Below are 125,389 nucleotides of genomic sequence, written 5' to 3'. Positions count from 1 at the left end.
ACTGAAAATTTTGACAGATTTAACCCTGAAAAATTAAAAAACTTTGACAATAAATTAAATTACAAGGGTATATAGGACAATTATAAAATATATTTTATTAAAAAAATTGAAAAGAAATGATCCTACAACATCCACTTTTCTCTCTTACTATTTTCTCTCTGCAATAACTACCCATTGAATCTTTAGAAAATTACATATAAGTGTCATTTTGAGAATTATATTAGTCATAAGGCCACTTAAATTTTATTGTACAAATAAGGCCACCAGCATTCAAAAATTATTTCATTCTTGACAATTTTACCCTTCTACCTAATAAACCCAAAGTCCATCAGCCATACATCGATCTCTGTGATCGCTCTCCCTCTCCTCGATCACAGTTTCTCTCTCCCTCTCTCTCTCTCTCTCTCTCTCTCTCTCTCTCTCTCTCTCCGATCACAGATCTTCACGTCTTGGTCTCCGCCTTCGATTCCGGCGACCACCAGCCTCGCCGCCGTCTCTTAGATCTAACCCAGCCTTCACGGACCCGAACTCTTGGACAGCGGCGTTGACGTGATCGGAGAGATCGATTGGGATTTTGTATTCGACGACACGAATGGGTTAGATTTGTTGTAGGAGATGGAGAACCCGGCCGTAACGGTGGCAACTGGGAAGGCCTTCTTCATCGTCGTTATTGACGATGGAGGATGCTCCGTGCAACCCGCAAACCGCCGCCTTCACTCTCTCGCCGTCTCTTCCTCTCCTCAAGTCTCACCGCCTCTCCGTCTCTACACAACAAAGTCGTCATGGTCTCCGGCTCTTCGATGAGGCCCTCCACCGCCGCCATCGCCTCTTCCTCCACCTCACCTGCATCAGAACCCTAAACGAGCACTGATTCTCCGGCAACGACGACAAGGCCAGCGGCCTCTTCATCTCCAATCGAAAATTCCCAACCGGAAAGTCTCTCTGGCTCTTCGTCATGGCCTACAGGTCGGACGATATGACTGATGTCGATTGGGAGCTCATAGCTGAGGAGCATGAATGATGTGGTAAACTTCTCTCTTTGGCTTTGGGTTCTGATTTTGCGTTAGTTTTTAGGAATTGTTTAGTGTTTAATTCAATTGTGATTGATGATTGCAAGTTAAGGTTTCGTATAATTGCATTGCAAGTTGATAATCATTGTTTATGATGTTTAATGTTTCCCTTTTGTTATTTTTTCAAACTGAAATTCTAGAAGGGAAATCTCAGGTAGAGATTTGGTAGATGCAGCTGCTTTGCTTGAGCAAGTAAATTGGTCTCATTCATTTAGGAATAATGCCGCAGAGATTTGGGAATGATGTGTTTGGATGATTGGCATTTTATTTGTTTATTCATTTAGGACTAATTGGAGTTGTGTTTGGCTGAAATGCGTTTTGATGTTGATGTACTTATAATTGCTTTTCCTATGGTCAGAATATATCTCCTGGGATGAAGGTTTGGGGAGTTTTTGCTTAAGTCAATGACAAGGGCCTTGTAATTAGTGTTTGGACCCAAAATGAGCATTTTGGCCTGACAAGGCATGTGTTGGAGAAATTGAGCCAATGTCAGTGGCTCAAGCTATATATTGTCGACAAGTTCGAATTACATTATTTAGAGGCTAAATAAAGCATACTATGGAGAATTATGCGAGCTGTAAGAAAAGGAAATGATGGAAGCATGGAAATGAAAAGTCAACTTTAGCACATTTTCTTACTTCGGCTAGGAGAAACCGAGCTAAACAAGGAAAGAGGGGCGGAAGACTAACCAAACAAGATCCAAATAAGTTGAAACTTTCCAGATTAATACTAGACATCCCAAGGATAATTTCTTATGAAGAGTGCAAGATCTAGTTTCAAGTGGAAAGCCTTCAAACAATCAGCCCAATTTTCTACAGAAGCAAAACTGGAAAACTGGACCTGTAAGAGGTCCAGCAGCGTTTATGGCCCAACCACTATACCAAAAGCTCTGAAATTTTACCAGAATGATCTACACTCATAGTGGAACATTTGTTATGAAGAAGTCATGGTCAAAATATGAATTCTTAATGGAGATATAATTGAAGGAATAAAGGAGCCGAAAGTGCTTCCTTATCTCCAAAATTCATCATTCCTTATCTCCAATTATGCTTCTTTATCTCTTTATCTCCAAAATTCATCATTTCTTATCTCCAATTAATGCTCCACTATCATTTGTTTAATGCCAACTGCTTTGGCATGGTAGCCTATAAATAGAGGTTACAAATTCATCACAAAGACACATTCACAACATCAAAACATCTCTAAGATGATCTAAGTTCTCTCTAGAGCAACCTCTCTAAGAGCAACTCCTCTCCTTCTCTTTCTCTTACCGGTGATCACACTCCTAGTCCTAGTCTTCTCAGAAGCCGACTTTCAGTGCCACCAAACCCTCTGCCAACGTACTTCGGTCCTAGTCTCCTCGGGAGCCGACGGTAGTGCCGCAACCACAACGGTTACAGAACCAGCCAAGCAAGGGTAACGCCCTAGCAAACCAGCCAAGCTAAAGTCACGCTTTAGCAAGTTCTCCTCACTTTCCAGTGGTTCTCGCTCTGCTCGATCTACAACATCGAGTATCGATTGTGATTTTCAAGAAGCTCAGCAAAAGTCCTCGCCACGAGGCACAAAGAATCCCGCGACGAGGTTGGTGCTCTCCTCGTCTACAATTGCTCGACAGAAGTCAGGTCAAGGGACACCCCCGACGACTGCACCCGAACGGTGCTGGCACGCCCGCGCAAGAAAAGAGACTGTTGACCAGCTGCAACAAAACTGGAGCCAAACAATTAGTCTTCCAGGGGGATTGAGTGGACTAGTTTGAGCTTATGATGCTTTTGATCTTATTTTGGATGATGAAACTGAGGTGATAATCAACCCATTAGCTTTTGAGATCTTGGCAATTCTTTTTTATTGTCTAAAGCTTCTCTCATTGTTCTTTCTTGCAGTTTTGAAATACTCCAAAGTCTCATATGTGATGCGGGAAGTAAAAGTGAGAAGAAGAGAGCAAATTGAGACAAAAGAAAATGCTAGATAAGGAATGCAGTATGAAGTAGTTTTTAGTATTGGTGAGAATAGCATTTAATGTTGGTGATAGTAGCTTTTACTATTGGTGATAGGTTGAAAATAGTTTTCAATTGTTGGATTTTGTTTATATTTGCAATGCATGGTTTATGTAATTTGAATCCAATTGCTGAACTTTCTGTTAAGAAGGATTACTTTATCAAGTCCTTGTTGTGTTTGGTTGAAATCGAAGTGTTTTGATTGGAGTATTTGATATTGTAAATTTATAGTTGTTTTGATGTTTTGATTGGAGTGTTTGGAGTGTTTTTATCAAGTTCGTTTCATTTTGATAGATTTCATGTTAGTAGCTCTTTATAACTGTTATAGTGGTTTTTCAACAAAGTGATAGTAGCTTTCTATGTCTCTGTTAGTATCTTTTCAAGCTGATGTTAGTAGTTTTTGTTATAATGGCTTTTTAGCACATTGACAGTAGCTTTCGACATTTATTGTAATAGATTTTCACAACTATGGTAGTAGATTTTTAAAACTATGGAAGTAGCTTTTATTTTCATAGCTTTGTTAGACTTTGAGAATAGCTTTCTCAGTCTATGAGAGTAGCTTTTTTTCTACTTGGTAGTAGCTTTTGGTTTTTGTGAGAGTAGGTCTTGGTGTTGGTTAGTGTAGTTTTTGTTTTGCTCGATAGTAGCTTTTGTTAATGGTGATGGTGATAGTAGCCATTTGTTTCTGGTGAGAGTATCTTTTTGTGTTGGTGACAGTAGCTTTTGTTAATGGTAATAGTAACTTTTGTGGCTTTGCTGAAAATCTTACCAGCATAGCTTTTGTTGCTAGTGACAGTAGCTTTTATTGCTAGTGATAGTAGCTTTTGTGACCTCGCCGGAGGTTGCCGGAAATTTCATCAGAGTAACTTTTGTTGCTAGCCACAGTAGCTTTTGGTGTTAGTGGCAGTAGTTTTTGTGGTCATCGGAGTTTGCCGGAGATCGACCGGAGACCCGCCGAAGGTCGGCCGGAGTTGACCGGAGACCTTACCGGAGAGGAGAGAGAGAATGTTGTTGACTTTTTACTCTAGTGGCATTTATGTAAATATATTAGTTTTTATATCCAAAATATAACACCATTTTTAATTTAATGGCTTTATGAGGGAAAAAAATAGTTGGTGGCTTTATGACTAAAAAAACATTTAAATATGCATTTATATGTAATTAACTCTTGAATCTTTTTCTTTTGCAGATAACCTTTTTTTTTTTTTTTACAATTAAAATTTTTCTCACACATGCAAAGTATGTGATTGCAGACTAGTATTCCATTATATTAAGGGGTTTTGTCCATTTACCCCATTTTTAGGGATTTTTTTCCCACTTACCCCATTAAGTTTTTTTAATTCCCTTTTACCCAATACACTCTAAGGGAGTCTTCCCTAATACCCCATTAAGATTTTTTTTTTTTTTTAATTTTTTTTAATACAATTTTACCCCTCACCCCTTTGTTACTTAGAGAGAGAGAGAGAGAGAGAGAGAGAGAGAGAGAGAATGAAAGAAAGAGAAACTATAGGAGACTTCGCCGGAGCCCGTCACCGGCCGCCAGAATCCAGTCACCGGTCGCCGGATTCCGGCCAACTTTCGCCGGAATCCGGTCACCGGTCGTCGGAATCTGGTCAGCTGCTGCCGCCCACCGGAATTTGCTGAAAATCTCACCGGAAAGTTTTTTTGCCCCCAATAGACATCTATTGCCCCTCTATTAGACGTATATTGCCCCCCAATAGACGTCTATTGCCCCAATAGTCTATTGCCCCCTAATAGACGTTTATTGACCCCCAATAGACGACTATCAGCCATGTATTGCCCCGCAATAGACGACTATCAGTCATGTATTGCCCCCCAATAGACGTTTATTGCCCCCTAATAGACGTTTCGATTACCGAAATGAGAACTAATCTCCCTAAATTTAGACAAATAAATTTTGATTAAAGAAAAAAAATGAGAAGATTACGTCAATTTAAAACGTCTATTGCCCCCCAATAGACGTTTCGGTTACCGAAATGAGAACTAATCTTCCTAAAATTAGACAGATAAAACTTTGATTAAAGAAAAAAAGAAGGGATTGCATCAATTTAAAAACGTCTATTGCCCTCCAATAGACATCTATTGCCCTCCAATAGACATCTATTATAGGAAAATCCCATCTTAATGCAGTAGCCATGAACACTCTCTCCTCCAAGGTAACTTCCCAACTCACCAATGGCTGATAAAAGATACAGAACAGTGATTACACTAGCTTCAAAACCACCAATGCACATGTCCTTAAACAAGTCCACAATCACACGAGGCTGCGAAACATGAAGGTAATCACCCATCAAAGTATTCCATGAAATCAAATCATTTCTCTGAGGAAATTCATCGAACAAGTGGTGGGCATCCTCAATTTTCCCACAAACACAGTAACAATGCAGAAGGGTATTCTTTACAGTGATAAATCCGCCATGCCCAGACCTCATAACAACCCCATGAATCCCCTGGCCTTCCTCCTCGACCTCGGCGGAACTCCGGTCGTCGCAATCGTTGCAGACCCGGACTCGGCACCGGAGTCGACTTCAAGCCGCCACACCGGAGCTGCACGACTCTGAGTTGGATGAAGTCGCCGCTGGCTGCACGATCCGTGGCGCCGCCTCATGATGATCGCCTGCTTCTGGGCTGCAAAAGATCCCCGGCAGCACCTTCACGGAGATAGAGAGAGAGGATCGCCGGCTTCTGGGCTGCAAACGAATTACCATCGACTGCCGGCGCCGACGACGTGCAGGCCATGGCGGTTGGAGGCGTGGTCCTGGACAAGCTGGCATGGAGAGAGAGAAAGAAGAGAGAGAATTCACATCAGAGGAGAGAGAGAGGGAGGGAGGAGAGAGAGTGCGTGTTGCAGATCGGGGAGAGAGAAGAGTGGCATACAATGTAAATTATTAATTAGTCTTAGGGCAAAATCGACATTTTATTTTAAATTGGGTTAGTGGGAATTAAAATCTGTTGCTGGGGTAAGTAGGATAACTTTTGCTCATTTTGGGGCTTTGGGTCAAGGACCTATATTAACACAGTTGAATACAATTGACGATTTTGATTTTCTCTTCTGATAGTATTCTTCTTCCACTTGAACACAAATGTCCAGAAAAGAAAAGGGTCATGCAATAGGGATTGACTTGGGGACAACTTACTCGTGCGTGGCGGTTTGGCAGCACGAACATGTAGAAATCATAGTGAACGATCAGGGAAACAAGACTACTCCATCTTATGTTGCCTTCACTGATACTGAGAAACTGATTGGCGATTCAGCGTTTAACCAGATCATCAAGAATCCCACCAACTCCATATTTGGTACGTTCAAAAAACTCTTAGAATTTTTCCCTATTTGTTTTTTGTTTCATGAGAAACCCTCTTTTCAGAGTTTGCTTGGGAGAAAAGTGCTTATGCTTTGGAAAGAATATAGCAGCGCAGTAGTCTGTCCAAATAGCTATGAATGAGTACATGTGCATATAAGATAAATTGCAATATGTGATTCCTAAACACATGAAGTGCATCTGATCTTAAAATTTTTAAGAGAGAAATTCCATAAAGGACTCGTTTGGATGGAATGATTCTATATGAATATACTAGGCTAGCTAGAACAACTCAATAATCCATGTATGTCAAGATCTGAATTAAAAGAACTAAAGAAGAATTAGAAAAAACAAATGGATTGGAATTGAAAAACTGCATATATCATTCAAATAGAACCCCAGTACTTATATCTTGGCAGAGTAGAAACTAAACCTAATACTAGTAAATTTCGTAACAGAATGAATTGAATATTGTTCATATTATGTTATTTCAATATCATAAACAATTACCTGCTGTTTTTCCTCGTCAGAATGCGTTTCTTAATTTGGTATCAATTTGCAGATGCAAAGCGCTTGATTGGTAGGAGATTCAGTGATGCCTCTGTTCAAAATGATAGGAAGCTCTGGCCATTCAAGGTCATTGAAGGTGACAATGACAAGCCAATGATCATGGTTACACACCAGGGCAAAGAGAAACAATTTGCTGCTGAAGAAATCTCATCTATGGTTCTCACAAAGATGCGGGAGATAGCTAGCTGAAAAGTACCTGGACTCAACTGTGGAAAATGCAGACTCATAACTGTCCCCGCTTACTTCAATAACTCACAGCGTGAGGCTACAAAAAATGCTGGAGTCAATGCAGGTCTAAAGGTGATGCGCATTATCAATGAACCGACAGCTGCGGCAATTGCTTATGGCCTTGAGAAACAGGCTGGTTGGTATGGGAAGAGAAATGTGATGATATTCGATTTGGGTGGTGGCACATTAGATGTATCACTACTTACCATAGGGGATGGTGTCTTCGAAGTGAAGGCCACTGCTGGAGACACGCATCTTGGAGGTGAAGACATCGATAACAGTATGGTAAACTATTGTGTCGATCAATTCAAGTCAAAGCATAATTTGGATGTCAGTGAAAATCCCAAGGCTCTTAGGAGGTTAAGAAATGCTTGTGAGAAGGCAAAAAGGAGACTTTCATTTACGTCCACGATTGACCTTGAAGTTGACTGCTTGGATCGAGGTACTGATTTCTTTATAACAATTACTCGTGCTAAATTTGAACAAATGAACATGGATTTCTTCAACAAATGCATGGAGCCGGTGGACAAGTGTTTGAGGGATGCTGATATAGAGATAACTAATTTTCATGACGTAGTTCTTGCTGGTGGCTCTTCTAGAATTCCCAAGGTGCAGGAACTATTACGGAATGTCTTCAAGGGGATGAAGCTGTGCCAGAGTATTAATCCGGATGAAGCGGTTGCTCATGGAGCTGCTGTTCGTGCTGCACTCTTGAGTGGGAGAGGAGATGGTAAACTGCAAGACTTCACTCTAGTAGATGCTACCCCTGTCTCACCTGGAGTGGAGGTTTTCCACAATCGCATGAAAATTGTGATTCCAAGAAACACCAAAGTTCCTGTAGTTAAGAACTGCAGATTGACTACTCGGCATGACAACCAAGATAATGTCAGCTTCGCCATTTATGAGGGTGAGACCGTGAGAGTGAAAGCACTTTAGATAATAACTTTCTGGGTGCCGCGATATTCCTCCAGCTCCCAAGGGTGTTCCTAAGTTCGATGTCCGCTTCAATATCGATGCCAACGGTATCTTGAGTGTTTCCGCTGTGGACAAGTCCACTGGTCAGAAGAATGGTGTCACAATCAACAGTAACAGAACAACTTTTGAGGGAATTGAGAAGATGAGCTAAGAGATAATCATTTTGGTTTATGATTTGATCTTCAACAGCTGTAGCATTTTCATTAAGTTTCGTACTTGAATTTTTAAGCCTCTATTTTAAGACAGTTCTGCTGTTTAATGATATAAAATCTGGGGAAGTGTAGTAGCTGAGGGACAGGGCTTTGCTTGTTTGATAATATCATCACATACATGCCATTCATCTTTGTTTGAAGTTCGAACATTGAACTTAAATTAGTACTTACGAGCTTCCTCATCTAGCTCCACAGAGTGTTCCTAAATTGGTGATCTGCCTTGAAATTGATGCAGACGGCATCTTGAGTTTTTCCGCTGAGGAAAGGTCCTCTGGTAAGAAGAATGGGATCTCAATTACGAATGCGATCACAAATCAACAGTAACAGGACAACTTCTGAGCTGAGAAATGATCATTTTGGTGTTATAATCATAATATAAATTAGATGTTCTAGAGCTAGCTGTCGCTTTATGATTTTATGTTAATTTCCACAGGTTGTGTTGTTTGATGATAGATTCAAATTCTGGGAAGTGAAGTAGCTGAGGAGGAGCTAGCCCTTTATTGCTTGGTTAGTACATTGTTGGTGCCTGAATCCTGATCATACATGCCATTTAGTTTTCCCTTTTGCAAACTGATATATCTGGACCAACCTTAAACTTCAAATCAATAATCAAAAGCTTCTTCATCATCTCTGCCACTAGAAGAGAATTATGTTTTTATCTTCATTATGAAATATGAATAACCATAAGAGTCAGACCCAATAGAATACACCAAAACAATAATCTCATTCGGAAAAAAAGTTGTCTAGGTCTAAATTAGCCTGTGGCTGAGGCTCCAAAAAAGACGGAGCGATTCCGAAACCTAAACCTAGGTTTCGTGAGCAGTGCAGCGGCGTCCCGTGGCTCCGATCTGCAGCAAGGCGCTTCGACTTCGTTTTCCAGACCAAGGGGGACGAGACTTCGATCTCGGGTTGCGTTGTGGTCGAGCCCGGTTTTGGTTCTTTCGGGCTACGTTGTGGTCGACGGCCGTGGTCGGCATCAGGCTTTTGGGGGAGGCTCTTCCTGCATCTTCGGTTTCCAGTCGGAGTGAATCGGCGTCGGGACTAGAAGAGGAGATCGGTCGTGGTTTCGGGACTAGAGGAGGAGCGAGATCGGAGCTTTCCTGCTAGAGATCGGCGTTCGGATCGGCGGCTAGCACAGGCTTTGGTGGGCGGCGAGATGGCTGCCACGGTCTCCTGCCTGGGGAGGCCGCCAGACTGATTTGGCGGTGGCGGGCGGCTTCTCAGAAGGGCCAGATTTGGCGGCTGGGTGTGAGGCACGTAGGTTGTGGGTAGTGGGCCTTGGGCCTCTGCCTTTCTGGGCTGCAGTCTAGAGACTTGGGTCTATAGCCCAATTCCCCCTATTTTCTCACACTTGGGTCGGGTTTGGGCTTTTTGGGATGGTCTGTCCTGCTCTTTGTCCTGCATCTGTTCCTAGAATGTTGCTGTGGGTGTGTTGAATGTCGCGACGTACACCAAAAGGGTCTTAGGTGTCAAGATGTTTAGGACATTGGTTTCATTTTTGGGCAGTGTAGGATTAGTGAGTTTTTTCAATTCTGCATTTTCTTTTTCAGCAGTTCCTTTAGGATTTTAGTTTTCAAGTATGGATTTCTTTTGGATTTAGTACTCTTCGTGAGCTTGCATTGTAATATGAGGGGTGCTTGTACTCTTCATGCTTGACCGAGTGAGGTTGTCATGATTTCGATCAATGGATTAGTCTTCCGTTGCCCTAAAAAAATAACCATAAGAGTCAGTAGAAAAATAAAGGGTTTTTGTCCATTTACCTCCTTTTTAGAGATTTTTTTCCCACTTACCCCATTAAGTTTTTTTAATTCTCTCTTATCCAAAACACTCTAAGGAGGTCTTTCCTAATACCCCATTAAGATTTTTTTTTTGTTTTTTTAATACTATTTTACCCTCACCCCTTTGTTACTTGGAGAGAGAAAGAGAGAGAGAGAAAATGGAAGAGAGAGAAACCATAGGAGACTTCGCTGGAGCCCTGTCACCGACCGCCGGTTGCCGGTTTCCAATCAACTTTTGCCGGATTCCAGTCACCTGCTGCAGCCCACCGGACTTTTCTGAAAACCTCACCGGAAAGGTTTATTGCCCCCAATAGACATCTATCAGCCATGTATTGCTCCCCAATAGACTTCTATTGCCCCCCAATAGGACTTTCAGTCACCAGAATGGAAACTAATCTCCCTAAATTTAGACAAATAAAACTTTGATTACATAAAAAAAAAAAAAAAGATTACATCAATTCAAAACGTCTATTGCCCCCAATATATCTTTAACAAGCCTCTATGCCCCAATAGAACCCTTTTTTTTTAATTTTTCTTTCATTTTGAGCTTCTGAACCAATTTACCGCAAAAAAAACAGAAAAAAAAAAAAAGAAAAAAAGAAGAAGAAGCAGAAATTTGATTTGGGCACCCCTCAATCTTCCCCAATCTTCTTCTCTCGATCTAAAGGGCCAAACAAAGCCTTAATACTTGTACATAACCGCTCAATTGGATATTACCAAGACTATGATGAGCCTGAGGGCGTTCTCCATCGACATGTCGAAGGGAACCCAGTCGTCGGCTCTGGAGCTGGCTTGGATCACCTGAGCTAATGGACGTCGGGTTTGCAGATGAGAAAATTTGAAAGAGCCGGCAAAGACGATCGATCTCGAGGGAGGAAGAGCAAGAGTCACTGTAGCGCTTGTCCCGTACACCGCCTTTCTCCTCAACCTCGGCGGAACTCCAATCGTTGCAATCCTAACCCGCCTCTGCTGGTCTGAGAGTTGCCACCATTTGTGTGGTCGGCGGAGATCGGAGGATTGCGAAATCAGGATTTGATTTTGGGGAGAGAGAGAGAGAGAGAGAGAGAGAGAGAGAGAGAGAGAGAGAGAGAGAGAGAGAGAGAGAGAGAGAGAGAGAGAGAGAGAGAGAGAGAGAGAGAGAGAGAGAGAGAGAGAGAGAGGTGAGCCAAATCGGCTCCGGCGCAGCTCTGGCTTCTCATCCTTTGCAGAAACAGTATACAGAGAGAGAGAGAGAGGGAAGAGAGAAGGGAAAAGAGAGTGCATAAAGTAGTTGTTTAATTAGGTGGAGAGCAGAATTGTCATTTTATTTTAAATTGAGTTAGTGGGAATAAAAATCTGTTAGTGGGATAACTTTTGTTCATTTTGGTGCTTTGGGTAAAATAAAATTTAGGAGTTTGATCGCTTCTGGATGTTTTAAAATTTCCAAATTTCCAATTAATAATAGGAATCCTATTTGTAATAATACCGACTTCCGAGAGATATAACTCTAATGGCACATTTACTTACTTGGAATGAAAACTAATCATAAATCGGAGACAACTGGAATGGGAGAAGAAAGCAATCAGTATTGATTCCGGAGGAGTTGATTCCTAAACCCATCTCCGCCCTTCGTAATCAAATTTCTGAGTATTCAGGAATCCATTCCTTATAAAGAAGTGGGACCTACATCCATTCTGATTGCTTCATGTGTTAGTAAACGCAGGAATACTTTTATCCGGAATCATTCTGATTCCTTTATGTGTTAGTAAATGCAGGAATACTTTTACCCCGTAATCATTCGTTCCCATTCCAAGAAGGTGATTAGAGTGCGTTGGGAAAAGTTTGGGGGTGAAGTCAAAATATGAAATGGAAAGGAAGAGATATTTGTGAGTGATGAATTTTCTCATATTGATTCAATGGTGTAAATGGGGTTATATATACAAGCCCTACACTACTACATTACACATCTTGATCTCCAAGTAAACTTGTTCTCCAAGTGTACTTGTCCTCCAAGTTTCCTTCTTCTACAAGATTATATGCAAGCAAACTTGTTCTACACAACATGACTCACAAGTCAACACTCCCCCTCAAGTTGGGGCATAAATGTCACGAAGACCCAACTTGCCTAGTGAGTCATGAAAAACTTGCTAGATACAGCTTTGGTAAGTATATCCGCTAATTGCTCATCGGTTGGAACAAAAGGAAATGAGATTAACTTTGCATCCATCTTTTCCTTAATGAAGTGTCGATCAACTTCCACATGTTTTGTTTGGTCATGTTGTACAGGATTATGTGATATGTCAATAGCTGCTTTGTTATCACAGTACAATTGCATTGCTGACTTAGGCTTAAAACCCAAATCTCGAAGTAAATTTCGTAGCCACAGAAGTTCACACACTCCATGTGCCATACCTCTATATTCAGCTTCAGCACTTGACCTTGCAACAACCTTTTGCTTCTTACTTCTCCAGGTAACAAGGTTTCCACCCACAAAGGTGAAGTACCCAGATGTAGACTTCCTGTCTGTGATAGAACCGGCCCAATCTGCATCTGTATATCCACTAACATCGAGGTGCTGACATTTAGAAAACATTAAAACTTTTCCTGGTGCTGACTTTAAGTACCTCAAGATTCTTACCATTGCCTCCATATGCCGTTCACTTGGATTATGCATAAACTAACTCACAACACTAACTGCATAAGCAACATTAGGTCTAGTGTGTGACAAATATATCAGGCGTCCCACTAACCTCTAGTATCTTGGTTTATCAGTTAGAACCTGATCAGGATATTCTGCTAGTTTGTGATTTTGCTTGATTGGAGTGTCAATTGGAGAACAATCCAACATACCTGTCTCTGCCAAGAGATCCAACACATACTTTCGCTGACATAAGAAGATGCCATATCTCCCCCTGGCTACCTCAATCCCCAAGAAGTACTTCAAATCTCCCAAATTCTTCATCTCAAACTCAGAAGCCAACTTCTTCTGAAGACTTTCAATTTCTACCAAGTCATCCCCTGTTATTATCATATCATCCACATATATAATAAGCACAATTACTTTCCGCTTTTGGTACTTTAAGAATAAGGTGTGGTCTGAATTGCTCTGCTTGTATCCAAAGCATCTCATGGACTGAGTGAATCTGCCAAACCATGCCCGGGGTGACTGTTTAAGTCCATAAATGGATTTCTTCAATCTGCAAACAACATCATCATTTGTATCTGATGCATATCCAGGAGGAAGACCCATGTATACTTCTTCAGTTAACTCCCCATGAAGGAAAGCATTTTTTACATCAAATTGATGAAGTGGCCAATTCAGATTAGCTGCAAGTGACAACAATACCCGAATAATATTCATCTTGGCTACCGGAGCAAAAGTCTCATCATAGTCAATCCCATATGTTTGAGTGAACCCCTTAGCCACCAACCTCGCCTTATACCTACTTACTGTGCCATATGTATTATGTTTGACAGTGAAAATCCATCTACACCCAACAATCTTTTTACCACGAGGAAGTGGTACAAGTTCTCAGGTGTGATTCTTTTCTAATGCCTCCATTGCCTTGGCTCACTTTGGGTCTCCCAAAGCCTCCTGCACTTTGTTAGGAACAGATACAGAGGATATTTGATTCACAAATGATGCATAATGTTTAGATAACCTATGGTGTGACACAAAGTTAGCTACTAGATATTTGGCTTTAGCAGTTATGGAAGGTTCATACTTTTTTGTTGGTTGACCACGGGTAGTCCTCCTAGGTAACACATATGTAGAAGATACAGACTCTAAAGGGTTATCAGGTGAAGATACTGGACATTCCTGAGATGGAGCTTCTTGACCAGAAAGTTCAACATTAGGGGGTGAAGTATTAGATGAGGGGGAAGCTGGAATAGAGTCCTCTTCAGAAATCGACTGGTCGAGAATTTCCTTCGATTGGTCTAGTACACTTCTGCCCATTTTGCCGGTTTCCTCGTTCAACTGGTCGACTCCCCCTATTGACTGGTCGATTTGGGAAATTTGACTAGTCAACTTCGGGATGTCAGTACTCTCTTCTTCTACATCTTTATTCATCTTCAACTTTCCACCAACAAACATCTCTTCAAAAAAACTCATTCTCCCCCTCAATAGTGGTGTTGTTGGGGGAGAAATAACACATATCTTCATAAAATGACACGTCCATGGTGACATAGAACTTTAGTGTAGGTGGGTGATAGCATTTATAGCCTTTCTGATGAGAACCATAACCTACAAAGACGCATTTGAGAGCTCGGGCATCCAACTTTGACCTCTGATTTTTTGGTATATGGACAAAGGCAACACAACCAAAGACACGAGCAGGAAGATTATGGAAGGAAGGAATAGAGACATGGGTTGACAGGACTTCAAAGGGAATGCGCCCCTGAAGAACACTGGAAGGAAGACGATTAATAAGATGTGAGGCAGTCTGAACCGCCTCACCCCAAAGATACTTGGGCATGTGAGCACCAAATAGCAATGCTCGTGCTATGTCTAGAAGATGATGATTTTTACTCTCATACACACCATTTTGTTCAGATGGTTCAGGTGTTTGAGGACAAGTGGTTTGATGCATTATACATTTTTCTTGGAAATATTCTTGAAAATCACGATTAACAAACTCCCCCCCCCCCCCCCCCCCCCCCCCCATTATCAGAACGAAGAACTTTGATATGACCATTGAACTGTGTTTGAATCAATTTTTGAAAGGCTTGAAAAGCATAAAACACAGCATCCTTAGATTTAAGCAATACTACCCATGATAATCGAGAGCAATCATCAATAAACAAGACAAAATAACGCATTCCAGAAACAGTGGGTTCTCTGGAAGGTCCCCACACATCAGAGTGAATAATCTTAAAAGGCATAGAACTTTTATTAGAAAGACTCAATGGGTAGTTGACTCTATGGCTTTTCGCCAAAACACAAGTTTCACAATGTAAGGACGACTCATCAATGCCAACAAATAAAGAGGGCATAGCTTTACGCATTACACTGAATGAAGGATGTCCTAAGCGTCTATGCCATAACCAGACTTCATTAAGCTCTCTAGAAGTCAAAGTCAAAGCAACTGGGACATTCTTCCTTGGTCTTTACCCGGCATAAGCTTGATCTAGATGAAACAGTCTCCCCCTCATATACCCCTTGCCAATGACTTCCCTAGTCAGAAGATCCTGAAACACCACATACATGGGAAAAAATGTAACAGAGCACAAGGATTGAGTATTCAATTGGGGAACTAAGATTAAGTGGTGAGACAAGTCTGGAACATACAATACATCATGCAATACTAAGGTAGGTGCGACTCTTATGGACCCAATACCTAAGACAGGAAATGATTCACCATTGGCATTTGTAACATATGACACATTAGGTGTGGACAAGGTAATGAAATACTTCTTATCATAGGTCATATGATCTGAAGCACCAGAATCAATAATCAAAGGATCTGAACCTACAAAGTTAGAAATTTTTAAAGGCATACCAATCTTACCAGTACCTCTAGCAACCGTTGAGACTGAGGGAGGGCCATCACTGCCTGTGGTTTGATCTTGCCTAGTGACTCCAAAGTACTCTGAACTCTGAACAAGATGAACAAATGTCTTTCCTCTACCTCGAGGTTCAGTTGGTTTGGGTTTGCTGAAGTATCCAGCAGGGTACCCAATCAACTTATAACAAGTCTCCTTGGTGTGTCCAGTCAGTTTGCAATGTTGACATACAGACCTGCCTGGAGAAGAACCCTGAGTCATGGGATGTAATCCTGATTGTGGTGTACTGAAGCCAGGAGGTGGACCTTGAGCCCGAGAGGGCTTAGCTTGAATTGTTAGGCTGGAGATTTCAGAATGAGTTGCCTTTGTGCTACCTTGCTGAGACTCATCCTTGCGGATGTAGGTAAAAGCCTCAGTGAGGGAAGGAGGCTCTTGCCGACGCAACAACTCTCCCTTGGCACTGTCATGTCTAGCATCTAATCCACTCAAAAACTGGTGCACACGCTCCAACTCCTTCTCCTTCTGGTACCAAGTAATATCCTCAGCATTCTTCAATTTGTTTGGTCGCCGTTGATCAATCTCGGCCCAAATGTTTTTCAGCTGGGTGTAGAACACTGAAACTGCTTTCCCATCCTGCTTCATCCTTGTTGCCTTGCACAACAATTCATAAATCTGGGAAAAATCAGATTCATTTAGATAAAGATCATTGAGCGTCTTCCAAACTTCTGCAGCAGTATCACACCCAATGATCAATTGGATCACCTCATCAGTTATGGCCTTGTACAGAATTGACAGTACAAGTCCATCAGCATCTTCCTACTTGACATACTCTTCACTTTCCTCATTCGTCGGTGCCTTAATGGTACTGGTGACATGACCCATCTTATGGATTCCACGAAGGTGAGCGGAAATCATCTTCTTCCATGTCCTATAATTCCCAGGACCATTCAGTTTTGCTCCTCGGAATGAACCTGATGAAGAATCTGGGTTTTGAACTGAGACTTCAACTTTTTGAATACCGAAATTGCTGGTATTCCCTCCTTCTAGAAGTGGAGCATCAGGGCCAGCCATTGGAATACCGACGAAAAAATAATATGCAGCGGAATTGAGATAGAAGGTATGTTTGACAAGTCGAGAGGGATTAATCGACTAGTCAAGAAGTAGTAGTACTTCCTAAGTAAAGAGAAAAGAAATCTTATCCTTGGGTGTTGCCTATCGCGCAACCTTTCGGTAACTCCTTTTAATGTGACCAGATAAGGAGGGTTAAGATTTTAGTGGAGCAATGATCACTTTTCAACCTTTCGGTTATCTTTCTCTTATTCGATCCTTGGCCTAGACATCGCATTAATTGGATGGACCTAGTGGTGTTGGGCGAGTAAACTCAATGTTACAAGGATAAAATTCACCTCTTAAAAGATAGAGAACAATCTTAACCTCCGAATTAGAGGAAAGAACAATCTTACCCCAGAGTGTGAGGAAAGAAGAATGAAGAAAAAACAAAGAAACAAAGTCCTCTCGGATCTTAGCTTTGATACCAAGTCAAAATATGAAATGGAAAGGAAGAGATATTTGTGAGTGATGAATTTTCTCATATTGATTCAATGGTGTAAATGAGGTTATATATACAAGCCCTACTAGGCCTCATCATATGGCCCTTGGGCCCAAAGCCCGCCCTAAGCCCGCCCGGCCCGGCCCGACCCTTTCTAAAATAGGATAGGGTATGGGTCATACAAATGAAACCCGGCCCTACCTTACGGCCCGGCCCGACCCTAAAAGTCCGGCCCTAAAAATTAATATTATATTTTTATTATTTTCAATTACAATATTGAATATTACATGTGTATAAAAATTATAGAACTATAGAAGTTTTGATGAAGTATCAAATATAATTGAATCTGTCAAAGAGATACAATCTGTATAAAATGGGTCTCTTTAGTCTAAGGCCCAACCCAAATCGACCTGTCAAAGTCCAACTCACCTCACTAGCAAAATCCTAACCTAACCTATCCCACTATCGAAGTATCGAGTCATCACTCATCAGTCATCGACATCGAGAGCCTCTCTCACAGACTCTCTCTCAAACTCTCCGTCTCAAACCTATACTTATCCGCCGCCAGCCACCACATCCGGCCGTTTTGGACTAGCAGAGACTTGCGACTACTCTTCTTCAGCGTCCAGACCAGTTGATCTATCTTCTCCGCCGTAAATTGAGATTTGTTCCACCTCAGATCGAGACTTGTTCCACCGCAGATCGAGACTTGTTCCGCCGCAGATCGAGACTTGTTGCTCCTCAGATTGAGACTTGTTGCTCCTCAGATCGAGACTTGTTCCTCCTCAGATCGAGAGTTGTTCCGCCTCAGATCAAGACTTGTTCCTCCTCAGATCGACGTCGACGCAGAAGGTGTGGTCGTGTGGACTTCGTTCCCAGTCTTCTTCATGCATCCACTACCGACGCAGAAGGTGAGGACCTCGTTGTCGATTTTGTTTGTTCTGGCCTTCTAGGTTTGAATCTGTCTGAATCTCTCTCTCTCTCTCTCAATATCACAATTCTTGCTTGATCAAGCACTAAACTGGTGATCTCCTCAGAGGCTCAGAGCTAAAAAAAATGGTGACGTCGAGCTTATCCACTCGGTGAGGTAATCTTTCATTCCCTTGGTGTCTTGGTGATGTTATGTATTTGGTATTTGAGTAATTGACAGTTTAGAGTTTATATAAACTTATAAAGCAACGGGCAAATTTTTCACAGATTCCCAAATTTTTGTTACCGTTACAATAAAAATAGATCCTTTGGGAATAGATCCGTTTAGAATAGTTGATGTGTCTGGCCTTTAAATAAACCTAAACATCCCTTTATTTTCATGTTGATATTGAAATCTGTTCTGAACTAAGTGGTGGTAAGAGTATGAATATTAAACTCTATTTATATCTGTACATTACAAATTTACAATTCAGCATCCTTACCCTTTGCTTTTCTGTGTGTTACAAGTTTATGACAGTGGAAGAGATGGAAGCAGTAACAGGCTTGGAAGGAGGAGGAATTGTATTTTCTGTTCAGTGACTAGTGGCTGTTGCATTTTGTTACATCGGACTTCAAGTAAACTCTAAACTTTCTCCAAATAGTGTAGTGTATGTACTTGTTCTTGTTGTATTGTTGGTGCACTTAGCGTTTTGTTAGCTTAATTCTCCCGAGTGTGATGGAGGAAATGTCTGAGTCAATAACCAGTCCCATGTTTATTGCTTCCATAGACCCAAACCCAACACCGTTGACTGAAACAGCCCCTCAAACAGCCCCACTAATATCCCCACAAACAGCTTCTAAACCTCCTTTATCTAAAAAACAATCAGATAAAAAAGATTCTGTTTGGAGCTTTTATGAAAAGGTTGAAACTGTTGAGGGGAATGTTGTTGTGCAATATGCTAAATGTAGTGTTTGTGCTCAGTTGTTGGTACGTGGAGGCAAGAATGGAACTAGTCATTTACGTAGGCATTGGGAGAGTCATATAAGTAGTCAATCACTTGATATTAGGACTCAAATGCAATTATGTTCAGATTCTAGTGGAAATGTATTAAACTGGTCTTATAATAAAGATTGTGCTAGAAAGGAAGTAGTCGACTATGTCATTAGGGCTGAACAACCGTTTACATTTGTAGACAAACACGATTTTAAGGGAATGATTCAAAGAGGTTTTGCACCTCAGTTTGTGGGATTATCAGCTTCTACCTGCAAAAGAGATGTGATGAAACTCTTTACTGCAGGAAGAACTGAGTTGCTCAAAACTTTTGAAAGTTTTGAAGGTAAAATTTGTTTGACTTCTGATTGCTGGTCATCCCGTCAAAAGATGGGATATATGTCTTTAACTGCTCATTTTATCGATAAAAAATGGAATTTGAATAAAAGGATCATTACATTTAAAATGATAGAGTTCCCACACACCGGTGAGTCACTTGCTAATCACATAAATGAGGAGCTGATTTCTTGGCGCATTCATAGGAAAATATTTTTAATATCTTTAGATAATGCGACAAATAATGATGTTGTTGTTGAAATATTCTCTCGTTTTCTCATGCTCAATTATGTCCTTAAAAAGTTGTTTCATGTGCGTTGTAGTGCACACATTTTGAATTTGATTGTCCAAGATGGTCTGCATTTATTATCTCCATCAATTGAAAAAATCACAAATATAGTTCGTAGCATGAATTCATCAATTAAGAGGCATGAGTTGTGGGTTAATTGTTGTCAAGATTTGAATATGCCAAAGAGGAATATCGATAATGATGTTCCTCATAGGTGGAATTCCACCTATGATTTGCTGCAATTAGCTGAAAAGTATAAATTTGTTTTGAATCAATATGTTCAAAAATTAAATCAATCTAATCGCCATTCCACTTTAGCACTTCCCACCGATGAAGATTGGTTAGTTGCTTCAATTGTGTGTCGCTTTTTAAAATTTTTTGATTCTTCAACAAAAATCTTGTGTGGTGTGTATTATCCAACCTCATGTCGTGTTATTCCTTGCTTAGTAAGTATCAATGCAGCTTTTAATAAATATGCTAAATATTCTGTAATTGCTGCTGCTGCTTTGGTGGCCATGAAGTTAAAATTTTCTAAGTATTGGAAAGCTTTTCCTCATGTATTTTGTCTTGCTGCTGCTATGGATCCTAGATATAAGTTTTTTGCAATTAGCCAATGGATGAAAAGTATGGGTGTTGATGATTGGGAAATTGAAACTGCTATCTCTAGTTTAAAACATCAATTGTTTGAATTGCACGAAGTGTACAAGGATAATGTAGTGAATATGGTTCCAACCTCTAGTATTAGCTCTAATTTACCTGCATCTTCTTTTGATTCTATTGTGTTACCTAATGATGAAGATGAGGACTTTGCTGAGGAGGTCTTAAAAAAGGCTAAAACAGCAACTTCTACTTCTACCTCTTCAAGTTCTGATTTACAATATTATATTGATATGCCTACACTTGAAGTTGCTGATGGATTTGAATTTAACCTTTTAGGTTGGTGGAGATCTCATGAAGAAGTCTATCCGGTGCGTTCTTTGATAGCTCGTGACCTGCTAGCTATTCCAGCTTCGACAGTAGCATCGGAAGCAGCTTTTAGTGCCGGTGGAAGAGTTGTATCCGAAAAGAGGGCAAGTCTAAGCCCGGACACAATTCAAGCACTGATTTGCTTGAAAGACTGGAAGCTGGTAGAAGCAAGGTAGCAAGACAAAGAGCAAGATGAGCTCTGAGCTGAAGAGGAACAGAATGCAAAACTAGCAAGACCGGAATGGATGATTGCACTTGAGCGTGCTAATTCAAACATGGAAGGGGTTGAGTTAATTAGAGATTAAGGAAAGGTGTGTGACTGTGTTTTTCGGATCTGGTATGTTCTGTTTGTCTTCACATTCTGTTTTTTGGAAATGTGTGACTGTTGTGCTTTAGATTAAGGAATGGTGTGTTTTTCGGATCTGGTATAAATTTGTTTGTGTTTTGTGGATCTGGTATAAATTTGTTTGTGTTTTTCAGTCTATGTTAAATCACCGAATATGTATTCTGTCCAGTTAGTATGTTTTGTTTGTGTGAACTAAAATATATGTCCAGTTTCTAAATTATTTGTATGTTTTTGTGCAGGTTCTTTGTTTGGTGAAGACTTGATTGTGTAAACAGCAAACCTTTGCAACTTTTTGGGAATTGATACAATTTTTGTATCAAACATTACAACGTTTTTGGGAATTGATGAGGACTTGATCAGTTCTTGTATCAAATCAGTTTTTGTAGCTTTAGTGGCTTAGTACCTCAATGCAATTAATCAGTGAGACTCTGAGGAACTGGGAATGTGAGTTTGAGACTTGAGTTTATGTGAGATTTGTAATTATTTGTATCAACTCAGGTTCTGAAATATCAAAGTACTCAGTGATGTATATATATATATATATATATATATATATATTTTTTTTTTTTTTTTTATAGTTAGCAAAATTTGATTTTATATGAGTTAGACAAAAGCCCGGCCCGACCCTATTTGGAAAGGCTAGCCCGGCCCGGCCCTTTTGGCCCTTGCAGAATGGGCCTGAAGGGCGGGTAAGGGTTTGCATTTTGAGGCCCCGGCCCTGCCCTAAGTTCTGTTGACTTAGTCAAAGCCCGGCCCGGCCCTACCCTAAGCCCTAAATTTTAGGGTAGGGCTGGCCCTAGCCCGGCCCATGATGAGGCCTAAGCCCTACACTACTACATTACACATCTTGATCTCCGAGTAAACTTGTTCTCCAAGTGTACTTGTCCTCCAAGTTCCCTTCTTCTACAAGATTATATGCAAGCAAACTTGTTCTACACAACATGACTCACAAGTCAACAGGTGAAAATTATACAACAAAAACGTTGAGAGAGTTATTGTCCAAGTTTGGTGGAGTTAAAGACCTCATCCTTGGTTCAGGTTGTTTGGCTTTGGTTCTGATGGAGACTAGAGATGCAGCAGTTGCCGCAACAGGAGCGGTAATTGGTGATCTTTCAAATCCGTTGAGGGTTTCACTTTTTCAACTAGTTGCACCGAAGAGGACGGTAGCTCCGACAGCTGAGAAGACCTGATTGAGTTAATTATTTGGTTGGGGTTGGCTTTCGAACATTTGAAGATGTTGTTTTAAAGAAGGTTGCACAGGCTGGGCTGAAGCAAAAACTTGATAGACAAGGTGCATAAGAAGATGCTTTCTGCTTCATCCTTTTGAACTGTTGCATGTTGTTTTGTTAATATTTAGGTGCGTAAAACATTTACTCTGCCATTGTGTTAATGAAACTATAGTAGGAAAAGCTTATTGGTAGTGATGGCAATAACCTTAAGCAAGTTCATCAATACTTCTCCCTAGTGGCTCTTTATTCTTATTTAGCTTGTTCATTTTAGTTACACGTCTTTCTTGGAGATTTTGGATTTATCCCTCAAGACCTTATGAAAAAAAAATGGAGGCAAAGACTAGCCTCTATTCCATTAAATGGGAAAAAAATTGTAACGTATTGACTTAAGTGAATAATAGAAAACTTTAAGACCAAAATATCAAACATGTAAAAGTTTAGTAACCATTTAAAATAGGGTCCTTGACCCAAAGCCCCAAAATGAGCCAAAGTTATCTCACTTACCCCAGCAACATATTTTTATTCCCCACTACCCAATTTAAATTAAAAAGACAATTTTACCCTCAGTCAAATTAATAAATTACACTATATGCCATCGAGCTCTCTCTCCTCTCTCCCCTCCGATCTGACTCTCTCTCTCTCTCTCTCTCTCTCTCTCTCTCTCTCTCTCTCTCTCTCTCTCTCATCCGGCGATAGTCGTGCGGCCCAGAAGCCGGCGCTCGTGCAGTCGACGACGAGTTTGTGCAGCTCAGAAGATGGCGGTGAGTTCGTACAGCCGGCGCCATGGATCGTACAGCCGGCGGCGAGTTCGTGCAGCGAGCTCGGAGTTTGCGCCATCCATTGCCGGCGGCGAGTTTGTGCTGAAGACTGAAGTCACCGGTTGCTTGGCTTCGCCGATCACTAAATCAAAACCGCAGCTCATCTACGGCGGGAATTGGAGCTCGAACTAGACCTCTGGTGCTCGACCCAGGCTCTCCGGCCTCGACACAGGCCCGTGGCAGAGGAGAACATGGATCTGGTATGCCGGTAGTGGAGGAGAACCACGATTTGGTGCCCAGAGCTTTTCTCTGGGTGCCTAAATCAAATTCTTTTTTTTTTTTGCTATAAATTGGTTCAGAAGCCCAAAATGAAAAGAAAGAAAGAAAGAAAAGGGTTCTATTGGGGAAATAGAGGCCTCTTAAAGATCTATTGGGGGGCAATAGACGTCTATTGGAGGGCAGTAGATGTTTTGAATTGATGTAATCTCCTTTTTTTTTTTCGTTAATCAAAGTTTTATTTATCTAATTTTAAGAAATAGATGGGTATTAGGGGGCAATAGACATCTATTGGAGGGCAATAGACGTCTATTGGAGGGCAATACATAGCTGATAGTTGTCTATTGGGGGGCAATACATGGTTGATAGTCGTCTATTGGGGGGCAATAGACTATCGGGGCAATAGACGTCTATTGGGGGCAATAGACGTCTATTGAGGGGGAATAGATGTCTATTGGGAGCAAAAAAAACATTTTCGATGAGATTTTCAGCAAATTCCGGTGGGCGGCGGCGGGTGACCGGATTCCGACGGCCAGTGACCGGAATCCGACGAAAGTTGGCCGGATTCCGGCGGCCGATGACCGGACTCCGGCGAAGTCTCCTATGGTTTCTCTATCTCTCTCTAAGTTTCAAAGGGGTGAGGGTAAAATGGTATTAAAAAAAATTTAAAAACAAAAAAAAAATCCTAATGGGGTATTAGGAAAGACTTCCTTAGAGTGTTTTGGGTAAGAGGGAATTAAAAAAACTTAATGGGATAAGTGGGAAAAAAATCTCTAAAAATGGGGTAAATGGACAAAACCCCTTTAGAATATTCTTCCTTAAAGGAATGTGTATTCACGAAGAGGAGATTTGTAAAGAAAATTTCTCGACTAGATATTAAAAGGGTAATATAGATAGCTAAGTTTTCCTGAATATATATATATATATATATATATATATATATATGTGTGTGTGTGTGTGTGTGTGTGTGTGTGTGTGTGTGTGTGTGTGTGTGTGTGTGTGTGTTGACAAAGCGGCACAAGCAATAGGCATATGTCCTTTTGGGCTGGTTAAGTTACAATATTCTTTGAGTGCTACTGAGTGAAATCCATTGTTAAATCTTTCCCCTTTTAATTGTTATGACAAGGGTTGTCACTCGGTCGGTTCGAATCGGTTATAGGTATTACCAACTTCAAAACCAAAGTTTTCGGTTTCAAAATTGAGTTACCAATTACCAACCAAAATTTTCGGTTTTTAATCATAACTACCAAATTCAGTATTTCGGTTTTTGGTATTACCAACTTTAGAACAACTAATTCTTTGTAATTAAAATTAGAATGAATAAAACTAGGTTCTTCAATTTTATAGTCGTAAACTTTGTACTCATATTCTAATTATAGCTTTCTTTTGTATATATGACATCAAGTTTGAGTCATTTTCAATAAAACTAAGTTATTTAACCATCTTTGACTAAGTTACTTAAAATACATGTACTATTAATGTAGTATATGTAGTAATGTTCATACTATTATGAAAAATTTTATGTTTATTTCTTAATATACATGTATGTGTATTGAAAACCATAGTATATAAAGCTAATATTTAGATAATCGGTAGATTCGATATTTACCAAAACCAAACCAACTTTTTCGGTAATTTGCGATTTCAGTTTTATCAGTCTCGGTTACCAAAAAATCTGTTTACCAAACTTAAAACATCGGTTGGTATTAGGTCGGTTTGATAATTACCAAACCAAGTGGCAGCCCTAGTTATGACAACTAGAAATTCTGTCCAGCTAGCACTTTGCCTTAAGCCTTGACACCAATACAGGGGTGATTTAGCAGACCCTTTGATTAAGAGGTGTGTATAATTTCTAATGGATCGATGTCTCCTACAGGTTCTCACTTCCAATTGTATCCTCCATGTTTTTTAGTTTCTTTGGAATCCTATGCAAAACTTGAGCACCAATTGTATCCTTCATGTTTTCTCTAAGTATTTGATCCGAAATGTTTCGAGGGTGCTCCATGGGTGGTTGCGCTCAAGGTAGTTCTAGATAGCTTTCGGCTTGTGTTTTTCTGACAATATCTCTGATCAAGATTGGCGGCGTGGTCGTGCTTATCAGGACCTGGAGCATGGGTTCTGAATCGACGGTGCTGCAGATGTGAGGGGTTGGACCGGCGTGATTCAAGATCGACTCTTAATGGTGTGAGCTGTGGCGGCGTGGGGCGCGGCTGTTTCAGTCAAAGCAGCGAGCATTCGCTGTGGAGTAGATTGGGGCGGCACGGGTTGTGGCAGAGTGGGTCAGGCAAAGGCGTTGGGCTTGTGGCATATGACATGGCGTCAGGGGATGATGGGTCGGGACCAAGCCAGCTGGGGCCTATTATTTTGGGCTGGGTTTATTGGCCTGTGTCTTTACTATGTTTTAGCTCTGTCTTTTACAATAATTCCTTTTAAGAAGCTATTGCATTTATCAAAGGAGGATTCCTGCTATGTCTACGTATTTAATTGTCTAATGAGTAGGTCTATAACTATGTACCATTGTGGGCATTACCACTATCTTCTTGTCTACTGCGGAAGGGTATGTAATGGCTTATTTTGGCTTGTGATGCAATATATTGGCACATGATTTGGGATTGATTCAAAAGAAAAAGAAAATTTTTCTTTTTTCTTTTCCTTTTTTGAGAAAAAGGAAGTTCTTTTCTTTTTTTTGAGAAAAAGGAAGTTCTTTTCTTTTTTCTTGAGAAAAGGAAGTTCTTTTCTTTCTTTCTTTTTTTGAGAAAAAGAAAGATCACATTACTTGGATTTGAAGTTTGCCTACTATCCCCAACTATAGATATTGGAAGTCACAAGCGTTTCTGAAGATTTCTCCAATTCATCTTTTTTTTTTTTTTGGAGAATTTCTCCAATTCATCATCTGTGAGCATTTTGGTGGTTTCTTTTATGCAGGTGCGTATCTTGGTTTCATCATTGTTATTATTAATTTTTTTTTTGTTTATATTTAATCACATTCATAGCTGGATGTGACAGATTGAGCTACATAGCCTGGCAAGTTAAATTAAGTCATATTTTAATCTCATTAATTATCAATCATGTCATATTTTCAATTTGATAATTCTTGGCACAACTTCACACCAAAAGGATGCATGTATATATTGGATATATTCATCTATATTAACACAGTTGAATACAATTGACGATTTTAATTTTCTCTTACGATGGTCTTCTTCTTCCAGTTTCCTCTGCTCTGTTGAGAATGTCCGGAAATGAAAAGGGTCATGCAATTGGGATTGACCTGGGGACGACTTACTCGTGCGTGGCGGTTTGGCAGCACGAACATGTAGAAATCATAGTGAATGATCAGGGAAACAGGACTACTCCATCTTATGTTGCCTTCACTGATACTGAGAAATTGATCGGCGATGCAGCGTTTAACCAGATCATCAAAAATCCCACCAATTCCGTATTTGGTATGTTCAGTTCCTCTCAGAATTCTTCCCTATTTGTTTTTCGTTTCATGAGAAAACTCTCTTTTCAGAGTTTACTTGGGTGAAAAGTGGTTATGCTTTGGAAACAATCTAGCAGTAGTCTGTCCAAATAGCTATGAATGAGTACATGTGCGTATAAGATAAATTGCAATATCTAATTCCTAAACACATCAAGTGCTTCTGATCTTAAATTTTTCAAGAGAAAAATTCCGTAAGGACTCATTTATTGAACTCATTTGGATGCATGGAATGATTTTATACTAGGCTAGTAATCCATGCATGTCAACATATAGCTAGAAAGAAGAATTTAAAAACAAATGGACCGATTTGACTAACTGCATGTATATATCATTCGAATAGAATCCTAGTATTTATATCTTGGCAGAGTAGAAGCTAAAACTAATACTTGTAAAATTTGTAACAGAACGAATTGAATATTGTTCATATTATGTTATTTCAATCGATCATAAACAATTCCATGCTGTTTTTCCTCGTCAGAATGGGTTTCTGAATTTGGCATCATTTGCAGATGCAAAGCGCTTGATTGGTAGGAGATTCAGTGATACCTCTGTTCAAAATGATAGGAAGCTCTGGCCATTCAAGGTCATTGAAGGTGCCAATGACAAGCCAATGATCATGCTTACACAACAGGGCGAAGAGAAACAATTTGCTGCTGAAGAAATCTCATCTATGGTTCTCACAAAGATGCGGGAGATAGCTGAAAAGTATCTGGACTCAACTGTGGAAAATGCAGTTATAACTGTTCCCGCTTACTTCAATAACTCACAGCGTGAGGCTACAAAAAATGCTGGGGTCAATGCAGGTCTAAAGGTGATGCGGATTATCAATGAACCGACAGCTGCGGCCATTGCTTATGGCCTTGAGAAACAGGCTGGTTGGTATGGCAAGAGAAATGTGATGATATTCGATTTGGGTGGTGGCACATTAGATGTATCACTACTTACCATAGGGGATGGTGTCTTTGAAGTGAAGGCCACTGCTGGAGACACGCATCTTGGAGGTGAAGACATCGATAACAGTATGGTAAACTATTGTGTTGATCAATTCAAATCAAAGCATAATTTGGATGTCAGTGAAAATCCCAAGGCTCTTAGGAGGTTAAGAAATGCTTGTGAGAAGGCAAAAAGGAGACTTTCATTTACGTCCACGATTGACCTTGAAGTTGACTGCCTAGATCGGGGTACTGATTTCTTTATAACAATTACTCGGGCCAAATTTGAACAAATGAACATGGATTTCTTCAACAAATGTATGGAGCCGGTGGACAAGTGTTTGAGGGATGCTGATATAGAGATAACTAATGTTCATGACGTTGTTCTTGCTGGTGGCTCTTCTAGAATTCCCCAGGTGCAGGAACTATTACGGAATGTCTGTAAGATCAAATATGGACATAACACATATCATCATAAAGTAATTGATGATTAGCTTAATATCAATCCTAGTTTAACATGGATACAAACAGTAAATCAATACTAGTGACTTAATGAATAGTGTATCAATTCATTAAGGATAGTAATCTATTGCTTAGTCTACAAGGAAGGCTACAAGTTGTGATACATTAAGAATCTAACTAGGAAACCTAAACCGATATGGATAGCTTTAATGGGAAGCTTCTTGAGGTTTAAGTCACCTATATATACAGATGAATTGGTCCCTGATTACTACCGACGTTTTGCATATTGTTCTGTCCATTGAGAAGCAAGTTGGTAAGTAACAGAAGGCTATATTCAGTGTTCGTGTTTGCAGTTGCATAAGATGGAATCCATGCCAGTAATTGCTGAAGGTAAGCCTTAATCCCTTTTATGATTGTGTGCATATGTTGTGAGCATGTATATGGTTATTTTACAATTGGTATCAGAGCATAGGCTCACAAGTATCAAAATCGTTTTAGGGTTTTGCAAAACAAACACAAAAAAAAAAAAAAAAAAAAAAGGGGTTTTTGCTTTACGGACCAAGTCACTGATCAGGTAACTGACCATGTAACTGGTCATGTAACTGATCAAGGTAAGTTACTTAAGTCAATTGCTGCATCTGGTTAAATATCAAGTTCACGCTTCCGCTGTGATTTTTAGCAGCAAATTGGGGAAAAAGCAAAAACAGGTTTTTCTGTGAAATTGATTTCGATTCATAGCATGATAATTGAATTTTGATTGTGCTCAAGAACACTAGTTGCATTCCCGGCGTGCGTTAGGTTAGAGTAGATGGTGACCGGATGAAATTTACAATTTCTTGATTGTTCTGTGGTTTCTTGGAATCGAAACAATTTTGATTGTGCTTGAATATGCATGATGAATTGATTGATGATATGGTATTGTATCTGTGATTGTGTAAAAATTGCATGAAGAACAAAAATCTCCCAGATTTTGTTTACACATTATTAAAATTGACAGATACGAGAGCTTAATTTTCTTACAAGGATGAATCTGGGTAGAATATAAAGTTAAAAGCTCATGGGTTTTGTGGTTTTCTGTTGGCATAAGTGATTATGATGCACAAAGCATTCTTCATTGATGTTGGCAGAAAACGATGATCAGGTAACTGACCAACTAGTCAGGTCACTGACCATGTAACTGGTCGGGTCACTGACCAAGTAACTGGCCAGGTCACTGACCATGTAACTGGCCAGGTCACTGACCATGTAACTGGCCAGGTCAGTGACCAAGTAACTGGTCAGGTAACTAATCAAGTAACTGATCGAATAACAAAACTGAAATTGTGTTTTGTGTTTTAAAACTATGCTTCAGTTTTATCTTCCAAAGAAGTGGTCAAGTATGGTTTTAGAATACAAAACAGCAATATGCGTGCTTGATGAAAATAAATACGGATACTTAGAAATTTTTCTTCTGTCTAAAGATGTGGATAAATTTCTTTGGATAACTTGTTTTCATTGAACATGGTATATTGATAAAGAACTCCAGGATGTTATGCTTCTGCTCAAAAGTGTTGCTTAACATTATTTTTGGTTATGGACTGATATGAATGCAAGTATGGATTGTTTAGGTTTTCTGTATGTTCTTGTTTTGGTTGCTTAAAGCTAAATAAAACACAGAAAACTTAAAGTTATTTTCTTTACAAATTGAGAACTCACACGAATTTTTGTTTTGCTCCTTAGGTAACTCTTACATGAACTTGAACAGTGTCTTGATGCTAACTGGAACCAACTATAGAGCTTGGCTAGATTCTGTAGAAAACTATATGGGAATGCATGAGAATATAGACTATTGCTTTACTGAGGATAAGCCTATAGAGTTGAATGAAAAGAGCACCAAGAAAGAAACTGACCTTTACAAGAAGTGGCATAGATCCAATAGAATGGCTAAGAATCTCATTCGTACCTCTATGTCCAAGACTGTCAGGGGAAGTATAGAAGAACCTGAGCTAGCATCAGATTTTCTGGAACTCATAGGTGCTAAGTTTAAAGAAAGTGAAAAGGCAGAAGCAGCTAGACTAACCAAGGAGTTTCATGATTTGAAGTACATGGGTTCAGGGGGAGTTAGAGAACATATTATGAAGATGATCAATATAAATGGCAGACTCAGGGAGCTCTTGATGGGCGTTAGGGATGAGCAGGTAGTGCATTATGCACTTCATTCCTTGCCTAACAGTTTTAGTCATCTTAGGACCAGTTACAACTCTCAAAAGGGAAACTGGACTTTAGATGAACTTATATCCATCTGTGTTGATGAGGAAGCTAGGATCAAGGAAGAAAAAGAACCTGCTACAGCCATAAATCTCATAGAGAAGCCTAAGAAGAAAAAGCCCCAGAATAAGCTCAAGCCTACCAAAGCCATAACTAAGAGTTCAACAGCTGCAGTGGCCAAGGAAAACAGGCCATTTAGGTTCAAGTGCTACTTTTGCAAAAGAGTAGGACACATGAAAAAGGACTGCACTGGCTATAAAAATTGGTTAGCCAAAAAGGGTAAGATTTTTTCTAATACAGTTTTTTCTTTAGAAATTAATCTTATAAATATTGAACCACAGTCTTGGTGGATAGATTCAGGCTCACCTATTCATATTACTAATTCTTTGCAGGGATTCATAAGGAGCAGAATCCCAAAAAGTGATGAAGTGAACCTGTGTGTAGGCAATGGCATGAGAGTGGCAGTCAAGGCTATTGGAACCTTAAAGCTCGATCTAGGATTAGGAAAATTGTTAGTTTTGGATAATGTTTTTTATGTACCTTCCATGAGAAGGAATTTGGTTTCAGTTTCTCTTTTAGTAAAATCTGGTTGTAGACTTGTTATTGATAGTAATGGAATTCTTATTTCTAAAAATTCTGTTCAAATTGGTTCTGGTGTTATCTCGAATGATTATTTACAGTTAAGTTGTTCAATGGCTCAACAAGAAATTTTACTTGTTGAAGATAACACAAACAGTACTAGCACTTTAACAGGTGTTAAAAGAACCAAACTAAATGAAAAGTCTGCATTTTTATGGCATAGAAGACTCGGCCATGTTTCAAAAGAGAGACTGAAAATTTTGGTGAAAAACAACATCCTAAATGAACTTGATTTTTCTGATCTAACAGACTGTGTTGAATGCTTTAAGGGAAAAATAACTAATACTAGAAAGAAGACTGCATATAGAAGCCAAAATTTATTAGAACTCATACACACTGATATATGTGGACCATTTAGGCATCAAACTATCTGTGGGAATGTGTATTTTATCATATTCATTGATGACTTTTCTAGATACAGTTATATTTATCTACTTTCAGAAAAGGCACAAGCATTGAAAGCCTTTCAAATCTTTAAGTCTGAGGTAGAAAATCAACTAGAAAAGAAAATCAAAACAGTAAGGTCAGATAGAGGGGGAGAGTTCTATGGAAAGTACACTGAATCCGGCCAACAAAAGGGTCCATTTGCCTTGTTTTTGCAAGACAATGGAATTAAAGCTCAATACACAACACCCTATAATCCACAACAGAATGGTGTTGCAGAGAGAAAGAATAGGACTCTTTTGAACATGGTTAGATGCATGATGTGTACAACTGGTTTGCCTAAATTTCTGTGGGGTGAGGCTTTAAAAACTGCAAATTATATTTGCAACAGAACACCTAGCAAAGCCATAGAAAATACTGCTTTTGAGCTTTGGTGTGGCAGGAAACCTAGTCTTCATCACTGTCATGTTTGGGGATGTCATGCAGAAGCTAGGATTTATAATCCAAGCTTGAATAAACTTGACCCCAAAACTGTTAGTTGCTATTTTGTAGGTTATCCAGATAAATCTAAAGGCTATAAGTTATATTCTGCTCATCATTCACCTAGAATTTTTGAAACACATCAAGTAAAGTTTCTAAGTGAAAAAGTTCACAATACAAACCTTGAGGATTTAACCTCAGTTTTTGAGGAAATTGTGTCAGATGAGAATTTAAGTGTAGCATTGCCTTTAGAACAAGATGTAACTGATCATGTCACTGGTCACGTAACTGACTATGTCACTGACCAAGTAACTGTCCCTGGTCGAGTAACTGGTCAAGTGACTGACCATGTCACTGACCAAGTAACTGTCCCTGGTCGAGTAACTGACCAAGTCACTGACCATGTAACTGTACCTGATCAAGTCACTGCCCATGTCACTGCCCATGTCACTGACCATGTAACTACCCAAGTAACTGTACCTGGTCAAGTCACTGCCCATGTCACTGACCAAGTAACTGACCACGTAACTGGTCAAGTAACTGAACCTCAAAATCCTCCAGTAGCTCAACCTAGAAGATCACAGAGAGCAAGAAAACCAACTTATGGGGGGAAGAGAGTGACTACATTGTTTATCTGCAAGAAGCAGAAATTGAAATGGACTGTGCAGAGGACAATGATCCAACTACATTTAATCAGGCCATTGAAAGTAGTGAATCTCATCAATGGCAGCAAGCAATGGAAGCAGAAATTAATTCCATGAGTCAAAATGCAGTTTGGGAATTAGTTGAACCTGACCCCAACCAGAAGCCTATAGGTTGTAAATGGGTTTTCAAAACCAAAAGAGATGCAAATGGCAATGTAGAGAGACATAAAGCAAGATTAGTTGCCAAAGGTTTTACACAGAAGGAGGGCATTGATTTTACTGAGACTTTTTCTCCAGTTTCTACAAAAGACTCGTTTAGGATAATCATGGCTTTGGTGGCTCATTTTGATATGGAGCTGCACCAGATGGATGTTAAAACAGCCTTCTTGAATGGTGAACTAGATGAAGTGATTTATATGAGGCAGCCAGAAGGGTTTGTACAAGCTGGAAGTGAAAACTTAGTGTGTAAGTTAAGAAAATCAATTTATGGCCTAAAACAAGCTTCTAGACAGTGGTACAAGAAATTTGATTCTGTGATTTCTACTTTTGGATTTACAGAAAATCTTGTTGATGAGTGTGTTTATTTGAAGACTGTTGGGAACAATTTTATTTTTCTGGTACTCTATGTGGATGATATACTTTTGGCTAGCAGTAACATTAAATTGCTTAAAGATACCAAGAGTTTTCTGTCAAGGAATTTTGACATGAAAGACTTAGGAGAAGCATCCTATGTACTAGGTATTGAGATTAAAAGAGATAGGGCACAGAGACTACTTGGTTTGTCTCAACACAATTATATTACCAAAGTTTTAAAGAGGTTTGGTATGGAGAAGTGTGCAGCTGGAGAAGTTCCCATGTCCAAAGGAGATAAGTTAACCAAGAAGCAAAGTCCCAATAGTAATGTTGAAAAGGAAAATATGGAGTCAAAGCCTTATGCCAGACTTGTAGGAAGTCTCATGTATGCGCAAGTCTGCACTAGGCCAGACTTGTCTTTTGCAGTAGGGATTTTGTCAAGATTCCAATCTAATCCAGGCCATGAACATTGGGTAGCTGGGAAGAAAGTGTTGAGATACCTGCAGAGAACTAAAAGCCATATGCTAGTTTATAGGCAAGTGGAGGATCTGAAACTCATAGGATTCTCAGACTCGGATTTTGCAGGGAATTATCCAGACTCCAAGAAGTCGACTTGTGGATATGTGTTCATGCTTGCAGGAGGTGCTATTGCTTGGAAAACCATGAAACAAACACTTGTTTCAACTTCTACTATGCAAGCTGAATTTATTGCAGTATATGAAACTGTGTGTGAAGGACTTTGGATTAGGAATTTTCTCATGCAGACCAAAGTATTGAGTCACATTGTGGCTAGAACACTTGCGATTTATTGTGACAATGAGGCTGCAGTTTTCTTTAGCAAGAACAGTAAAAGGTCAAATAATTCCAAGCATATTGATCTAAAGTATTACAGTGTTAGAGAAAGAGTAAAGCATGGTGAAATAGCTGTTTTGAGTATTGACACAAATTCACAGCTAGCAGATCCTTTCACCAAGGCATTGTCAGTAGCAGCATTCCAGAAACATACAGCAAGCATTGGAATTTTAGCTAATATAGATGCTTAGGTTCAGTAGAGAGTTAGTCCAGTTGGAGCATTTAAAATTCTAAGGTTTTTTGAGTTCTTGTGTTTTAGTTGTGATCTTTTATTTTGTTTATCACAACTTGTTTGTAATGACAGATTTTATTATTAATAAATTTTGAGGTATTTTCAGATTTTGGTTATTACTGCAGTTTTTGTTGAATGTTTTGAAAATTATCGATTTTGTGTTTAAAGTTATACTTGCTATCAGATGGCTTAAATCATGTGAAGCATGATGTTAAGGTTCAAGCAATATCTTTAAGCCATCAGTGTTCAGTAAATTTGCTTGAGTTTTTGGTTTTAGAAACATAAAGTAGGACCTAATATATGTTTACTTGTTGATACACATTAACATATATTGTATCACTTCTGGTTTGACATATGTGGATTGCAGGAGCTTGTGTTTGTGGTTTTGAAACTCTGCATTTTTGTTAAAATGTATACTGTTTCTTGCTCTGCATAAGTAACTGTGATCTGACCATGTTGGAATGGATTTTCGATTTAAGTTTGTTATCTGGCGCGCACTTCAGTAAGTTAAGTAGGTTTTGATGTTCTCTGGTGCAAATCATCGAGCATGATATGTGTGAGTCCAAAGGGGAGATTGTAAGATCAAATATGGACATAACACATATCATCATAAAGTAATTGATGATTAGCTTAATATCAATCCTAGTTTAACATGGATACAAACAGTAAATCAATACTAGTGACTTAATGAATAGTGTATCAATTCATTAAGGATAGTAATCTATTGCTTAGTCTACAAGGAAGGCTACAAGTTGTGATACATTAAGAATCTAACTAGGAAACCTAAACCGATATGGATAGCTTTAATGGGAAGCTTCTTGAGGTTTAAGTCACCTATATATACAGATGAATTGGTCCCTGATTACTACCGACGTTTTGCATATTGTTCTGTCCATTGAGAAGCAAGTTGGTAAGTAACAGAAGGCTATATTCAGTGTTCGTGTTTGCAGTTGCATAAGATGGAATCCATGCCAGTAATTGCTGAAGGTAAGCCTTAATCCCTTTTATGATTGTGTGCATATGTTGTGAGCATGTATATGGTTATTTTACAATGTCTTCAAGGGGAAGAAGCTGTGCCAGAGTATTAATCCGGATGAAGCGGTTGCACATGGAGCTGCTGTTCATGCTGCAGTCTTGAGTGGGAAAGGAGGTGGTAAACTTCAAGACTTCACTCTCTTAGATGCTACACCTGTCTCACTTGGAGTGGAGGTCGGTGCAGATTTCATGGGAATTGTGATTCCAAGAAACACCAAAGTTCCTGTAGTTAAGAACTGTAGTATGACTACAAGGTATGACAACCAAGTTAATGTCATCTTCGCCATTTATGAGGGTGAGAGTGAAACCACTTTAGATAATAACTTTCTGGGTGAATTTTGGCTCCGCGATATTCCTCCAGCTCCTAAGGGTGTTCCTAAGTTCAATGTCTGCTTCAATATAGATGCCGACGGTATCTTGAGTGTCTCCGCTAAAGACAAGTATACCGGTAAGAAGAATGGGGTCACAATCAACAGTAACAGAACAACTTTTGAGGGAATTGAGAAGATGAGCTAAGAGATAACATTTTTGTGTATAATTTGATCTTCAACAGCTGTAGTATTGTCATTAACTTTTGTACTCGAACTTTTAAACCCCTATTTTGAGACAGTTGTGTTGTTTGATGATAGAAAATCTGGGTAAGTTTAGTAGCTGAGGGGCAGGGTTTTGCTTGTTTGATAATTTCTTCGTGATCACATACATGCTATTCATCTCTATTTGAACATTGAACTTAAATTAGTACTTACAAGCTTCCTCATCTAGCTCCCCTGAGTGTTCTTAAATTGGATGTCTGCTTTGAAATTGATGCAGATGGCCTCTTGAGTGTTTCCACTGAGGAAAGGTCCTCTGGAAAGAAGAATGGGATCTTGATTATGAATGCGATCATAATCAACAGTAACAAGACAACTTCTGAGGCTGAGAAATGATCATTTTGGTGTTATAATCATCATAAGTGAGATTTTCTACAGCTAGCTGTCGCTTTATGATTTTGTTACATTCGACCGGTTGTGTTGTTTGATGATGGATTCAAATTCTGGGAAGTGGAGTAGCTAAGGAGGAGCTAGCGCTTTGCTTGGTTAGTACATTGTTGGTGCCTGAATCTTGTTCACATTCTTGTTTTGTTTTGCTTTAAGAGTCATCATACATGCCATTTAGTTTTCTCTTTTGCAAAAATGATATCTCTGGACCAACCTTAAACTTCAAATCAATTATCAAAAGCTTCTTCACATCTCTGCCACTAGAAGAGAATTATATATCTTTTTATCTCCATTATGAATCAGTTGAAAAATGAAGCTTAGGAGTTTGAACGCTCTGTACGTTAAAGCAATAAGTTTGGATGCAATTTTAATAATAGAAATCTGTTGTAGAGAATTGGAAAAAATGTATTGTATTCATCTCACCATGAGGTTTATATAGGGTTACATCATGTATACAAAAGGCAATACATAATAGCTATACTAATCAATCGCACATTACAAGTATGTCAATCGCATACATTACGAGTCTGTCAATCGCATACATTAAGCAATACCTATAGCATGAATAGTCATTATCATTCACAACACTCCCCTTTAGATATTCCATGTCAATAGTGTTGCCTCTGCTATGCGCTTCTAAGTTACCTCGTCAAAAACCTTGCCAAGTAATAAAAACTCTGTGGGGAAAAACAATCTTGGTCGAAGGAGAAAAAGAGCACAACGCGCGTGAATGTGGAGTAGTCGACATCCTTCAACACTCCCCCTTGTGCCACTCAAACTCGGTGATGACACTTTGATCGTTGCCTCACTGAAAACCTTGCCAGGTAACAAAAACCCTGTGGGACAAAAATAACCCTGGTCGAAGGGCAAAAAGAGCACAACACGTCCTTCACTCTTCGAGATCGAACATGTAGACATCATACCTCCCCCTGATGTCAAGGTCTCCCCCTGATTTCTACAATTATGGGAGTTCGGATAACTTTCTTAATCTGATGCTCTTCACATGTTTCTCGAAGGTGGATTTAGGTAACGACTTGGTAAACAAGTCCGCTACATTATCCTCTGAACGGATTTGATTCACTTCAATATTTAGAAGTGTTTGTTGTTGCTGATTGTAAAAGAACTTAGGCGATATATGCTTGGTGTTGTCGCCTTTGATGAAACCTAACTTCATTTGCTCAATACAAGCTGCATTATCTTCATAAATGCATGTATGTTCATCTGTGGTAGACTTCAAACCACAAGTTCCTCGAATGTGTCTAACTACAGACCTTAGCCATATGCATTCTCGCACGGCTGCATGTAGAGCGCTAATCTCTGCATGATTTGAGGAAATAGCAACAAGGGTCTGCTTTGTAGACCTCCAATATTTCGCAGTGCATCCCATGGTAAAGACATAACCCGTTTGGGAGCGACCTTTGTGAGGGTCAGAGAGATACCCTGCATCAGCAAAACCCATCAAGACATCATTGTCATCTTGATGGAAGGGAGGAGGAGCACGGAAGGTGGCGTTTTGCCTTGTGGAGTCCGATCCCACACTTCCGTTATTTCTATTCTCTCTGTAGGGATAGAACAAGCTCATATCAATCGTACCTCTCAAGCATCGAAAGATTGTGTTTATGCCAATCCAATGGTGGCGTGTTGGCGTAGAACTGTGTCGAGCTAAAAAGTTCACTACGAATGAGATGTTCTGTCTTGTGCATTGAGCTAAGTATAATAATGTGCCTATTGCACTTAGATAGGGCACTTCAGCCTCTAATAAGTCTTCGTCCTCATCCCTTGGACGAAACGGATCTTTTTCAGGCTCAAGACTACGACCGATCATGGGAGTACTCACAGGCTTTGCTTTATCTTCATTAAAGCGCCTTTATAATTTTTGAGTATATGCTAACTGATGGATCATAATCCCATCACTACAGTGCTAGAGTTCTAGTCCGAGGTAAAACCGTGTTTTCCCAAGATCTTTCATCTCAAATTTGGATTTCCAGCTTAGCAGTTTCATTTAACTCATCTAGAGTTCCAATTAGGTTCATGTCATCGACATAAACTGCTACAATTGCAAATCCAGAACTTGTCCTCTTTATAAACACGCATGGGCATATTTCATTGTTGACATATCCATTCCCAATCAAGTAGGCACTTAGACGGTTATACCACATCCATCCGGATTGTTTCAATCCATATAGTGAGCGTCTCAATCTTATTGAAAACGCGCTCCGTGGTTTAGAGCCACTTGACTTGGGTAATTGAAGTCCATCTGGAACCTTCATATATATCTCTGAATCTAGATCCCCATAGAGATATGCTATAACCACATCCATAAGCTGCATGTCAAGTTTTTCGGAAACTACCAAATTGATAAGGTAGCGGAACGTTATAATGTCCATTACTGGAGAATATGTCTCCTCGTAGTCGATTCCAGGGCGTTGTGAGAAACCTTGCGCCACAAGGCGGGCTTTGTATCTAACAACCTCATTTTTCTCATTACGCTTTCTAACAAAAACCCATTTATGGCCAACAGGCTTTATACTTGGGGGTATCAGCGTTATAGGCCCAAATACCTGTCTCTTTGTTAGTGAATCCAATTCAACCTGGATCGCATCTTTCCATTTAGGCCAGTCTGCTCTTCGTTGACATTCTTCAAAGGAGCGAGGTTCGATATCATCGTGTTATATAATTCCTTGAGCAATAGAATATGCAAACACATCATCAAGGATAATAAAATCTCGATTCAACGTTTCATGTACACTAGTGTAATTCATGGAGATCTCCCTATTCCCTGGAATTGGTTCTAACATTGGAGCGTCCCCCAATGATGTCTCTTGGACATAACCATAATCCGGAATATCTTCATGAGATGGGTTATTTATGTCGATGATTAATTGATCTTTCTGTGCCAAACTCGCTTTCTTTCTCGGGCGAGAATCCATCGAACATTTGGGCCTCCCACGTTTCCTTGCTGGGAGCCCGGCTTGAGCCACATTGCCATCACTATTAGTGGTGGCGACGCCATGCCCAATACCCTTAGGGGTGGCGCCATGTCCATGATTTTTAGGGACATCAATCCTTGCAGGCACTTTTGCAGCAGGTATATGTGATCTTGTCACTTTAGAGATATCAGAAAACGCATCAGGCATAGAGTCTGCTACGTTCTGAAGATCGAGAATTCTCTGTACTTCAATTTTGGACTGTGCGGTTCGGGGATCAAGATGAGACAAAGTGGGGACAGACCACAACAATTCCTGTCATTCCCGTTGAACATTATTATTCCTATCTCCCCCTAACGACAGGAAGACTGTCTCATCAAAGTGACAATCCGCAAACTAGCGGTAAATACATCGCCTGTCAAGGGTTCTAAGTAGCGGATAATGGTTGGAGAGTCATATCCAACATAAATGCCTAATCGTCTTTGAGGACCCATTTTGGTGAGCTGTGGCGGCGCAATTGGCACATAAACTGTACACCCAAATATGCGTAAGTGTGAGACATCAAGCTCATATCCAGTAACCATCTGGGACGCAGAAAATGGTTGAGTGGCAGTAGGCCTCAGACGAATAAGCACAGTTGCATACAATATTGCATAGCCCCAAGCAGAAACAAGGAGATTGGTGCGCATAACCAATGCTCTAGCGACCATTTGAAGTCTTTTAATGTCAGCTTCTGCGAGACCATTTTGGGTGTGAACATGAGGAACAGGGTGTTCAACCTCAATCCCAATGGACATGCAATAGTCATCAAACGTTTTTGATGTAAACTCTCCAGCATTGTCAAGACTAATTGACTTAATGGGATGATCAGGGTGGTGAGCCCTTAATTTAATGATTTGTGCTAGGAGTTTAGCAAATACAGCATTTCTTGTGGACAATAGCATAACATGCATGTGACCATCGTGTCGATGCATCAACCAACACCATAAAATATCTAAATGGTCCGCAAGTTGGTTGAATAGGTCCACAAATATCACCTTGGATTCTTTGTAAGAATGGAATATTTTCCTTAGTGTCCTTTACATAGGATGGTCTCGATCCTAATTTTGCTAAAGAGCTGATACGCCCAAAATAGATGCTCAACTTAACCCTGCAAAATGTAGTTGTTAGTATATAATAAGTAGGGATCGTTCAAGCCGGAGATTGAGGGTACACAAGTAATTACATAAAGAATCAAAGTATGAATATAAGTATGTACAAAAATAATGAAAGAATGTATGAACAGTGAATTATAAAAAGGGGAGTTTTGGGTTTTTTAACGTAGAAATTAAAGTAAAACATATGAACAATGCGGGATTTACAATGATATGAATGAAGATGTTAGAGATTCGGAAATCCACCACCAAAACATGCTCAAGACAAATTTGTTATCCTAGTTTCAATTACCAAAGCATGAAAATGTTTCAATCAAGAACAAACCATGAACGCATGCATAAGTTCTTATTACTTCCCTAGATTACTTAAGCAAGATAAACGCACCATTACTAAGCCTTTAGAATAAACAATCAAGGTATAGAACGCTATCCTATCAATAATTTATTCTAAGCATTAAGCATATGTGGAAGTTTGATCGAAACAAGTATGCAAAACTAGTGTGGAACGCCTACCTAGCATGCAATCCTTTTTATTTGGTTTCACCTATTGTCCTATAGGTTTTACTACCATTGAAACAAGCATTATTAACCGTTTAGGAGATTAAAATACTTATTTCTGGCCTCACTCACATGATCATAATATTTTATGTGCGCATTCATAAAACATAAACATGCAAGAGTTATCTGTAAACCAAAACCAAATAAACAAATTCACAACAAAGTAGTTTCAAAACTAAGAATCAAAATATTATCAAAAACATATCTTAGGGCTTCAAAACTCGCCCCTAACAAAAGTAATTTAGTTATACATAAAAATAGAGAAAAAGAAAAAAGATGGTGGCGCACTACTAGAATTCTGTTCATAGACATCACATCATTTAAATCGGTCAGACTTGCACGTGATGTAAAAAAGTAGGTTAACATCGTTTTAGAGAAAAACCGATTTAAATGAATACCATTAACATCAGTTCTTAAAATGACCGGTGTTAAAAGTTTTGTTTTAAAATTTGCGGGAGCCTCATTTTCGTGGACGCGCTAAGTCTTTTAATTAATTCAAGGACGCGGGTACTGAAACTTAAAATTTTCACACTTAAACCAAAAAAGCACCCAGCCCGACCCCAAAACTAAAATAGAAACCCTAAGCGGCTAAGCTCAGTCTCGACTTTGAACCTCCATTCTGAACCCATTTACTTCGGCTCCTCCCAAAACTCAACCCTAAGCTTCGTCGAACTCGCCGCCATTGTTACCCTCGTCGATCGCCTCCTTCATCCAGTCCTTCGTCTTATGCGCCTCCCACTACGACGACGACGACGACGACGTCCGCTGCTGCCCTTCATCAACTCTCGCTGCCCATCTCCCCCTGCGAATCCCAGAATGTCGACACCGACCAAGCATTGTGCTCCGAGGAGGACGAGGACATCATCCAGGCTTTTCTAAACGGCGTTGTTCCGTCTTAGTCTCTGGAATAGAAGCTCGACGACTACAAGAAATCTGCAACGATTCAGCGCGAGTGGCTTCAAAGAATGACCGGGAGGTCACTAGGTAATACAGGGCGACTCTCGAATGTGCAGATCTGGACACTTTAAGGAGAAGAAGTAATCTTTGTAAGTATGATTTTTTTAGTATCAAGTTGTCCAACTTTTATCAAGTTCTTCAGATACAAAGTAGCCAACTTTGATGAAGTTGGTACCAAATTGACCGACTGGTAATACAGGGCCGCGTGCAACTCGAGTTTGAAGAAAATCCCAACGGATTCCTCTATCGAAATGTGGTCGCTCCCTGAAGGATTTCTCTCTTAACTCGACCACTTCAGGTACTGCTCAGTGGATATTGTAATGGCACTGAATCTATGTGGGTTTTGTATTGGAGTTTTGAGTAAGTAGTTGATGTTAGCTTCCGGTTTGGAGTTTAGATAGTTTTCTGGGTTTTTGTTGTGATATTTCTGGCAAACCCGATGTTACCTTGGTGCAAATAAGGTGTTGTTTCTCTTTGTTTTCAGATTCTTGGTGAGTTTTCTGAATTGTGTTCTGTTTCCCTCTGCATTTTGTTGCTGCAAAAATTTGTACTTCTGTGTTATAGCTTGCTTAGCAATTCGAAATGGCTGAGAACTTGTTGACTTGCAAGCTTATTTGTTTGTTGAATATCTGAATATCAATATGTTTTTGCTTTGCCTGAATTAACTTTAGTAATGAATTCGAATATGTAGAATCCGAATATGTGTTGTATATAAGGACAGTGGTTAGGAGATTAAGGACTATTTGTATTTGGTAAAGGTTTCAAAGCTAATTATGCAATTAAAAAATGAAATTTGAAATGTCTATAAATTGTAATCCTACAACTGTGTCCAAATGTAGGTAGTATTGGATAGTTGAGCATATCCCAGTCGCAGATCCAATTATTGCTTTTCTCATTCTTCTGTTTTTTCTGTTTTGATAGCTGCTCAGTCTATGCTCTGAACTTATTTGATTGTTATTGGTTCATTCTTGGCCAAAGATGTTCACTTTGGTTGAAACAATTTGTTGAGTGTCTTTACTTTCCCCAAAAGATGGAGCCTTTATAAAACAAATACGAAAAGATTGAATTTTTCAATTATTGTAGGTGCAATGTGTTTGTCTGATGGCGAGTTATGTAGTTATGGTGGGCTATGTTTAGGGTAAATCTTAGCTTAGGTTAGCAGCTTAAGTCATTTAATGGATTTTCACTTACAAGTTATTAGTTTTCAATCTCAAATTAAGGAACTAAAGCTGTAGCTAGAACTTGCATTGTTTCCATAGCATCTTCTGTCTCTAAGTGTGAAGAAGCAATATGGGACTGAAACAAATAGTCAGGGACTAAAAGATGAGTTATGGAGTTATAGTTCTTTAATTGTTGTGTTTGCTCCTAACAGCTCAACCCTACCTTTGCAGCTTTTGATTTCTTCATCTGTTGTTACTGTGGAGTTATTTTTTTTTCTTTTTCTCTTTCCTTCTCAGTACTTTGCATTTCTTTTAGGTTCGTCACTCACATGCTTTTGCATTCCTCTTATCCTATTGCTGTGTTCTGTGGATATTTTTATCTAACTCACCTGTGTCAAATTATGCAGTTGCAAGAATTGAAACAGCTTGCATTAGGCAACTTGGATCTTTCCTTTGTCAAGCCTGGCATAAATGAGAAGCAACCATTGCACGTGTTGATGGTAAGTCTTCATTCAATGTTGACTGTTGGTGTAGAACAAAGAGAAGAATGTTGCTGTATTTGTTTTGTGTACACATGCCTTTAGTCTTTCTCTACTATTTTTTTAATCCGTAACCCAATACATGTCTCATTTATTAGGTTGAACCAAAAGTATCTAACAAATCTCGTTTGTCTTGAGCTGGTCTCAAATCTTTTTGTTTTGTTTTAAAACTTACAACTAGATAATGGGTTCTGAAATCTTTGTACTTGGGATCTTATTAGCTCTATTGGGTTCTTGTTCAGTTTAGACATGGTTAGTTGTGGAATTTATATCTATCCTATAATTCAGTTGAGGTATTTGGGTGCTTATAACTTCCCAAGCAAAGTCAATTTTGCCCAGTAATGTTGTTATTAGGCTTTGTATATGGTTTAGGTGCCCATTACCCTTTTCAGGTTTAGTGAGTGATGCTCTAAGAGAATAGTCCCCTTTCCATGTGTGTTTGATTTAATTATTAATTTATGCACTCATTTTTCAGGTTTCTATTTTCTTGCGGGTAGCATCTAACATTGGAAGCGTCTTCAACTTCCTTACTCTTGCCTTATTGGTAAGCTCTATCTTTGCTCGTCACTGTTTGTTTGTAAGTGAAATAATTCTCATAAATTAATTGAATACATATGCAATTATTTATGGTCAATTTATTGAATAAATGTTTCTTTGCTCGTCAATGTCTCTTTTATGGTCTAATAATAAATTGGATCATATAATCGGTATGGTCCGTACACTATTTTATAGCAATTATTTTGTTATAATGAATAAATATGCTGAGTAGTATATAGAGGTGCAGTATGAATTAAAAGAATGAACTGCACTATCATTGGACTCTATTTTTTTCATAATCTTATGTAGCTGTAGTAAAGTCCTATTCGATTTTAATATTGCAATAATTTGATGTTGCTTATCTCAATGAATTGTAAGATACCAAGTTGGTTGGAAGGAGCAGCAGGTTAAGAGCGGGTCTTCAAGGCGAAACTACTGTTGAGTGGTGAAATCCGACTGTTCAGGTTAGCCACCCAACTCTTGTGCTCTGGTTTGTTTATAAACTGTTTGAAGTGTTTAGCTAATTTTCAGTTGATGATTTGTGTATGAAGTTTTTGAAGTGATGATTTTGAGTCTTTTATTTGTGCATGAACTGTGTGGCAAGTTGAAAATCAGTCTTGAATTTGTAGATGAAGTGTTGAACAAATTGTAATTCGACCATGGTTTGCTGTCCAGTTTTGATTGGTTAAATTAATTTACTTTTTCATGATGTTTCAGCAATGGATAAATCTTGGATTAATGAAGATAGGGATACTTTAAAGTACCAATTGGGTGTGGAGAATTTTTTGATTTTTGCTGAAGAAAATGCTAGTAACCGTAAAAGAATTCCTTGGCCTTGTTCAAGATGTGTAAACTTCAAAAAAAAAGTCTATTACAGTCATTAGGGGCCATTTGTATGATTACGGCTTTAGTTTGAGCTACACAACCTGGATATGGCATGGAGAACCCTCTTTGTCCTCCTGTGCTACTGCGCCTGGTGGTTTTGGCCTGCCCCAAAACCATCAAGTTGGGTCTGAAACTGTTGATATGTGTCAAGCAGCCTTCAATGAGGGTGATTGTGATGAGGAGTCATATGAGTTTAATAAGTTTGTTGAGGATGCCGAGAGACCTCTATTTGAAAACAGTGAACGTTGTTGTATAAACATGCAACAACTATCATGAAAGAAACGGGGACCTCAATAAGAATTCCTCTATCTGACCAAGTGTTTGGCTTACCCAAGCAACTCTTTATCTTGACTGAGAATGTGATTGATCTGTTAGAGATGCAGTGGATTGGTCAAGGAGTTATAGTAGCATATATGGGATAAGCTTCAACAATAAGACATTGAGTTAATGATTTTATTTTTCTTTTACAGCTTGGTAATGGTCTTGACACTACTACAAAAATTGAATCAGACGACGCTATACAATTATCTGTCGTGTGATTGAATTTTTTTTTTCAGACGTCATTTTTGTAAGAGCAGTCGTTTGATAGGGACTTAGAAATTAGTTCAGAAGACGTTTAAGATAAAAACTGTTGTGTGACCCTTAAAAAAATTGAGCGCCAAGTTTCCCACCATGTAAGTGGTGCTAAACCCCATATGAAACCCCAAATTTTGTCCAACATGTATTGATCATACGATGAGAAATAATATAACTATGGTCTGATCAAAAGTTTGACAGAAAGGAAGGAGATTTCCCACCACCATTTTTCTCCAACTCCCCAAACGTCGGGAGTCATATTGATAGGAGACAATTCCAAATTTAAAAACCTGGCTGAAACCCTAACACGTACTTAAGCAAAAAAAATAACAAAAATAACAAAACTGACCCAAAACCAAAACCCCCTCTCGACCTCGCCTCACTCTCAACAGACCCAAAACCAAAACCCTCACTCTCTAGCCAAAACCCTCATTCTCTCTCTAACCAATCTCATCTCTCTGCGTGAGATTGTTGACCGTGAATGGGATTGAGCCGGTGAAGTTGTTAGAACTGAGATCGAGCCGATTCAGCCTCTCCAGATCGAGCAATTCCCTTGGAGCGAAGCATTATTGGTGAAATCTGCGAAGACTCAGAACTCGGAGCTGACTCAGCCGCCTGAGCGTGTTGGGTGGAATCGGACCCACAAGCCTAACACCGGGAAGGTGAAGCGAGTACACATACAGCTGGTTCCCGTCACTGTCAGAGCTCCAGGTTTGAAGAAGCTGAGCTATGGCGAGATTACGAGCATTCAGTTCGAGTAGTTGGGAATATAAGGGTTCGTGCCTCTGGTAATTGAAATGGGTCATTCAGGTAATCTGGGTTTAGTTGTGTACCTGGATGATGACTGCTATGGCTTTTAGTGTTGTTTCTTTCTAGATGGTGGAAACTTGGGTATATGGATGCTTTAGGTGTTTCATGTTCCTTTTGGTGAATCTGAAAATTTTCCCTTGATAAAAAGTAAAATCCTAGAAATAATTATTTTCATATAGATCAAGGTGCATGTGCTTTGAATCCAACACTTGCTTTACTCTCTGTTTTGCTGCAGTAGGGTTTCTGAATCAATAATGGGTTATAGATTTATAGGTTTTGGAATGGATGAAGGGATTGGTTATTGATTGGTTTCATTTGACTTTTGTGATTGTGTTTCAGGTTTTGGGCATTCCATGGGATATTGATACAGACGGGTTGAGAGAGTATATGAGCAAATATGTGGAATTAGAGGATTGTATTGTAATGAAGGTTAGCCAATACTCAACCCTTTAGTCCAAGATTGTTACTTTTTGTACCTTGCATTGTTATTTGGGGCTTAGTTTACTAATCTGGATGAAAATTGTGTCTTTTATGCCACTGTACTAGATACTTGTGTGGATTACGTTGAAATATGTAGTCTGTGAAATAAATTAATTCCATAATGTTCTGAGTTTGATGCATTTTTGCATTCTTGACTCTTATGTCAGGACCTCAGAAGTATCTATTATGACTTTTGTTTCCATGACTTTTAGGAGCGGTCAACTGGCCGATCTCGTGGATTTGGATATGTAAAGTTTGCATCAGCTGAAGATGCCAAGCTGAGTTGTCTTATAGCTTCTGGTTAGATCCACTTTCATTATATCAAAATGCCTAATTGCTAACATCTTTCTAGCTGCAGAGTGTGTCATCAAGTGAGAACTTTCTTGGTAATCGAATGTTGGAAGTTAAAGCGGCTACCCCAAAGGTTCTCAAAGTCTTGTGCATTAGTATTTTTGAAATGCTACTCTCATAATTTTTTTTTATCTTGGTTACTTGTGATTGTATGTATGTTTCATTTTATTTTCAGTAGCATAAACTTTTTGTGCTAATATTTTTTGTTTGCAGGAAGAGATGAGAGCATCTGCAAGAAAAGTTACCAGGATTTAAGTTGCAAGGATCCCACAATCTATGACAGAAGCGAACTTTTGAGGTATTAATTTCATTTGTTGATTTGTTCTTTACTTATTTAATCGATTTTCTTCTGCCATGGTCTGGAACTAAAGTGATGTTTCTTTGAATCTCTATTGCAGTCATTTTGGGAAATATGGAGAGATAACAGATTTATAAGCATTACAAGATAACACCATGGTCATGCTCCAACCAGTCTCAGCAAGGGAATGAGCATTACAGTTGCATTATGAGATTCCCCAAGAGGATGGGACTCAATGTCTCTATGCAGAACAAGGTTTACCAGGATTGAAGAGTACAATTCAGTTTCCAATTTGGTAATATTTCAATTCAAAGCCATTCAAACCAATTAATAAGCCCCAAGCTTTAGCATCTAACAATTGGCCTAAATACCTAAATTTGCTTGGAAGATCACCAAGGTCGCCATTGACAAAGCATATGGGAAGATCACCAAGGTCGGTAGGTCATTTTCTAGGTTTAGGGACTATGATGCCATGGGACCCAGTGTTAAGTTAGTGCAGTGGTCCTGATGGGGAGTTGCAGAAGCATAAGGAGGTTGTGCATTGCGTTTCACTTCATGAGATTGATGCCATCAACAGCAGGTAATCAAATTCTCAGCCTTCTCCTTGTTTAGTCTCCTATAGTTTGGACTATTTTCTAGATTGAACCTTGGAATTGGTTTTTATCTTGTGGAAGTTGAATATTGTGTTTGTTCTGCTTATTGGTTGACATTCTGAAAATATTACAAGTTTCTGCTGTGTGTGATTTTAATTGAAACAAGGGGTGTGCTGCGTTTGTATGAAATATGTTAAAGTGTTTAAGCCTGCCAGTTAGGTACAATCAAATTTTAGGCATATCTTGCATTGCGAGCATGCTGTGTGGATAAGTCTTAGATTTTATCTTTTCAATCAATAGACAGAGCTTCTGTAACTGAATGGGTTACGGAAGCTTTCCTTTGAATTCATTAGTGTTGTAATGACATCAGTAGTTTCTCACAAAGCAGTCTTAGATTTTATCTTTTCAATTCAAAATATAAACTTGTTGTTTGATTGTGTTCAACATTGTTTTTGTGTTTGATTGGTTGTACCAATTCAAAATTAAATGGCATGTATGATATCTCTTGAAATTGCTTTAGTTCTTGCAAGCACAAATGCACTCGCATGAATATGCAGTCATATTTATGCATATTAAAATTCAGTTTTTCTCCACTGCATGGTCTAAGATGCAAAATACATTTTGTCTGCCGCAGTGCAATAAAATGATTGGTGTTTTACCAATGTTTATAACAATAAGATAATATATACCCACCCACATAAATCTAGCCCTCCTGAATCAAAACACAACTGGAACCAGAGTTGAGAAATTAGTAGAATTATTAGAAGAAAGAAGCTTTACTTCCTGTTCAAGTGGATATATGCTTTTTATGGGTGTCTGTTCTGAAAAAGAGTTCTTTATGAGGCTTCATGTGCCAAGAGAAGGAATTTGAACCAAAAATCAGTACCTTTGATCTTGAATTGCCAAAGTGGCTGTAGCCAAATCAAATTTTGAGAAGTTTACTAGCTGGCCACTGTGAGACTTCTGTAAATCTTTGTCTATGGATCTGCTTACCAAGCTTCTCACATTTCTTTTAATGTTCAACTATTTATATGTTTTTTTTGTTTTTGAAAAGAGTTGATTTTATGGAGCTACATGTACCAAGAGAAGGGTTTGAACAAAAGTAAGTACCCTTGATCTTGAATTGCCAAATTGGTTGTAGCCAAATCGAATGGTTGAGAAGTTTACTGGCCGGCCATTGTGAGATTTATCCAAATCTCTGTCAATGGATCTGCTTACCGAGCTTCTCACATTTCTGTTGAATGGTTTTTGTTTGTTGTATTGAGTGGATCTTATGAGAAGGGGAGAAGAGGGAACTGGAGTAAGATATAGCCTTTTCAAGAGGCCCTTTTCTAACATCAATATGTTAACTATGTCACCTTCCATGCAAATTTGCTTCGACTCCCCAGCTGTTTGCTTTTATCAGTGCCTAGTTGCTTACATCCTTTTGCTTCTTCTTTATTTTTAATTTTATTTTTAAAGATGTCGTGCATTCCAGGAGAACCTTCATAGCATACCTTTCAGCCAACTAATAAGATAAAATATAAAGTCGTAATTATGTTAGAAAAGGCCGACGAGTTCCCAGCAATACCTGTAAAATTACAAATGGGTCTCAGTTGGTGAAAGAGAGGACATTCTCTTTTGCTGGGTTAGATATAATCTGTAACAGAAATTAAGAAGAACAAACCATCTTATATAGAGAGAAACATTAAACCTTTATTCCTGTTGTTTGATCTGGTTTTCCTTGTTTTGGCTACCGTTGGTTTCAATGTTGTAAGTTGCTAATTTTGACAATGAAAACGCCATCTCTGAATGCAGGTTACAGAAGCAAGAGCTGGCATCGTTTGCTGAGTCAGCTAAAAATATGGTCCAAGCTTTGGAAGAGTCTGTGAGACGAGAACCTCTTAGTTCCCTCCAATCTTCCCCAGATGCTACGCCAGCCCCTCCTCCAAAGACCCAAATTGAAAGAAAAGAAGTAGTATTAGATGTACTTCTTTTGTGGATAAAAGATTACCTTTGCACAATCCATTTTGGTGCATGATGTGGATCATAACAATTTCTTCTATATATTGATCAGTTACTGTTAATTTGGTCAATTTCTTCTCATGTTTTTTGTATGTCATGTGAAAGCAAACATATCTTTTTCTATTGTACGTACACAATGTTCACAACAGCCATATAATAAAAACTGTTGTGTGAGAGTAATACAGATCACGGATGCTATCAATGTTTTAGTTGTGTGAATAACAGTCACACAACGGTTATTAGAAAAAAAATGACTTCTGAATCACAATCACACAACGGGTTCTTAAGTTGCCCGTCGTCTGAGTGACGTTCACACGACAGTTAATGATGTCGACAAGCTATCGACAGCCTGTCGACATGGATGCCGAGTTCTTCAGACGACGGTTCTCTAAATCATGTTTCATCAGACGGCAGCGAGATATACGACAGTCAGCTCCGCATCAGACGACAGTTTTTAGCCGTCGTCTGATTCAATTTTTGTACTAGTGTGATGTAATGCAGTAGAACATATTTATTGTAGTCTACCAAATGGTTATGTGCGGAAAGGTGATATGGGATTATGGGGTTTTGCTGCATTTGGAAATGCGTTTGCAAGCAATTTCATGTCTTACCTTTTGACGCAGGTACTTGCATGAACTTCTCACGGAAAGATATGCATTGGACACCTTTGCTATTGTTGATCCGGCAGCGACATATAATTGTGAAAGACCGGACTTTGTACGGTACTTAGTTGATCGGTTAAAAGAGGGAAAATCTGATCGTATTTTCTTTATGCCTTACAATCCGGGGTAATGCTGCTGCATTGTTAGTAAACTTAATATTATTTAGCTACTTTTATATTTTCAACAATTTGGGCTTGATTTGTATTGCAGGAAGCATTGGATATTAACTATCTTATGGGAGGGTGAAATCTACATGTTGGATCCGTTGCCAAAACCAGTCCATTATCAAGTTTGGGAGACCTCGCTGATAAAGTAAGTAATATATTATATATATTGAGCTTTTCTTTAACATATTCGACCAAGTGGCATTTAAATTGGGTAATGACAATGGTTGTGCAGTGTTGTGAAAACCTTCAATGCTGAAACTGGTATGGTCAACAAACTACCTAAAGTGAAATCGCTTCCGGTGAGACTTATACATGTGTTTGGCTTGGATAATACATTAGATCTAATATGTCAATGCCTGTCTAATTGACTACCTTCAATAAATAGGGCGTACCTAAACAACCGGGTGGAGTTGAGTGTGGCTATTATGTTATGCGATACATGAAAGAGATTATAGAGGATGAGACACTTTCATTTTCTACCAAGGTATATGCATTATATTTCAAAGAACATTTTGGTTTAATTAAATATATGCTTGTTTACCCAATCATTGTGACTTATATGTTGTTTATACATTTCTAGTAGGCGGTAAAGACGCGTAAATCATATAGCCAAAATCAAATCGACGAGGTGCACATTGAAGTAGCTGATTATTTACAAGGTTTCGTGTAGGAGTACTTTTGAATACCAAGATGATTTTTGACTAAGGCTAGTTTTTAGTGAGTGAAGCAAACTTTGGTGTAGAACTTTTGTACATTGTTGCTCATATGCTGCTAGGCTAGCCTATGTAGGTTGTGGGGTTTTATTTTGTGAAATATGTTGAATTGGAGAATTTGGAAAGAAAATTAATGGAAATAGCCCCAATTTTTAGATGATGAGAAATGCATTTCTTTTCCCAGTAGCAGCTACATGCAAACTTTGCACATCATTCTTGTCAAAATGAAGAGAATTATATGAAAGCATAACAAAACAGTAATGCCAAGGAAAACGAAGTCAGTTTAGAGATTAGAAATTGGTACCAAAATGAAAATTGATGTCTTAAGATAATCAGTAGGTCGAAATGTGTCTACAGAACCGATGTACCAAAAACCAGTGCACATCGATTTTTAAACACCAAAACGTAATCTATTGTCAATGCACACATCACATGCCACAAAGTAAACCGATGTAGAACATCGGTTGTAAAAAAAAAAAGCGATGTCTACAATAGAACAAAACATCGGTGTATGTGACACCAAGCGATGTATGTAAAACCATTGGACATCATTCCACGTAAATGAAAACGATGTTCTATGTGAAAGGAAACATCATTCCTGAAAACAAAACCGATGACATCTAAATATACAGACATCGTTCCTAGGAAAATAATATCGCAAGCTACACGTAAAAATGGCCAAGAAGAAACAATAATTTAAGGAAACTGATATCTACAAGGGTTCGAGACATCACTTCTAAAATAGAATTCGATGCAAATGTTCACGTAGGTATTGTTCGACATATACTTTATTAAGCATGAAATATGAAAATATAAAGATTTAAATATAGTTAACATACAAAATTATGATGATTATAACGATTATACATCGATTTGTGTTTTAAGAGCGATGTGCATTGTGGTCATGGATATCGGTGTCTGACCAATGTCTGATTTTTTTTATCTTTCTCTACACCCACTAAGACATCGGTCTAATTTTTTTTTCACATCGGTTCTGGACTGATGTATATGAACAAAATTCTAGTAGTGGCGGAGGAACAAGAAAGAGAGGTAGAAGAGAAGGTGGAGGGTTTGGTCCTTTTTCAAGGTGCTGCAGTGGCTCTTTATATAGGGGATACAACCCTAGTTTCCTTCTCCAATTCTGCTTTGCAAACCTTCCTTAGTTGCTTGAGGTTTCCTTCGATTGGTGTACAATTTAATTACTTTCAAGCCAATAAAATAATTCCATGTCATCAAGATTGAGTCATCATCTCCAATTTGTATCCAAGTATGATTGGGAAAGCCTTTGGACGTCATAGACTCTAGAATCTTCATGTAAATATAAATTCCCGTCAAAAACCAGATTCACGCGCAGCTTGACATTCCTGTACTAAATCGGCCATAACTTCTTCTAGAAAATGATATCGATGAACCGTAAAAAGCTGTGGAAACTAGACATCCGAGGCTTTTCAAAAATATAAAGATCATTATCTGGTTCATTCTGAGCTGCTCTCAGTGCTCTGTCGAAGTTGACTGATCTGCACAGGCGGATTTCCTGATTTCGCCTTTCATGGGTCTTTTCTCCTTTATTTTCTCCTTTACTCCACAAGAATCCAAAAAAAATAAAACAAACATTAATAATTTCTATTAAGAGAAATAGCGTGACAAAATGCCAGGAAATATTAATATAAATATAAAAAATTATGCTCCTATCAAGAGCAGGCTTTGCAAAAAGAAAGATGGGCTTTAGAAGCAACCAGGGAAGTATCCGGTTGAACCACGAAGTCACAATTGACTTTAGAAGTAGAAAAATGAACCAAGGAGGTATTGGTGGCGTCAATACCACTTTTGGGCCCCAGGGGGTAGGCGGCGCCAGCCCTACCTTGGATCGAATTTTGGTTCTGACTTCTTTTCGTTTTGAAAAATGGATGTCCGTGTGAAGTCTTTAATATACGAATCATCATATCACAACCTAGATGTCCCAAATGGTCATGCCAAAGCCTATATGTGTCAGAATCCCATAAGTCATCTCTCATGACATGGTTGGATTCAATAATTTGAATAGTGGTTGCATACAACCCACTAGAGCGACACATAAGTTTCTCTAATACTCGTTTATGTCCGTAGTCATTAGAGGTGATGCAAAGGAACTCTTGTCCATTCTCACAATGTGTTTCCACATGAAAACCATTGGCTCTTATATCTTTAAAACTCAATAGGGTTCTTCCAGCCCTAGGAGCATATAGAGCTTCGGTGACATTAATACTTGTGCAATTTGGCAACATAAATTGAGCTGGTCCTCGACCATGAATCAATTGTGATGGTCCAGTCATCGTAGTCACAGAAGATCGACTAGGCGTCATCCATAGAAATAGTTGCCTATGTCGCAATATAGTATGTGTGGTGCCACTATCAACAAGGCATTCCAACTCTCCAGGAAACATATTGTTGAAATAATAAAGTTCGGAATTAAAACATGTCCACGACATCGAATAATAATACGATACTTTATTAATAAAGATAGCCAATGATTACATCAAAGGTCCCAAAAAGTCTAATCCAAAATAAAATCAAACTAAGACACATTGTAGTCACTCTATCCGTTTGGTAACTCCAATCAAATATGACCAGGAAAGTAGAGAGAGATGTTGGTGGAGCGAGGCTCTCTTAAGTACCATTAATCTCAATGACTTTCCTAGACATCATATTTCATTGGGTGCACCATATAAGAAAGAGTTTAATACAATTGTCATTTATTGACTAAGGCATATTGCCATTACAAAAATTATTGGAAAATAAAAGGACTATTCTAATCAAAGTCTGCAGCATCCTTGTGCACTTCATCTTCAGCTTTGAAGTCCTCTATGGTGAGATTGACATCTCCACCATCTTCTTCTTCTTCTGCAAGGTAAACTTCTTGCTCCCTCAGGTCCCTGTATGCCCTGTATCTTGAAGCTAGTTGCTCGCTTGCCTTGCATTGCTTGAACCAATGCTCACTTGATCCACATCGATGACACATGTCATTGTGGTTGCCTCCCTTTAATTGAGGTGCACGTTGTGGGCGTTCCCTAGGAGGGTTGACGCCACCACCACAACCAATGGCGCCTCCACCACGAGCCATGGCGCCACCACCACGACCAGGGATACCACGACCACCTCTCCCACGTGTGGCATTGCCACCACGTGTATTTGCACCAAACCTGCGGTTTCCTTCCTTCTTAAGGTGGTTATATGGACCCATACGTCCCTCATATCCCTTATTCTTAGGGTTCCGCTCCTTGCTCCCTCTTTTGGGTGCATTATAATTCGCCTCATGAATGCTCTTAGTTCCAATGGGTCTTGAATTATAATTCCTCACGAGTATGTTACCATGTTTCTTAGCTACAGATATGAGATTGATAAGCTGATGAAACCTTGTGATCCGTCCAGCATTGACTTCAGTTCGGTATTGCTTTGATACCACAATGGCTGAAACGGGGAAGGTGGAGAGAGTTTTCTCAATTAGCTCTTGCTCTGTGACAGGTTGTCCACAAAACCTCAACATGGACCATAGGCGAAGAGCTTCTGAATTATATTCAGCAACAGACTTGAAATTAGCAAAGCGCAGATTGTTCCATTAAACCTTCAAGTCAGGGATGAGGGAATCTTGGACATTGCCAAAGCGCTCTTCTAGCGCTACCCATAGCTCTCTTGCATCCTTGATCGACATATACTCCAATCTGAGTGCCTTGTCCATATGGCGTTGCATCATGATAACTGCTTGAGCATGCTTTGTAGGTGTTCGCACGAACACACGATCCGGGTTAGGTGCCTGGATTATGGGTAATATTCCCTTTGAAGTGAGGTGGTTCTCAACATCGGTTACCCAACTGTGGTAATCCGAGCCTGTTGAGTCAAGCATGGGAAAGTCGAGTCTAGGTTCATTCGACATCCTGAAAATAAGAAGAGAAGATATATTAGTTTCGGAGCTAAACTTCCACGAAAACTAAAATAATAAGATTTCCGAGCTATGCTACAAAGAAAACAATTTCCAAGAATCTATTTTGGATTAGACCAAACAATAATGTTTTAATATGGTCACAATTTGATGGTTACAAACGCTCTTAGTCTGAGCATTATGAACACTCTCAGTTCATACGAACACTCTTAGTTCGTTAAGCGTGAATCCCCACAATTCAGCTTTATCAAATAATCGAACCCATGCTCGTATATTGAAAATCCTGCAGAAAATAAAGGAATTTAAAAGACAAGAAAGCAGGAACTTTAATCTTTAAAACTTGTTGAAATTCGGAGCAGATTCGCTTCTAAACAGCTCCCACTTCGAATGGTGTACAGATCTCAAAACGACTCCAATATGGCTGAAATTTTGAAGTCAGATAGAATAGGCAGAGACGAACAACTTTGATGAAGGAATGATTTTGATCTGAGGTCCCGATCAAGACGTTTCTGGGCGTGCAAACTGGTTGATCTGCACAGCAACGAGCGTGCTGCAGGGGCAGTAGGAGGCACATAGGTGCTCAAGGGCTGCAGGAGCAGTGCACGGTATGGCTAGGAGCTTGCGGCAGTTTTTGGTGAAAGAAATTTCGGGTGTTAGGGTTTTTTTTCCTGGCTAGGGCTTGGGTTAAAGTATCGTGCTGATAACGTGTTGTAGAGAATTGGAAAAAATGTATTGTATTCATCTCACTATGAGGTTTATATAGGGTTACATCATGTATACAAAAGGCAATACATAATAGCTATACTAATCAATCGCACATTACAAGTATGTCAATCGCATATATTACGAGTTTGTCAATCGCATATATTACGAGTCTGTCAATCGTATACATTAAGCAATACCTATTGCATAAATAGTCATTATCATTCACAACAGAATCCTATTTGTAATAATACTAATAGATATAACCTTATACATAATCAAAACCTTGTATAAAAAACTCGGCCTCCACTTAGCTCTGTCAGTATCTCCTTAACGTAGAAACAGATATAAATATGAATAAGATTATGGACAAAGATCATTATAAGGTTCTTGGTTTGTCGTCCAGCGAGGAAGGCTCTCAGCTCACAGAGAAACAGATTAAAAAGGCTTTTGTGTTGCACCCGGACAAGAGGCCTAAAAGTGATCTCCAAGCCAATACCAACTTCCAAAGGCTCAAAAGATCCTATGAGGTTCTCAAGAATGAAAGTGCCCGCGAAGTGTTGGACAAAATCCTTAAAGATCAAAGACATGCGATCCCAAGAGACAGAAGATGGTTTATGATCCTAAAGCAAGATAACGAGCTGCAAAGTTTGACAGGGATGCCAAAGTTAGACAAGAACAAGATGAGAGAATGAAGAGGAAGTTAGATGAAGAGTGTGCTAGATATCGTGCAATGCCTCCGAAGAGAGATATTGGGTGAGTCGAGAAGAAGGTGAATGGTGGTATTGGGATAAGCATGAGGTTTAGAAGAAGAGAAGGTGATAAGAGTGCGTTGGGAAAATTTTGGGGGTTAAGGTTATACAGCGAAAATGTTGACAGACTTATTGTCCAAGTTTGGTGGAGTTAAAGACCTCATCCTTGGTTCTAGGGCTAGCCTGGCAAACCATAAAACCGAAGGAACCGCACCGAACCGCACCGAAAAACCCGGTTCGGTTCTGTTTTAGGCCATATGTATTTACATTTTCCTCGGTTCGGTCCCTAGTGAAGTCTTCTCGGTTCAGTTCCGGTTCTTGTTTTTAAAACCCCCTTGAAACCGAAATACAGATGTTAGTGTATAAGTGGATATTATGGCCGAGCTTATTTCTGTAAAATAGACCCCCTTCTCATGTGATCAGGCGCAAACATCTGATCTGACTAATTCCTATCCATTCGATCAAACCCTAAAATTTCTCTAGTTGTCTCTAACGCTCACTCTCTGAGTCTCTGTGTGTCCAACTCTCCATTCTCTAACCCAAACGAGCAAGACGATCAAAACCCAGACGAGCAAGACGGTCGCCGTCAAAGTCTGGAACCCAGAAACATCTCGTCTTCAATTTGTTGATTGTTCCATTAGCCATCTGCGATTTGGTTGATACAGCCCCGTCTTCGACCTCCGTCAATGTAAGCGTTCAATTATGATTTGGTTGATGATTTGGGGATGTTTGGGGGATGTTTCCACCGAAGAAAGTCTCATGCTTTTCTTTCACTCCCTCTCCTTCTTCTTCTTCTTCTCTCTTCAAGTTTCAGTCTTTCAATTATTTTCCATAGCCGTTGACTTCAGGAGTTTGACTAATGGACCAATCGGTTCTTGATGACATCATCAGCCATCTTCTTGAAGTTCGAGGCCAACCCGGAAAGCAGGTGCAGGCGTGCAGCTATCCGAGTCTGAGATCCGACAACTCTGCTCTGCCTCTAAAGATATCTTCTTGCAACAACCCAATTTGTTAGAGCTTGAAGCACCCATCAAGATTTGTGGTATAAAAATTCAAACTTTGTTCTTGTTTGTTTCAAAGTTTCAATTTTTGATGGTTTTTTCTTACTGGGTTTTGTTTACTTGGTTGAATTTGGAATCCTATGTGGTTAATTTGGCAACCCATTTATTTGATTTGATTAGGCAATTACTTGGTCATGGTTGGTACTTTGATAATTCACAAAGATCATATAATAATTGTGGTAAAGTTTTTAGAGGAGCCCATGTTTGTATGTTGGAGTGAATAGTTTTGGTTATGGTGGGTAGGGATGTAATATGATATGCATTTGGGGGATGTGCATCACGAGCTGGAGATCACTAGCTAGTTTAATTCAGAATGAGGTTCTTCTTTGTGGAATGTTTAATTTGAATATCTTGCTTTGCAGCATGAGGTTCTTCTTTGTGGAATGTTTATATTCACGGAAGTTCTGTGGTATACATTCAGTTAACCACCCTACATGTAGTTTGTGACAAATTTGGACCTTGGAATTAATCTGGTGCTGGAACTCTAGGAATGTGCAGAGAATATCATCATTTGTAGTGTTAGCATTAACCAAAGGAAAGTGTATACTAAAATTAGGCAAATGGATTTCAATCATTTCATATAGTACATGATTAGTTTACTACCAATCGATCATTTCCATATACAGAGGCAAATCTCATTAGTGTTTTCTTTTTCATCTTTGTTTTTCTTGCTCCAACGTGAAAAAGATGGCTGATTTGATTCCCATTTTAACATTTTGAGTGGGGATGATATATGACTGCTACTACTGCTAGTGCTCTGTTGCGGTATAGATTATAGAAGAACCTAATCCTTTTTTTATATATTTTGTGCAGCCAAAACTCTGAGACACTTGACTTTCATTCTTCCGCCGTGGCTTCAACAAGGAGAAGCATGTACCTAGAGCAGTAAACCCAGTTTTTAAAGGTAGTTTTCTCTCTATCCATTTCTGGTCTTCTCAAATTGTATAGATTCTGCTTAAAACATGGGCAAATGGTATTGATTAATTATAGGAAATGAACTCTCAAGTTTATAGCTTTTGCATAATTGTTTCTATTTTTTTAGGGGCTTTCCGTGCCTAATATTGGAGTCAGTTGGTTGTTTGTTTACAAAATCATTTTTTGTTTGTTTTTAAGTCATGATTGAAATTTGTTGTTTGTTAACTGTTAATGAAAACAAGATATTTGCATCTGTTTTGAGGCTAGGAAATATTGCTTAACAAAATTGCTTGGCGTCTTCATTTCAGGCCAGGAAATATTGAGGTTGTACATACGCTTGCAGCTTGCTGCCTTTGAGATCTACTTCCATGTCCGCAACATCTGCTAGCTCCTCTAACCCATCTGCTGCCAATGACGAACCATCCGCTTGCAATGACATTGTAGTTGCAAGCAACAACCCCGCGGTAGAACAAGTAGCAGCTGCTCCAAAATCGACGAAAGCAACCAAAGCTTCTACTGCTCGGAGGTCTGTTGACAAGAGAAAAAGAGGAGAGAAGAAGAAAGGCAAGCAGAGGTCGGACGTATGGGATCACTTCACGAAGGAGGATCATCCTTTAATTGAGACTATCAATGGAGTGGAGAAAGTGGTTGGCCATACTAAGAGAGCTCAATGTAAGTATTGTCCAACTCATTTGGCATGCAATTCATATGAAAATGGTACATCTTCTCTTAGGAAACACATTGAGATAGTGTGTAAGGGATACCCTGGTAGAGTTAATGTAGAATCCGGCCAACAGGTTTTGACTAGTGATGGTAGAAGAGGTGGGAGTACTTTGGTTAGTGGGAGTACTTTGGTTAGGAAACACATTGAGATAATTGTGTGGAAGCTGCAACTCATATGATAGTTGTCGATGAACTTGCATTTAGTTTCATTGAAAAATCGGGTTTTAGGTATTTTTGCAGTGTTGTTGTGCCCTTGTTTAAAGTTCCATGTAGGAAAGTCATAGTCAAAACCTTCCTAGGCATGTATGATGCCAAGAAGGAGGAGTTGAGGAGGGAATTGAAGTCTCACTGTGTGTGTTTGACAACGGACACTTGGACTTCTTGCCAGAATATAAACTACATGGTAATTACTGCCCATTTTATTGATCGGGGATGGCAGATGCACAAAAGAGTGCTTGCTTTTTGTGTGGTTCCAAACCACCAAGGTGTAACCATAGGAAAAATCTTGGAGAAGTGTTTGGTTGATTGGTCAATAGATAAGGTTTTAACAATTTCTGTTGACAATGCCTCTGCCAATAAGCATGCCATTGATTACCTTAGGAAGAAAATGTGCAATTGGGACATAAAACCGATTTGTGGAGGTAAGTTTATGCATGTGAGATGTTTGGCTCACATTGTAAACCTAATTGTGAGGAGTGGACTAAATATGATGGAGAGGTCAGTGGCTAGCATAAGGAATGCTGTGAGATACGTTAGAAGTTCGGGTGCAAGGTTGGATGAATTTAAAAGTTGTGTAGAGCAGGAGAAAGTTGAATGCAATAAAATTTGCATCTTAGATGTTCCAACAAGGTGGAATTCCACATTTCTTATGTTGGACACAGCTTTGGAGTTAAAAAAAAGCATTTGAAAGATTGAAGGATGAGGAGGATTCAAGGTACAAAAGATACTTTGATGAAGATGAGGAAGTTGAAGATGATGATGAAACTGAAAATCAGAGTAAGAAGAAAGTGCCTGTAAAAAGGGTAGGGCCACCAAGTGATGCAGATTGGGACAATGCAGCAGTTTTTGTGAAGTTCTTGAAAGTCTTCTACGATGTGACCCTTAATGTTAGTGCTTCACTTACCCCCACTGCACACAAGGCATTCCATGATATTGTTACTATTGAAGCAGAGCTTGAAGATCTCAGTTCTATTGGGGTAGGGCCTGATTCAAGTGAAGCAGACAACGTCTTGTACAACATGGCAGTCAAGATGAAGGCCAAATATTCCAAGTATTTTGGGAACTTAGATGACCTGAACCAACTCTTCCTAGTTGCTTTGGTCTTAGATCCTAGGTATAAATTGAGAAACATTAGTTGGTTGTGTGATACAATGTTGAATTTGTGTGATTGGGAGATCAAGAAGAAATGTGACGAAGTAAAGCAGCTTGTGGTAGACTTGTGTGACTTGTATGGGCAGTCTAATGGTCCACATAGTGGACAGACCAAGACCAAAGGTAAAGATCCAAGTACTAGTGCAACAGCTACTAGTAAGACTAGAAGCAAAGCAAGGATTCTTAGTGGGAAAAGGGTTGTTATGCAAGAAGACTGGAATAGGCAGCTTGAACAGAATAACGATGTTGTGGTGGGACATGAAGTTGATAGATATTTGCTGGACCCTATAGAAAAACCTGCTGAAAATGATGATTGGAAGATTTTGGATTGGTGGAAGCTGAATGGAGGTAATATCCCAACTTGCAATCATTGGCTAGAGATATATTAGCCATACAAGTGTCTATAGTTGCGAGTGAGTCAAGTTTCAGCACTGGGAGAAGGGTAATAGATCCATACAGAAGCTCTTTAAACCCAAAAACAGTTGAAAAATTGATATGTCTACAAAATTGGTTGAAGGCTGATGCTATTATGGGGTTGGAGTACATTCCAACTATGGAGGAAATGGAGTCATACGAACAGATTGAAGCTTGTATATATTTTTGATGTTTTTAGTTTACTGTTTTTGAATCTGGTACAACAACTTTGGGCAATTTATATGAGATTGACTGTTTTGAGTTTTGACATCGTGCAGACCATGAAAAAAGGATAGATAGAAAGCTGAGAAGGCCAATAACGCTATTGCTGCTGCATCTGCATCTGCCCCAAGTGGCAAAACAACCAAGAGTTTTGAGGCTTCGGCTTCTGCCCCTACAACCAAGAAGAAAAGGCATAAAAAATGATGCAATTCATCAACAATCAAGGATGCATAAAGGTTTGAACATTTTTGCTCCATTTGAAGTTCAATTTTTTTTTTTAAATTATCCTAATATCATTGATTGCAGATTTGTTATTTTGTATGCAGATTTGGTATTGAATCTATTGATGGAAGGCTGAAAGCCTTGTTGCATTGATGAAGAGGAACTGAGGAAGTGATGCTGGAAATGTTTGATTGTTTGCAGTAATGCACTTTGATGAAATATTGAATCATTCATGAACTATTTCAATTTTAGTTGGTTTGTTTCAGTTTGAGACTTTGAATTGCTCAGTTTCAGACTTTCAGTATTTTAGTTTGCTGCAAATTGATGCAGTTTCAATATTTTGTGTGTTTGATGGTTTAATGCTTTCATCAGTTTCATGCTTTGAGAGTTTGGGAGTTTGCTAGAAATTTCTAATTTGTTATGTTGATGTTGATTGTTGAGTTTTATGAGTGAATGGTATTTGGAATATTGAATCATTTGAATGTATGTATGGAAATCAGGAAAACTGGAAGCTGGAGACTAGAAAAGGCTAAAAAACCGTTTTTCTGTATGGAAAAACCGAGGAACCGTTAGTGGAACCGAACTGATCTTGGAACTGAAAACCGAAAAACCTTTACAGGACCCGAACTGATTATGGAACCGAAAACCGAGAAACCGACCCGAATATGGTCGGTTCGGTTCTATATCGGTTCTTGATACAAAAAACAGCATACCCGAACCGATTATCTCTTCTCGGTTCCGGTTCCGGGTTCTGGACTTGAAAGTGTAGAACCGACTCAAGCCAGCCCTAGTTGGTTCAGGTTGTTTGGCTTTGGTTCTGATGGAGAATAGAGATGCAGCTGTTGCTGCAACAGGAGCGGTGATTGGTGATCTTTCCAACCCACTGAGGGTTTCTCTTTCAACCAGTTGCACCAAAGATGAAGGTGAAGGTTATACACCAAAAATGTTGAGAGACTTATTGTCCAAGTTTGGGGGAGTTAAAGACATCTTCCTTGGTTCAGTTTGTATGGCTTTGGTTCTGATGGAGAATAGAGATGCAGCTGTTGCTGCAACAGGAGCGGTAATTGGTGATCTTTCCAACCCGCTGAAGGTCTCTCTTTTTCAACCAGTTGCACCAAAGATGAAGGTGTCTCCGGCAGCTGAGAAGTATGATCAACCTGAACTAGTTATTAATTTGGTCGTGGTTGGCTTTCAAAAATTTAAAGATGATGTTTTAAAGAAGGTTGCACAGGGCAGGCAGAAGCAAAAACTGGATAGACAAGGTGCATACAAAGATGCTTTCTGCTTCATCCTTTTGAACTGTTGATCTGTATTCATGTATATGCTGTTTTGTTAATATATAGGGTTTTGGTGGACGTGGATTTGTCCTCTGATCTTCCTTGGGATTTAACTGTTCGTCGAAAAAATGGGGAGGTAGTTGTGGTCGAAGTTGAATATGAACGTCTTCCTGACTATTGCCTCCACTGTGGTAACATTGGTCATAGGCTTTCAGATTGCAAGCTTGTCCAGACACCTACAGGTTCGCTTCCACCAGATGTGGCTGATGTGGGTCGTGGGCGCTCACGTAAGCCTCGTCGCCGGCGGCGGCCCAAATCTAAGCAGAAGCATGTTCCAAAACAATCAGTGAAAGGGATTGGGAAGCAGGTTATAGTTGATAGTACTCCTCCTGTAGTGGAAGACCCTGGAGAGGGTCCTTCCTTCTCTAAGCGGACTTTTTCTCAGGTTCCTTGTCTTCTCCCTACGTTGGAGAATAGGAATGGCTCTACGGATGCCACTGTCACTGCGGTTCATGATGTTGTGAGGCCAATTGGTTTCGCTACCGACACTGTGGTAGTGGCTACGACTGAGAACTCGACTGATGCACAACAGATTGTCACTCTTCCTAACGCTAATGGACAGATTGAACAGGTGGGTGATGTTGGCCTTCAATGTGTGGAGGATGCAGCTGGTGGAAATGAAAGGACTTTTTCTACTAGGGGTTCCGAGAGGAATGAGGAGTATGAGCATGATGTTAATCTTACCTCTTTACATCCACAGAGTTGGTATGAGGAGGCTGAACGAGAAGGTAATGAAGATGGTTTTATTGAGGTCATGTCTAGGGCAAATAGAAAATCAATGAGAAGGGCCACTCAATCTGAGAACAGGGAGGCCTATCTCCGCCGAACCAAAGAAGCGTCTAAATGAGGCTCTTTTATTGGAATTTGAGGGGCATTGCTAATACCCCTACTCAAAATGCTTTGAAAGATTTTATTCGTGTTCACAGTCCGGAGATCTTATGTATAGCAGAGCCTTTCGTCTCTTTGAATTCTATTCCGCCCAACTTTTGGAGTCAGTTGGGAATGGATTCAATATGTACAAATGATCGGGCCTCTTCTCAGCCAAATCTATGGATTTTTTGTAAATCTTCTTTCTCCTCTAAGGTTCAAGTTTTATCTAGATCGGATCAACAAGTCTCTCTTCAAGTGATGTTCGATTCAGTGTCTTCTGTGATTTCTGCCGTTTATGCTTGTACTACTGCTGCTGACCGTCGCCGGTTGTGGGTTGATCTCGCTAATGTTAAGGGTAGCTTTGTCACTGGCCCTTGGTTAGTTTTCGGCGATTTCAACGCTGTGCTTGGAGCTCATGAAAAGAAAGGTGGTGTTCTGCCTTGTCAACGATCTTGTGCTGAATTTCAAGCCATGTCGGACACTTGTGAGCTTTTCCATGTTGACACTAAAGGGGCGGAGTTTACCTGGGTTCGTCGGCGCGGACTCCATGGTAATGTTCAGGTGCGTCTGGATAGGAGCCTTGCAAATTTAGCTTGGTTGGATACATGGGATCATTATGATTGTTGTACTCTTCCTCGGTTCTGCTCTGATCATCATCCGCTTCTTATGACCTTTTCTAAATCCTCTGGACCTCGTCATAGCCTTTTTCGGTTTCGAAAAATGTGGTTGGAGCACAAGGGATTTCACGATCTTGTTAAGCATTGCTGGTATTCCACTCCTTCTTTTGCCTGCCCTTTGTCTACCCTTCAGCATAAGCTGCGGGTTTTGCGAAAGGCCCTTCGAAGCTGGAACTGGGAAGTCTTTGGGGATATCCATGCTCGGGTTAGTTCTGATCTTAATGCTTTGGATGTCCTACAACAAGAAATTGCTTCTTCGGGGGGTTCTGATGATGTTTTTGCTAAAGAGAATGAGCTTCAAGCCAATTTAAATGAATCTATAAGGTTGCAGGAGTTATTTTGGCGTGAGAAGTCTAGGTTGAGGTGGTTATCAGAAGGGGATCGTAACTCTTCTTTTTTTCATGCTCAATGTCGTGCCCGGAGGATGCGATCTTCAATTTCTTTGCTACGTGATGGTAGTGATGTTTATGATGATCCTAACTCAATTCAAAATCACATTATTGACTACTACTCAGATCTTTTCGCCAATGAAGCTGTTTCTAATGCTCCTGGTCTTGTTGGTAGGGTTATTCCCTCACTTGTCACGGATGTTGAGAATTCTTCCCTTACCTCAATTCCTTCGGCTGAGGAAATTTTCATGGCAGTGAAAGCCATGGATCCTGACAGTGCCCCTGGCCCGGATGGTTTTAATGGACATTTTTTTGTCTCATGTTGGGACTTAGTGCGGCATGATGTCATTAATGCAGTCCATCATTTTTTTGTTCATGGTGAGCTGACTAACTCCTTCAACTCTGGGCTAATTATTTTGATTCCGAAGGTTGATCATGCAGTCTCGCTCAAGCAATTTCGCCCAATCGCTCTAGCGAATTTTGTTTTCAAAATTATCCCCAAGATTCTTGCTCTCAGACTTGCCTCGATTGCTTCTCGAATTATTTCTCCTCATCAGCATGCTTTTGTTCTTGGCCGAAGTATCTCAGACTGCATTCTGACAACTTCAGAATGCTTTAATCTCTTAGATCGAAAGAGTTATGGTGGTAACGTGGCGATAAAGGCAGATATCACTAAAGCCTTTGACACTATCTCTTGGAGTTTTCTTCTTGATGTCCTTAAGGCCTTCGGCTTTCATCAAAAGTTTGTTTTATGGGTGAGCGCTCTTCTTCAGTCTGCAAAGCTTTCAGTCTTAATAAATGGCAGGTCTGTGGGTTATTTCTCTTGCGGTAGAGGCGTGCGGCAAGGTGATCCGTTATCTCCTCTTCTCTTTTGCTTAGCTGAAGAGGTTCTAAGCCGCGGGCTTTCTGATTTGGTGGGTTCTGGCAAACTTCAGCTCATCTCTTCTCCCCGGGGTACTCAGGCTCCATCACATGTCATGTTTGCAGATGATGTCATTATTTTTTGTCGAGGGGATAAACGCAACCTGAAGCGAGTAATGGTGTTTATGGAGGATTATGGCAACGTTTCAGGGCAGATCATTAACAAGTCCAAGTCCCAGGTTTTTATTGGAAAGCATCTTTTCCATCGGCGGCATTCAATTGCTTCTTTTTTGGGTATTCCTCTTGGCTCTGCTCCATTTATGTATTTGGGTGTTCCTATCTTTCATGGCAAGCCTCGAGTGTCTCACTTCCAGCCGATTGTGGATAAACTCCGCTTACGACTTTCTAGTTGGATGGGCTCTTTATTATCTATAGCGGGACGACTTCAATTGATTAAATCAGTTATATACAGTATGCTTGTTTACAGCTTCCAAATCTATGAATGGCCTATTTCTTTGCTACGAAGGGTAGAGGTATGGTGCCGAAACTTTCTGTGGACCGGTGCAATTGACAAACGCGGTGTTCCTTTAGTGGCATGGAAGTCATGTTGTACTTCATTAGACGAAGGAGGATTGGGTCTTACGCAACTAGTGTTGCGCAACCGTTCTCTGCTTTTGAAGAGTAGTTGGGATATATTTTCCTCTAATGCGGTTGGATGTGCTTTTATCCGGACTAGATTTTGGCCGGAATATTCCATGCGGCGCTCTTATGCTGCTTCTTCCATCTGGCCTGGCGTGAAGAAATTTTGGCCCGTAATTCTGGAAAATGCTCAGTGGTTAATTGGTTCAGGTACCAAGATTTCCTTCTGGAAACATAACTTCATGGGGCGGCCTCTAATCGAATTTTTTGGTGATCGCGTTAGTGGGAATAATCTTCATGAAAGTGTCAGGGATTATATTTCTTATAATTCTTGGGCCCTTCCAGATCTCCTTCAATTTCATTTCCCGGTGTTATGTAAGTTAATTGAGAAGGTGCCCATAGCTGCAGACCCTTTGGTGGAAGATAAAGCAATTTGGTCTCCTTCTACATCGGGTGAGCTCACTGCAAAAATTGCTTTCCATTTTCTCCGACATCCTCTTCCTAAAGTAAATTGGAGTAAGTGCATATGGTCTAAATTTATCATTCCTAGAATGTCTATGCTTGCCTGGAAAGTGTTGAGGGGAAGAATATTATCTGACGACTTTTTGCAAAAAAGAGGTATAGCTTTGGCTTCTAAGTGTGGCCTGTGTGGTAATAGTACTGAATCCTTGGTCCACATATTCCTCCAATGCTCCTTTTCCAATTTTATATGGACCCGCATGGCTTCAAAATTCAATTTGGTGGGGGTTCCTAATTCTTTAATTGACTTGTTGTTATTGGGGTTGGAGAACCGTAGCCCACAACTTAAAGATTTGTGGTTGGCTTGCTTTACTGCTACTATATGGTTTATATGGCAAGCTAGGAACAAATCTAAACATGAAGGTTATGTGCACCATGTGTCTCATGTTTGCCAGCTGATTTCTGGCCACATTCAGTCTACCAGTCGTATTGCAACTGGTAGCATGCTTAACACTGTGAATGACCTTCGAGTTTTGAAGAGTTTTGGAGTCCAATGCAAGCCCCGCCGGGCTCCTAAAATTGTTCAGGTTATTTGGCATCCTCCACCCTTTGGATGGATTAAAATTAATTCTGATGGTGCATGGAAGCAAGATCTAGGGCTCGGAGGTTACGGCGCCGTCTTTCGGGATTACAAAGGAAATTATCTTGGTGCTTTTGCCTCTAATTTGGACATTCCAAGCTCTGTCGCTGCGGAGGTAATGGCCGTTATTAAAGCAATTGAACTTGCTTGGGTAAGGGACTGGAAGCATATTTGGTTAGAAGTAGACTCTTCTCTGGTTCTTGACTTCATTCGCTCTCCTCATTTGGTCCCTTGGAAGCTTCGTATAGAATGGGGTAATTGTTTGCACCGAATGTCCCAAATGCAATTCAAATCTTCGCATATATTTCGAGAGGGTAATGAAGTGGCAGATGCTTTGGCAAATTTTGGTTCTACCTCCCCTGGTTTAATGTGGTGGAACTCGGCGCCTTCCTTTATTCAAGCACATTGTAATAGCGATCGTTTAGGTCTTCCAAAGTTTCGTTTTCGTTAATTTGCTTGCATAGTTCTTTTTGGTCTCGGAGGTTGGCTTTGTTTCCCCTCCCTTGTACTCTTTTTAGTTTAATATATTCTGGAACTAAGAAGGGCTTTGCCTTTGCTTAGTTCTCCAGTTTCACCAAAAAAAAAAAAAAAAAAAAAAATATATAGGTGCCTAAAACACGTACTCTGATTGCTCTTTAATTTTATTTAGCTTGTTCTCTTTAGTCACATGTCTTGGAGATTTTGGATTTATCCCTTAAGAACTTAAAAAGAAAAAATGGAGGCAAATACTGGCCTTTCAAATTTGCAGGTTTTTGTTTTGTAACCGCATCCATACAAATTTTTCTTAGCTCTGTACTTCTGCTTCATTCATGGACTTTGTCAAATTGCTCTAATCTTCGAACCATTAAGATTTGGAGAGGAAGCTTCTTCATCTCTCAAAATTTTGGAGAGCTAAGATTCTTCATCTCGTTCATGTCCAATCTGTGTGGTTGCAGATGCAGAGGAATGCAAAATTACCCATGAATTAGCAGCCGGTTAATCAGCAGTTGAACAATGAAACACTGACGACCATTATGTTAATATGATTTTTTTTTTGTCAACTTCCTGATTAATTTTCTAAATCTTGTGGAAGAGGATGATGACTATACATATACGTACAAAACTGGAAAGGGAACTCTGCATCGTATGTGCTGTTTATGCTTATTACAGTTTCTGTTTCTCACTTTCTATTCTACCAACCTTTCAAGATTCCGCGATGTGCCTAAAACATTTATTTACTCTGCCTATAGGCAAAGATGGCAACAGCCTTGGTTGCAAGTTCATCAATTTGTCATGAATTTTAAAGACAGGAGAGAAATTTCAAATACATATAAAATCACCAATTATAAAAATCACAGGCAAGTACCAAATTCCTGGTTTTTTCTCTGTAGCATATGAGGTAAGTGCTCTCGTCTTTGTGACAAGAAAATTTGGAGACTTTGATAAACTGTATGTTACCAAATTTTCTTAGTTCTGTATATCTGTTACTGTCATGGACTTTGACGGACTGCTCTCATCCTGCATGAAAATTTGGAGATGAAGCTTCTTCATCTCGTTTATTTCCAACCTGCAATGTTTTAAAAATGTTTGAACATTTGTAGAACTCGCTCTGTATTTCTCATTGACAGAAGTCGAAACTAGACTACAATTAAGGAGTCTAGATCCTACGTCTAAGCTGTTGCAACAATTTACAATAGAAAAGATATGATTGTACAAATAGGCTATCAAATAGACATATGAATGAATGAACCTATAACAGTAGTTGACTATTGGAAATCAAAGAGGTGGTTTAATAGTTTTCGAATTGATGTTCATGCCTCAAGAAATTTGGGGACTAATTCAATGGCCTCTTCCGGCAATGTCGAATTTCTTATTCAAAGCAAACATTTCATTATCTACAAAGTAAGAAGTACAAACACAATCTTCAAATCAAACATAAACATTTGGAGTCAATTAAGGAATACCTTGCTACTACGCCATGGTTCTAGATCAGGCCTACACTAAACACATGAAACTGAAACACAACACACAATTAGGCTAATGACTGGGGCCTATAAGAGCCAGAAGAAAATCCCTGTAATTCCCAGAAGTCTCAGAACGAACAGCATCACCCAAACTCTTTCCATACTTCTTTTGGTACTCAGCCTTTACATACTGCAAATCAATCTCCGCCCTCGAAACAATCACCCTCAAAAGTGTACTATCATCTGTCCCTAAACCCTTCATCGCCTTATGCAAAACCTTAGCGAAATACCTCCCGGGATGCTCAGCACACTGCAGAATCGTCACCAGCCCGTGCTCGAAAAGCCCCGACGTCTCCTTCTTCACCGCCTTCTTTAAAGAACTCCCATACATGTTCTGATAAGCAGCACTCACAGCGTTCAAATGCGCACTGCTCCTCCCACTGAAAATCTCAATGAACTTCTTCTCATCCGTCCCCAATTTCCTCTCCCCTGCTTTAAAGAAAGCCTTCGCATCTTTGTCCACCATGAACCTGTCAAAATCAAGACCCTCATATCTAGGCGTGGCCACGTAACTTAGCAGCAGGTTCTTGTGGTCACCGGAAGCTTGAGCTTCGATGTCATGCTCAAGATAAGAACCAAACAACGCAAAGTAGACTTGCTTGAACTGCATGATCTGGGTGGAGGTTCGAGAGCAGATGACTTCAGTAGCGGCTCTGAGATCGATGATGTTGGGCCCGGTGAGGGCCTCCCGGACGATGGTGGCCACCACGTTCCGTCATAAAAATTGAAAGAAAAACCATCTTTAATACTTACTATTCATAGTAATAATAAAAGTTGGAGAAAGAAAGGGAAAATGGGTACTAGTGGTATAAAAGTAGGAGTGATGGGTAGGTGAGAAGAAAAAGCAAAAAAATTTATGTAAAAGGGAATAAAAATAATTTGGTGGGGTATATGAGAAATATATTAATATTTTGCTATGAGCATTTCCCCTGGAAATATTCCCCTATATTGACACAGTTGAGTACAATTGAGTCTTTTTCTTCCAGTTTCCTCTGCTCTGTTGAGAATGTCCGGAAATGAACAGGTTCATGCAATAGGGATTGACCTGGGGACGACTTACTCGTGCGTGGCGGTTTGGCAGCACGAACATGTAGAAATCATAGTGAATGATCAGGGAAACAGGACCACTCCATCTTATGTTGCCTTCACTGATACTGAGAAATTGATCGGCGATGCAGCGTTTAACCAGATCATCAAAAATCCCACCAATTCCGTATTTGGTATGTTCAGTTCCTCTCAATTTTTCCCTATTTGTTTTTTGGTTCATGAGAAAACCCTATTTTCAGAGTTTACTTGGGTGAAAGGTGGTTATGCTTTGGAAACAATCTAGCAGTAGTCTGTCCAAATAGCTCTGAATGAGTACATGTGCATATAAGATAAATTGCAATATCTGATTCCTAAACACATCAAGTGCTTTTGATCTTTAATTTTTCAGGAAAGAAAATCCATGACTCATTTAATTTCGATGGAATGATTGTATATCAATAAAGCAGGCTAGTACAATCCAATATTCCATTTATGTCAAGATTTGAATTTAAAGAAGAATTAAAAAAAACAAATGTATTGCAATTGACTATCTGTATATATCATTCGAATAGAATGCTAGTACTTATATCTTGGCAGAGTAGAAGCTAAAACTAATACTAGTAAAACTTCTAAGTTGTAACAGATAAATTGAATATTGTTCATATTATGTTATTTCAATCGATCATAAACAATTCCCTGCTGTTTTTCCTCGTCAGAATGGGTTTCTGAATTTGGCATCAATTTGCAGATGCAAAGCGCTTGATTGGTAGGAGATTCAGTGATACCTCTGTTCAAAATGATATGAAGCTCTGGCCATTCAAGGTCATTGAAGGTGCCAATGACAAGCCAATGATCATAGTTACACACCAGGGCGGAGAGAAACAATTTGCAGCTGAAGAAATCTCATCTATGGTTCTCACAAAGATGCGGGAGATAGCTGAAAAGTATCTGGACTCAACTGTGGAAAATGCGGTTATAACTGTTCCCGCCTACTTCAATAACTCACAGCGTGAGGCTACAAAAAATGCTGGAGTCAATGCAGGTCTAAAGGTGATGCGCATTATCAATGAACCGACAGCAGCGGCCATTGCTTATGGCCTTGAGAAACAGGCCGGTTGGTATGGCAAGAGAAATGTGATGATATTCGATTTGGGTGGTGGCACATTAGATGTATCACTACTTACCATAGGGGATGGTGTCTTTGAAGTGAAGGCCACTGCTGGAGACACGCATCTCGGAGGTGAAGACATCGATAACAGTATGGTAAACTATTGTGTCGATCAATTCAAGTCAAAGCATAATTTGGATGTCAGTGAAAATCCCAAGGCTCTTAGGAGGTTAAGAAATGCTTGTGAGAAGGCAAAAAGGAGACTTTCATTTACGTCCACGATTGACCTTGAAGTTGACTGCTTGGATCGAGGTACTGATTTCTTTATAACAATTACTCGTGCCAAATTTGAACAAATGAACGAGGATTTCTTCAACAAATGTATGGAGCCGGTGGACAAGTGTTTGAGGGATGCTGATATAGAGATAACTAATGTTCATGATGTTGTTCTTGCTGGTGGCTCTTCTAGAATTCCCAAGGTGCAGGAACTATTACGGAATGTCTTCAAGGGGAAGAAGCTGTGCCAGAGTATTAATCCGGATGAAGCGGTTGCTCATGGAGCTGCTGTTCATGCTGCACTCCTGAGTGGGAAAGGAGATGGTAAACTGCAAGACTTCACTCTCGTAGATGCTATCCCTGTCTCACTTGGAGTGCAGGTTTTCCACAATCGCATGAACATTGTGATTCCAAGAAACACCAAAGTTCCTGTAGATAAGAACTGCAGATTGACTACTCGGCATGACAACCAAGATTATGTCAGCTTCGCCATTTATGAGGGTGAGAGTGAAACCACTTTACATAATAACTTTCTGGGTGAATTTCAGTTCCTAAATATTCCTCCAGCTCCTAAGGGTGTTCCTAACTTCGATGTCTGCTTCAATATCGATGACAACGGTATCTTGAGTGTTTCCGCTGAGGACAAGTCTACCGGTCAGAAGAATGGGGTCACAATCAACAGTAACAGAACAACTTTTGAGGGAATTGAGAAGATGAGCTAAGAGATAATCATTTTGGTTTATGATTTGATCTTCAACAGCTGTAGCATTTTCATTAAGTTTCGTACTTGAATTTTGAAGCCTCTATTTTGGGACAGTTCTGCTGTTTAATGATAGAAAATCTGGGAAAGTGTAGTAGCTGGGTGTTGCACCCTGACAAGAGGCCTAAAAGTGATCTCCAAGCCAATACCAACTTCCAAAGGCTCAAAAGATCCTATGAGGTTCTCAAGAATGAAAGTTCCCGCAAAGTGTTCGACCAAATGCTTAGAGAGCAAAGACAGAAAGATGGGAACCATTCGGAGCACGATCCCAAGCGACAGAAGATGGTTTCTGATCTTGAAGCAAGAGAACGAGCTGCAAAGTTTGACAGGGATGCCAAAGTTAGACAAGAAAAGATGAGAGAATGAAGAGGAAGTTAGATGAAGAGTGTGCTAGATATCGTGCAATGTCTCAGAAGAGAGAGCCTGGGGGAGTTGGGAAGAAGGTGAATGGTGGTGTTGGAATAAGCCTGAGGTTAGAAGAAGAGAAGGTGATTAGAGTGCGTTGGGAAAAGTTTGAGGGTGAAGGCTATACAGCAAAAAGGTTGAGAGACTTGTTGTCCAAGTTTGGTGGAGTTAAAAGACCTCATCCTTGGTTCAGGTTGTTTGGCTTTGGTTCTGATGGAGACTAGAGATGCAGCTGTTGCCGCAACAGGAGAGGTAATTGGTGATCTTTCTAATCCGTTGAGGGTTTCGCTTTTTCAACCGGTCGCACCGAAGAGGATGGTGGCTCCGACAGCAGAGAAGTCTGATGAACCTGATCGAGTTAAGAATTTGGTTGGGGTTGGCTTTCGAACATTTGAAGATGATGTTTTAAAGAAGGTTGCACAGGCTGGGCAGAAGGAAAAACTTGATAGACAAAGTGCATAAAAAGATGCTTTCTGCTTCATCATTTTGAACTGTTGATAATGTATATGCTGCTTTGTACACAGGTCCCTTAACACATTTACTCTGTCATTGTGTTAATGAAATTATAGTGCTTGTTCTTTATAGATATGTCTTTCTTGGAGATATTGGATTTATCCCTCAAGAACTCATAAAGAAAAAATGGAGGCAAAGACTAGCCTGTCAAATTTGCAGGTTTTTGTGTTGTAGTATGTGAGGACCCGCATCCATACAAATTTTTCTTAGCTCTGTACTTCTTCTTCATTCATGGACTTTGTCAAATTGCTCTAATCTTCGAAACATGAAAATTTGGAGAGGAAGCTTCTTCATCCCTAAAAAATTTGGAGAGCTAAGATTCTTCGTCTCATTCATGTCCAATCTGTGTGGTATCAGATGCAAAGGAATGCGAAATTATCTATGAATTAGCAGCTGGTTAATCAGCAGTCGAACAATGAAAGAGGATGAGGATGAGCACTATACATATACAAAACAGGAAAAACTTTGCATCATATGTGCTGTTTACTATCCTTATGGTTATTACAATTTCTGTTTCTCACTTTCTACCTTCCTTTTAAGATTCTGCGATGTGCCTAAAACATTTATTTACTCTGCCTGCAGGCAAAGATGGCAACAGCCATGGTGGCAAGTTCATCAATTTGTCATAAACGCATGAGAGAAACTTTCATCGAAAACGTATAAAATGATTAAAATCACCAAATATAAAAATCAGAGGCAAATATCAAATTCCAGGTTTTTGCTTTGCAGCATGTGAGGTAAGTGCTCTCGTCTTTGGGACAAGAAAATTTGGAGACTTTGACAAACTGTATGTTACCAAATTTTCTTAGTTCTGTATATCTGTTACTGTCATGGACTTTGGACTTTGACAGACTCCTCTCATCCTGCATGAAAATTTGGGGACGAAGCTTTCCTTATCTCGTTAATCTCCAACCTGCAATTTTTTAAAAATGTTTGAAGATTTGTAGAATTTGCTCTGTATTTCTCATCGACAGAAGTCGAAATTATATACAAAGCTTAGACTACAATTAAGGAGTCTAGATCCTACGTCTAAGCTGTTGCAACAATTTACAATAGAAAAGATACGATTGTACAAATAGGCTATCAAATAGACATATGAATGAATGAACCTATAACAGTAGTTGACCGTTGGAAATCAAAGAGGTGGTTTAATAGTTTTCAAATTGATGTTCATGCCTCAGAAATTTGGGGACAAATTCAATGGCCTCTTCTGGCAATGTCGAATTTCTTATTTAAAGCAAACATTTCATTATCTGCAAAGTAAGCAGTAAATACACATTCTTCAAATTAAACATAAACATTTGGAGTCAAGTAAGGATTAACTTACTAGTTACTACTACGCCATAGTTCTAGATCAGGCCTACACTAAACACCTGAAATTGTAACACAACAAACACTTTGGCTAATGACTTGGGCCTATAAGAGCCAGAAGAAAATCCTTGTAATTCCCAGAAGTCTCAGAACGAACAGCATCACCCAAACTCTTGCCATACTTCTTTTGGTACTCAGCCTTTATATACTGCAAATCAATCTCAGCCCTCGACACAATCACCCTCAGAAGTGTACTATCATCTGTCCCTAAACCCTTCATCGCCTTATGCAAAACCTTAGCGAAATACCTCCCGGGATGCTCAGCACACTGCAGAATCGTCACCAGCCCATGCTCGAAAAGCCCCGACGTCTCCTTCTTCACCGCCTTCTTTAAAGAACTCCCATACATGTTCTGATAAGCAGCACTCACAGCATTCAAATGCGCACTGCTCCTCCCACTGAAAATCTCAATGAACTTCTTCTCATCCGTCCCCAATTTCCTCTCCCCTGCTTTGTACAAAGCCTTCGCATCTTTGTCCACCATGAACCTGTCAAAGTCAAGACCTTCATATCTAGGCGTGGCGACGTAACTTAGCAGCAGGTTCTTGTGGTCGCCGGAAGCTTGAACTTCGATGTCATGCTCAAGATAAGAACCAAACAACGCAAAGTAGACTTGCTTGAACTGCATGATCTGGGTGGAGGTTCGAGAGCAGATGACTTCAGTAGCGGCTCTGAGATCGATGATGTTGGGGCCGGTGAGGGCCTCCCGGACGATGGTGGCGTCGCGGGTGGGAGGGTCGTGGGTCCAAAGGAGGAGGGCTTTCTTGATATTTCCGCTTAGCTCGGAGGAGAGGCGGTGGTTGAGGTCCTCGGAGTACATGGTGCGGTACTCGTGATTGATGTAGGCTCGCTGGGTGGAGTCACGGTGGGCGAGGATGTTGATGACGGCGGGCTTGTCGCAGCCGAAGCCTTTGAAGGCTTTGTGGAGGAGGATGGCGTCGTCTCTGGGGGTGGTTAGGACTGGTGGAACTATCAAAGAGGACATTGTTGATGGAAAATGGAAGAAGCGTACTCAAAGTTGTGAAGAGAAGCATAGGCAAAGCAAAGAGAAGCAGACGAAGAGAGAAACAGAGGTATGGCGTGTGTGGATAAATAATGGTCGTCTATATCCAAATTGACCTATAGCAGGAAGGTGCTGTCCTTTTGGTTAAACCAAGGTATCCCCCACCCGTAGGTAAGGACTAATCCCTCTCGAGCCGGGTCGGACCCCATTTAGGGGGGAAGCTCTCCCAATACTAGCTGCTCCATTCACAAGACTCGAACTCGAGACCTTGCTTAAGGGGAACAAGCTCCTTACCACTTGAACCACCAAGCATTGGTAGGTGCTGTCCTTTTTGAACAAGAAGAGATGGTGAAGAACTTGATTCTGAAGAAACCATGTGGCGGTCTGGCGGATTGGGAAATTAAATTTTGTTTTTGTTTAAACGCGTAAAACTTAATTTTTTTTTTTTTAGCGAAATTAAGATTTTTATTATAAGTAGAGACCCATGTTATAATTGTAGGGCTAAATACTAATTAGTATCCTGTGGTTTAGGTCCAAAATCAATTCAGTCCCTGGACTTCTAATTTCATCAAAAACACCCATGCACTTTCAATTTTGATCTAATAGGTCAAATTCATTAATATTCTGTTATGGGTTCAAGTTATAGTTGGATTGTTTGTTGAAAAACTATTTATTTTTAATAGTAGGACTCACTCCTAAATTGACTATGCAGACCACCTCGACAACACATCATAAAAGATAGGTCATATATGAGCCACATTAACAAGTTAAATAACTCAATTGTCAAAAAACTAACCAATTGGACATATTAGATCAAAATTGAAAGTGCAGGGGTGTTTTTGATAAAATTAGAAGTTCAGGGACTGAATTGATTTTGGACCTAAACCACAGGGTAGTAATTTGTATTTATCCCAATGTTTTTTTTTTACCATATACGAATCTATGACCAATTAACCAATTCATAATACTGAGACAGTAAAACTGAATTGAATTATTTTTTCTTTGTTACAACTTGGGCCCAGAAGCGGACCTATATTAAGGCCCGAGAGGGTCCACATCCCGACTACTATGAGATGTAGTAGTGGGCCTAGTGGCGGATCTCTATAGGGGGTCGGAGATGGACATGAATCACATGATTCCCTAAAATTTCTTATACAGTCCCAGGAAAATGCATAGATAATTAAACAAAATCATTAATTTCTTGTAATGGCCCCTAAATTTAATGCAAGAATAAATTCGTGAATGAGAATGAGTTCACACCTGTATAACTTGGTAATTAATTTAAGGAAAATTCCAAAATTATTAATTTTTTAGTTTGGGGATAAATTAATAAGTGCAAATTAATGGTTTGGGGGTGACTTCAGTAAATATCAAACAAACTAACAAACATTTCGTAATTGTATCTTTGCTCGGCCCATCCAAGAATAAGTTCCTGGTTCCACATGTTTAAGAGTTATATATTTGTTCGGCCCCCAAGAAAATAAGTTCTTTTCTTGTAATTCTCTCGTCGTAAATATATATGCAAAAGCATGCTTTTATTCGTTGAGGTAAACTCATAGATGAAAAACATGTCTAATAGACGTTCCTGTACGGCCGTACTGCAGAAATTTCTCTTTATTTGACTGTGCAATTCACTGATTTTCTATAAAGTGGCTAAATTCCTTTACTTTGTCAAAAGAAAAACTCCTTCACGTAATGAATACATACACCAACTTTTTGGTAAAAATTCAAAGCGAGGCTTCAATTATCCATCATATGTTGGGCCACACACCGAATTATTGGATCCGCTGTTGATCAGAAAAGGAGACTTATTGGATTAGTTGCATAAATAAAAGGGAACTTATTGGATTAGTTGCATAAATAAATTATAAATTAGCCTGTCAGCTTCATCCTTCTGACGATTCATCCTTCTGACGATGCAATTAGTCATGATATCGTTGCATTAAGTAAATATTTTAGGTCAATTTTCTTTGATCGTGCTATTGGTATTTCAAATGGAGAAGAAAGCTTCTGGTTTGGAAGAAAAACCAGAACACCTTTTTTTTTTTTCGATGACACCAGAACACCTTTTGGTTTGGACCTTCGGTTATCACACTTTCCCTTTGCTCTCACTGGCCTGGCCAGTTGTAGCTAACCGCATAAGGGTTGTCCTTATTTCTTTTCAGAAAGCCAATCTACAGTAGTGAATCATTCAAAACTATCTAGCACACCAAACAGTAAGCCTTTCCATTTGAATGAATGTTATACTGGTATGTAAGATGCATCAAATGATCAAATATTTGAGTTCAATAGTAATTTGTTTTTCTTCTATGTAGCAAATCATTCAAAAAAACTATCTAGCACACCAAACAGTAAGCCTTTCCATTTGAATGAATGTTATACTGGTATGTAAGATGTATCAAATGATCAAATATTTGAGTTCAATAGTCATTTGTTTTTCTTCTATCTCCGCTAATACTCACTCCTCGTCTTTATCCCTAAATGCCACTGAGATTTAAAACCGTGACCTTCACAGTGTAGGGTGTTAGTTTTTCCAAATAACAAACATGCCCCGGCTCACCAACGTTTGAATGAAATGATAAAAACTCGGATGACATACAAAGACCAACAAGGTTAGACCCTAGTGAGGCTGCTAATCTCTAAATGGTGGTTTGTCTATATACATCAACACAAATTATAGGCCACAAACAATACACAATTCGCACAACATTCTCTGCTGATGGACCAATGCTTGTGCTAATTTTAAAGGAAAAGCTTAGAAACGACCCTTGTAATCACAGTAACACAAAATGATACACTCATCCTTAGCAAACGAAATGATACGTTCGTTATTAACAGCCATGTACCAGACCAAGTCACATGGCCATAATTATTTATATCATATACACACACTTCAATTACCCATATTTAGCGCACACAATCACCATTTGTTTCTGGACCTCCAACATCAGCTTCATCAAGAGCCATGCTACTTCCAGTGAGATGCCTACTGACAGTTGGGACCTTTAAAGGTCTTCTTGCCTGTTGTATTATAGACTGAACTTCTTCAACACTTTGGGATGGATTGTTCACCGCATTGCTTTCCCAACTTCCTCCTTCCATCATTTCCATAGGTAAGTTCTTTACAAACCAAGGATGGCTCTTAATTTCAGGGATTGTTATTCTCTACAAAGAGAAATGCAGAGATCCTAATAAGAAAGGAAATGAAAACTAAAAGAAATTCCTCATATAGCAGCATATCAAAAATTGGTTACAGCTTACGAGATGACTAATACATATGATTTAATTTTGTTTCGCTATTTGATAGAAAGCAGAAATCATACCATCTGATCAATAATTCTAATTATCTAGCAGCTCATCACCAAAAATGATATACGGCTACATTACCTGTTCTGGGTTTGCCACAAATATTTTAGAAAACAGATGTCTACATTCCCCGGAAACTCCGATATTTTGTGGGATTGAGTAGTGTACACTAAGAATTCGCTGCCATGAGACATGTATATCATTATGACTTTAACTCAGAAAAGAGGCGAGAAGTGAAATGGTTGTAATGCCACTCACCCGAATTGTTTTTGTAAAGTTTAAAGGGTCCTGAGGATCTTCAAAGGGATATGCCCCAAAGATCATGACAAATAAGGTGACTCCACAAGACCAGACATCTGAAATCTATATTGTGTAACGTTAGATCCAAAGATGCACAAAGTGTGCAATAGCAAACACTATTATCAATGAGAAAGACACAAGAGTTTGCACTCACCTTTCCATCATATTTTTTTCTAGATAGGACTTCAGGTGCAATATAATTTGGTGTTCCCACAACAGATTTTGGCTGAGATTGAAGTAGTGACTACAACAACAAAGCGAAACATTATTCAACATCCCATCTAACCCAAATCCCAAAATTGAAAGATCATGGGTTCTGTGAAATACCTTTGAGTATCCAAAATCGCATATTTTCACACGTGGTGTTGTGCCGCCATCTAAGAGTGAATTTTCAAGCTTAAGATCTCTATGACATATATGCTGCAAGAAGAATCACTTCCTTACTAAAAGTCAACCAAGGAGAAATACAACATCTTAGCTGAAGAGTGCCAATTTGTACTTACCATTTTATGACAGTACGTAAGTCCTGATATCAATTGCTGGAAGAAAAACCTTGCCTGATGCAAGGATATGTAAGTTTTTCTTACATTAGGAACTATTGCAAACTAAAAAAGTACTTTAAGATAAGATGAATCGTTTTTCTTTTTCTGAAAATTGTAAGGGGGCCACTTTTTATGAAATAAAACTCACCCCCGTGAAAATTACTTTACCTCATCCTCACTAAATTTACCAGCCTTGCAAATTCTCTCATACAGTTCTCCTCCTGCAGCATACTCCATTACTATACCTAGATGAGTTGGAGTCAGCAGGACCTGGATGAAAGAGACCCCAAAACTCTTAAACACCCAATCTATCAGAAATAGGCTCCACTCCATATAAAGAGTGGATGAAGTAAAGATCATAGCTTTAATAGAGGTATATGATTTCAGCTACCGATTTAAGCATAAACGACCATGATACTTGAATATACAATGCCCTTATGGGAAAATGATACAGAACATAGCATCAGTATCTGTTAATCCAAAGAAAATGAATATGCAATTCAAGGGAAGAAGCAAAATCATTTCTAACATCGGTCAGTGCCACAACATGCACAAAATTCATTACTTCTTACTAACCTTTTTAAATTCAACAATATTGGGGTGCTTCAAGGATCTGTGGTTCATGATTTCCCTTTGAACATTTTCATCTATCTGCAAAACCCAGAATTATTCAGGAAAAAAAAAAAAAGAATACCCAGAAAACCTGAGGTGAAGGAGATGATGAAGAAGCTAGCAAACCTTCTTGCCTCTCTCAATCAACTTAATACAATAGAGTTCTCCGCTACACTTTTCTCTGACCAACTTTGTCACCGCAAAATTCCCAGCTCCAATATCCTGCAAAATCTCATACCTCTCCATAAAATCCAAAACCCAACAAAACTCAAAGTCGTAAATCTTTCTAAACACCAACTTGCATGAATAATCAGTCCAACCGCTACAGAGTGCTTAGGCTAATAATAGAAGCAAAGACTATGAGAGTGAGAGGTTTCGGACCAAAAACAGAAAAGAAAGTGAGCGGTGGATATTTTCCGTTGGGCTACTGTAAGTATGATGTCGGGTGTTTGCGACAATTCTTTCTCTCTTTTTTTTTTTTTTTGGAATAAATATTGAAAATAATTTAGAGCCACAGAGATTTGAGAAAATGATTGACTATTGCAACATGCGACAAATATTATGGCTGTAAAAGGACAGTGAGAGCATTGAAAAAGAAGATGATCATGTGAGCCCATGCAACTTGCAGTTCAAGTTTACCGCTATAAAAGTTGCAGAACGTCTTGTCACTCTTTGGCCCCTTCCGGCGTAATCTGTACCAAATCTAGCGCAGTGCCGCTTCCAATTATGGTCGTATCTTTCACTCCTGGCCATTTTACACGACCGGTTTTTTGGCGCATATTCCATCATGTTTCGGGTGACAGCAATGTGAATTCTCACCCCATAGGTTAAGCTCCCTGGAGTGAAAACTAGATGACTACGTGAACAGAAAATCCCTAACCAATAATACTCCTGTCATTCTATTCAAAATCTATACCTAACATCACATAGTGACCCTAGACCAAAAAAAAAAAAAAAACAATGCCACGTATATATTTTGACTCTACGTAAATAATCCCCTATCTAGGCAACTCTAAAGTAAGTTACGGTAACCAATATTCCTACACAACTTGGCTAAAATTGAGAAAGTCAAGTGTAACCAGGGGTGTATCCACGTATGGCCCAATCCAAAGAACTTCTAATATATTACCGATTATATGTGCAAAATGGTTCAATTGGCAAAATGATGTGTTATTTCCCTTGTGACCTTGGTTCAAATTCATGCCTGTTTCTTTTGCTTTTTCCTCATTTACTTCTCCCCCATTTTGTTCTTGTTATTTTTTTTGTTCTTTCTCCATTTTTTTTCCTCCCTTTTTCTCTTCCTTTTTTTTTTTTCTTTTGTTACCACATTTTATATTACTATTTCTTAAAAATTTCTTACTTGTTGTTTCCTCTTTCCACATTTCTTCTCCCTGTTTTTCTTTAGTTACAACAATTTCTATTAGTATTTCTTAAAAATTTAGTCTCAAAATTTTTGAAAGTAATATTGATAGGAAAAAAAAATTCTTATAAACAAGCCTCAGACACTTCAAATTTACACCTAATCATTTGTACAATCAATACCTAATCATTCTCAAATGGTAACTGGATAATATTATTTTCAACATATAACTGAGACTGGATAATTATATTGTAGGTCCTCTGTTTCCGGTAAAGACGAGGCTCGATCTTGGTCAAATCGGAACTTGATGACGCAGAGAAAAAAGGAAGAGATTAAGAGAGAAAGAGGGTAAATATGGAAGTTTGATGACAAAAAGTTTGAGAGGAGGTATAAATACTGCACCACACGTGATCAATTTTAACAAAAAGTTACAAAAAATTAAACCGAGGTATCAAATTGATTTGTTTTTAAAACTTTAGGTATCATTTTGATCACTTTGAAAGTTGGGTATCAAGTTGATTTGTTTTTAAAAATCTAGGTATCATTTTGTCCTGTGTAGGAAAGTTTTGACCCTAGTGGTGGGTTTTACTCTTCAAGTAAATATGATCCTTTACTTTGGCGTTGGAGAAAGATTTCTTTCTTGTATAATTAAAAGTATGGTGAGGCTATTGCCAACCTATAATTTTTTTTTGTTCACCCTACTTACTCATTACACCCTACATTTTAATTTCAATTATTAGATTTACTTATCCAACCCATTTCTCTTTCCAGAAATATCCTCCATCATATGACATATCAAATTAAAAAAGAAATTTTATTTAACGAAAATTTCTCATTTAATTTATATCAATTAAAAAGACGTCCTAAAATATATTAAAGTTTCCTAATAAAATCATAATTTGATTTACTTCCGTTTTTTTATTTTTTTTCATTCAGTTTCAATGTTCTTTTTTTTTTTCAATCTATATTAAAGAAATTAGTAAGTGCTACTATGAGCAATGAAAAAAATATTGATTTGTTTTTCTTCGTGTTTTAAATTTTTTACTTTTGGTGTTTATAAAGGTATTATAAAGATTTTGATGAAGTTAACACTAATGGTTTTGTGAATTGAATAACAAATTAACGATGAGGACGCAACAAAAAGATAAAAAAGAAAATTGTAATAAATTGAAATTTGGATGGAGAAGATGAAGATTAATGTTATCAGAAGAGAAATTAGGCAGTTTTGTATTTAATTAGATATGTATTTAGTTTTCCTTAAAGATTTAAATTTTAGAAAATTAGTGTACTTATTAGTCATTTTGCATTTGGGTTATATAGTCTTTCAATAATTCAAATATTTGTAAGGTGAACAAAGAAAATGGTAGGGTGACAATAGCCGCACCCTTAAAAGTATACACCCGCATTTCTTGTTGACTATGTTGACATTTTAGTTCTTACGTTAGTCCAAGGAAAAAAAAAACATTTTAGTTTTTATGGGATTTTTAAAATAATTGTGTTTTATATTATGTAATAGAGGATTCTATCACTACCGATAATCAGTTTTTCAAACTATATATAAGATATATTTTTCTTCTTTATATATTTAACTTCAAATTTTTTTATTCTTGATTTCCATAGCACCTTTGTTTTTTTTTTTTTCTATTCACCCAGATCATTTCCCTTCTATTAATTTTGTCCAATCCTCAATTACTTCCGAAAAAAAGGGAAGGAGAAGAATTTTTGTGTGACAAAGTCTAGCAAACGACAGTCATATCATGTGATTGATACAACTACCCAATTAAAAGTCATATAACTTTGATTGTATTCCAAAATTATTCCGGTTTTATTGAAGTGAAATATCCAAAACACCCCTAACATGTGCACTGATTAGTCACCCGTGCCACACACGGTATGACTGACGTATGAAATTCTTTATCTTTATGTGTTCTTGCTTGTGCTCAATTTTTTTTTTTTTTTGATAAGAAATTACAAACAGAGTTAAATACAAGTGACTCTAGGGCATCCTAGTCCTAAGTAGTCAAATAAAAGCGCTTTTGTCACTTGAGAAGGAAAAGAAGTCTCCCAAATGTTTTCTTCCGTGGTTGCATGACCAAGGTTGGCAAAAGCATATTCTCTGAAAATGTACTTTAAAATGGTTAAGTTAAACGTTCTTGCAATGCTCCTGATATCTTCCACAATTTCAAGAAGTCTCCATGGTGGTTTGATCTTGTTGTTGACAGCATCAATAACAAGCTTTGAGTCTCCTTCAACAATGGCATTTTGGCAGCCTTTCTATTTGGAGTTTTTCTATTGGAACCTCCAAATTTACTCACTTGACCTCTATGCTTTTTACACCTCTTATCAAATTTTCAAATACTAAATTTGCTCACTAAACCTCACTAAACTTCCTCAAATAACCTCACTCATATAAAAAATTTAGTCATTTCAATGATTTAATCACTCTATAAATCTTAACTAAATATACTTTTTTTTTTTGAAAGGACTAAATATACATTTCTTAATCAAACTTGAGTTTCAAAAATTGATGTCTAATCAATAAGAAAATGCCATGAACTATTATGTTTTTTTTTTAAAAAATTCTATTTTAGCTGTGCAAAATAAAAAAATAAAGAAATCATTTGTTTTTATTCTCAAAAAAAAAAAATCATTCGTTTTTTTTAATGTATATTTTTTTTTCTGTATTTTTTGTACCACATGATTAATTATTTAAATATATATATATATATATATATATTTTTGCAAATATAATGGATTGACTTAGATTTAGGTCATAAATCATAAGAGGAATTATTTTGTTTTCCCTCACCAATATGCGTTCAACATATATATCATACATTTTTATGTCACATGATCTTAATACATTTTTATATATTTAATTCTTATTAAATATATATGAATGCTTTAATGAGTATGTAGTAAAATTCGAAAATGAAAATAGATAAGAAATACAATCTAATATTATTGAATTGGAAAGTCTACATAAAATAAATGTAATATTTTTTTGGGTATAATTATTGTCCTTAATGGTCATTTTATAGTAGGTTATATATGTCATTTAATAATTCAAAATAGAGTGAGGTCAAGTGAGTAGATTTGGAGGTCTCAATAGAAACTCTCTTCTATTTGGCTAAAATGAGGCTATCTCTTAGTACAAGTGCTTCTGTAGTCAATACTGAGCTCTTCCAATATTTTTTGGGGTTGCAATGAGAGGATTTCCATCAGAATCTATAATAATAACTCCACAAGTAGCAAAATTGTTAGTAACAGATCCATCAAAATTGATCTTGACCCTCAAAGACTCTGCCTCTATTTATTTTTCACCTTATTCCAACTCTTTGGTTGCTGTACCAATGTTTAATCTCTTGGAGTTTCATCTCTGAGGCTTAAGGCTCCAAAGTTCATCCGTATCGTTTGGCAGCCTCCGCCGATTGGACGGTTAAAAGTTAACATAGATGGCTCATTTAGAGGCCCCCATACTGCTGGTTATTTGGTGGAGTCTTCAGAAACTCTGATGGAATTTTTCAAGGTGCTTTTACTCATAATATTTTAGTTCAGAGTGCAGTTGAAGCTGAAATTTTAGCAGTTATTGAAGCTTTATCTATTGCTAAAGTGCGAGATTGAAATAAGGATTAATTTCAGTTTACCCCCCTGAGGTTTGGGGGTAAAATGATTTCACCCCCTCTACTTTCAATTTTGAATCTTTACCCCCTAAACTTTTCAATTTCAATCAGCCGTGTCCAATATTTACTGTTCCGTCCAAATTGGACGTTAAGTTTGATTTTTGAGGGTTAAAATGGTCATTTCAACATAAAAAATTAAAAAAATAATAAAAAATTTCTGTTTTTTAGTTTTTTTTTTTTTTTGGTCTCCAACCTATACACCACAAGTTATAATAGGTTTATAAAAACAAAAAAATACTCTAGGTAGTTGAAAGCCGCTCGCTGGTCTACGATATTTGTGACATATCTCCGATAAAGTGAAGAATTTAGGATATATCCCAAATAAAGTGAAGAAATATCTATAAAAAATAATTTTACACTTTATCTGTAAATAAATATCTGTAAAAAATGATTTTACACAGATATTTCTTCACTTTATTGGGGATATACAGATATTTATAGATAAAGTGTAAAATCATTTTTTACAGATATTTCTTCACTTTATTGGGGATATATCCTAAAATTCTTCAATTTATTGGATATATATCACAAATATCGTAGACCAAAAATGATTTTACACAGATATTTCTTCACTTTATTGGGGATATACAGATATTTATTTACAGATAAAGTATAAAATTATTTTTTACAAATATTTCTTCACTTTATTGGGGATATATTCTAAAATTCTTCACTTTATCGGAGATATATTACAAATATCGTAGACCAGTTACCGGCTTTCAACCACCTAGAGTATTTTTTTTGTTTTTATAAACCTATTATAATTTGTGGTGTATAGGTTGAAGACAAAATAATAAAATAATAATAAAAAAAACTAAAAAACAGAAGATAATTTTTTTTAATTTTTTTTAATTTTTTATGTTGAAATGACCATTTTAACCCTCAAAAGTCAAACTTAACGTCCAATTTGGACGGAACAGTAAAAATTGGACATGGCTGATTGAAATTGAAAAGTTTAGGGGGTAAAAATTCAAAATTGAAAGTAGAGGGGGTGAAATGATAACACCCCCAAACCTCATGGGGGTAAACTGAAATTAATCCTTGAAATAATATATGGTTGGAAAAGGATTCGGCTCTAATCTTGCATTATTTCAATTCCTCCAATTTGGTTCCTTGAAGGTGGAGAGTGGCTTGGATAAATAGTCTTCACTATGCTAGGTCCATTCAATTTAAGGTTAACCACATTTACAGGGAAGGCAACAGTTTGGCTGACAAATTAGCTGAGTATGGAGCTACCAACCCAGGTTCTATTTGGTGGATTACAGTTCCCAACTTCATTGCTGGGCTTTGTGGTCGTGATTTGTCCTCAGTCATTACGTATCGTTTTAGATAGTGAGCTTTTGATTAATTAGCTATTGTCGTTGTTTTGCTTTCTCTTTTGTTTTTGCTCCTTTCAGTAGCACTTTTGACAGGTATTTCCATGTTGATTTATGTCCTGTGAAAGTGGTTTTGGCCTAGTCCCCCCTTCCCCTTGTACCTTTCTTCTCTACTAATAAAATTTCGACTAAGGGCAAAGAGTTAGCCCTTATGTCACTTCCCAAAAAAAAAAAAAAAATCAAAATTGATCTTGATAGCATTATTTGAGGGAGGTTGCCACTTAATGGTGGCTTGATGGTTTGAGTTAGAATCTTCCTCCTGCTCTGATTCTTTTCAACATAGCTGTGAGAAATGGTTGCTGCAGCTGTAACAATAGAATTTGGATGTGTCCAAACATTCCTGAAGGACCATTCATTCCTTGCTTTCCAAACTTGCCAACACAAAGTTCAAATTTTCATAAAAAGATCCTCATCATAGTTCTGATCAAGAAAGAGAGACCTAAAAACATTTATATAACCTGCACGCCATTTTATAGAGTCATTCAAATTTGATAATCTCCAAACTTCCATAGTAAAAGGACATTTACCAAAAAGATGATCAACAATTTCATTATCACCATTGCATAAAGCACAAGTATTATCTTTCGATATTCTAAATTTAGTGAGTCTATCCTTTGTTTTATGTCTTCCTTTGAGAATGAGCCAACTGAAAATTTTAATTTTAGGTGGAAGTTAAGCTTCCACATCTTGTTAATTAGACCTATCTGAGGGTGTTGATCGATGTCCTTACATGTACACCAAGTAGCTGATTTGACTGAAAACTTATCATTTGAAGCTGGACCCCAAATAAAAGCATCTTCCTGCTCATTTCTAGGAATAGGAATTTCACTGATCTGCTTGAAAATATCTGGATCTAACACCTGCAACAGTTTTGCCTTATCCCATATTTTATCTCTGATGAAATCACTAACAGAAGCATCCAATTAATAGCACTCTTTTGATGGTTAGAAAGCAGGTTAACTTAGGGAAAAGGAAAGATCCACTTAAAAGTCCAAAGGTTTATATTTTTGCCATTCCCCACGGTCCATCTAATGCTTTGAGAGATAAGATCTCTACAATCCAAAACTCCCTTCCAAGCAAAGGAAAACGATTATTTATTTTTAGCTTGGAAAAAAGAGCATTTCCTCAGATATTTTTTTCTCATGATTTGAACCCACCAGTTTTCAGGTTCAGTAAATATTTTCTAAGCTAGTTGAACAATAGCAGCATTATTATAGAAAACAGTATTTCTGATGCCTAATCCTCCAATAGATTTAGGAGTGATACCTTTTCCCAAGCAACTGGAGGGGCTTTTGCACTAGAACCCCAGAAGAAATTTTTTGCCTCCTTATCAATAGCATTTGAAAACTTAGAAGAACAATTGAAACAAGACATTACATGGTTTGACATTCTAGCAACATTAGCTTTAATTAAAGTTAGTCTTTTTCCAACCGGCAAATTTGTTGGTAATTTTCAATAACAGCTCTTTAGCATTGGCTGGATCTTTCGAGAAAATTACATTATGAATAGTTGAATACCTAGGTATTTGCCAATGGTAATTTTTTGTTGGATTACAGCAAAAGAAACAACAGGGGAAAAGTCCAAGAAGGATTTATGGAAATTTATCTTATGTCCTGAAGTTGTAGCAAAGAGATTTAGAACTTTTATGATGATGTTTCTTGCTCCTTTACTAGAGGCTTTAGCAAAAATAAGACAGTCATCTGCAAACATTAAATTAGAGATCCTAAAACCAAGAGGAGAGGAGAGTAACCCTACATGGTTTTTCTGCATTACAGATAGGTTGTCAGATGTCTAATTGAAGGCTCCATGCAAATAATGAAAGAGAAAATGTTACAAACAGTACCCGAATTAAGGCTCATTCTTAACTTCAGTACCTGACCATGCAAAACTATCACTTTGGTACCCCAAGTTTGAAGTCCGACCCAAGAATGGTACACGCCGTCCATCACGGCGTTAACTAGCTAACCACGTGGCATTTTTTGAGGGCCCTCATGGTTTGCCACGTAGCAAAAACTTAACGCTGTGATGGACGGCATGTACCATTCTTGGGTCGAGCTTCAAACTTGGGGTACCAAAGTGATAGTTTTGCATAGTCGGGTACTGAAGTTAGGAGTCGGTCTTAGTTCGGGTACTGTTTGTAACATTTTCTCAATAATGAATATGTAAGGAGATAGAGGGTCCCCTTGTCTAATTCCTCTTGTTGGGTGAAAATAACCTTCACCTTTCCCATTTAATAAAATTGAGAAGAAAACTGAGGTAATAAAGTTCATGATTCTATCAATCCAATTCTTCTGAAAACCAAATTTAAAAAGACAGGCCTTAATATAGTCCCAATTGAGGAAATCATCTTATCAAGCTTAACAGCCATAGCTCCAGACTCCCTGTTTTCTTCTGAAAGTCAAAGAAAAGTTCATGAGTAATCAGGATATTATCCTGAATTGCTCTCCCAGGTGCAAAAGCACCCTGATTTTAAATGGTGTCCATACACACCAAAACTGAATCAAGGAAGGTTAATTACCATTTACCATAATTATCAAACCAATCACTTGATATTAACGGCATATAATTTGAGATTTGAAAAGCAAGAAATACATTTGCTATTTTCAGCAAAGGAGTTTAACATGTGTGCTTTTACAGCAACACAAAATGGTAGATTCATAAAGAGCCATGCATTAGAGCACTTTCACAGGGCAAAGTATGGTTTGCATCATATGTACACTTTAACAGGTCATACTTCGGATACAAAAATCACCACTCGTTTATGTACCTTCAACATCAGCATCATCAATAGCCATGCTGCTTCCAACGCAATGCCTACTGACAGTTGGGACCCTTAAAGGTTTTCTTGCCTCTTTTATTATGGACTGAACTTCTTCAATGCTTTGAGATGGTGTGTTTACAGCATTATTCTCCCAAGTTCCTCCTTCCTTCATTTCCAGAGGCAAGTTCTTTGCAAACCAACGGTGGGTCTTAATTTCTGGAATTTTTATTCTCTGCAAAAAGATGAGGAGAGAGCACAATGAGAAATGTGTATCCGAAACCAGATCTTTGCAATCACAAGTAGGGAAAACAAGATTGAAAGAGGCTCCTGATATGCATTCAAAATTTAAGTCTAATCTATCTAGCAGCTCAACACCAAAATGAAAGCCATGTTACCTTTTCCGGGTTTGCAACAAAAATCTTAGACAAAAGGTGTCTACATTCCACAGAAATTGGCACACTGTCCGGGATTACATAGCGTACAGTAAGGATCCGCTGCCATAAGACATATAAGGTTTTAACTCTTAACTCAGGAAACAATGGAGAGGGTGGACAGGTGAAAAGCTTGTAATGCTACTCACCCGAATTGTTTTTCTAAAGTTCATAGGGTCCTTAGGATCTTCAAAGGGATATGCTCCGACGAGCATGACATATAATGTGACTCCACAAGACCAAACATCTGCAATCTATAACGATTTAGAATTAGATACAAAAGATCCTTGATGCCTGCAGTAGAAAATTCCAGTATTGATGAGAAGGCACATGAATTTGGACTTACCTGTCCATCATATTGTTTTTTAGATAGAACTTCAGGTGCAATATAAGCAGGTGTTCCCACAGTAGACTTTGGCAGAGAACTCAGTAATGACTACAAAACAAAGTGAAGAAATATTAATTATAGTCTTAATACCCCAAATTCCTAATTGCAGATCCTCTAGGATTTGTGGATTACCTTCGAGTATCCAAAATCACATATTTTCACACGAGGTGCTGCACTGTCATCTAAGAGTGTATTTTCAAGCTTAAGGTCTCTATGACATATTTGCTGCAGCAAAAATAAATGATTTCATTATTACAGTCAATACTACCAAAGATCATGAGAAAAAGAAACAGCAGCACACAACATACTAGCTGAAGAGTGGCAACTTTTACATACCATGGTATGACAGTAACTAACTCCGGATATCAATTGCTGGAAGAAAAACCTTGCCTGATGCAAATGATTGTAAACTTTTAGCTATATAATGATCGATTGTGAAGTGAAAATTACTTAAAGAAATGAAAAGGATCTTTTTTCCCAATTGAAAGTAGAGGTTGAAGATTATTTTGATGGATTTCATTTACATGGGACCTTTAGTGTACCCATATTTCAACTATATTATCTCCAAAATTACATTACCTCATTCTCACTAAACCTAACAGCCTTGACTATTCTGTCATAGAGTTCTCCTCCAGCAGCATACTCCATCACAATGGCTAAATGAGTTGGTGTCAGCAAAACCTGCGTGAAAGAGATCCCAATACTCTTAAACATAAACCCTGTAAAGCTATGGTTATAAGTCCATTATCCACTTCATATTAACAGAGCGGAGGAAGTAAAGGTCATATTTTTACAGAGGTGTATTAACAAATGATTACTAGGTACCATTTTAAGCATAGTTTAAGCATGTTTTGAAAGTATTGTTCAGACCAAGAAAATAGATACTTGTGCAATGGTATAAAGAATTGATAGAGAAGATGTCATCACTATCTGCCAATGCAAAAAAGTTCTGTATAAAGACATGCTATAAAAGTTGCAGGCAAATTCATTCCCAATTTCTTCTTCTTTTCTCTGAGAAAATTAATCCAAAATTCATTATGATGCTTGGAAGGGAAGAACAGAACAGAATCAGTGGATAAATTCACCTAATTACTTACCTCTTTGAACTGAACAATATTGGGATGCTTCAAGGATCTGTGGTTCATGATTTCCCTCAGCACATTTTCATCTATCTACAACACCAAAGAAATAGGGGGGAAAACACCCAATACCCAGAAAAAATCAGAAACAGAAAAAGGAAAATAAGAGGTGAAGAAGATGAAGAATCAGACCTTAAGGCCTCTCTCAATGAACTTAACAGCTAAGAGTTCTTGGGTATTCTTGTCTCTGACCAGCCTTGCTACACCAAAATTCCCAGACCCAATATCCTTCACAACCTCATACTTCTCCATTGAGTTTCAAATTCCAAAGCAGAACAACAACAATTAACACAAACTTGAAACACTTAACTCCTCTTGATTATGAAACACAAACTTGCACCAATGTTCTAACCAACAAAAGGGTTTACAGGCTCTTACAGCTAACAAAGAATTTAGGGGACAAGTGGGAAAACCAAGGTGGGTGAGTGACTGGGTAGGTTTTTGGATCCGAGGCTCTGAGCCACACTGTAATTTGACTGCTGTAAGATTAGTATTAAACTATTAATAGGTTTAATTTAAAGTAATAATATAATTATCAGTAGCATTTTTACTAATAAGGGATTAATAATATTAAAGGCACTGTCAGGACAGAAGAGAGTCGTTTTCTTCTTTAACACTTGAGAGGGATTAGAGCAACAGAAACCTGGAGTATCATTACTGACTCTGCTACGTGCGACAAACGCAATGCTCTCATTGTGCGAGTGGAACAGCTCGCAGCTAAAGGTCAGAATTCGATCATGTCACTTACTGGCCTCGTCGTACCATATAAATGGATATCTTAAACGTTCTTATTATCTTATACGAAAATGGTTTAATAAAATGATCTCGACTGGTTGATGTTGAAGTGGGAAATGCCATTAGCATGCCCCAAGAGTCCAAGAGGCCAAGACCAAGTTATCCTTGATGGCTCGCACATCTCACCATCTCCTTGAGGCCGCTTGAAGTTCAGTGTCCCATTTTACCTTATCTCCAAAGACACTCTTCTTTTCCCTTTTTTAGCCCTCAATTCAAGCCGTTAGAATCTTTTGGATTAGTCACCATCGCCTTGAGGCCGCTTGAAGTTCAGTGTCCCATTTTACCTTATCTCCAAAGACAATCTTCTTTTCCTTTTTACCTTCTTGTATGCTAATAGTATAACTTGCGAATAGAACTTTTATTTTATTTTATCGAGATCACACGGTTCCTCAAAGTCTTCCTAGGCTCAAAGACTAATCCGTGTCGGGGATCATGTCAGAACGTTTCCTCCCCCCTGGCCATCAAGAATATATTGGGATTTAACTCCAATAAGCGTCGGCGGGATTCGAATCCGGGTGTGAGGGTTCCACACCTGGAAGCTCTTACCAACTCGACCACCTGTGGTGGTTTGCGAATAGAACTTATAGTTGTGTTTCAATTTCCTTCACATTGTCGAATATGCACACCCGCCCGTTTTATATTTATGGCTCCTGTTGTTTAATTTCAGTCAAAAGTATATTTTAAAGCTAAACACACAAACTTGCTTACAAATTTACCGGTCGAATGACCAACTTTATAATTGAACTGCTTCAATTAAGCCAATGTAACTCTACGACGATGCTTCTCCTACTTAATGGCATCTCATATCAGTGTGCAAAATCAAATCCAAACCAATACGTCATTCATTAAGTCACTAGAGTATTCTTTATATCCCAATTTTTTCACATTGTATCATGGCTTAGTGATAACTCATGTCCTATGACTTGTATCCTCACATGCGACGTTACTATGCAATACTAGTGTTTTTTGTTGACTGATGCTATCCACTAGACTCTCTGACTCATGAAAATATGTGGAACCCCCTTTAATCTACCCACCCTCTAGTCCAAGCTCCAATAGTGTCCCATTGCAGCTGACATAGGGGGTGCTAGACAACATGTCTCTCTCCAAAAAGCATATTAGTCAAAACCTCTCTTATGTGGGATGACTTAAGTCTCAGGGTATCCCTCTAAAGAGCATATTTTGATCATGAAGCAAGCACTAACTTTCAAGAATGGTTAAACCACAAAAACGTCCAAAGGGTTACAGCTAACAAAGCATTTTAGAGGTGAGGTGAGGAAATTAGAACGAGAAAAGTCGCGCTCGATCTTTTTCTTTGGTGAGAAGGTGGTAGGTTTTTGGTCGGAGCCGCACTGTAATTCGACACGACAGCAGTAAGATTACTATTAAGTGAAGTGTTCAGGCAGTGTGAAAATGCAGAAACTCTTTGTTTAATAATTGAACTTGAAAGAGATGAGAGCCACAGAAAGATTGAGCCATTGACAGACTACTGCTACCTTGGACAAATCTGGTGGACGTAAACGCATGCTGTGATTATTCTTCCAGTATGTCACTCTTGGCCGCGTCGTACGCACCAAACTTAGGAAAAAGCAACATCCATGGTAGCTCGTTTGCTTTAATTAGGAATGATCTAGACTCGTGGGAGAGTTGGTGATAGTGACGATCGATGCTGGTGTTGGGAAATACTAGTGGATGTTGCTGACAATGAAGTCGCAACTCGCAACTACAGGATAATATATATGAATCTCAGAGGATTGTGTTGGAGATATGCTTGCTCTTCTTTTAGTATGATGAACGATCGATGACTATGAGCAAGGGAGCTTCAAAGCATATTTCTAGACCTCTAAAGGCCGCTAGTATGGTACTTCTTTTTCTTTTTTTTTCCTTTTAGTTTGAATGGATATTGATATCATTAGAGTAAATTGTCGTTAAAACGGGCTCAAGTCTAACATGTACTTGAATAAGATAACATATAAGAATCCTAAAACTCTATTAAATAAATGCAACTTATACAGATCTATTTTGAGCTCGCTATTTTAACGAACTTATAGAACAAAGAACAACTTCATGTCTTCTTGGAAAAAAAAAAAAACCAATTGACTAGCCTTCCATTAGCCTACAAGCAATTTTGGTACCAATAGAACACTACTTTCTAGCAAACAAATAGGTATTTCTTATCCATAAGCCGCTTGAAATACACCAATCTTATTCAGGAAAGTTACCAACTCTCTCAAAAGTCATGATATGAAGAAATTAGCTAATGGAGACCATATAACTACCCAAAATGCCCAAAATAGTCCAACTCATAGGCCAGGTTTGTCCAAATCACTAAGTAATAAGTGAGGGCGGCAAGACACCCTCCTTGAAGACCTATAAAATAGGGCCAGACAACCTAAATTTAAACCCAAGCCCAAACACGAGCAAAGCGAGCAGAAGCCCGAGCCATCTTTTGTGAAGTTATTGCCGCCGCCGTCAATCCCTCCAAGAACCGACCCTTCCCCAACACAACATTAGTCTCCTAATTCCGGGTCTGCCCACCACCTGATTAGAAACCACCAAAGCCCAATCTGATTTGGCAATAGGACCCACTGATTTGCTACCTTCCTCCTCAACACGCTGCAGCAATCACTGGTAAGACCAAGACCACCGGTAAGTCACCACTCCTTCGATCAGTGATCTGGAGCCGTACCCTCAAAGGATGATCAATGACAATACCTACTACACAAATGTTGCCGCCGACACCACCCGCGTTCAAGGGTGAACTACCCTCCGAGATCTAACCTAAACCAAAACTAGAACCAGCCAATCGGAATTCGAGCAATCATGCCTCCCACCATTACCGCCGTACACAACACCATGGCCTTGACTCAATCACATGAAATCCAAGGTCAGCCTAGGCCGCCCCTGGACTTTTCTTTTAAGTTGTAGTTGTGCTATGATAATAATCGCCTATGAGTCTATGACTGTTTTTTTTTTTTTTTTTAATTTTACTTAATAAAGAAACCAAAAGAAAGAAAACAAATAGATGGACATGAAATCAAAATGGCTCAGTAATAAATTGGCAACAAGCCAATCAAGAGTAACAAAGATAAATTAGCCCTAAAGATATATACTAGATTTTTCAAAAGCTTTATAAAATCAATACGCATGTCAATAATGATTTAGCTTCACAATTAGCTTCTTTTCCACTTTTCAATATGAAGAAGAATAATATTGGCAATAATTATATTAAGGGTTAATGCTCATACACCCCAAATCCGAGAAAATACTTCTCATACACCCTAGTGTCTTATTTTTGTTCCCCCTTACACAAACTTTTCTCATTTTCTTTCCTACCTACCCGTCTTTTCAAAATCCCTACCATTAGTACCCTTTATTCCTTTCTCTAGCAATTCTTCTTTGCTATCTTTGTTTGTCATAGTCTGCATATGCATCGGTCTCTTTCATTTTGCTGTCTATTTCATTGTTTATATTAAGGTTTTTAGAAACGTGGTGGGCCCATCAGAGTTTTATTTGAATATATATGCAGAGTTAACAGTCATCCTCTAAATTCAAAGGTAAACAGTATGAATTACTATTCATAATTTCGATTGTAGACAGACTTGAATTGATAGCTATCTGCAAAATTACTAGCAAAGAATTGCAGAAAGAGAGAGAAAAATTGAGAAAACTGAAAGCCTATAGAGATAGTCTTAATAGAGATTCTCCCAACTATTGGGATATTATTTATAGACTTCAGACTAGAATCTATAGAATAGAAGAAGAGATTGATAATCTCCTATATGTTCTGGAAGAGGAACAAAAACCTCTTGATTATTTGAGCATTGGTTAGATCCGCACATCACTGGTATCAGAGCTTGTGAAATAGCTCAAGGAGAACCCCTCCTTAATGGGGACAATGTCAGAATTGTTATTAGAAAAAATAAATTCTCTACTGAAATCTTCTGATGAGAAATATCAGAAGCTGTTACTAGAAGTATCTAGATGTCAAACTCATCTAGAAAAACTACCTGCTATAATCCACCAATTGGAAAGATTGGAAAACAAACTGGATTATATCAAGGAACTTCCAAAAACGGAAGAAGAAAAACTAACGAGTTTTAGTAGAAAAATCAAAGAACAGCAAAAAACGCTGGATTCTATACTGAAGAACAAGAAAGTGCCTACAGTAAGAAAGAAAGCTAATGGTTCAAACCATTAGAGAAACCAGATTCAAATCTTGTTCCAAACATGATTTTTCTGGAACCATCTACTAGTCAGACTAGTATTCGGTATGAAAAGCCGAAAGATACTCGAGATGTCAAGATGATGAGCATCTTCGGGAAAAAGAAAGGAGTACAGCTCCTAAATTCTGAAGAATTTGAATACAATGAAATCAAGCATGAGGTAAAAAACGCCTCAATTCCAAAGCTAGATTTCAAATAGATCTACAAAAGGGGAACATTTGACCTGATGGACAGCCATCATTTCAAATTACTTGAATTCACAACCCCCTCAACAGCAGGAGAGACAGATCTCTTGATGATCACTCCAGCTGAAGTTGCCAGAGCACAAGCAAAGAAGTATCAATTTATGCATATTGGAGCAGTCCAAGTCGGCATAAAGCTTTTGGCAAGAGAAGGCATCAACTGCTCAGTCCTATGTGTTCTGCAAGACAACAGACTGACAGAATTTCAAGCTAGCTTGCTGGGAACTCTAGAAGCATCACTGTGCAATCAAGTGGCGTATTTCAACTGCTTCCCCAACTTCTCAACCAGCTTGAAGGATGCAGCCCACTGTCTCCGACTGAGAGTCAAGACAGATGGCATATCAATGAAAAATGATATGCAAGAATTGGCGATAGTATACAGAATATACTATAAACTGATGAGCACCACAGTAGAGCCGAAGACACGGATCTCCAACATCCCTGGTCTCACTACTGGATTCCTCACCAGCCAGAAGAACCATTCACAGCAGATTCACAAGGTTGCTTGGAATGAAGTAACTTTTCCTATTGAATGGAAATTATCAGGTCCGAAGCTACCAGCAGAAAGTGCAAAAGCAAAAATCTACGAGAGTAGAAGAACTGGAGAAATCAGCCTCAACTTCGACAACCACAGAAAAAGTGATGTCGGTCCTGAGAATCTCAGGATAAACAACAACCTTCTGAGAAGAAGCTACAGCACTAGAGAAGCTAGTGTCAGTGGTACAAAACCCACTTTTGAAGAGCCAATATCAGAAGAAGATCTGGAAGCTGATCTAAACAGACCAGTCCATATGCTCAGAGCTGAGAGGCTCTATGATCTTTATGAAGAAGCTGAGAATTGTGAAAATCTTGAACGATTAGAAAAACTAATCGAAGAGATGAAAGAATTCAAAATCAGAAAGACAAGAAAAGTCTTTCCTTACCAAGATATTGAAATGGAAGATGGAGAGAGCTCCAGAACTTTCATAAGCAGAGAAAAAAGGGAAACAAAACTCCCATTTCAGAAAGCCCCCACGGGTAAAAAAGGGGAAAGAAATTCCCAAAGATTTGTCCCAGAGGACAATCTGCCAAGAGTTCCTATCACGAACTACGGCATCTGGTTAAATCTAGACAAGAGTCTAGACAAAAGAAAAACCATTGACCAATGGGTAGACAGCCTGATGATGGCTTCTGCACTTACCCTTGGCAAATTTGAAGCACCAGATCTGCAGGTGTACTATGAAACTACTCTTACTGGAGTGGCAAAAAAGTACTACCTATCCTTCAAAGAAACTGCCAGAGGAAGGGACTGGCTTGAAGAGATCAAAAATTCAAAGTCTCCGTATGATTTTGCAGTACCCCTGTACGATCAGTTCTGTGGAGATCTTTCAAATCTGAGTGAGAAAGCCAAAGAAACGGCAAAGTCGAATATCTATGCTCTCAAAATCTGTGACATGAGATATTTCGAAGAATACTTGAATGAGTTTCAAGAATACTACTGTACAATTGGTGAACTAGAGAATACTGATCTAGTTAATCTGTTGCACAGAAAGCTCCCTGAACCATGGAGAACAGCTGTGAGAGAAAGCATAGCTGAGAAACCAATTGAAAGATTTTCAGTTTGAGGGATTGCCGACAGAATCCGGCAATTATTGAAGGAGCAATGCAAAGCCAATCTTAGAGCTAAGATGGCCAAGAAGCAACTCAAAGGAGTTGAAAATTTCTGTTATGGAATACTGGATATGCCCACAAACTGGGGATGTCATGAATCCAAATTCCACAGAAAGAAGAAGAAAGAAAAATATTACTCTAAAAAATTCAAAAAGAGTAATCAGAAGAAGGATTGGAAATTCAAGAGAAGTTCCAATTACAAGAAACAGCAGGATGAAGATCCAAAAAAGAAATTCTTCAAGAAAAAGAAGAATACTCATCAGCATAAGCAACCAAGCAAGAAAGCTTGCAGATGTTGGTTATGTAAAGCTGAAGGGCACTATGCCAATGAATGCCCGGAAAAGGGTAAAAGATCTACTACAGCTCTCTTTGAAGAATATGAGCAAATAGTAGAAGTAGCAAATATGAAAGGCTACGAAATAGCCTATTCTGATGATGAAGAAGACGACAGGTCAGTTTACTCTGCCTGGTCTGAAGAAGAAACTTCATCAGATGAGTCTGAGATAGATTCTGAAGTACAGTACTTCGAATCCAGACAAATGAATGTTTTGAGAATCAAAAACTGGGAAGAAAGCAAGACAGAATCTTTCATGTCTTCTTATCAGGTGAACCCTGGTACATTCGTTTGTGACTACTGCCTATGTCACGAAAAGAATGGTCTCCCAATGTTTTGTGAAGAGTCTAAGAAGACTTATCACAAAGAATGCTTCATAGCTAAAGCAAGAAGGAAAACCAAGAATGGCCTTGTAAGCCAATTGGTTGAACAAGAATATGAAGAGTATTTCGCTGAGAAAAAAGCGAAAGAAGTAGAAACTCTGTTCCAGGAAACCATGGAACCATCTTCCTCAGAAATAAAGGAAGAAATCATCGGTGAAGAAAAAATCGATGAAGATATTGAACTGGTTGAAACACCAGAAATTGTTCCAGAAGAATGTAAACCATTCATTCAAAAGGAACAAGCTCAGGAAAATGAGCTTCAACAATCGAAGGTCGTCTCTACTAGTAGATACAGCAACTACATAGAGATTGGACTAAAATTCCCTGATCACAAAAAATATCATCTACATGCCTTTGTAGATAATGGATCGGGATTTACTGTTGCAAAAAGATTTGCAATTCCAGATGAACTCTGAAAAGAAGATAAGAAAAAATCAGCTACTGGTGTTACATTTGATGGAAGCCATCTCACCATGAAAAAAGTAGCAAAAAATGTTCATATCACCATTGGTGGAGGAACATTTATCATCCAGAATGTTTGGCAATCTGAAGGCCAAGGATCTGATTTCTTGTTGGGAAATGATTTTATTCTCCAACAACGATTCATTCAGGATGAAGAAGCGATAGGCTTCAGGAAAGGAGAACGGGTGTTCTGGGCAGACCGACTCACACAAGCAAAAAGTGTGGTAGGTCCCGGTTTTACTACTCAGTATCAGAGATCGCAACGAAATAGTGGTGATCTTACCCCCTACAAGCCCAAATTTGAGCCCATACTCCAAATCAAACAACAAGAAGAATTACTTGTTGAAGAATCTTCTGAAGAAGAAGAAGAAGAAACTAGTGAAGATGAAGAAGCTAGTTTCATCCATGAGCATAACCTTAAGCACTTTCAGAACAAGCTTGAGTCTCAACAAATTCCCACTCTTGAAAAAATCAAGAAACTACTCGAGCAGAATATCGATGTAGATCCTCAGAAGTTTTGGGAAAAAGACCCAGTGGTCTATGAATTGAGATTGCATGACATGAATGTCATCTGTCATGTCAAAGCCATTCCTCAGTACAAAGAGGAAGACCAGAAAGAATTCAGAAATGATATTGAAGATCTCCTGAAGAAGAGATTAATTCAACCTTCCACTAGCCCTCATCATGCTCCAGCATTCTACGTGAGAAATCATGCAGAAAATCTACGAGGAAAAGCTAGAATGGTGATTGACTACAGAGATGTCAACAAGAAGACTGTCAAAGACGATTATCAGATTGCTCAAGTAAGAGTACTGATCAACCAGCTCAGAGGAGCCAAAGTCTTTTCGAAATTCGATGCAAAGTCGGGTTTCTGGCCGGCAGGTCAAAATGCATCCTGAGAGCATTCCTCTCACTGCATTTGGAACACCACAAGGTCATTACGAATGGCTGGTAATGCCTTTTGGTCTGAAGCAAGCTCCCTCAATCTTCCAAAGAAAGATGGACGACATCTTCAAGCATGTGGCGGAGTTCTGTGTCGTCTACATAGATGACATCCTAGTCTTCTCCAAAAACAGAGAAGAACACATGAAACACCTCCATGAGGTAGTAAAGCTGATAGTTCAGCAAGGAATTATCCTAGGTGAGAAGAAAATCTTCCTTATCCTCGATGAAGTTGATTTCCTAGGAATAAACATCAAGAATGGAGTGATAAAACTCCAACCACATATTCTTGAAAAAATCTGGAAGTTTCCAGACAGAATTCCTGATGCTAAGAGTCTAGAGAGATTCCTTGGTGTCATAAATTATGGGAGAGATTTCATCCCTAAAATCTCAGGGTTAACAGCAATGTTATCTCCTAAGACAAGTTCCAAAAGAAAATGGAACTTTACAGAAGATGATGAAAAGATCGTGAAGCAGATAAAAAATCTCTGCAAAAACCTCCCTCCTCTACAGCAACCAGAGGAAGATGATGAAATTATCCTCCAGACAGATGCGAGTGATAATTATTGGTCTGGTGTAGTTCTAGCGAAAGCGCCTGGAACTAACATTGAAAAGATCTGCAAATTTTGTAGTGGCAAGTTCAGCCCTGCAGAACTGAATTATCCCACAGGGGAAAAAGAAATCTTGGCTGTCAAGAAAACGATTTTAAATTCTCCAGCTTATCTTGGAAAACCCTTTACTGTCCGCACCGATTGTGCTAGAGTAAAGAATTTCAAAAATTTTAAACTTGATAAAGCTGCTGACAGAGGAAGATTAGCCAACTGGCAATTGTTTCTTAACGAATATGATTATACTGTTGAATTAATTGCAGGAAACAAGAACCATCTTCCAGACGCATTGACCAGAGAAATGGCAATGTTCAGCCAAAGAGAAGACGACGAAGGTCGTAATCCCAGAAGCAGAAGGACTGGGAAAGAACCGGAACCTGAAGAGGATCCAAAAGAAACCAAGGAGAGAATCCTTAAAAGGTTTCTGCTAAGCTCAAAAGGCTTGGCCTCAACTGATCAATCCCAGGGTAAAGGATTGGCTAGCCCGTCTCAAACGATAGACGGTAAAGGCTCATCAAGACCGTTGATGGCTGCTGCTTTGCCAAAAAGCAGACCAACTCCAAGTGGAGTTATAAATGTTTTTAATTATGAATTAAGAACTTTTGATACTCCTGTGTTCAGAACTGGCAGGAGACTAGCTTATCACTAGAAGGCAATCCTGGATAACCTCTTATTCGCCTTTCAAGAAAGAAGCAATGGTCTGATGTTCCCAGCCCTCTTTGCATTAGCTGAAGAGCTCTACGCAAATGGTAGGCCACAAGGTGAAGAGCTTTCTACGCAGCAGAGTGCTGTAAGAAAAGAGAAAATTCACTTCCTTGAAAGTCCAGAAAGTGCTAAGGTCCCTATCATGGCACTCAATGAATCAGACTGGCATGAATTCCATAGTCTGATAGGAAGGCATAATCCAGAAGACCTAGTTCCTCCAACTCTCTTTATCATGTCAGGACCATATGTTGGAAGATACCTGGTAAATGTTCAGAGTGAACATCCCCAAGAACACAAGCTTTGGCTTGTTGAAAATGGTTTTGTCCATAATCTGTGGACTAAAACTAATGATGATCTGAAAGGTTTGCCACCTATTATTGTCAACGCAGTCAAAAACATTAGAAAAAATGACTGTATGCTTCGTCTGAAGTTCAGATCCACTCCTCCAGAATGGATCCAGAAGGCAAACGGTGAAGTTGAATATATTTCTCCATATCATTATGTGAGAATCATCCCAAGGAAATATCTTCAACCAGCCTGCGTTGGGTACAATAGTCAACCAAATTCAAGCATTCCCTGGATGAAGGCCATGGCCCTAGAATACATGAAGAAGATCATCGCTGAAGATATCAGCAATACCTCCTGGCAGCAGGAGAAAAAACAATTATCACTGCATACGATCATCCTGATGTAGTCAGCAGTGACCTATTCCTATCTCTAACCAGAAAAGAGATAGACTCGACAATGGCATGCATGCGCTGGGTGGAAAAGCTTGAAAATGACAACCACCACAAGATGTATGTTAATACAGATGTCGAGGACAATGCAACAATAACTCGCATGGCCTAGGCAGACAACAACTCCTTTGTCTTTGGCCACCATTCTGAAACAGACGAGAACATGTGAAGCTACAGGTGAAGAATCAGCACCAAAATAGCAATTGTAGATCTTTAGACTTTTCTAAAGCTACTTTTGCTTTTTCTTTTTCAAAAGAAAAGGACAAGTAAAAAATACTTCACTTCTCACCTAACTTGCTTTTTGCTTTTCCCCGAACGACCTCCACCAGCAGGAGCACTCAGAAAAGCAGAGAGTCACGGAGTTGTTCTGTACATTTTTGTATTTTGAATTCTAGTTTGAGTTTCGCTCCCTATATAAGGAGCTTTAGCTTCCCTTAGAAGATATTCGGAAAAAGAACGAAGCAGTTCTAAATTCGAAACATAAAAAATCAGTTAGAATTGAGCAGAAGAGTCTTCTCTCAAATAGTATAGCAGTGTGCTTCCCTTCCTGTCTAGGTGTGAAGTAGTGTGCTTTCATCAAGTAAGTACCTGCTCTCATTCTTATGGGTAGCTAAACAGCTTTTGCTGTTTACCTGAGAATGAGGCTCTGAATGTTTTAACTATATGCATATTTGAATAAATTCAGATGGTTGTCCACCCACTTCTTTAACCAATATAGTTTTTATCAGTTCATTTGTTATTATCAGTTCTTGTCTATCATGATAATTGTCATTCATAGTTTACTTTTTAAAATGCATGCATCCCATGGAAATCCAAGGTTCTAAAACTTTTACTGTTCACCTGAAAGAATCAGTTTTGAAACAGAAAAAATTAGGACAAGCAGCAGTGATTCCGCCCTGTGAGTAATCGTTTAGGCAGGAAGCCGTTAGGTGAAATGTGGCATGTTGAAGGCTAGTCTTGTTTTCGTTTTGACGTTTTAAATGCTGTTCCTTTTAGTTGAATAGAACTGTAGAAGAATCCAAATATCAACATAGGATACAAAAGGCATTTGTTTGTTTAAACCATCCCTGTTAGTCTTTTTCTATCAACAACAGTGTAATACCAAAGTGTTGGGCAATAGGAGGGGGGCTACAGCGCTGAAGCCAATAGGTTAGGAGCTGTTTGGTCTAGGCTTTTTCCTTAGGCATCAGGCTGGAGACTTTGGCTTCTAGGCTTGGTTCTTTTGGATTGGGTTTGGGCTCCAGTTGGCATGTTTTATTTTCGTTATTTAATCTTGTAAGGACTTCTCCCTTTTTAGGGAGGAAGTTTATAGGTCCTAAAGGTTTGAGGAATGTTGCTAGGGTTACCCACAAACCCTACGCTACTAAATTTTCTTGTAGGTAGTGTACGTAGGGTAGCTTCTGGATGTGCTTATTAGTTTCTTTTAAAAAGTTGAATTACTTAGGTAATGGCTCTATCTGACAGCCCTGCATGAGCGGGTAATTATGTGTAATTTCATTGAACTGCAATGGAGTTGACAATTTCTCTAAAAAATAATAATAACATTGGCCTTTCTTCAAAAAAAAAAGAAAAAAAAAAAGAATAATATTTGGTGTGTATTACTAAAAACACCATTCATTTAAATTACATAATTAACCATTCATTTACATCTTTGTTCTTCATTTTTTTTTAATAAAGGGCTGGTGCGGCGGCCCTCAAGTCTTGATTAATGAAACTGTAGAATACAAGGGGGGAGACATTGAGCCTAAACCCCATATTACAACAAGCATCTAGAGAACATCCTGAAATACTATCATGCGTCTCTACCAAATAACTGTATTCTACTAGGCACCAACTAGCAAAGAGTGCTCTACTGGTGACTCTATTTGTTTTAACATAGCGGTGACATAACGGAAAAATAACTCGATATGTAACCCGATTACAACGTAACATAATTACCATACGCACAGCTTTCCTATTATGTTGCCGCCGGAGGATAAATCCGACGACACTTAGTCTCATCCTGCCACTAGGAGGTAGCGACCATTTGACGAAGCAAGAGACTCGCCGCCTACCTAGAGCAGACAAGGCACTTTGAATGCACACCCAGGCAAAAAACCCGACTAGCCCTACACAACAAATGTAGGGATTTATTGCTCGCAAGAAGCGCAACCATACTAAACAACATAAAGAAACAAAAACTAGAAATAAAATATAAGCCAAGGCAGGGCTCAATAGGATAGCCCAAACCCAAGCCCTATCAAAGAGATCAGAGACATGTAAGGCCTAGTCTAATTCAAGCAAAACCATCGCTGATTGTCCCCTACCTTGTTCACACCACGACCAGCGTTAGGCATCTCCAGCACTCTCCGACCCGGTTTCCCCATGATAGCTGCTCCACCTCACGCGCTCGCCTAACCCGGCCATACCAACGCCAGCGCAGCACGGCCTGATCTCCACCAACCCAAGAAACCACCCGATCCAGATCGAATCTGGGATGATTCAGGGCACCCATCCACATCACAGCAACCACCGAACAACCGTCTCCGACAGCTCTGGACCAGGCGACCTCCGGCAGACCCGGCAACAGCACCAGCCTCCAACCTCACCAGCGAGAATCAGACCACCACCAGACGCAGGATCCGAACTCTACAATGATCAACTCATCCAAGATCTCGGGCACCATGCTCACTTATCAACAACAACGCCTGTTACGTCCCGTATCTCAATTTACCGGTTTACTAGTCATTTGGACGGTAAACGGTAATTACTTTCACTTTTTACTTTGTTTCGATACTTTTACTGGCCTTAAAAGTTGAATTTTTGTTCGGGTCAAAATTTGAGAAAATTTCCTTCATGAAAGTCGTAGAGGACGTTAAATCGAATTCGTACTTATGTGGTACGTAAAAATCGGAGTTCGTATAAGAAAGTTATGGTTAAAATACTAAGTTACTGTTCACGGTAACTTTCTATATACAGGGAAAGTTACTAGGTCTCTCTCTCCTCCCTCTTTCTCTCTCCCCGATTCCCTCTCCCTATGCGACCTTTTCACCTTCTTCCGGCCATAACTCCTTCATCCGGCGACGGATTTTGACGCATAAGTTACCATTGGAAAGCTCTCTTCCTCCTCTTCATTTATATGGTTTTGGTGATTTATTTTGGACTGTGGAGAGTACAGCAACGAGAAGAAGAGGACGGCACTGCTGTTTATTTTTGGGTTTTTTGTTTTTCTGGCATATCGTCCAATTCCGGCCACTAGAAGGCATGTCACCAGTCATTCTAGGAGCGCCTCATCCTCCTCTACACGTCTATGCGGTGGGTCACCGTAATTTGGCCGAAAAAGAAAGAAATCAAGCCAAGACGGTCACTATAGCAGTTCATATTTTCCGGCCACTTCTTCCAATTCCGGTCATCTCCGGCCGCCAAACCAAGTCCAACAGGAGTGCCTCAAGCCATGAAACACTTTTCCTCAAGCTTCTAGCTCTAATTTGCAGTGTAAAGGGAGAATCAAGGAAAAACCCGATCCTAGGGTTTGAAAATTTCTGGAAAATTTTCACTGGCCAATCTCGAGCACTTCAAGATAAAATTGGAATTTGTTGTAGTTGAGAAAAGTGTTGGACTTGTTGAGTAGTTGTTGCTTCCAATATTTGGTGGCCATCGGAGGTAGTGTCCGGCGGTGCGTGGGGCCACGCACCGCCACTGTAGGTGGCACGTAAGGCAGGTTTTTGGCTTCAGTTTTTAGCCAGTTAAATCATATATTTGATGTAGAGCTTATATATGTGAATTTGGTGAAGATTAGAGAAGTTTTGAATCGATTTATAATTTTCAAATATTTAGAATTTCGATTATCGATTTACGAGAATCTGACAGTTGGATTTCTCACGAATATGCCCTAGAACTTGTAAATTAATGAAATGGTGTTAGTGGTAAAGTTTGGGTTGAATCGAAGGAGGAAATGGAGATGTATGGGTCATCATGGGCCGGGCTAGGGCCGGCCCTACCCTAAATTTTAGGGCTTAGGGTCGGGCAGGGCCGGGCGTAGTCAAAGTCAACAAAATTTAGGGCCGGGGCTTAAATATGCTAACCCTTACCGGCGCGAAAAGCCCGATTCGCTAGGGTCGGCCTTCTGAATAGGGCCAAATAGGGCCGAAAAGGGCCTTATTTTGTATAACCAAAAAAAAAAAAATGTATTTTTTTTCCTCAAAATGTGGCTCAATAATTATATAGGTAATACAAAACTCATTGTTTTTTGTTGATCATATTTAATACATATATATACACACACACACACAAACACACACACACACACACACACACATATACAGAGATGTTCCCCTGGTCAGTCACATATATACAGAGATGTTCCCCTGGTCAGCAACTGACCAGGGATTATTTGCTCAACTACCGTCCGATTTCAATCGGACGATTGACATGTATTTAGATTTTTCAGAGATGATACATGTCAACCGTCCGATTGAAATCGGACGGTAGTTGAGCAAATAATCCCTGGTCAGCAGCTGACCAGGGGAACGGGACCGCACATATATATATAGAAATTAACTTATAACATTTATTAATTTAGTTAAGGTGGTTATATTCAATTAACTATCTCTCTAAATCTATCAATATTAATTGTTGTGTAACAAGGAAAATAATAGTTAAAGAAAATAAAGCCTATGTAATAGAAAATAATAAAAATAATATATATAAATTTTAGGGTTGGGCCTGGCTTGGCCCTTACGGGCTCAATTGGGTCGGGCCGTAGGGTAGGGCCGGGCTTCATTTGCATGACTCTTACCCTACCCTATTTGAGAAATGGTAGGGCCGGCCCGCCCTAATGTAAGGAGGTGGTCGGGCTTCGGCCCTACGGGCCGGGCGGGATTAGGGTCGAATGGCTAAATGATGAGGTCTATGGAGATGTTGCCTTAAGATGATTAATTTTGGAATCATATTTAATTGCCGAATTGTTATTCACGGAATATAATTGTGTACGGGGCGCTATACCGAGTTATCGCTCGATGAAGAAACCTGTATGCGTGGTCGCCTAAATAGTATTGTGAGTGAACTTTTGTTTTAAATAATGATGCATGCAATTATTTTCCTGAAATGATGATTGATTGATTTATTTATCATTTTATTTATCGAGCATAATATTTTGCTTTGGATTATAATTTTGGCATTGTTTTCCATATGAATTTCGGATATGAAATTGTTATGCCCGGATTTGGATTTATGAATTGTTTTCGGTAATATGAATTGATTTTCGGAGATTAATTATGATTTATCTCGATTATGATTTGGGAAATGGATTCGTGATACTATTTTTTTGGATGTTGAGCTTTCAATGTTTATCTCCGATATATGATTACTATTTGAAATTATGATTTATATGATTTTCGACGAATTATTTTTCGAAGTGATTTACGAAATTTAATATTATATTTTTATTCATCGATTTTGAGATTCAAAGATATTTTCGGGGATGAGATTTTCACTGGAATTATAGTTATCGATTATCTCTTGCCTATTTGTTATGAATTTGAAAATATTTTGGCAGGCGGAGCCACGCCATTGGAATATACTTATTTTTCTCGTGAGAAATTGGGGAAGCATTATGGATTTATGGATTCATTGGATTTCGATTGTTTTTTTCACCATACTGGGGTCGTTCTATAATGTCTCCTCCTCACTTACTTTGTGTTTGTGAGTGGCAGTCGAGGTGATTTATTCTCCTCCTCACGTGAGTGGTAGTCGAGGCTATTAGTTCTCCTCCTCACACAATGTATGTGTGAGTGGCAATCGAGGGTAAAACCTCAGGGGCTCATTTACCCATATGGTGATAATTTCTTCCCCGTATGATATTATTATTAGACTAGTGAGGCTAGTCCGATTTCTTCTAACCAGCGAGGTTGGTGTGCTTTCAAGAATTTTTGTATGGCGAGAAATATATTTTATAAATATTGCATGTATCGAGATTTTGGAAATAATTTATTGTGGGAAAGTATCAAAGCTTATTTAATTTAAATTATCTTGATTATTTATTTTTGTCCACTCACACTAACGTGTTTTTCAATACTTTTCCCCTAGGCCCTTCGGTTTCAAATGCCCAGTTTGCAGGCTAGATTAGTTGAGGTCGGGCGTACATGGAGTTGACGCATAGATGTCACTGCTTCCGCATTGTAGGATTTATCGATCCTTTACCCCCTTTACTTTTTATTCTATTACACCTTTTGTTTTAGAATTGCTCTGATAACCGTGGAATTAATGTTATTAAATTGAGATTTGTTTAATGTGAATTGGAAGATATTGTGATTTGGGGAGCAGGGTGGCTCCAGGAGAATAAGGATGGATGGTTTAGAAGTGTAAATGTCTTTCTATAGGTTTTGGGTAGTATATTTTTAGAGGAAGTTCTGCCAAATTTTTGATAGAATTTCTTCTAAGGTGGACCCTGCAGGGCCACTTCGGATTTCAGAGTGAAATCAAGGGCGGGTCCTGTCAACGCCAGTCCAACAACGACGTCCATGGACGCGCCGTCGAACGGAGGCAAGGAATTTTTTGAAAACCCTATATCTTTGTTCTTCATAGTACCAAGCTTATAAAAATTAGTTGCAAATCAATATTTTTGCCCAGGGCACCCTAAAACGTAGGGCCGACCCTAAACTCAATATATGAAAACATTACCTGCGTTTGAATGGTATCTATAGCACAATTTAGAGGATAAGATAAATAAACAATTCACTCAACCTTAGCTGCTGATGGTTTTAGATTTGAATAGCAAGAAATAGTTTCATCAAAGAAAAAGATAAAACCTTTTTGTTTTTTATCCGAAAATGTCAATCTCATTAAGCATTTCAGCAAGTAGTACAATAATCACTTGCCCAGAGGGCCGTCAGTAGACGTCATTACATAGAGCACACAAACCCTAGCACACCCTTCACACGAGCATTCTACTTAGCACACCCCTAGCACACTCATCTTTTTTTATTAAGCGCAAAAACAAGAAACTAAGTAACCCCAAAATCAATAAACTACCTACGAGGCTACCTGTTTCTTGTCGATCTTCCCCACTCAAATAAAGAAAAAAATTGGTTCATCATCCTTTTGTATAAAAGGATGGAAACCAAAAACAAAAATAACAAATAAAACCCGAACAATCATGTAGGCCCAAAATAACCAAGCCCACATGAAAGCCCACCACCACTTAGTAGCCCAAGAGGCCCAGCCTTGTGAAACCCTGGCGCAATCCATGGGGAGGTTGCTGCCACTTTGGTCGTCGCTGCCACCGCCATCGTGGTCACCACCGCGTCCATCGCCGTACCTACCGCCAGGCTTAGAGCCGCCACTCCAGTCACCAAAGCCAGTCGACGCAAGCCAAAACGTATCCCAGCAGTCAGCATCAATGTCGTCGTCCATAGCAGAGGACCAAATCACTCGACCCAGTCTGCCCGGATCCGACCAACCTCCGCCATCATCATCTGCATCCAAATATCTCTGGACGCCGACGACCATGCCGCCCCATAGATCAAACCTCCTTCGGGCATCCCAACCTGAGGACCAACGACCTGATATGGATCCAAGATCCTCCCATCACCAACCACAAAAACAGTCGGAGCAAAGAGACCGCAGCCAACGAACACGGAGAAATGGCTTTAACTTTGGATCCCTCAAGCCTCAAGGAAAAGACAAAACTTGACTTTTACAATAACAATACCTTATCAATACAGCAAAACAAAATGGGCGCTGAGAGCTAGCAAGCCATGCATAAGACCAATTTCACAGGGCAAAGTATGGTTTGTATTATATGTACACTTTAACTGGCTCACATTTGAGCATAGAAAATCACCACTTGTTTAATTACCTCCAACATCAGCATCATCAATAGCCATGCTGCTTCCTACGAGATGCCTACTGACAGTTGGGGCCTTTAAAGGTTTTCTTGCCTCTTGTATTATGGACAGGACTTCTTCTATGCTTTGGGATGGATGGTTTACATCATTGCTTTCCCAACTTCCTCCTTCCCACATTTCCATAGGTAAATCCTTTAAGAACCAACAGTGGTTCTTAATTTCTGAAATTGTAATTCTCTGCAAATCGATGAGCAGAGATCGCAATGAGAGAGCTACGCAAGCAAGTTTCACCACCAAACGTCAAACGTGTGTTTAATACTTTAATTCATCAAGCAGCTCAACAAAATGAAAGCTTTGTTACCTTTTCTGGGTTTGCCACAAATATCTTAGCGAGCAAGTCTCTACATTCCACAGAAACTCGTACATTACCAGGGATTGAGTAGCATACAGTAAGGGTCCGCTGTCATAAGACATATATAACATGTTCACTCTGACTCGGGAGAGAGAGGAGAGGGTGGAGGATTTTAAAGGTTGTAAATTTTGCCACTCACCAGAATTGTTTTTCTAAGGTTCGTAGGGTCCTTAGGATCTTCAAAGGGATATGCTCCAACAATCATGACATATAGGGAGACCCCACAAGACCAAACATCTGCAATCTATACTGTCTTAAGATTAGAAAAGATGCCTAACGCCCACAGTTGCAGATTATAGTGCTGATCGATGAAATATAATGAGAAGGCATGGTAACAATTTGGACTAACCTCTCCATCATATTGTTTTTCAGATAGGACCTCAGGTGCAATATAAGCCGGAGTTCCCGCAGTAGATTTTTGCCGAGAATGTAGTAGTAGTGACTTCACAAAGAAAGTAAAATATTATTCAATGTCTCATTTACCAATCACTAAATGCATTTTAAAAAAATACCTTTGATGATCCAAAATCACATATTTTCACCCGCGGTGCTGTGCTGTCATCTAAGAGTGCATTTTCAAGCTTAAGATCTCTATGACATACTTTCTGCGGTAAATAAATTATTCCTTAGTATTATTATCAAAGATAATAGGAGAACAACATAGTGGTACACCACTTCATCTGAACTTTGACAAATTTTACATACCATTTTATGGCAGTAACCAACTCCTGATATCAATTGCTGGAAGAAAAACCTTGCCTGATTCAAATGATTGTAATTAGCTATGTTATGACTTAGTGCATACTTCAACTGAAAGTAAATGTGACAATACAAAAAAATTGGTAAATGTGACAATACAAAAAAATTGAAGTATTTCATTTTTTTTATAACATTAAAAGACCTCATATCCCAACTCAACCCCCTCCTCCAAAATTACTTTACCTCATTCTCACTAAATCTACCGGCTTTGCATATTCTCTCATAGAGTTCTCCTCCAGCAGCATACTCCATCACAATGGCTAGATGAGTTGGTGTCAGCAGGACCTGCATGAAAGAGATATAAAATTATAACTATGTCCACTTCATAACAGATAGTGGAGGAAGCAAAATAACATTTTGAAAAAAAGATTTAAAAAAAATTAACATATCGAAAAATATTAATACCTTTAAGCTTTGGCATAATGGCCACAAAGCTTTGGTCCGAACTACAAATTGAAAACTGGGCAATGGCCACGCTACCATTGCAACGGTTAAGCTTTGGTAGCCTTTCATGCACTTAATTGACAAAGCTAGCTATAGTTAAGCTTATGCCTGGTGGCAATTCTTATGAAAAAAAAAATACTTCACTCTGGCAGAAGGAAGCTAGTATCTACAACCATGCTGGGTCCCACAACTGATGAATAATAGAAATTAAACATTATTGAAACAATTTAATTTTTATTATATAACATTTTTAGCAGATTTTTTAACTTCATTCCTCAGTTATTTTGAAGAGTATATTTAACTTTTTATAAATTTAAAAGTAACTCCAAGAGCTTCTTTATAATTTTTGTATTATAAAGAAGTCAAAGTCAAAGCTTTGCATAATTTTTCTTCTCCAACTCCAACAAATTCTCTATTTTACAACAATCTCTAAAATCTTCATAATTATTCCTAAAATTTTTAGAGATTGCTGTAAATTTAAGGAATTTTGATTTCTCTAAAATAGAGGAAAATTAAAATATAGGAAACTTGTTGGATTTGCTCTAAGTAATTGCACCAAGCTCCTAAGTGGCTCTCTACTTTAACTTGTAGCTATGTTGCTCCCAAAATATAGAGAGCGAGATGAGACTCTATTATTTTTATCAATTTAAAACATTCCTTTAAAAATTGTTCTATTTAAATTATAAATATATTTAAACTATTTTTTCATTAAAAAATGTAATTTCAAAACTAGTTAAAACAGAGAGAACTAATACGGAAGCTAGGTATTTTAAAAGTGGGTTTAGGTATTTTGGTTAAAGTTTGACTGAAAAATAGCTAGCATTGCTAACGACACTCTTAAACAAGTTATCAACGACCACTCATCCATAAATCTGACTTAATACTTTCTACTCACAAAATAAAGACTTATCTCATTAGACCAAATGTTCATAATAAGAAATTTACCCACTACTTATTATAATTGCATTATCATAAAATTTTTCATTTTCTTTCTGTTTACTCTGATGGACCCTTCTAATCGGAATCGCATCCTGCGGGCGATCCTTGGGGCTTTGATATGGCTCTGGTGGTTTTGGCTCCATATGATAGAGTTGGTCCAATCAGTGGGGTGTTTTTGTCTTCGCTATCATTTTGGATCAAGGTCAGAGGAATACCTCCGACTTTTCACACTGATCGTTGCCTTCGTCGGGTTGGCAGTGTTTTAGGGCGTTATATCCAAAAAGATTTAGTGGAGTTTGAGGCTGCCAGATTTGAATATGGGTTGAGATCGATCTGATGTAGCCAATGGTCTTTCGGCGGTGTTTCACGGTGGGGGATGGCCTGGACACTGATCTCGAGTTCTTTTTCAAGAACCTATATGGGCGTTGTCTTTGTTATGGCATGGTAACCCATGTCGAGCTGCCATGCATAGGACCACCATTAGTAAAGCTCTTGAGGGCGAAAACCTCAACTGCATGGCGCAATCTAGAGCGCGCCTTGGCCAGGGTTGAATGCAATTTTTCTGCTGAGTCGGCCTTAGTCTTTGGAGCCCAAGCACCCACTGGAGAGGCCATAGAGACTGGACAGATTTGCATCATAATCGGTGCCTAAACCTAGGGCACGTTAGGCTCTTCATATCAGGACGGTGCAGACCGGGGTTATTGTATCAGGTGGCGAGCAGGAGGTGGAAGTTGTTGCTGATGGTGAGCAAGTGAACAGGGCCAAGGAGATGCTGGATAGTGGTGGTAACAGTGGTGATGGCACAAGTGAGCAAGTTGGGGTTGTCGAGGCAGCCAACAAGGCTGCGCAAGTTAGTGGTGAGGATCAGGGCAGTGACTCCAAGGTTGTGCAGATCGCAGGAAACGGTCTAATATGGTTGGTGTGTCGCCCAAGAAGCCTAGGCTTAGTCTTGCTGTGGGCAGGACTAACCTTAAAGTTGTGTCTATGGGTCTGGCAATTGTGCAGACTCTACAAGATGCTCCGAAGAAATAAAGGAAGCCAAGGTGCAAAGAACAAGTCCAGGGTAGTCAAGGCAGTCAAGACGTCAGCAATGAAGCGGGTCAAGACTCCAAATAAAGTGAAGAAAATGGTAAACAGCTTACCGGAGTTTACTACTCCATCTGAGGTGGGCAGCTTCACCCCCTAGAAGAGAATGAGGTTGTCATTGCATAATTTTTGTTCTAGTTAGAATAATGTCTATGCTAGTAGAAACCTTTGTAGAAGTATTTGGTTTTATCGTACTACAATAGTATGCTCGGTCTTTAGAGTTAGGTAGAATAAATTGCCTACGGGGCAAGTCGATTTTGATAGCATAGACTATTCTGAGCTACCATTGTCTAAATATAATAGTCTTCTTTGTACAATTATTTGGCTGTGAACTAAGGATTTTTATCTCAAAAATAGTTATCTAGTTCAATTTTATTGTCCCCCGGCGCAAAAATATTTTTAAGAGAAAAGAAAATTACAAAAAGAAACCTTTAGGCAACCACACCCTAGCAAGTCTAAATTAAATGCAGCAACCACATTATTAGAAATACGGTGGAACCAAATCGTACGGTTATTGGAGCTACTCTTGATTCTATACTTGTTGTGGATCGTCTTTGCGTGCTACCCATATATTTGGTGGTTTGGGTGCAAGAGAATTGCTTGTCTCGGATTCGATTTGAAAGACCCACGGTCCCGCTTACAGAGCCAATAGCGTCCAATATTGAGCAGTGACCGTTTTTAGTAGTGATGACTTGATCGAAAGTATTGATCAGACCCAAGAAACACAAATAGAAACCTAGGCAATGGTTATACAAAATTGATAGAGAACATGACGTCAGTATAAGTAATATGTTAAAGCCAAAAACAAAAAAATGTGTAACAAAGGCAAATTCATACTTTTTTTTCTCTCTCCTTCTTTTTTGTTTTTTGAAAAAAAAAAAAAATCATAATAAGTCACAGTCGTGATTGGAGGGGAAGAATATATAGAGATATATTCACATAATTCATTACTAATTGCTAACCTCTTTGAATTGAACAACATTGGGATGCTTCAAGGATCTGTGGTTCATGATTTCCCCTTGTACATTTTCATTGATCTGCAACACCACAGAAATGGGAATAACCTGAAAAAAAAATTAAAACAGAAAAAGAAAAGAAAAAAGAAGAAAAAATTAAGATCGAGATGAAGAAGATGAAGATCGAAGAAGCAGACCTTGTTGCCTCTCTCGATGAACTTAACAGCAAAGTGCTCTCCGGTACATTTATCTCTTACCAACCTTGCTACCCCAGAAGCCCCAGACCCAATATCTTTCACAATCTCATACTTCTCCATAGATCTCTAAATTCCAAAGCACAACTCACTGATCAACTCTATTCCTCAGGATCCTCAAACTTTTTTCGTTCTTTTTTAGGTTGAGAATCATGAAACACCAACTTGCATGAATTGTCTAACCCTTTGAGAGGTTTATGAAATTAGGACAAGTGGAAGAAGGTCTGTGGGCAGGTTTTGGATCTGAGACACAGGGCCACACTGTAATTTGACTGCGGAGTAAATGTGCAGAAAGCCAGAAAACTCATCTTAACACATACTCGAAACGACTAAGAGCCACAGAAAATTGAACCATTGACTAGCTCTGAAGCATGCGACAAATATTATGGAGGTAATGCATCATCTCTTATTATTCCAGCATGTCCCGCTTTTAGCCCCCTCGTACCCACCAAAAATAGAAGCGAAATATCTAAAGCTCGCTTGATGCTATGATTAATAGTACCAAAAATAGAAAAAGAATAGAAAAGAAATATCTATCCTACCTCGTTTAATATTATAATTAGGACCAAAAATAGAAAATATCCCAGCGGTTTGATGCTATTATTAGCAATGACTCGACTGCTGGTTGGGAGAGTTGGTACTACAAATGCTAGTGGATGCTGTGGGGACCATGACCCTGTCAGCTTTAATATTAACGATTTTACAGGGCTACCGTTTCGTATTGGATGCTGGCTTTTTCTTTATTATGTTTGAATACGATACTTGAAGCTGGGTGATTATTTTCATGTCGGACACTCGGACGAGATTCGTTTTAATTAGTCCAAGTTTAGGTTCAAAAGAAAATTCCTTTTTTTAATTTTTTTTTTTATGACAATATTTTTTCATTTCTTCGAATTGGTTTACATATATCTGTTTGCGATTGTTGCACGCAACCCACTTAATTAGTGAGAACCTACTTTAATCCTAGCTGAAATCGTTGGTTGTGTGTAGTGTATTCTTATATTCCTTGTACATATTCTTGATCTTAAATTCAAGTTCTCTCTATTTCGTCAATAAAAAAAAAAAACTGGTCCTTGACTTTCAGATGCCAACTCTTTACTAAAACATATTAAAATAATTTAACTTCAACCCACCCTACTTTTAGCCGACAATATATTAGATTATTTTACTTTCCAGCCATTTTTTAATTTTTAAGGAAAGAAAAAAGAAAAAAAAAAGGCAAAGATGAGATTTGGACCTAGTGCTTCTAAATCCCAACATGACACAAGAGACCATTGAATTAAAGGATTTCTGTATAATTAGTTCAAACACCATGGCCCCGTTTGGATGACAGAAAATCATGGTATGCAATATGAATTAATTTTATTTTTCATTCACATGTATTGTTTGGTTGTAATTAGAGATTGAAAATGAAATAAAAAATGAGATATGAATGGAAATTGACTCCTTCATAAAGCCTGAATAGAATTACCTAGTCAGGGGTGGTATTCTAATTCCATTTCCCACTGTTAAAGTCAAATTACATTAATTATCCCTCTAAAAAATTTATATTCTCCTATCAATGTTCCTTATAAGTTGATGTCATATATGTAATTTAATTAGTAAAAGGGCGCTATTGAAAATTATAATTTTATATTTCATTTCTTATGACTTACCAAACACTAAAATATGAATGAAAAATTAATTCCAGTAATATTGCAAACACTCACATGGAAATATCAAAACATATTCCATTCCATATCAATCTGAAAAGGAAAATAAATCATTTTCCTATTTTGACATTCCTGCTAACCAAATGGGGCCTATTTATATATACATTAATATGGGTTTGGTATAGTGATGGGATCTTTTTGTCCCTACATTCTTTGAAATTTCACTAAAGTAGAGTGAGGTTTGGTGTTATTCATTCAATAGTGACGGAATCATTTGCCCCTATATTCTTTAGAATTTAATCTAATTACTTCTAACAAGTGTATTAGTTTTTTTTTTTTGCTCCGCTACACTCCATTTATTTCTCACTTTTCCTTCACTTGCACCGAGTGATAGAGAGGGAGAGAGACAGGGACGATTGTACTTCTTGTTTGCGCTACTTGGCCAGAAAGAAAGGGATGAAGAACTGAAGATCGAGCTTTCCATCTAAGGAAGAAGATTATGAATCTAGGTATTTGATTTTCGATTCCTTTTTTTTCTTTATGTTAGTTTCTTTTGGTTTCTCATGCGTTGGTTTTTTCTTTTTATTGCAATACTTTCATATTAAAATGCACGAACAAGATGAGTTCTTTGGAATTGTTTAGAATGTGAAAGTGAAAAATCAAGCGTTTACAATCCATATATGTTTGTTTTGAAAGAAACCTACAATCTTTCACTGAATACTACAATATAACCCTTCTAATGTCATGCCCTTATTGTTATTAACTTATGAAAATTATGTGAAGATACAGACAACTTCTTCTGTCCATTATAGTTAATGAACCTATAGTCACTAATTTCCACCTTCTTTTATTCCTTTATTGATGCAACTTTAGAGCAACCGTGATTATAGAAGATGAGTCTGATGAAAGTACTGCCATCATTATGGGAAAACCAGCTTATGAAATATGTAAATTTACAATGATAATATAAAGTTTAGCAAGCAAACAAACCCGTGGCATCACGGAGGAGAAATTAGCTAGTTGAAATCCAAACTCTCACTCTGAGAGCCCCTCACTAAACCTAGGGTTAGGTTCGCACCATTCCTATGGCGGCAGCAAGCTTTGGTTCGTCTTCGTTAAGAACAGCGGCAACAGCATCACCTAATGGTGCTGATTTGCAATGTTGGCCCAGTTTCATGAGGTCAATTTCTTCACTGTTCTTCAGTAGTGGAGAATTTTGGGTGGATAGGAGTTGATCTACGATTTCCATTGTGATGGGTCCATGGCTTTCAGTAGCGGACCTATGTTGGGATCTGCAGACCGTTTTTTTTTTTTTTTTTTTCAATATCTTCCTTATTTAGTTATTTTATTCATAGATTCTTAATATATACCATACTTATCTCACAGAAATTAACTTATTAACCAATAACAACTCAGAATAATTAACATTTTGTATGACTTTAGATTAAACTTGAATTGTGTTTTCTTTTGGAAACTATTAAACCCATATGAAATATTTAAGCTTTTTTAGGTAGGCGGCGAGATGCCAATTGATCAGCTCGGGCAGAGTATGACCAAGGATCAGATCGCTGATATGAGGACAGCCTGGGAAATTTCGGACAACGTCATGTTGCGCCCTCTAAAGGAGGGCGAGTGTTTTAGCCACCCCGAGGTAGGGTGGGCAGGCTTTTATGAATACCAGCTGAAGTGTGGGCTGACGTTCCAGATACCGGAGGAGCTGCAGTATCTGCTGTCGTGCCTGAATATATCGGTAGGGCAGCTGACAGGACCCGCCCCGAATTTCACCCTGAAATCCGAGGTGGCCCTGTGGGGCCCACCTTAGGGATAACTCTACCAAAAATTCGGCAGAATCACCTCTAAAATGGACTACCCAAAACCCTGTAAAACACACAAAAACACTTCAAGCAAACCAACCTTATACTCCTAGAGCCACCCTGCTCCCAATTACCAACAACTCTACTTTCACATATCACAGAACACAAAACTCAACAATATTAATCCCAAAGGTTATCAGAGCAATACAACTATACACAGGGATATAAAAAGAAGAGTAAAGGATCAAGGGATCCTACACTGCGGAAGTAGTGACAACTATGCCTCACATGTCATGTACGCCCGACCTCCACTAATTCGCCTGCAAACTGGGCATTAGAAACCGAAAGGCCCAGGGGAAAGTAGACGAAAAACGTTAGCGTGAGTGGACAAAAATAAACAATTTAAAAGAAAAAGGATTTCATACTTTCCCACATTTATTCCTTTAAAAACTCGATGCATGCAGCAATAAGAAAACACATTTAGCTTTAAAACCAAGAATTTCAAAACGATACACTGACTAGCCTCGCTAGTCACAACATTCGAAAAATATATTGTAAAACCGAAATCTCGTTTCTCAAGAGGATAAGACCAACCCCGCTGGCTACAGTGAAAATCGGACTAGCCCCGCTAGTCAAGCAACGATAAAAATATGGGGAAGAAGTTTCACCATACGAAAGAAGGGAGCCTCCCAGGCTCGGGTCGGAGTGTCCCACACTCTAGAGCATCCCATGCTCTGCTCTTACTCACCCACAAACACATAGTAAGCAGGGAGGAGTACTAATAGGCTAGCTAGCAATAAAATATAGCGACCCAGGTATGGTGGGTTAAAATCATACGAAAATCGAAAATCAGTAAGGCTTCCCCATAAGTCCCGCGAATAAAGAAAACACGGGTACGATTCCCAACCGTACCCGGAAATTCTCGTAGAAAGTCACATAAATAGACAGCGTGTCCCACACGCTAAAAGAATAATTAGATCATCAACAAGGCATCCCCAATGCCAAAACCGAAAGTCGATAAATAAAGCGGAAATAACTTCATCGAAATCCCATTTCGAAAATCTTTCCAAAAATCTCAAAACAACGAATAGAAATATACTTAATTCCGGAAATCACCTCGGAAAAATTACTTCAACGAAATTTAACATCAATTATAAATTCGAATCCGAGCATAACAAATTAATATCCGAAATTCACAACCGGTATAAATCATAAATACTTCATGAAAATCAATATTGAAAGCAAATTCACGAGATAAATCAAAATCAAATTCCGAAATCAATTCATATGCTCGGAAAGTAATATGTTAATTAAATAGAACATACTTTAATAAATAAATAAATGCATGCATCACTTATTTGAAAACAAAAGTCCACTCACAGTACTATTGGGCAACCACGCAAACGAGTTCCTTCATTTAACCGTAGCTCGCGGCATTGCCCTGTACACAATTATATTTCCGTAAATGGCAGTCCGATAAAATAATTACGAACCTAAACGAAACCTGAAAATCCCTATCTCCATTACTTCTCAAATTCAACCCAAATCTCTCCCACAACACCAATTCCTCAATTAACATATTCCACAACGAAAACGAGGGATATCCGACGGCCGGATTTCCAACAATTCAATCACAAACTTCAAACTTCGGAAATTCACAAATAATTCCAAACTCCTCCAAAATTCACCAAACTTCACATACAAGCACTACAACATTTATACAATTTATTGGGCTAAAAACTGGAATTAAAACACTGCCCTACACACCTCCACACGCCACCAACAGCGGCAGCGCGTGGGCCCCACGCGCCGGCGGCCACCACCTCCGATGGCCACCAAATTTTGGCAGCACCACCTACACAACAGACCCAACATTTTTCACAACTACAACAAGTTCCAATTTTACCTTGAAGGGCTCCAATTTGGCTGGTGAAATTTTTCCAGAAAACCCAAGAACCCTAGAAATTGCAATCGTTAATTCGACCTCCACACTGCAAATTGAAATGAAAAACCTTAGGGGAAATGATCATTGGCAAAAACCCAACCTTCGACGCCAGTTTGGTGGCCGGAGACGGCCGGAATCGCCGGAAATCGATGAAAACTCCAAACTGCTACAGTAACCTTCACAGCTCAAAATCGAGCTCTTCCGGCCAAATCGCTGCAAAACACCACCACAGACGTGACCAGGGTGAAGAGGCGAGCCATCTTATGTCCGGATTCCATCGTGGGGTGGCCGGAGAAGGAAGAAATTGGAGGAAGAAGCAATCGGGCCGAAGAGGAGAAAGGATCGGGGGAGAGGAGAGAGAAAACCCGGTAGGTTTCCAAAAATGGAAACTTACCACAGTAACTTGGCTATTTATAGAAACTTACTACATGAACAGTAACTTTAGTATTTCGCTTATAACTTTCGCATACGAACTCCGATTTTTACATACCACATATCCCACGCGCTCGGTTTAACGCCCTCTACAACTTCCATGAAGAACATTTTCTCAAATTTTGACCCGAACAAAAAGTCAACTTTTAGGGCCACTAAAAGTACTTAAACGACAGTAAAAGTAAAAGTAAAGATCATTTACCGTCCAAATAACTAGTAAACCGGTAAATTCAGGTTCGGGACGTTACAGCAGCTATCTCCCAATGCGCTGAGGCAAATAATGGGGGTGTTGCTGCTATGGAAGTTGAGCAGATTGTTGTGTCCCAACATTGATGAGTTTAATTCTATGCTCAAAATGCAATATTCGAAGAAGGGTGGCGATAACGGATGTGTAAATTTTAGGGCACGTGGTCGCGCGATTATTGAGGATCTGCCGTCGAACATCTATGCTCACTAGCGGGGGAGGCATTGCCTGGTCGAAGGTCGCTGGCAGAACCCAGACATGGTGCATCGGGTTCCGATCCGTTTTCAACCCATATTTAAGTATCGTGATTGCAGTTTTGGTGGGTTTTGCCTTTGGTGTGTGTATTAATGGCGTGTCTTTGTATCGTAGTGACGCATGAGGTTGATCTGACCACGCTGGAGTGGAAGCGTGTGGCGAGGGTGATGGGTACGTTTCCCAAGGGGGCGAGGCGTTCTATCGCCTGTGTAGGCTTCCAATATACGAAAGGTTTAACTTGGGGAGATGTCCGGGTGAGGGGCTGTGTATGGGGTTTTCTGTGTTTTTTTTTTTTGCGTTCATCCATTCTGTGTTCGTGTTCTAACATTGTTGTGTGCTTTGTAACGGACATGCCGAACGAGGCGTCGAGCAAAAGTGATGCTCCCTACGCGTAGGTCGATCCCGACACTATAATTTAGGGATTGCTCCAAGAATCGGAGAAGGCAAGGCGAGTTGATGTTGAACTTCCGGATAAGGTATATGTGACCAATCACCGGGTGAACATGCTGTTTCCCGACGAGATGTAAATAAGGTTCCCTGATGCTATGTTGGAGTATCTTAATCAGCGAGCTGAGGAGGCTGGTGCCGAGGGGCGTGAGGCTCGGGCTGATCGGGAACCGGCCCAGAGTTCTCCAGGGTCACGGAGGCAGGTAGATGAAGTGGGTGAGCAGCCTCAAGTAGTTGTTGGTGAGCATCAATCCCAAGAGAGGTCGGAAGTGGTAAGGCAGTACCCCGAGTCTTGGCTGGAAGGGTGGAGATCTCCGTCGAGGAGTTGTTGGAAGAGATGGAGCGGCGCCAAAGTGATACCAATGCCCGGGCTCGCCTGGTGTAGGATGCCATGTTAGAGCAGTTGGATGCTATTTTTGGTGGCGATATCGGGGCTCCGGGGTCGCGAGACGTTATCACCGTCGATAGTGGTGAGGCCGAGGTGACAAGCCAAGCCGTTGGTGATGCAGTTCCAATGGTTGAGGTTACTGAGGCTCAGCCGGAGCCTGAGGCGGTGGACGTTGGGGGTGTTCCGGCTGTTGAAACAGAGGTCCAAGGCCAAGTTGGTGAGGTGGATGGGACTCGAGTGTCGAAGACCTGTGCCCGTACTGATGGAGCTGGGTCAAGGAAGAGAACTGCCTTGCAGCTTCGCCTTGGGAGTCCCCCAGTTGGTGTCGATGTCGACACTCATGGGGGCAAAAGATCTCGGGTTGATGGTGTCTCGCGCTCTAGGTCCTCGAGTGGGGGTTCGCGAGGTTCTCGTGATGAAGTGGTCGGGGGTCTCGCACGAACTCTGGGTGAGATTGGAGTGACCGACGGGGACCTGCTTCATATGGTAGCCGACTTGCGGAATTGTCATCGTGATCGTAGTCGGGTGAATGCTGAAGACCCTCGCTTGGGGTATCGGGAGGCTCAGGAGAGGTTGATGAGGGTATGTATCGTTATCTATTTTATGTTCAGTTGTTCCTTGTCATGCGTCACCTGTTATGCTGATCGTGGTGTATGATGCAGGCTGTGAATATAAACTATCATGCTTCTGCCGAGTTGGTGGCTCATTTTGACCTGGAGATAGCCCATCTGCAAAGGGAGTTGAACGTCGAGCGGGAGAGGCGCGCGAGTTGCAGGGTGCGCTGGACCGTGGTCAAGCAGAGCATCAAGAAATGAGGCGGGCGTCAGGAGGCCGAGAATTCGGTTGCCCCCTGAGGGAGTCGAATCTGAGTCTGACTGGTAAGTTGCAGCGAGCGAAGGTTGAATTGAAAGCTTTGGAGGAGGTTAGGGTCCAGGTTGACATCGCTGGGGAGCGCCTGCGGAAGCTGGAGAGGCAGGTCCGAGAAAGCGATGCCGAGTTGGAGCTTCGCTGCGCAACTTTAGAGTGTTTGGCGCCGTTTCCTGATCACGTGGTAGAGTTGGAAGGGCAGGTTGGTACTCTGCAAAGGGAGGTTGATCACTTACGAGACGTTGAGATGAAGGCAGGCGAGAAGGACATAGAGATGGAGCGTTTGAGGAAGGAGTTAGCTGAGCAACAGACTCGGGCTAGCAATTTTGCCGAGGATTGCATTCGTTTGCGCGCTGCCGCCGAGACACATTTCGACAAGCTCCATAAGGCTAGGCTGGATGGTAGGGATAAGGCCGTAGGCCTCTATCTCCAGTCAGACCATTTCCAAGAAAAGATGAACAAGGCCTTCTCGGATGGGGCTCTGCACTCAATCTGCAATGGTATCGCCGCAGGTTGGATTGATCAGGAGAAGATGATTCGTAACATGTAGGCAAAGAAGGCAGTGAGATCGCAGGCCAATGTCGCGAGTGGTGATTGGGGAGCGGGAATTGTGATCCCCGAGCCTGCAACTAGAACGGAGCATGTCCCGGGCCAGGCCGGGGATCACGAAGCGGAGGGGGGCAGTGTTGGCGAACAAGTGGTGGTTCAGACCGAGGCCGGGATAGAGTTGCAGGGCGAAAATACTGAGGAGCGAGGTGGGGCAGGGGAGCGAGGCCGAGTAGGGGAGCGAGCACATAGTGTCGAGGGCAAGACTTGACTTTTGTGTTTTGTTTGCTTTGTTTTTCTTTTTCTTTTGTGCTAGCGATAAGCTTGCTTTCTCTTGTAAATGCTTTGGATTTTGTGGAGACATTAACTGAGTGGTCTAGTTTTTGGAATGTCCGCTTGGTGTTGGGACGCGAAAAGTTTATCGGGAATACACATTGTTGGGTGATAGTCACCCGTGCGTTGCATATATTTATTGCTTTGTCGATTGGTTGCTTTGTCATTAATGCAGGTCATTAAGGCGACACAACGATTGGTCGTCTGGAGACGGTTGGTGGTGGTGGAATTCCCCTATAAATAGGCAGGGGTAAGGAGATGGGTTGATCATATTTTCAACATGGCGTTTTCCTTGTTTATCATTGTGCTCCTGCTTCTGAAATCTTTTCTTCCTTTTAGGCAGTGTGCGTTTCCAGATTTCTGGGCTTTATAGCTTAATCTCATCTTGGGTTATGGGCTTTATAGCCTAATCTCACAAGGACTCAGCTTCATCACCTGTTTGGGGATTGCGCAATCTGTGCCGCTGTGGAACTGAAAACCCGTCCAAGTGAGAAACCCAAGGGCTAAGATTGCTGGAGGTGCGGCGGGCTACAACGATGGAGATCAAGTGGTGATACGGCGGAGAGTGGTGAACCGAAACT

At 39.2% G+C, this 125,389-nt stretch overlaps 7 protein-coding genes, 2 non-coding genes and 1 pseudogene across 11 annotated transcripts; 6 read left to right on the top strand and 4 right to left on the bottom strand.

The window, feature by feature from the left end:
* The first annotated feature begins 6,168 nt into the window (after positions 1–6,168).
* On the top strand, positions 6,169–8,450 carry LOC112175656 (annotated as a pseudogene).
* A 17,710-nt stretch (positions 8,451–26,160) lies between these two features.
* LOC112178483 (heat shock cognate 70 kDa protein) lies at positions 26,161–35,627 on the top strand. The gene is made up of 5 exons (XM_040510322.1): positions 26,161–26,205; positions 26,493–26,726; positions 27,274–28,133; positions 35,263–35,498; positions 35,606–35,627. The coding sequence occupies exons 2-5, from the start codon at positions 26,513–26,515 to the stop codon at positions 35,610–35,612; spliced, it is 1,317 nt and encodes a 438-aa protein (XP_040366256.1). The 5' UTR covers positions 26,161–26,205; positions 26,493–26,512; the 3' UTR covers positions 35,613–35,627.
* Positions 35,628–48,954: 13,327 nt separating this feature from the next.
* On the top strand, positions 48,955–49,055 carry LOC112181052. The gene has a single exon (XR_002928662.1). It is a non-coding gene; the product is annotated as a small nucleolar RNA snoR109 (small nucleolar RNA).
* A 123-nt stretch (positions 49,056–49,178) lies between these two features.
* Positions 49,179–49,280, top strand: LOC112181051. Its single transcript, XR_002928661.1, has one exon. It is a non-coding gene; the product is annotated as a small nucleolar RNA snoR109 (small nucleolar RNA).
* Positions 49,281–56,563: 7,283 nt separating this feature from the next.
* On the top strand, positions 56,564–56,905 carry LOC112178481 (uncharacterized J domain-containing protein C3E7.11c-like). Its single transcript, XM_024316623.1, has one exon. It carries the CDS (start codon positions 56,564–56,566, stop codon positions 56,903–56,905), a length of 342 nt encoding a protein of 113 aa, XP_024172391.1.
* Positions 56,906–69,567: 12,662 nt separating this feature from the next.
* LOC112175660 (annexin D5) lies at positions 69,568–76,340 on the bottom strand. 2 transcript variants are annotated; one of them, XM_024313373.2, is made up of 2 exons: positions 75,928–76,340; positions 69,568–70,450 (listed from the first exon to the last, which is right to left on the bottom strand). In XM_024313373.2, the coding sequence occupies exons 1-2, from the start codon at positions 76,207–76,209 to the stop codon at positions 69,779–69,781; spliced, it is 954 nt and encodes a 317-aa protein (XP_024169141.1). In that variant the 5' UTR covers positions 76,210–76,340; the 3' UTR covers positions 69,568–69,778. The 2 variants fall into 2 exon arrangements, with proteins under 2 accessions (XP_024169141.1, XP_024169139.1); XM_024313371.2 differs by lacking the exon at positions 69,568–70,450 and having other exon boundaries at positions 75,038–76,335.
* Positions 70,712–74,081, top strand: LOC112175657 (heat shock cognate 70 kDa protein-like). The gene is made up of 2 exons (XM_024313367.2): positions 70,712–70,985; positions 71,540–74,081. The coding sequence occupies exons 1-2, from the start codon at positions 70,772–70,774 to the stop codon at positions 72,895–72,897; spliced, it is 1,572 nt and encodes a 523-aa protein (XP_024169135.1). The 5' UTR covers positions 70,712–70,771; the 3' UTR covers positions 72,898–74,081.
* A 2,578-nt stretch (positions 76,341–78,918) lies between the features above and the next one.
* On the bottom strand, positions 78,919–81,412 carry LOC112175658 (serine/threonine-protein kinase SAPK1). 2 transcript variants are annotated; one of them, XM_024313368.2, is made up of 9 exons: positions 81,114–81,410; positions 80,952–81,026; positions 80,544–80,645; positions 80,337–80,390; positions 80,161–80,253; positions 79,988–80,077; positions 79,792–79,896; positions 79,615–79,713; positions 78,919–79,392 (listed from the first exon to the last, which is right to left on the bottom strand). In XM_024313368.2, exons 1-9 carry the CDS (start codon positions 81,231–81,233, stop codon positions 79,135–79,137), a joined length of 996 nt encoding a protein of 331 aa, XP_024169136.1. In that variant the 5' UTR covers positions 81,234–81,410; the 3' UTR covers positions 78,919–79,134. The 2 variants fall into 2 exon arrangements, with proteins under 2 accessions (XP_024169136.1, XP_024169137.1); XM_024313369.2 differs by having other exon boundaries at positions 79,250–79,415; positions 81,114–81,412.
* Positions 81,413–89,936: 8,524 nt separating this feature from the next.
* LOC112175659 (serine/threonine-protein kinase SAPK2) lies at positions 89,937–92,602 on the bottom strand. The gene is made up of 9 exons (XM_024313370.2): positions 92,258–92,602; positions 92,084–92,158; positions 91,566–91,667; positions 91,323–91,376; positions 91,119–91,211; positions 90,945–91,034; positions 90,748–90,852; positions 90,563–90,661; positions 89,937–90,399 (listed from the first exon to the last, which is right to left on the bottom strand). The coding sequence occupies exons 1-9, from the start codon at positions 92,375–92,377 to the stop codon at positions 90,166–90,168; spliced, it is 972 nt and encodes a 323-aa protein (XP_024169138.1). The 5' UTR covers positions 92,378–92,602; the 3' UTR covers positions 89,937–90,165.
* A 17,427-nt stretch (positions 92,603–110,029) lies between these two features.
* On the bottom strand, positions 110,030–116,146 carry LOC112175391 (serine/threonine-protein kinase SAPK2). Its single transcript, XM_040510147.1, has 10 exons — positions 115,829–116,146; positions 115,638–115,712; positions 112,390–112,491; positions 112,153–112,206; positions 111,960–112,052; positions 111,797–111,889; positions 111,587–111,691; positions 111,397–111,495; positions 111,047–111,272; positions 110,030–110,881 (listed from the first exon to the last, which is right to left on the bottom strand). The coding sequence occupies exons 1-10, from the start codon at positions 115,946–115,948 to the stop codon at positions 110,853–110,855; spliced, it is 996 nt and encodes a 331-aa protein (XP_040366081.1). The 5' UTR covers positions 115,949–116,146; the 3' UTR covers positions 110,030–110,852.
* Between the last annotated feature and the right edge of the window lie 9,243 nt (positions 116,147–125,389).

Source organism: Rosa chinensis, chromosome 7 (assembly GCF_002994745.2).
Source record: "Rosa chinensis cultivar Old Blush chromosome 7, RchiOBHm-V2, whole genome shotgun sequence".
In the NCBI taxonomy this organism is placed as follows: Eukaryota; Viridiplantae; Streptophyta; class Magnoliopsida; order Rosales; family Rosaceae; genus Rosa; species Rosa chinensis.
The sequence above is the reverse complement of the archived record's forward strand: the minus strand, read 5'-3'. Positions and strand labels throughout refer to the sequence as shown.

Excerpts from the sequence above, each read along its gene's own strand:
- LOC112178483 (XM_040510322.1), top strand. The coding sequence starts at position 26,513 with ATGTCCGGAAATGAAAAGGGTCATGCAATTGGGATTGACCTGGGGACG. Across the intron at positions 26,727-27,273 it reads TCCCACCAATTCCGTATTTG|ATGCAAAGCGCTTGATTGGT; the intron begins GTATGTTCAGTT and ends CATCATTTGCAG. Across the intron at positions 28,134-35,262 it reads TGCAGGAACTATTACGGAAT|GTCTTCAAGGGGAAGAAGCT; the intron begins GTCTGTAAGATC and ends TTATTTTACAAT.
- LOC112178481 (XM_024316623.1), top strand. The coding sequence starts at position 56,564 with ATGAATAAGATTATGGACAAAGATCATTATAAGGTTCTTGGTTTGTCG.
- LOC112175657 (XM_024313367.2), top strand. The coding sequence starts at position 70,772 with ATGTCCGGAAATGAACAGGTTCATGCAATAGGGATTGACCTGGGGACG. Across the intron at positions 70,986-71,539 it reads TCCCACCAATTCCGTATTTG|ATGCAAAGCGCTTGATTGGT; the intron begins GTATGTTCAGTT and ends ATCAATTTGCAG.
- LOC112175660 (XM_024313373.2), bottom strand. The coding sequence starts at position 76,209 with ATGTCCTCTTTGATAGTTCCACCAGTCCTAACCACCCCCAGAGACGAC. Across the intron at positions 70,451-75,927 it reads ACGCCACCATCGTCCGGGAG|GCCCTCACCGGGCCCAACAT; the intron begins GCCCTCACCGGC and ends ATCGTCCGGGAG.
- LOC112175658 (XM_024313368.2), bottom strand. The coding sequence starts at position 81,233 with ATGGAGAGGTATGAGATTTTGCAGGATATTGGAGCTGGGAATTTTGCG. Across the intron at positions 80,078-80,160 it reads GCGATTTTGGATACTCAAAG|TCACTACTTCAATCTCAGCC; the intron begins GTATTTCACAGA and ends TTGTTGTTGTAG. Across the intron at positions 79,714-79,791 it reads ACTTTACAAAAACAATTCGG|CGAATTCTTAGTGTACACTA; the intron begins GTGAGTGGCATT and ends GTCTCATGGCAG.
- LOC112175659 (XM_024313370.2), bottom strand. The coding sequence starts at position 92,377 with ATGGAGAAGTATGAGGTTGTGAAGGATATTGGGTCTGGGAATTTTGGT. Across the intron at positions 91,668-92,083 it reads ATATTGTTCAGTTCAAAGAG|GTTTTGCTGACACCAACTCA; the intron begins GTAAGTAATTAG and ends TCTTTCACGCAG. Across the intron at positions 91,035-91,118 it reads GTGATTTTGGATACTCGAAG|TCATTACTGAGTTCTCTGCC; the intron begins GTAATCCACAAA and ends TTTGTTTTGTAG.
- LOC112175391 (XM_040510147.1), bottom strand. The coding sequence starts at position 115,948 with ATGGAGAAGTATGAGATTGTGAAAGATATTGGGTCTGGGGCTTCTGGG. Across the intron at positions 115,713-115,828 it reads TCATCGAGAGAGGCAACAAG|ATCAATGAAAATGTACAAGG; the intron begins GTCTGCTTCTTC and ends GTGGTGTTGCAG. Across the intron at positions 110,882-111,046 it reads TGATGATGCTGATGTTGGAG|TCAAGTTTTGTCTTTTCCTT; the intron begins GTAATTAAACAA and ends TTATTGTAAAAG.